Here is a 120,265-nt window from a genome sequence, read left to right on the forward strand (position 1 = left end):
TAAGGGTAACCACTCAAAAAAAAATCCAGAACTGAAATATATACTGTAATAAAAGAAGAAACAGAGGGAAACATCATCGAATAATACCACACAGAAATAATAGACAACAAAAAGGCAAAGAAACAATGGAGAGACAGCCTTACCAGAAAACTAGATAGAATGACAGGAAATCCTCACGTATTAATAATCACCCTAAATGTAACTGGACTGAACTCACCAATAAAAAGGCACAGAGTAGCAGATTGGATCAGAAAACTAAACCCAACCATATGCTGTCTCCAAGAGACACATCTCAGCTACAAGGACAAGCGTAGACTCAAAGTGAAAGGGTGGAAATTGACACTCCAAGCAAATGGTACCCAGAGAAAAATCAGGTGTACCCATAATGATATCAGATGAAACCGGCTTCAGGGTGAAAAAGATAACAAGAGACAAAGATGGATATTTCATAATGGTAAAGGGGACTATACAACAAGAAGACATAACAGTCATCAATATTTATGCCCGCAGTCAGGGAACACTGAAATATACCAAGCAACTACTAACAGAACTAACGGGAGAAATTCACCAAAAGACAATTATACTAGGGGACCTAAATACATCATTGACAGCTATGGATAGATCATCCAAACAGAAAATAAATAATGAAATAGCAGCCCTAAATGACACATTTGATGAAATCGACATAATTGACATGTATAGAGCACTTCATCCTAAAACCTCAGACTATACATTCTTTTCAAGTGTACATGGAACATTCTCAAGGATAGACCATATATTGGGACATAAAATCAGCCTCAGCAAATTTAAGAAGATTGAAATCATACCAAGCATATTCTCTGATCACAAGGCTTTGAAATTAGATATCAACTGCAAAAGGAAAGCAGGAAAAAACACAAATACATGGAGATTAAACAACATACTTTTAAAGAGCGACTGGGTCAAAGAAGAAATTAGAGGAGAGATCAAAAGATAATTAGAAACAAATGACAATGAAAATACATCTTAGCAAAATTTTTGGGATGCAGCGAAAGCAGTTTTAAGAGGGAAATTTATATCATTACAGGCCTATCTCAACAAACAAGAAAAATCCCATATAAATAACCTCATGTTACACCTTAAAACTAGAAAAAGAAGAACAAGTGAAACCCAAGGTCAGCAGAAGAAAGGAAATAACAAAAATCTGAGCTAAATGAAATAGAGAACAAAAAGACAATAGAAAAAATTAATGTGACAAAGAGCTGGTTCTTTGAAAAGATTAACAAAATCGACAAACCCTTGGCTAGACTCACTAAGAAGAGAGAAGCACTAATTAAAATCAGAAATGAAAAAGGAGAAGTTATCACGGACACCACAGAAATACAAAGGATCATCCAAGAATACTATGAAGGACTATATGCCACCAAATTCAACAACCTAGACGAAATGGACAAGTTCTTAGAAACATATAGCCTTCCAAGGCTGAACCATGAAGAACTGGAAAATCTAAACAGACCGATCACCATATCGAAATTGAATCAGTATCCAAAACCTTCCCAAAGGCAAAAGTCCGGGACCAGACGGCTTCACTAGTGAATTCTACCAAACCTTCAAACAGGATCTAACACCAATGTGCTCAAACTCTTCCAAAAAATTGAAGAGACAGTACTCCCTAACTCATTTTATGAGGCCAACATTACCCTGATACCAAAACCTGGTAAGAACAACACGAAAAAAGAAAACTACAGACCAATATCTCTGATGAATACAGATGCAAAAATCCTAAACAAAATTCTAGCAAATCGAATACAACAATGCATTAGAAATATTATTCATCACGACCAAGTGGGGTTCATCCCTGTGGCACAAGGATGAATCACCATCCGCAAATCCATCAATGTGATACATCACATAAACAAAATAAAGGACAAAAATCATATGATTATATCAATTGATGCAGAAAAAGCATTTAACAAAATACAACATCCATTTATGATTAAAACACTTAATAAAATAGGTATAGAAGGAAAATACCGTAACATAATAAAGGCCATATATGTATGACAAGCCCTCAGCTAATCTCATAATTAATGGTGAAAAACTGAAGCAAGCCCCTTGCTCTACGTTCAGGAACACGACAGGGCTGTCCCCTATCACCTCTGCTTTTCAACATAGTGTTGGAAGTCCTTGCCAGAGCCATCAGGCAAGAGAAAGAAATAAGAGGCATTCAAATTGGGAATTAATATGTCAAATTATCCCTCTTTGCAGATGATATGATGCTATATATAGAAAACCCTAAAGACTCTACCAAAAAGCTGTTAGAAACAAGCAACGAATACAGTAAAGTTGCTGGCTACAAAATCAACGTACAAAAGTCCATTGCATTCATATATACTAACAATGAAATCTCAGAAAAAGAAATATAAAAAACAATTCCCTTTGCAATTGCAGCAAAAAGAATAAAATATCTGGCAATCAACTTAACCAAGGATTTGAAAGATTTATATGCTGAAAACTATGACATTTATGAAAGAAATTGAAGAAGACACAAAGAAATGGAAAGACATTCCGTGCTCATGGATTGGAAGACTCAACATAGTTAAAATGGCCATATTACCCAAAACAATATACAGATTTAATGAAATCCCCATCAAAATCCCAATGGCGTTTTTAAAGCAATAGAACAAAAAATGATCAGATTTGTTTGGAACCGCAAAAGACTCCAAATAGCCAACGCAATCTTAAGAATAAAGAACAATACTAGAGGTATCGCACTCCCTGACTTTAGCTTGTACTACAGGGCTACAATAATCAAAACAGCATGGTATTGGCAGAAAACCAGACACACAGACCAATGGAATAGAATTCAGAACCCAGAAATAAAACCACATCAATATGGACAGATAATTTTTGACAAAGAAGCTAAAAACATACAATGGAGGAAAGACAGCCTCTTCAATAAATGGTACTGGCAGTATTGGATAGCCACGTGCAAAAGAATAAAACTGGACTGCTATCTGTCACCATGTACCAAAGTTAATTCAAAATGGATCAAAGACTTAAGCATAAGACCTGACACAATAAACTGCAAAGAAGGAAACATAGGTACTAAACTTATGGACCTTGGGTTCAAAGAGCATTTTATGAAATTGACGCCAAAGGTAATGGAAGTAAAAGCTAAAATAAATGAATGGAAATGTATGAAACTTAAAAGCTTTTGCACAGCAAAAGAAACCATCGCCAAAAAAAGAGGCAACCGACTGAATGGGAGATTTTTGCAAACAGTGCATCTGATAAGGGGCTAATATCTAAAATATACAAGGAACTCATGACGCTCAACAATACAAAAAACAAACAATCCAACTGAAACACGGGCAGAGGACCTGAAGAGACATTTCTCCAAAGAGGACATACAAATGGCAAATAGACACATGAAAAAATCTTCAATATCACTAATCATCAGAGAAATGCAAATAAAAACCACAATGAGATATCGCCTCACCCCAGTCAGAATGGCTATCATCAACAAGACAAATAGTAACAATTGTTGTAGAGGCTGTGGAGAAAAAGGAACCTTCATACACTGTTGGTGGGAATGCAGACTGATGCAGCCATTATGGAAGGCAGTGTGGAGGTTCCTCAAAAAATTACGAATAGAATTACCATATGACCCAGCAATCCCTCTCCTGGGTATCTACCTAAAAAATCTGAAAACATCTATCCATAAAGACACGTGTGGTCCAATGTTCATTGCAGCTTTGTTTACCGTGGCCAAGATATGGAAACAACTAAAATGTCCTTCCATAGATGAATGGATAAAGAAGTGGTGGTATATATACACAATGGAATACTATTCGGCTGTTAAGAAAAGGTGATATAGGAATATATATGACAACATGGATGGATCTTGAGAATATAATTCTAAGCGACATAAGGCAGAAAAAGCAGAGAACCCTATGATTTTACTGATAATATGGTATATAAACCAAAAACAACAAAAGAACAAGACAAACAAATGAGAATCAAAAACTCATAGACACAGACAATAGTTTATTGGTTACCAGAGGGTAAGGAGGGTTGGGGGAGGGAGATGAGGATAAGGGGGATCAAATATATGGTGATGGAAGGAGAACTGACTCTGGCTGATGAACACATGGGATTTATAGATGTTGTAATACAGAATTGTACACCTGAAATTATGTAATTTCACTAACAATTGTCACCCCAATAAATTAAAAAAATAAAATAAAGGGGAAAAAAAGTCTTAGGACCGAATTCCTCACGTTTACCTCTCCACATTGTGCATCTCCCTTGTTACCCCTTGCAGTTATTGCTTAGCCTGTGCATGATTCATTTTTTAAATGGATTACAACCTTGCTTTTTTAGAATTTCAAATTTGAAGGATTGTTAACTAAATCACAAAGTAAGTCACCTTACAGAAAACACACAAAAAAAATTTGGCTGCTTAGTGAATACTGCCATCTTGTGTCTACCGTTTTATGAGAAGAAATTTTAAATGAGAAAAATTATATTGAACTAATTTTTTATGCTTGATCTTAGCCAAAAGGCCGAGAAGTGATTGATGTAATTTTTATATTGTTTGTTTTCAGTTGTCAACCAAGCACAAGATGTCAGGAGGCTTTAGCTAGAAGTAAACGGCAGATTTATTTAAGCGTCTTGAATTTGCAAATTGGAAACACTACCGGATAACACCTAGAGTGTTCCCAAGAAAAATTGAGAGTTCTTATAGTAAAAAGTACATTCTTAAGAAGAATCAAGAATGCATTGTTAGTCTCTGGATTGGTCTGAGATGGTTATCTTCAGAGTTTCCATTGTCTGGATAATGGATGTCAGGCATTCTGGACATGTGAAAGTTCTTTCCTAAGTTCTTCAGAGGGTTAGCTGTGGGATTTACGTATATCTCCAGGCATTGCACTACCAAAACGTCCAAAAGTTTAAGTTCCTAGGCTAGTTCAAGCAGAAATAGAATCGTTTCCTCATGCCTTAGCGTACTTGATATTAGTAATTTAGCCCCTTATTATTTCTTCACTCTTTCCTCATGGTGGAACTTTGGAAAAAATAACAACAAAAAACTAGTCATTTGATTTTAGTGGCCTAGTAACTTTGGTCAGATTGAGATGACATAGTCAGTTAAAACATAAGTGACATTTGCTTATGATACCTCCTTTTCTGTTATCCCTTAGTCATACACAGTGCAATGGAGATGTGAAAGCCAAACGTGAGTCTATATCAGGGTTCTAAATAATTGCGTTTCAGAATAGCTTTTGAAGTTTGTATAAGGTGCGAATTGTTCTATTACGCTTACTCAGCAGTATTAGCATTCTATCTCTCGGTGCTTAGACCTGATGCTCATCTGTTTTACCTTAAAACTGCACTGTTCTGTATATTGACAACAAAATTGTCAAAGGAAGATGGAAGAGCTATATAGGATTTTTAGTGTTGTTTATTTGCTATGATGTATTCACGTGCACCAAAAAAATATACAATGAAACTGACTTTAGAAGCAGATGACACTGAGTGAATTTTGGCATTGACCTTTCAGATGTCTTTAAAAATAGTTATTGCATCCTTTATAGACATTTGCTTTTAACAGACAATGTGCATTTCTTTGAAAATGTTAACCGACTTTTTATAGCCCTTTGTTCTTTTAAAAATTTAGAGTGTGATTATTATTCAAAATTACAGTCTTAACTCCACAGAGTTCTGGAAGAGAACTCTGAAAGTCATAATTTTTGGAGTTACGTGTTTCTGGTTATGAGCTTGGACAAACCGTTTTTTCCTTTATAAAGTGAAGATAATATCTCCCTTACAATACTGACCACACACCAGGTTCTTATTATATGTTAGTTCCTCTGCTTTCTTCTTCCTTTGGCTTTTACTTTTGAACTCTCCAGGTGGCTCAGGCTCACAAAACTAATACATGGCAGAATTACTTGTAACTAAGTGTTCTGACTCTTGCTTAGAGCAAGAAAATAACAAAACCACTAACAGTAAAATTTTTAATTTCTAAAATTATTGTGTAGTGTTCCATTTCACCTGACTGTTTTGTTATAATGTTTTCTTTTGTTTTAATTTTAGGCCACTGAAAGGTATGATACATTTGAGCCAAGACAGTCCATTTCAGTCCAGAAATCTACAGTGGTGACAGGGACATGGGACTCCTTCTGCCGTTTTCCAGATGGTTCAATACAATTGACATCCTGGCTGACAACTGTGAAAAAGAACCTTGGATTATTTTATTTTATTTTTGTTGGACACCACAATCCCAAATCCATAGGACACATCAGGTAACCTGTCTTGTAATTTGAGAAAATCGCATCCTTTTTTCTTTCAAAGTCTTACATATTAAAAAGCAAGGAGCCAGAGTATTTTTAAGTAACCCTCTCCCCTCTAGTAACCTATTGTTTTGAGAATGAACCAGTTAACCTTGGTATGGAATATAAGAAAGGAAGACATGATTTTTATTCAATTGAGTCTACTTGTGGCTTTGGAATTTATTTCTTTTTCTAAACTTGTCAGGTGTATTTATGGATTTCTGAAATCTATTTAGATATTTAATTGTAAATCATTCCTTCAGTAGAAGAACTCTTGAATTTTCCAGATTTATATAAAGAAAACAAGTTCTAGTTTTTCCCCCAAGATTTTATCATGAAATTTTCAGCAGTACAGAAAAGTTGAAAGAATTTTACAGTAAACAACCATATAATCACTCCTAGATTTTACCATTAACATTTTATCATACTTAATTTAACCTGTATCTGCCCATTTGTGCCCATTCCTCTATCTAGCTATCAGTTTATCTTAATTTTTTTGATGCATTTCCAAATAAGTTGTTTTTGTTCTCACCACAAAAAGAAATTTGTAATTAATGCAAGGTAATGGTTGTGGAATTAGCAATATGTATGTGTCAAATCATCGTATTGTTTGCCTTATCTTATACATTGTTAGATGCCAATCATATCTCAATAAAGCTAGGAAAAAAAGTTCTGTACATGAAGATCTGCTCTTCCAGTTCACATTTCCTAAAATGACAGCCACCTGATACATTTCTATTTGATACTCAGCTTAAGAAGCCCCCATTGTTTTCTTAAACTCACTAAAGGCATGAAACATACTGACACCTTGTGTTATTTGCCCTCCTGTGGAGTCCATATACTAGAGCATCTATCTGATAATATGTGTTGTTTGGTGCTGAATCACATAAGTCAGGAGAATTTTTAATGCTTGATTCATAATGCCAAGAAGTTACTAATACAGATTCACAACTGGGTTTTATATAGAATGTTGCTGTTTATTTTTTAAATTATTTCCTTTCAGAATTCCAGAGTAATTGAAGAAATTTGGAATTTTGGAAATCTAGATGAAAGCTATGATAGGAAAACACTTTTCTCACAGGGTAATATTCATAATATCCCTTTAGAAAAAAAGATTTTTAATGTGATCTAAATATACATTTATAGCTCTCCAACCATTACCTTCCATCTCGATATTGCTCGTTCCTTAATGTTTCTTAAGAACTTTCATAAGTGGTATGTGCATCAAAATCACCTCGTACCTTTATTATAGCTCTTACCTCATTGTATTATGATTTTTTTTTTTATTTCAACATGTCTGCCACTAAACTGTATACTCCTTGAAAGCAGGAATTTTGTTTTTATCTGGGTGTACGCAACATTATTCCTGGAACATAGAATACGCAGTAAATATTGTGCAGTACTGAAGGTAAGAAATGTTTCAGGCTAAATGAAATATTTTTTTTCTTTCTTGATAAGGCTTCAAGTTCCTTGTAGAATTCTAAAATAACCTTTGCTGATGAGGATGTCTGATACTGTTACTGTAAAACATGAAACTGAAACAATGAAGGATTTGGAGGCAGAAGTGAAAGACACAACCAGAGTTGAAAATATTACCAAATCAGAAAACTATGGGAAGATTTTGGCAGAGAAGAATGAACGTTGTATTGACAACAATATTGATTTGCAGGTAAACAGGATTTTCTCTTTGACTACAAATACTGAATATTCAATATATAGTTGTACTATTCATGCAGAACTCACTTTCTGAATTCTAAAAGGGTAAGTTGACCCATTGCAGCTTGCTTCTCAGCTGGTTTTTGAGATTAGCTTGTTGACTAGCTCTTTGATTTGCTTGTATCAGGTAATATAATTCTTTTCATTTGTATGTGGCCAATACATTTTTTACTGGCTTTCTGCTTTTTCATTCTACTCTACACCTATCAGTATTGTGAGAGTCCAAAATTTAACCTCAGAGCTCTTAGAGGATAGAACAATAGAGAGATGAAAACTGCGGAAGTTCTATTGGCAAAAACAGCTTTCAGAAGAAGCAGTCAGTCATGACTGAGAAAGAAGATTGGTGGGGGGAATAAGTCACTGGAAGCTTTTGATGTTACCCATGTATGATAATTTAGAACTAAGCACAGAAAAGGCTTTTAATTCTGGACACAGGTTGAAATTGAGGAATTGGTCAAAGATTTAAGATAGGTAAAAGTGAGTTTCAAGTAGTACTTACAGTATTCAGTTTTAAGTGTTCCAGTTATCTGTTATGTAACAAATTATCACAACACAGAAGGCTAACAATTTTAAAACGGAATTTGCTAAAACTTGATTGCATTTTATTTCTATTAGTATCTGTGATTTGTGAGTTAGGAAAGGGGAATAAGTGCTTGGCTGAGTGAATTTTTCTATAATACAAAGAGATAAAAGAAGGCCCTCATTGATATTTAACTGGCAAATGGGCTGGTCTGGATGGTCCAAAACTATTTCACTCACATATCTAGCACTTTGGTGCAAATGGGTAGAACCTATGCTAGCTGGACCTGGGAGCACCTACCTATGGTCCCTTCAGCATGAAGGCCCCAGGGGAGTCAGGTTTATTTAGGGGACTCAGAAAGAATGTTCTAAGAGCCGCAAAGCTTCAAGGTCTCTTTTGAACTAGACTAAGAAGTCCCAGAATGTCACTTCCATCGTTGTGTTTTGATGACCATGTCAATAAAGCCAGCCCAGATTCAAGGGAAGGGGGATTAGACCCTGCCTCTCAGTAGGACACACCTTTACCACAAAGTTATCTCAGAATACTGTCTTTAACACTTCTGTTTTGGTTTAGCCCAATGAATAAAGAATTCTACTGTAGGAGGACTTTGCTGTCATTCTTTCTGTTAGGTTGGTGCAAAAGTAATTGCAGTTTAAAAGCTTAAAAATAGTTGCAAAAACCACAGTTACTTTTGCACCAACCTAATATATCCTAAAAACCTCGTGGTCTATATGCCAAAAATTATAGCTTCATTTTTTTTATGATAAGTAAAGAAGGCTTTTTTAAAGGTTAGTTTATTCCTTCATTCAGTCAGAACCTTCGTTTCTTCCCCCATTATGTGCCAGAAATGTGTTAGAAAATGATAGCAACTCATACAGCTATAAAAAAGCATTTAGGCCCCACTGATTAAGTATAGTCAAGTGGTAATTATGTAAGAAATTGGGAGGAATGACATTTCTTTTTAGTCATTTTTAGTAATAGCACTTTATAACAAAAAATTGCCATGCATGCAATCAGTACACTCAGTGATGGCAGCATGCCAGTATCCTCATGAAATCAGAGAAAATCTGCTAAAATTCTGTGGCATTCGTGATTAAAATACTAAAAGATTTCCTTGTAATCTCTTTTCTATACCTGGTATTCACTTTTCCAGGTCATGCTTAGCAGCAAGCAATTAATTTGGATTACTGCCTCCCCTACCATGTCTGTTGTGCTGCCTTTGGCAATAAGCACAAAAACGTTCTGATGACCACTGTCAGATGGACCACTGTAGTATGGCCTAGCTGTTCATACTGTAGGAAAATTTCATGCATTTCCCAAACGTTTATGAAAACCTATTCTGTGCCAAGGAAATACTGTAGTAAGCACAAGTGGGCGTGGCCTCTGACATCATACTCCATATGGCAGAGTGACTAAAGATTGGAAGGAGGAACAGAGAATACGAGAATTTGTTTTATGCTAATCCATTGAATGTATATTCATTGTTTATTCAAACGTTTATTAAGAATTTACTTAACTCTGCTTGGAGTTTTTTGAGATCCAAAATGCCTCCGTGCAGGGAGTCTGGCAAGGGGCTTAGAGTCGAAATAACTTACACGGAAGAGATTTCAGTAATGGAAATTAGGAATGGAAGTATTAATTTATAAAACTGGAAATAATTTTTTCTCCTAATATAAAATAAAGTCAACTTTTTAAAACATGAACAGCGGATAGAGTGTCTTCTTAAAAAGAGTCTGGTTAATACAAAGTTAACCTTTTAACTTAATTTGGAGTTACCTATTACAAAATACCTTTTTTCTAACATACTAGTAAACATTTCATCTTCCTTCAGTACCTCTAAGATACTGACTAAAGGTTTAATTTTAAATAGGAACTATTATTTTCACTCAAATATGGATGTATGTGCCAATTAATGTAGGTTTCCTATTAAGAATTTAGAATAAACCAATATATTTTCTAATTTCCCTTGTATCATTTTGAAAGTCAGCTACCATGAACTTAAGTCTGTTGTCTTGCTTCAGCATAGTAATATTTTTAATGATTTAGGAAAATGGAAATGTTTTCCTAAAGAAACATACATTTCATCCATTTCCAAGTCTTAATTTCCAAACCATCCCCTTACTGTTTTATCTACAAAAACTGATTTTTAAATGAAGGGATGTCATAACTGCTTTAATACTGTGGAGAAATCTTAAGATTTTCTATTAAGGATAGCCTTTACACAAAAAAATAATTTCATCAAACTAAAGAGAGGCCAACAGACAGTAGACATCACCTTGGATGGTTCCAGGTAGAGATTATCTCCTCACGTTCTTTCACCATTTCTTTTATACATAATTCTGCTTGTGTGACACTCTACTCTTTAAAAAATGTTAGTTGTGTTTTTTATTCAAAGTTTTGTTTTGGACTGTAATCTTTTGTAGAAGTTTTAGGACTAGTTTCTTAAGAATACTTTAGAGCTAATTCAAGCAGTCTATGTGCGTTAATGAATGGCAAGAGTTTAATGTTCTCACATAACTGCTGTGGAGTTGTACAAAATTGTTGATAATAGTCCCAAATAATTGTGCAAAGCATTTTTGCTTAGTAACTTTGCTACTGCCACACACTGTTTTTATTGCAAATCTTTATTGCAAGTCTATGTTGAAATTTTTAAGTATTTGGAAGATTGGTGGGGTGAGGTATCTGGTTTCTAATCTAAACCCAGAAAAAAATTTAATTTGTTAAACTACTACTAATTTTTATCAAAGGATACATGGGAGGGGCAGTGTTTGGTTTGTGTTTCTTACATGGCCTCTGATTTTTCTCAGGGATAGATTTCTCACATTAGGTAAATTATTTGTGTTGGTTTTTGCTGTCATTTATTTGAAATGTAAAATTAGGAATCTTGTGTTCTCCTTCATTAAAGGTTCAGCTTTCCATTTTTTATTTTTTACACTTGTATCTTTTTACTTAACAGATGCTTTGTCTAGTGGTTTTCATATATATATATGAACAACAATTTCTCTTCCCATAAATTATTTATTGAACAATAGGATGGCCAGTCCAAATTGTGTTGGTAATCCTTGTTGCAGAGGAAATAAGAGAATTGATTTTTGTTTATTAGGCTTTATGTGCTCGAGTGCATAACAGTTTCTAATAGACCTATATGAGTGAATTTTCCATACATAATCAGTTGAAGTAGGTATTTAGTATATTCTCAATTTCTTTAACAAGCCCTTTGATAATCAAGATGAGACTTTTACATCTTGTATCTTCCAAGTTACTTCTGTTGCATTTATTTTAGAAGGGGAAAATAGGGCAAGTAAGGGACAAGGAAACAATGACAATCCAATAATGTTATTAGAAGAACTCAGGATATAGGCCATACTTCTCCAACAGTGAGGTTAATGGGCATCAAATTCCTAAATTGATGAAACGTGAAGAAATTTCTGTTTAAAGTGTTGAATAAAGGTCTGTCTATATAAAATCATACAATTCTTAACTATTTTCCTATTTGTCTAACAAAGATAAAAGAAATATACGTAATGTACCTGGTACATAATTAGATCCTAATAATGGTAGATGCTATTAATAATATAAGATTTGTAATCATCATAATTGTTTTATTTATTATTAGCAATAGCACAACTATATGGTTCCTCATATTGGTTCCATTATTATACAACATAGATTTTTTCCTTTAGTAATAATAAAAAGGAAAATTTATTTCTTGACATAAGCTCCCCAAAATTGCAATGCAGTAGTTTTTGTTCTTTGTGTTAATTTCCCTATCTGTATACTTTACTTTTATTGTTTCGTTAATATTTAGTAAGTTCAACTTTTTAAAAAGTCCATTCTCCCAACTCAGTAAACTTGTCTTCTGTTAATCCAGGCGAAATTATCAGCCTGCCTCTGTTGTTTTTATTGCCCCTGACCTTTAGCTAGACAGTTAACATTTTAATTCATTACCTTCTCCCACATAATTACTATTAACGCTTACTGTTGCCTTGAAAAATGGTGAGAATTACTAAGCTCTTCAAGGTGTATTAAGAGCCTTAGTTGAAATGTGTCAACCATTGCAGTTTATTTTAACAGTAAAAATTGATCCTCTTTCTTAAATAAGTTATATTTCCTCTTAATTAAGTGATATGATTCGGTTATTTTGATGCTAACATAGCTCAAAGATTATTCAGTTCTTTCTTAGCACTACAATAAATCTCATGGTTTATGATTTCAGTACTTTTGTTTTTCTTTGATAGTAAAGAAACATTAACTAGATCCAGCTTTCTTTTTAGCAGAACAAAGACAAAGAAACTCAGTGAAAATATTAGGCCAAAGAGACATTATGATAAGCAAAGAAACAGTAGAAAATACAACCTATATACCATCCTTTTATATGAATTTGACTTACGTAGGTGTACGTTTTTGTTTCTTTTGTTACTACTGTGTTTCCCTGAAAATAAGACCTAGCTGGACAATCAGCTCTAATGCATCATTTGGAGCAAAAATTTATATAAGACCCGGTCTTATTTTACTATAATATAAGACCAGGTCTCATATAATATAATATTTGGTGTTAATTTTTATCTTCAGAAGACGTATTAGAGCTGATTGTTTGGCTACGTCTTATTTTTGGGGAAACATGGTAGTTGTAAAGTTCTCTGGTTTTTGGTAGCATTTAAGGTGCAGATAATGTTTTGAGGATTCTTTCAGATTCATATTGTGAAATAAATTTTAAATCTGTTTAAAGCTCCTTTATTATAAACAAAAGACTAAGGTACTAAAATCACTAACCATATGTATTTCTCTTTGCTCTCAGATCTACAGGGCAGTACGTTTTTTTAAAAAGTCTATGTTTATTGTAATATTGCATGATAACCATTCATTATTGAACCATAGTTTTTCTCTAAGCTAGTAGATATTAGCACCAACAATATATTAATATTACCAGTTTCAAACTGAAATTTCATTAAGGATGTTTCCTATTCTATACTCATATTATTAGCTTTATACTTATATTTTAGTACAAGCAGTATAAATTATAAATTAGCTTTGTCATTAAGCCTTCAAAATTGTAATTATCATCTTTCTGGAATAGTGATGGTCTATTAAACAAGTAGCTAAATTTTTACTGTGACAATGAAATTCTGTTGAAAATGAAAAGCAATACAATAGAAAAAAATCAAATCAATGCAACCAAAAGTTGATTCTTCAAAAAGATCAACAAAATTGACGAACCTTTAGCTAGATGGATAAGAAAAAAATAGGTAAGACTCAAATTACTAAAATAAGAAGTGAAAATGGGGACCTTACTATCAATTCTATCAATAAAAGATTATATGAGGGTAGTATGAACAAATGTATGTGAATAAATTGAATAATCTAGTTGAAATGGACAAGTTCCTAGAAACACAAAACCTACCTGCACTGAATCATGAAGAAACAGATAATAGACCTATAACAAGTAAGGAGATTGAAGCAGTAATCCCAAATCTCCCAAGAGAGGAAAGCACTGGCCCTAATGGCTTCACTGGTGAATTCTACCAAGCATTTAAAGAACTAATACCAATTCTTAAACTGTTAGAGAAAAATTAAAGAGGCGGGAACATTTCCTAATTCCTTATGTGTGGCCAGCATTACCCTGATACCAAAGATAAAGACACGATAAGAAGAAAAAAACTACAGACCAATATCCCTTACGAACAATGATGCAAAATCGCCAATAAAATACTAGCAAAACAAATTCAGCAGCATATTAAAAGGATTATACGCCATGACCAACTGGGATTTATTCTGGGAATGCAGGGATGGTTCAGAATGTGCAAATTGATCAGTGCAACACATATTGACAGAATGAAGGTGGAAAAACACCATCTGATCAGCTCAACTGATGCAGAAAAAGCATTTCACAAAACTCAACACCCTTTTATGATAAAAATAATCATAAAACTAGGAATAGAAGGAAAACTACCTCAATATAAGCAAATCCACATATGAAAAATCCACATTGAATATCATGCTCGATGGTGAAAGACTGGAAGCTTTTTCTCTAAGATGAAGAACAAGGCAAGGATACCTGCTTTCACCATTTCTATTCAGCACAGTACTGGAAATTCTAGCCAGAGCGATTACATAAGGGGAGAGAAAAAGACATCCAAGTTGGAAAGGAAGAAGTAAAATTGTTTCTTTATGCTCGTGACAATCTCTACATTCATTTCCATGGGCACAATCTGTAGAAAACTCTAGATTACACACTGTTAGAACAAATGAATTCAATAAAATAGCAGGATACAGAGTCAACACACAAGAAACTGTTGTATTTCTATGCACTGACAGTGAACAGTCTGAAAAGGAAATTACAAAAGCAATTCCATTTACAGTAGCATCTAAAAGAATAAAATACTTAGGTATTAAGTTAATTAAGAAGGAAAACCATAAAGCTGTGGAAGCTACTGTAATCACTGATCAGGGAAACCAGACTCCTTACCCTCTGGTTATCTTTCAAGAGCCAGGCCCCTGCACAAGCATAGCAGAAACATACAGCCTAGAGCAATGACAGGCTGATCCTGGCGCCACAGACAATGGGAAGGAAGCCACTGAGCCAGTTCACTTGTACCAGAGGAGGAATGGCATTTCCAAGAAGAGAGTCAGTGCTGAGACCTGAGGCAAGACTTTTTATCCCCGGGCTCCTGGTGCCATGCCTCGCCCCTGAGAACTGACAGTGGATGTCTGGGTTTTCATCTGAAGACCAGGGACATTTGTGGAGGGTGTCATCAGCACCGCCAGCCTTCGTGGGAGAAGAACCTGAGGAAGAAATGCCCCAGAGGAGAGATGCCCTCTGTTAATCCATCTGATGACATTTCTTCCAGAAAAGATCCTGAGTTGGCAAGAGGAACACAAGTTAATGACCGACCATTTTGGAGTTAGCTTCATAGAACTCAAAGAGTCACAGTTAAAAAGTTCTCAAAGTTGATCTGAGCAACCCTTCAATTTCCCAGACACCTGTGCCCATGGAAATGAATTACCAAGGTCACCTGGAGAGCCAGTGGCACAGCTGAGACTCAGCCCTAGCCGACCTCAGGTTCTTTTTCTGGAGCACCATACTGCTTCTTCGATCATGACCTTCCCCAATTTCATTTGGGCCCAACTACCCTAAAAGCAGCATCTGTGTTTCAGCACATTTTACAGTGAATTCAAGCTCTTTCCGCTGAGTCTTGTAGATGCTAAAACATTTGTGGAAATGAGGACATTCCAAGGGCAATCCTGTCCAGAGCACAGACCTGCTTCCTGATTTTTGACTTGGCTGATGAGAGATAAGACAACCAGGTTAATCTCAAGGTGGAGGGATTTTGAAAGGGTAAAATAAAATGATAAACACACACTCACATTCACAAGTAAACCACCAGCTGGCTCAGGAAGGTGCTCAGCATCTCTGTCAAGCTGGGGAGGGGAGACTAGAGACGTGAATCTTGAATTATCTTCATTCTTGCCACAAGAGGCTTTCCTCAGCTGAAAGCTACTATGGAGGCGTATTCCAGGATGGCTCATCGAGATTTGTTCATCAGTACTAGCCATGAGGTTTCTGGAGATGGCACAAGCGATTTGAAGGCCATCTGCAGTAGCCTTGAACCACCCTGCTTTCTTTGCCGAGAGGCTGTTATTCTGTGAAAGTTGCTGGCACGGATGCCTCCACCTTGGTCAGCACTGTGGTCGCTAGAACTCGGAGAGTCACAGCTAAGTGAGATTGATCTGGTACAAATAAAGCATGTTCAGTGAGATGTGTCAGAAGACCCCGGGTGCAGTGATTGCAAGTGACACGGGTGGAGCTTACTGAAGGCTTCTTCTGGCCATTGCAGGCCAATAGGAGGGATTTTTTGAATGACGGACCTGCATGCAGCAGTATCAACTATCATCTAACCAGAAGAGCTTTCTACTACAGAGCGTGACAGGGTAATGTGCTTGGTTTGCACATTTGGTTATTGCAATGTTTGTAAAGCATAATTCTCACTGCTGTTACTCTAATCAGAATACCAAATTGAATACGAATCACAACTATTTCTTTTTAAAAAGGGAACGAGAAAACACAGACAAAAGCTTTGTGACATTAGATTTGGCAATGCTGTCTTGGACGTGACACCAAAGACACAGGTAGCAAAAGGAAAAATAGACAAATTGGAGTTCATGAAAATTTTTTTAAATATATGCATCAAAAGATACTATCAACTATAAAAAGGAAACCCACAGAATAGGAGAAAATATTTGCAAAATCATATCTGATAAGATTAATAACTAGAATATATAGAGAACTCCTAAAACACAACAAAAAAACAAACAACCCAATTCAAAAATGGGCAAAGGACTTGAATACACATTTCTCCAAAGAAGAGTGGCATGCCTGGTGAATGGCCAGTACTAAATACATGAAAAGATACTCAATGTCACTAAGCATTAGGGAAAAGCAGATCAAAACTATATGGAGGTACTACCTCACACCAATTAGCACTATCAAAAAACAGAAAACAAGTGTTGGCAAGGATGTGGAGAAATGGGGAACCCTTGTATACTCTTAGTGGGAATTTAAAATGGTACATCCACTGTGAAAACAGTATGGAGGTTCTTCAAACATTTTTAGATAGAATTACTGTATGATCCAGCAGTTTCACTTCTGGGTATATACCCAAAAGAAGTGAAAGCAGGATCTCAAAGAGATGTTTGTACACCCATGTTCATAGCAACATTATTCACAACAGCTAAAATGCAGAATCAACCCAAATGCATCCATCTCCAGATGAATGCATATTGCATTGTACTGAACATTATTATTCAGTAATATTCATCCCTGAATATGGAATATTATTCGGCCTTAAAAAGGAAGGAAATTCTGCACTGTGCTGCAACATGGATGAACCTTGAGGTCATTATGTTAAGTGAAATAAGCCAGTCACAAAAAGACAAATACTATATGATTCCACTTAAAGCAGGTACTTAGAATAGTCAAAATCAGAGAGAGAAAATAGAATTGTGGTTGTCAGGGGTTGTGAGGAGAGGAGAATGGGAGTTACGTTTAATGGGAACAGAGTTTCAGTTTTACAAGATGAAAAGAATTATGGATAGTGGTGATGATTGCACATTATGAATGTATTAAATATTGTTGAACTGTACATTTGAAAATGGTTAAGATGTTAAATATGTATATTTTTCCACAATAAAAAACTTGGGAAAAAGTGAAAGGTATGCTTTAAGTAATTAAATCCATTTTTTAAATAATTTTATTCCTATTTCAAACTAAATCTGGCTGCTAAATTGATACCAAAAATATAAAAGAAAGGCCATTTACTTTAATAAACAACATTTGTTTTCGCTGCTTTGTTGTGTATGCATGTGTGTATGGCAGATTTTCTGGTATACATTATGTAATTTCAGTTTTTTGCTGTTTGAAAAGAAATAATGTGACTATTATTGAATAATATCACTTTGACACTTTATAGTTTACTTATGTAGCAGTGTGTTAGTTTTCTGTTGCTGCATAGCATATTACCACAAACTTAGAGGCATAAAACACCCAGTTATCAACTCAGTTGTAGATATCAGATCTCTAGATTAGAAGTTAGGTTGGGCTCAGGTGAGTTCTCTGTTTAGAGGGTTTTACAAGGCTCTAGTGAAAGGTGTTGGCCCGGCTGGGCCCTTATTTGAAGACTCTGGGGAAGAATTTGCTCTGGGCTCCTTGCAGTAGTAAATCTGAGGTTCATGTTCCTTGGATGACTGTTGGCCAAGGGCCTCTCTCTGCTTCCGAGGCTGCCCGCATCCGTTTCACACAGCCCCTCCATCTTCAGAGCCAGCAATGGAGTGTCAGGTCCTCCTCACCCTTTGTCCTTCTCCCAACCTAAGAGCACCAGCAGCTTTTAAAGGGCTTATTGATTGGATCAGACCCAGCTGAATCATCTCTATATCTTAAGATCAGTTAACTTGGGACTTCAATTACATTTTGATAATTCCTTCCCCATCCTCACTGAGATTAGTGTTTGATTTAAATAACCAGGGGCTATACCACCTCAGGGATGGTGTGGATGCCTGATCCTGGCGTTGTGCACCAGAGGCTAAACATTAATGAATGCCAACTATAATTTTATGTGTGTGATGTGATGGCTGGGTGTGAGATCGGAGGGATGGTGGGTGGGGGGAGGGGGATTCACAGTGTGAGGGATGTAGATGGTGGGCATCTAAGTATTACCTTGTCTTGTACACCTGAAACTAATAAAAAAAATAAAAAGAAAAAAAAGAAAAGAAAAAAATACAACCAGTTTCTCATGGCCATACCCCAAATGTCCACAATCAAGAGATAATCTAAATTTTTCAATTGGTAAAATATAGACATAGTACAATACCTATTCAAAAGGAACAAAAACTTATATAAAGAAAACTATGTGGTGAACACACAATGGGATGTATAGATGATGTAATACAGAATTGTTCACCTGAAATCTATGTAACTTTACTATCGTCACCCCAATAAACTTTAATTGAAAAATAAATAAAAATAAATAAAAAATAAAAAATAAATAACCAGGGGATGGGAATGTTGGCAGGCCATCTTTAGAATTCTATCTACCATAGGGAGTATTTGATCCACAAGGTTTTTTGTTTCTTTTTTAAAGTTTATTGGGGTGACAGTTGTTAGTAAAGTTACATAGTTTTCAGGTGTACAATTCTATATTACATCATCTATATATCATATTGTATACTCACCACCCCAGAGTCAGTTCTCTTTCCATCACTACATATTTGATCCCCTTTACCCTCATCTACCACCCCCTCCCCCTTACGCTCTGGTAACCACTAAAGTATTCTCTGTGTCTATGGGTTTTTGTTTCTTCATTTGTTTGTCTTGTTCTTTTGTTGTTTTCAGTTTTATATACCACATATCAGTGAAATCATATGGTCCTCAACTTTTTCAGTCTGACTTATTTCGCTTAGCATTATAATCTCAAGATCCATGTCACAAATGGTACTATTTCATCTTTTCTTAACGCTGAATAGTATTCCATTGTGTATATGTAACACAACTTCTTTATCCATTCATCTATCAAGGGACATTTTGGTTGTTTCAATGTCTTGACCACTGTAAATAAAGCTGTAATGAACATTGGAGCACACATGCCTTTATGGATAAATGTTTTCAGATTTTTTGGGTAGATACCCAGGAGAAGGATTGCTGGGTCATATGATAATTCTGTTCGTAATTTTTTGAGGAACCTCCACACGGCCTTCCATAATGGCTGCACCAGTCTGCATTCCCACCAAGAGTGTATGAGGGTTCCTTTTTCTCCACAGCTCTCCAACACTTGTTACTATTTGTTTTGTTGATGAAAGCCATTCTGACTGGGGTGAGGTGATATCTCATTGTGGTTTTTATTTGCATTTCTCTGATGATTAGTGATGTTGAGCATTTTTTCATATGTCTATTTGCCATTTGTATGTCCTCTTTGGAGAAATGCCTCTTCAGGTCCTCTGCCCATTTTTTAATTGGGTTGTTTGTTTTTTTGTAGTTGAGCTTCATGAGTTCCTTGTATATTTTGGATATTAGCCCCTAATCGGAGGCACTGTTTGCAAAAATCTTCTCCCAGTCATTTGATTGCCTCTTTATTTTGTCGATGGTTTCTTTTGCTGTGCAGAAGCTTTTAAGTTTCATATAGTCCCATTCATTTATTTTAGCTTTTACTTCCATTGCCTTTGGAGTCAAATTCATAAAATGCTCTTTGAACCCAAGGTCCCTAAGTTTAGTAGCTATGTTTTCTTCTATGCAGTTTATTGTTTCATGTCTTATGTTTAGGTATTTGATCTATTTTGAGTTAATTTTGGTATATGGTGCAGATAGCAGTCCAGTTTCATTATTTTGCACGTGGCTTTCCAATTCTCCCAGCACAAGAAGGGTTTTTTACCCATGTGATGTAAAGAGCACTGGGCTAAGATTCTGAAGGTCTTGGGTTCTGTTTGACTATTTGGCAACTTTGAGCCTGGTTTATGAGGTTCTTGAGACCAAGAACTGTGTCTCATGCATCTTTATAGCTCCAGTGTCTGGTGTATAGCTGGAACTCAGAAGAGCGAATTAATTAAAGTCACACTGAGATAATTTTACCTCTCTGTGTCTTTTTTTAATCTTTCTTCATTTTTATCAAAGGTTCCTTATAAATTAAAACAGAGGCCATTAATGCATATGTAAGTCTGAATATTCTAAATCATCACTATAGGAACAATATACAACATCCCCATTTTACAGATTTTTTTTTTTAGAGCTAAAACCTCATGGCTCATAAACAGAAATAGGACATTGGTCTTCTCACATGCTCGATATCTAACCTCTAATAACCTGTTTATTATTATGGTGCTTTAGTTTACAAAGCCCTTTTTTTAATCTACTCTCTCGTTGAACCTTTTCAAGAATCTTGAGAATTCATACAAATCGAATGAAGTTTTGTACAGATACAAGTAAACTGAAGTAACTTGACCAGGGTCACCTACTAATAAGCAGCAAAGCCAGAAATTTAAATTCAACCCTTTCATATGAATACAGACAGCTTTTACTTGTTAATTAATCACCTTTTATTTTAAAATTTTGAATGGAAAGTTTTGTACTCTTGATATTTAGAATTTTAGGGGATTAAAACAGGGAGTAAGTCCAAAATTCTTTTCCCATCTGCTGCCTTAGATCTCATTTAGTCGTGCGCATTTTTCTAATACTCATCTATTGATTTTTTCCCACTTTTTTCCAAGTCTTTATGTAGCATAACTTCTTTTAATTCTATTTTGAGATACGAATTACAGTTAGAAATCCTCATGAACAAATTAAAGAAGAGCATAAATAGAAACAGAAGACACTACCAACAGGCAGAAGCTCTTAGGAGCGCTGCCCTGTGTATGTGTGCTTGTACGAGCCGTTTTCTGTAAGAACCGGAAAATCATTTTTCTTTATTTTTTTCTCCTTTCCTTTTGTTCTTATTACTGCTGATTGGTAGTGTGCGTAATCCAGGGTCAAAATCTCAAGAATACAATATTTCTTATCTCAGGAACCTTGGGCTCAGAATGGGGGACAGCACACAGCGGTGCTGTGGGTTCCCATTTCTGTGGGTTCTACAAGGAAGCCTGTTTTGGATGTTAGACCAAAAGGATGGTGGCTTTTTCTTTTCCTCATATGTGACGCATACGACTCTAGATATTGAGGACTATTTATCTGTTTTATGTTTGGTACCAAACTGGCTTCTTGGCTTTAATGAGCGTGAATGATTGGTACCTGGACCTTGTACCATGTGGGGTTGGGATTAGAGAGGTAGATGGGAAGGAGATGGGAAGAAGGAAAGCGTGTTTAAAACGTATCTGGCTCTGGTTCAGAGACTTCAGCTGCTTTCCCCAAACCAAAGCCTGGTATCACAAACCAGAGCTAGTTGCCCCAGGGGGTTCCCCTGTCAGTGATTGATGATTTAGCAGTCCTGCTGAATATGCACATTGGAACTCTGCCCTCTTTTCATTTCTGCTCCGTTACCTTAGCCTGGACCGGGCAAACAGGATTCTGTGACGAATGAGCCGGTGGGGTACTTCAGCCAGTGCTGAGAGGGCTCAGCAGATAGGTGGGTGTACTCTGACTCACATTCACCCTAGTAAGGTCGGAGCTTTGCTGAGCATAGCTCCTTAAAATTCCTCAGGCTTTTTGTGGGAGTTTTTCCCCCCTAGCCTTGCCTGAAGTGTAATACAAAAGACTGAAGAAGTATATTTTATTTTGCTGCCACCTAACAAGTTACCTTATAAGTTCCATTTAGCTCAGTTAACACAGAGATTATGGCCATTTGCTCACTTTAAGAAAATGCCAATCCACGGAAGGATTTCAGAGAATCCTACAAGTGTACTTCTAGGAGGAATCGATACTTTGTTACTTAAAACCAACTTTGATATCCTCATTTTCTGTTCTTTGTGCAGTTAGTTTTCTGTGGTTTAGGATTATGAATTAAGAAGAAAACTTTCTGTTTCAGTATGAAATTTAATACAAATCTTTCTTGTGTATTCAGCGGCCATTGCAGTCATTTGGACAGACAGGAAAAAGGTCTAAGGTATAGTAAATATTTTGTGCTGGCATGCCAAGGGCCTTCCTTCATGCTTGATGAATTCTTGTTTCCATATAGCGCTGCATTCAGTTTAGTTTTGTCATGTTTTGTTTGGGGCAGAAAGCTTATTTTGTTTTATTTGGGGTTTTTGTCTTGCCTAGCCGCTTTTGTACATTGCTTTTATATCTTTAATGATTCTACATCTATAGAGAAAATGGATTTCTCACCATTCTTTGGGTTTTGAAATTGGAATTATTCCCGTTCTTGCTATTACTGTAATTTTCAAAACTGTACTTGTTTGTTTTCCCCCTTGAAAAGTTTTAGTGGTAATTCATGATATATTTAACTTTCACATTTCACTTACATCTATACGTAGCAGAAACTATAAAGATTTAAGAAACTCTAGGGGGCTTTTGGATATAGCCTACATTTTTGAAATGTAGTGTTAATTTTAAATACTTTTCTTTAGTCAAGCTCAAAGTTAAAACTAGTTCGGAGCCTTGCGGTGTGTGAAGAGTCTCCACCACCCCCTACAACAGAGCTATCACAGGAGAACCAGGTAAAAAACAAAAAAGAAAAACAAAACAAAAAGTTATTATTTAAAACCATGGTGGAATAACTTGCTTCTTGGAGAATATTTTTTCATAAGTTTAAATAAAAGTTGCATTTGCATGTGTGTGTGTTACATATGTTTTTACTAAGTGAAATTGATTTTGAATAATACTTGCATCCAAGATAGACATGAAAAGTGGGGGAAACCTTGTTACTTCAGTCTAAGATTTAGTATAATGATTTCTTTCTGGAAAAACTTACAGATCATATGATTAGCCAGGAATATGGCTTTAAAGGAGTTACAAGCTATTATGGGAAATTTATAAAGTACTAAATACTTCCACTTCATGTAATTGTAATGAAATTTGCCCTTTTGATTTTGGCTTTTAGAAATTTGTCAAATACCGCTTCTGTGTGAAAAAGAGACTACCCAAGATTTCTGCTTTATACATTGTTTTACTTAATCTGAGTGCATGGTGAAGCCAATTTTTGTATTAGCTTGGCTCTAATAGTTGTCTAATATTTCTAATTCCTCTTCTGTCTGTGCTTGTAAAATATGGAACTACTGAAGTTCAAGCAAACAGTTTGGTTTACCTTTTATATTCTTTTTATTGCTAGTGCTACAGTTAATCTCAGCTGTGGATTTATCTTAGCCCTATGATATGTTTGGGCGTTTTATACATAAATAGCTTTGGACGCTCTACAAATGTTTATCATTGATAACTTTGGTTGTTAGTGTCTTGTTCTACTTAAGAGTTTGAGCAACCTAAAATCCCCCTATGTCCCAACAATTCGTTTCCAGAGAATTGAGGCAACTTTGTGGTTATTTAACAAGCTATGACTAAGAAAACAACAATGGGGAAAAAAAGGCCACGATAAGTTGTATGTTTTTTGTTTTATAATACATGGCAGTTGTGCATTTGTTGATTAAAACAAAGACTGCTGTACTTTGTTTGCCTCGACTTAGAAGATGATGCCCTCAGAAGCCGCCCGGCACATAGTCAAGGTAGTCATCACATATTTAGAATATGTTCTGTTTTTTTTAAAAAGCATTGTACCTATTTGTTTCCAAAATGCAGGAAAAGGAAAGTTTTTAAAATAGATTATATATTATCAGTTAAAAAAAATACTTAAAAATCACAGTTTCCTTTGAAATGTGTTCATGTCAGGCACACAACATTCAAAATTTATTTGTGATTTTTATTTAAAATTTAATTACATAAATAGAAGATAGCTATATGTATTCTATAAAATTGATTTTTTTAGCAATAAAATAACAGACTTCCTAGCAAAAAGCAGAAATACAGTCTGCTTTGAGTTTATTAAGAATTAAAATAGTTTATTAAGAATTGTTTCCTGAGAACATTTTCAAATGTTAACCTTTGGCTTTTGCATGGTTTGTTAATAAGGGTGAAGAGTTATGATACACTCTAAAAAAAATTCAATAAAATGGTTTTTGAAATAGCAATTAAAAAAATTCTTTTGTAGAAGTCAGAGTAAAGAATATGCCTCTTCAAGCTGGAGTGACGGGCAGTGTAATGTTTTTTGAAAACTTATTTCTTCATTCTGTAATTAGTCGAAGGAGACTGAGGAAACGAGAAGGGTCACGTATTCATAAGACTGTTAATCCAGAAAAAGTGCATTCTTTTTGAGAAAAAGTGTAATGTGATCTTTGGTTTTATTCAGTACATTTTACCTATCTGAAAAATATAGGGGGGAAATTCTTTATAATGCTACATAAATTTAGCTATTGAAAACTTACATGAGAAAAAAATTAATATCAGGAGTATGTGTTATAAATTAATGTATATCTTATTGATCACAGATGATAATTTTTGCATTTATAGTTCAAAAAGCTGAGTTATAGCATATAAATAATGAATAAGGCAGTAATGCCAGAATTCAGTTATTCTTTCTCAATTTCTCTTGGGTACAATAATTTTTTTCTTTTGGGATAATAACCTATTATTACCCTCACTGAACGAAAGATACTCCTTCTAGTAGAAAGTTTTCTTCCAAGTCTTGAGTTAACTAAATTTCACCTGAATGGGAATTGGAAAATAAATTATTTCTAATAAAATGTGTTAGTATCTACTCCTTGAAGGTAGAGATACTTTCCAACTAATAATGCTTGCTTCAGAATGTGATTTTTTAAGGAATTAATCTGGAATAAAACTCATTATTCAAAAGGTTGAAAAGCAATTAAAAGAGAGGTATCACTTGTGTCTGATGAGAGCTTATGAGGGGGAAGTGACCTCAAGAACAGATGTCAGTGACAGCGTGAAGTGTAAAGGAATTACAACTTCCTTAGGAGATGTTGCTATCATTTTAGTTACTTAGTCAGAAGAGCATGTATATGAGGACTTCAGCATTGAAAATATGTCTTGTTTGTGTGCTACTGGAAACAAGTCCTCAGTACCAACTGAAGGCAGATTTTAGTACATTAAGTCTACTAGATTTTTAAATACAGTTCATTTTGATAAAATAGTTTAACATCTGTAATTAAAATGTACAGCTTTAGGAGAATTGAGAAATGAAACCTAATAGTCATTCGAAGTGCCTTTTAGTGACAGTCTAAATGTGAGATCTTTTCTTCCAACCTGGATTTCATAGATTATCCTTGAGTAACAGGAATAGACACTGTAAGTCAGGAAAACTTTCAATATTCTACTTTTGAAACATAGTTCTGGGATTCATTTTTAAATATCTATTTTACAATTATAAAAACAATAAAGAAAATAGATTAGAAAATGGGTCATAATACAGCATAGATGGATTTTGAGAGTATTATGCTAAGTGAAATAGATCGGACAGAAAAGGACAAGAACCATGTGATTTCACTCATGTGGGGTCTATAATAAAAAGCAACAAATAAAACAAAACAGACAAAAACTTGTAGATACAGACAACAGAATGGTGGTTACCACAGGGAAAGGGGGGTGGGACGAGGATGAATTGAATAAAGGAAGTCGGATACAAGATGACTGAAGGATACGAGACTGCAAATGGTGAGCACACAATGGAGTCTACAGATGTTAAGTTATAAAGTTGTATCTGAAATTTATATAATGTTATTAGCCAGTGTGACCCTGGTAAATTTAATCTACAAAAAGAAAATGAGTCATGATGAGAAAGACGACTTACCAGTTGATGAATGTATGAAGTTGACGAATGTATGATGTTCGGTAAGCAAGACAAAAGGAACGCATAAGGCAGGTGTTCATTATTTTAGTGAAAGTTGCCAGTGCATAGCTTTTGCCCTTTAGACTCTGAACACAAATTTGAACTGAGACGGAAGGGGAAGGAGAATTATAAGAGATGCAAATAGTCAGCAACCTTATAGGAAAAAATACATGTATTTGATCTGAAATTGCTCTGCCAAATACTACTTCAAAAAAAAAAATGTGGGGGAAAAATGTTTAGTAGAAATCGTGGTGGTTGCAAGTTTAAGAATCCTGAAATTTATATCTTCTTTGATATTGACTTAGTGTGCCTACTGCCACCATCACCCATCTCCCAGCGAAGCAAAGTAATTGACTGATGTTTTTCATCACTGAAGAACAATATAATTTAGTCTACAAATGGGCCACTTCTTTATCTTTAGTAGAAATGGTTTGGTAGTTGTTCTGCCTTTCTTTATAACTTTGCCTGAATTAACAGCTATGTGATTTTTACCTTTTTAGGCTATCTGAATTAATTTCCAGTAATTGGGGGGGTTGGGAGGGGAGGTCTGAAATTGCATGTAATGGCATTGTTTTAAAAATTAAATGTAGAATTAGTTCTCCTTTAACGTCTTGAAGAATATGGTTACTTTACAATGAATTAATACATGTCAGGAAGGAAAATAATCTTGTTTGAAATCTTTCTAAAAAACTTTGTGGTAATTGAAGGGGGAACAGTGATATATAAATCTCAAATAAGAAATAATGAAAGTAATGTGGATTTGGGTTTGAAAAATATGTACTTACATTTTTATATGTCAAGAGAATGAAGGAATATGAGATTATAACGAATACTCAAAAATACTTTTTTTTAAGTGTTGACTTGGCACTCATATATTCCTATTGTCATGATTGATGATAATTGTTATGCTTTTGCTTGGCCGTGGCATCTCCAGTGCAAACGTAGGTTAGGAAGACCTTGGTTCTGATCCTTCAGAGGATTTACAAGTAGATACATTTAAACTATTATATAAAACATTTGTTTCCTCTACAATAATTTACAGGATATGTTTCAATTGATATATTATTCAACTCAAAACATTAATTTTAACATTTTCTATCGAGACTTCGATAAAAGTGGTAAAAATATTTTTAAGTTGTATCCTATTTTGAAGAATCTAATTGGATAAAATAAAAATCTTTTTCCTTTTTTTCCTCCATACACTTTTTTTTTTCTTTTAAGATTTTATTGGGGGAGGGGAACAGGACTTTATTGGGGAATAGTGTGTACTTCCAAAACTTCATTCCAAGTCAAATTGTTGTCCTTTCAATCTTAGTTGTGGAGGGTGCTGTTCAGCTTCAAGTTGTTGTCCTTTCGGTCTTAGTTGTGGAGGGCGCAGCTCAGCTCCAGGTCCAGTTGCTGTTGCTAGTTGCAGGGGGTGCAGCCCACCATCCCTTGCGGGAGTCGAACCGGCAACCTTGTGGTTGAGAGCCCACTGGCCCATGTGGGAATCGAACTGGCAGCTTTCGGAATTAGGAGCATGGAGCTCCAACCGCCTGAGCCACCAGGCCGGCCCCTTCCGTACAATTTTATGTCACTCAGAAAATACAAATGTGTGGTATTAACTGAATCACTTTATATTTTCATTTAATAATTGATTTTACCTTCCAACAGGAGAAAATTCAGATCCAGTTAACACAATCATTTGAAAAAGAGGAGAAGCCCTCAAAAGATGAAGCAGAAAAAGAAAAAGCCAATGATAAGTTGCCCAGAAAAATGTTATCAAGAGGTTTGCAATTTATTTCTGTGTTTTTAACCAAAATTTTAGTTTCACTGTTGATAATTCCATACTTTATCCCACAAATAATTATATACGGATGTAGAGATAGATAGATAGATAGATAGATAGATAGATAGATAGATAGATATAGATATAGATATAGATAATAGATACAGATAGATGATATGTATATATCTAGCATATGTCTATATTAAAAATGATACACAACAAACCAAAGAGATAATATACCGTGTTTCCCCGAAAATAAGACCTAGCCGGACCATCAGCTCTGATGCGTCTTTTGGAGCAAAAATTAATATGAGACCCGGTCTTAAATTATATAAGACCCGGTCTTATAGTAAAATGAAACCCAGTCTCATATTAATTTTTGCTCCAATAGAAGCATTAGAGCTGATGGTCTGGCTAGGTCTTATTTTCAGAGAAACCAGATAGTTTTGCTCATCTGGGCAAAATGAAACACATAATTCTGAGCATCAGTAAGATGCTTTAGCCAAAAATCTGCAACACATTCCAGACTCACTGAGGAAGATAACTGTTGATCTGTTTTAGTCTCTCTCGTATTGAAAACATGGAATCACTATAATTTGAATACTCATTCCACTAAAAATTTTATTGTTTAATTCCTTGTGATATGAAGAGCTGATGCTTAAATAATTCAGTATCCATTAATAATATTCCTTGAAACCCAGAATGTTTATCTTTCATAATAAATTTTAAGGGACTTCACCATCATCTAGTATTGCAAGTCTATAAAAATGCTTCTTTAATTTATAAAATCAGTTATGCTGACCAGTATTATAAACAGCCCAAGGATATTACATTTAAGGGGAAGAAAAAAACAGAAATATTTGAAAAAAATATTTTGAAAACAACCCTTTGGTGATAGACCTGATCAAATCTAATAAAATAAATATTTTTTTCAGATCTAAAATTCCTAATCTACCTCCACATTCTTTTCTCCACCTATATTCACAACTAAACTAAGCTGTCTTAATTTGCTACAACTGTAGTTAATTGTCTAAACATTTTAATTTTTCACTTAAGGAGGCATTTTTGCACATGAGGACTGTGGTGAGTATGTAAAAGGATCTTTAAAGAATCAGTAAATTAAACTGGCACGTTTGAGTAAATTAAACTGGCAGTAAATTAAACTGGCACGTTTATCAATTTGTTTTAAGAGTGCATGTACATGCAGTTATATAAACCCATGTCTGCTCATTATTGGGAATAGAAAAATTGTGATCATCTGAGTTCATCATAAATTTCCTTTGTTAATTTTTTTCAGTGTGGGACATCTCATTTTATTTAAGATATGCATCATGTGTAAATGGAAAAAGGGTTTGTTTTCAAACAACTTTATACTGGGTTTTTGTGTTTTTTAGATTCCAGTCAAGAATACACTGATTCAACTGGCATAGATCTACATGAATTTTTAGTAAATACATTAAAAAACAATCCCAGGTAACAATTGAATTTATAAGGTTTACATTGCGTCTAGAGTACCATAATTTGCTATATATGTTTTCATTACTGAGTTAGAGTAATAGAATAAGGTTGCAATATCTGAAGTACACCAGAAACATTTTAGTTTCTTAGGGCTAAGGTGTCCTTGGTCTACTGTATGCACATGTATAAATACCTTTTTCATTATGTATGTCACCATGATATAAAAATAATTCATATTCTGTAGGAATTTGGGGAAATACAGAATCATCAAGATATTTTGATTGTTAATTGAAATACAGAGATATCATTAATCATGAAAGAAAAAGAAAAATACACCTCCCAATAATGCACTCAACCAAATACGAACTTAGTGTATTCGTTTATAATGAGTTTTTGAACTTAGTTAAAAGCAGAACTTTTGTTCCATCTCTCTGAGTTTATAAACATTCAACCCAAAGATTTTTAAGGTGCTGCTTTATTTGAGTCACTAACTAGTTGAAATCCTTAGTTTTACCGGGTACTGAATAGGTAGATTATAACTTTTTGGCAGGTCACTAACCCCTTTGAGGCATTTTCCCTACAACAAGGCTTATCCACAAAATATCAACACTTTTAAAAGGACGAAGATGCCAAGGTTAAGAATCCATCGTTTTGATGTTAGCTTCCCAGAGTGGTAGTTATTTAACAAGCACTGAAATAAAAATAAAACAGTTTCATTGGGTATGTGCACATGGAAGAAAACGTGAACAACCCTCTCTAGTCTCACACTTATCTCATGTCATACATCAAGAGAAACATGTATTTTCTTTTAGGATTTATTGTATTCAGTACCATCTTGACTTTCTAATTTGCACTTAACATGAACCTAAAAGGAGAACTATTAGTATGAAAAGTGGTCTCCTTGTTGTAGGGATTGAAAGAGTATAGGTATTAAGTGAGGAGGAATCAGTCAACTCTGTGTGGCTTTTTTTTTTTTTAAGTTCAAGTTTATTCCTCACTGGTTTTAAAAGAAAGATGAATTCATTAATCCAATGAACAGGCTTGTATTGAGCATCTGTCATGTGCTAAGGGTTGTGCTAAACACTGTAGATATAAAGATGAGTAATATATGATTTCTGACTCTAAAGTGTTCACTATCTCTGTGCTAGGAAGAAACACATGATTCATAATTAAAATAGAATAGATATTATAAAAGAAGTTTTTCGAGGTGCTGTGAAAACATCCACTTCTGCTGGAGAGAACATGGGAAGGTGTCACTGAAAAGGTAGTGTCTGAGCTGAGTCTTGAATTCAGAGTGCCTTAAATGGGAACTGTCCATACAAAGCATGAGAAAGACTTTCCAGATAGACACAAGGCATAGTATTGTGAGAGGGGAAGAGGTGTATTCAAGGAAAGACAAGATTGTTTACTCTGGCTCTAGCAGTGTGGCATATGGCAAGTAATTCTAGAAACTGATGGTGAGATACGAAGACAGATTATATCCAGTTGTTCTCAACATAGAATAGTACCACCACGCTGGGGTGGGGAGTGTCGGTGAGTGTGGGGTCCTCCTGGGAAGTCAGCCTCGTTCAAAAGATCTGTAAGACAGTAATGAACAATAAAAAATAGTCTTAGTTGAAGTGCCAATTGTGCATCATATGAGAACAGAGAGAAAAGGACACATTGAAAAGATTTTCAGGAGGTACCATGGCAGGACCTGGTGATCGTTTGGATTTGGAAGGGTAATGGGACAACAGAGTAGAACAGAGTAGCTGCTAACTTTCTGGCTGGGATGATAGCTAGTCCCATTAACTTGACAAAGTAAATAAGGGGCAAGCCTGAATGGAATCGGGCATGTTTTGTTACAAATAAATAAATAAATATAGTTTGAGGTGCCTGCTGAAAAGCCAGGAGATGAAGTCTGCTGGCAGTTAAGAGGCTCTGGTTATCAAGTAAATGAGCCCGGATTCAGGAGTTAGCAGGAGAGGTGAGGCTTGCTATGAATGAGTTTGCCAGAGAGATAAAATAAGTGACAAGGACAAAATTCTATGGAAAGACAGTATATAAAAGGTAAAGGAGAAGGAAGAGACTGAGTCCTAAAGATAGCAAAAGAATCATGTGAACATTTGTTTTAGAAGTCAGCCAAGGGAGAACAGTTTCATGGAAGATAAAATAACAGGGTAGTGGAAATAGAAGTATCAAAAACAATTCATTAGACTGAGAAACTAGGAAGTTGTTGGCTATTTTAACAAGCTGTTTCTTTTGGAGTAAAATGCTAGAAACCAGAACTCAGTGATTTGAAAAATAAGGGGAAGGTAGAAAAATATATAGCTAGTTTGGGTGAAACAAGGTAGGCCTAAAAGGGCAGAATTTTTCTTCTGAACCTGTAGGAGAGACATCAATAAAGACAAAGATTAGAAATCTATTTTTATGCACTCCAAAATATTTTCTATTGTGTTTTTCTGTTTTCCTCTACAAATGTGAAAGTTTGTAAGTTACCTGCATATTAATTTTTAAACTGTATAATTTAATGATTTTTAGTGTATTCACAGATATGTGGAACCATCACTACAGTCAATTATAGAACATTTTCATCACCCCCTAAAAATACCTCATACCCTGCTGCTGTCACCTCCCAATGCCCTGAGAGCTAACCTAGTTTTTTTGTATAGATTTCCATATTTTGGACATCTCAGGTGAATGTCATATGTGTGGTCTTTTGTGACTGGCATTCACTTAGCATAATACTTTGAAGGTTGGTTCATGTTGTAGCATGTATCAGTACTTTATTCCTTCTGTGTATGCATTTTCATTAGAATGATTATATAGATGAATAATTTATGTAATGGCTAAAGTATGTTATTACTAATGTCATTGTGGATTAGGGAGTTGTAGCTAATGTTAAATTTTGTGAGAAACAACATTTGCTTAATTGATGGCTCAGTGTTCTCTCAGTGAAACACAATCAATTGCTAGATATACAGGGGCCCAAAATTAGTGGTAAGTGTGGCAGATATGCACTAAAGCTTTCAAGATTAAATATTGCTCAAAGAATTCCTTTCAGAATTTTTCTTCACATTATTAAATCTTTACCTTGTCCTCAGCCCAGTAAATAAACTTATTTCAGATGTTAAATAATAATTTACCTGGAATTCCTGCAAGAAATATTTTTAGAGGCTGAGTTAAAACCTAGGAATCTGAAGTTGTCCTCGAAAGAGATTGCGCTCACTGACATAATTTTACACCTATTTCAGTATTGATTTTATACCCATTTTGTGTAAATTCTATCTATATTAAAGAAACACTAATAATAAAAGTAACTGTATTAGATGACTAATGAAGGGGAGTAACCCCATGGATTACTTCTGAGAATGGATATTTTAAAAGTAATTTGTGTTTGAAATAGTTTGTGAAAATCGTGTTATTTCGTATCTGTTGCGGATATTTGACCAAGGTCCTATGTAACATTGGGAAGGGGGTGGTCAGATGGAGGCATTATTGTTTTCTTCTTTTTTATTTGCCACTGTTATAACATCTACACACACTTTCTCTAAAGTTAGTTCTGGTATAATGACTAGAACACTGATAACTAAAAGATTGTTGACCCTTCATTTTCACTTTAGGTAGTAGGTTACTACTGATCAGTTTGATTGAGATCCTTGTTTTCATTATTTTTTAAAAATAGACACCATATATTGGTTCCTGTTGTTTTTTAATTTTTCAATTACAGTTGACAATACAATTTTATATTAGTTTCAGGTGTATAAGCTAGGAATTCGACATTTATATCATATCGGTTCCTTTTGTTATATTGATTCCTTTTAAAGCTTATACAATAACAGTTTCAGTAAGTGTGCCTACTTTTAGGTTCATATGCCTTAAGAAAAGTAATTTGTGGATCTATTAACTTAATTCCCGTATGTATTTTATAAAGGATTATTCATTTTTAGCTTACAGACATTACCAAAATATCTAACCTTGGTTACAGATTTGAAAATTTGGGAGCTTGGACTGAGCTATACTGGATAAAAGGCCAGGAAGTGTCACTCGTAAGAATTTAGGGAAGTTATCAGCCTTACCTAACAAGTTCTTTTTTGTAACTGAAAGATTAATAAACTAAGCAGGGGAACTTAGTTTAAATAGTAAGTGATCCAGATAATAGAAAATCCTCTGTAATCCATAGACCACGTGTGAAAGGCGGGAAAAACCTGAATTTGTATCAGTGACTAATGAAAGTGTTAGATTTTGTTTTCTTTCATGGAGACAACAGAAATTTCTTTTCAATGGCAGTACATTCACTGAAGAACATTTCATATATCTTTAAGACGCCTGCTGCATAGCTCAGACACAGAAAACCAATTTAAATACATTGTATTGTGAATGCCAAATAATTTGCCTACCTCAGATTCCTTTTTTTCTACAATAAGTGTATAAAATATATCGGGAAAGTTACTGAAAATTATATCACTTTAAGACAAATTGACCCCTAAAAGTTAGATGAAAAGAGGGTCTTATCGTTAAGTAAGTCCTTTTGTAGTGGGAAACCCTGTGAAGTAAAAATTCCGTATCCTCCTCCCAAAATGTAAGGAAAAATGTATTAAGACCTTTTGGATGAAATAATTTCATTAATTTATTCCGTTCAAATTGAATGAATTTCATTAATTTATTCCATGCAAATATAGCTCCTCTATATAGTCCAAATAACTATATAAGGACAATTGTGGTAAATGCTATTATGTAAAAGTATGAAATAAAACAGGGTCTATGAAAGAATAAAAGAAGTTTTAAGCAAAGGAAACAGCATGTTCAAGGAGACTGAGAAAGGAAGGAGCTTGACAAGTACAGACATAACCAAGATGACACCCAGTAAGAGTTCTGTGAGTAAGGGGGAGCAGATTAAGACTAGATAATGTCCAGATTATGCCTACCTTGCAGGCCACTTTACAGATGCTCGATTCTAACCTAAGAGCAGTGGTAAATCTGTGATAAGTATTTAACCAAGGCAATGACATGTGTTCACATGTGTGTTTGTAAAAGATCATTATGGACGCTCTAGGTAGGATAGATTTCGAGGAAACAAGGGAAGACACAGAAACATTAAACTATTATGTTGTAGTAAAGTCAGAGATGCTGATTGTTTGGATCCAGGGTACTAGCAGTCGAAACAGAAGAGAAACTGACAGTAAAGACAGATAAAATTTGCAATAGTAATTAACTATGTAAGAGGATTAGAAAAAAAGATTATAACAGGCCAAAAAAATACTTCTAGTACAATATTCTAGGTGAAACGTGGCACCACTTAGTGAGTGAGATGGGGAACACAAAATGAAAACCAGATTTGGGAGCAAAATTGAATGTTGATAGTGTTTGTGTTAAAAGATAATTCTTGTCACCCCAATAAATTTAATTAAAAAAAAATAATAATTAAAAAAAAAGATAATTCTGTTTTCAGCTTTCAAATTTGAAGTCACCAGGTTGGCATGTTTATGTTTTTCTCTTCATTTTTCAACTAATATTTTTAAATGTATGGTCAACTATTACTCAGTTTTATGAGACTTCTTTTGTTATGTAGAGGGAGGATCAAACTCAGGGCTGATATATAGCCTTTCAGGCAACTTAAGCAGGAAGCACCGTCTGCTCTGTTAGAATTTGAGAGGGATCTACTATATAATGTTTAATTGGGAAGGAAACATTAACCTCCCTGCCTAGTTTTCTTCATTTATAAAATTTTGGGAACAGAACTGAATGATCTGTAAAGCTACTTCTACCTTTAAGGTTCTCTGAGTTGTTTTTGTCCCATTCCCCCTCCCCCCTCCCACCATGCACATGAAATTTCCAGTGAGCACAGGAATACTCTCTTGAGCCACGTTCTTGGTGTGTGAACAAGGAGGTCCTTGGCGGAGGGGCACCATTCCTTTGTTACAGCCTCAGCACACTAAGTGGGACCCTAGCGGTCTGAAGGAGCACGTGCACATTATCCTCGCGTTCTTCTGTATTTTACATGTTGGAGGCTTTTGGTTCATTTTGATTTTTATGGGAAAATTCCCAAATCTTAAAAGTATATAATAGCAGTCGACAAAGTGATTTGAAAAGTCCTCTCCTTCTGAGTTCATACTGCTCTGCTGCAGTTCCACGCTTATACTAACGTGAGATTCCCCTAGGAGTGTTCCTGTCGTTTCTGGAATTGCGTATGCTTTAGAGTGCTGTTTCTATGGAGTTCAGCATGATAACAAAGCCACGAGCCTAACTAGAAATGTCTGTTTTACTGCTACCTCTCAGCTTTATTGAGTAAGGAAGTAAAAACTAATGTGCTCTTATTATCCATATATTTACAGAACACACTCAAGTATAGTGATAATTAGATCAAAATACATCTATTTTAAGAATGACCACATGCTGATAATTGTTGAAGTTGGGTGATGACTATGTTGATGTTCATTACACTGTTCTCTTTATATTTGTGTACGTTGAAATTTTCCAGAATAAAAAATTAAGCTAAAAAATGTTTCACTCCTTTAAAACATTACTTTTTTAGAAAACGTGTAAATATTCTAGCATCAAGCTTGTGCTATTCCTCAGTGTACAATTTCTAAGAAAATGTGTTTAGCAGTATAAATTCAACATTTATGATTATTTCCGTTTTAAGTTTTACATACAAGTCTTCATATTTTGTTTCAGGGACAGAATGATGCTGTTGAAATTGGAACAAGAAATTTTAGATTTCATTGGTAATAATGAGTAAGTCCTGATATTTAACAGGAAAAAAAATTGTCATCGCAGTTCTCCTTGATTTACTAAATTAGTTTTCCTTCTACTTCTAGGTCTCCACGTAAAAAATTCCCCCCAATGACATCTTACCATAGGATGCTGTTACACAGAGTAGCCGCTTACTTTGGATTAGACCACAATGTTGATCAGAGTGGGAAATCTGTCATAGTAAACAAAACTAGCAATACAAGAATGTAAGTATCAAGAAATGTAGGTATATGTTATATATGTATGTAACAATACTTCATATTTCTACAGCACCTTTCATCTGAGGTTTTCCACGTGTTTTAGCAGCCTAACTAAGCTTCATGATAACCTTATGTGATTGGATCAAAAAGTACATTTAACTCACTAGTTTCAAAGTGCAGGTGAATGAGGACTGGTCTAAAAAAACAAAAGCAAAAGAAATCCTCTGGGGTCATAGTATCAGTAACGTTGGATAACCATTCTCATGGATTTTTAATTTAGTGTAATTTAGGTAGCTATGGCCAACCTTAGGCAAATTTGAAAAAAAGGGGGGGGGGATAATTTTGAGTCTTCTGTCAGTTTGCCATCCTTTCCACCTCTGTTTTTGTTCCTTTTTTCCTACAAATCACAAGAAGATGTGTGTATTGATTAATACGGTGTTAGCCATGCAGTCGTGTCCACCTCTGGGCTCTTATAATTTACTGAGGAAATTTTCTTAAGGAGTTAAGAGCCATTTGCTTTAAAAAGTGATAGCTTTATAGTGTTGGTGAAATAGATAGTGCTTGTATTTGGGAGCAAAAGGCCTGATGCAGAGGCACCTAAAATTATAACATGTTCACAGCACCTCTTCTGCCTATTTGTAAAGCTAATCCTAACGCAACTAGTTGAGTTCAGCTAAAATTTACTCTTTGGTGGTGATTTGCCTATCAAAAGAATTTTTTCTGTGGCAGCAATGGATCTGTGGTAATGAGCTTCAACTTCAGATGCCATAAATAGTGCTTTTCAGTTCATTATTTTTCTGCCTTTCTTGAAGCTAGACTTCTCTTAGTGTGTTGTATTTGCACCATTCGGTTTGCATGGTTATATTTGATTCACTTACGTCCCTTCTGTTGTAATGGCCTTTACTCTTCTAGCTGCCATTTTATTTCCTGAAAGTAAGTTGGTTTTCTTCCATTTCTAATAGTATGTTGTCAACTAAATAGATGTATTAATGGACCCTAGTATTTTTAAATGATTGTTCCAAAACTAAAATTAAAAATTACATTTTTTAATTAATGAAAATAGATGTCTTTGAAAAGCATCCTGTCTTTCCTTAGGGATTAAATTTTACCTTCAAATGTGAATCTGATTTAACTTTCTTCTGCCCATCCCATAATCTTTTAAAAATATCCCACCCATCAGCTAATCTTTTCCCAAGTAGTTATATCACAGCTAAAGTAGGATAGTAACGGCTACGTTTGAGCTGGACTGAAGGTGAATAGAACTCTAATTCATTTAACCACATTCCTTTAAAGTACATTTCAACGTTACTCAGAGCTGCTGGATACCCATACACATTAGCAGGCATTTTGACTAACATTTTGACTGGTGACTCTCTAAGGTTTTCAATACAGTGTAACTTCAGTCGTTTGAACGCTGTGAATGATGTCAGAAAGCTTTAGGGTTCTCTTTATCACGGGAGTCAACGTTTAGCTAAACACAGATGTTGATGGTGTACTCAAGGAAGACTGGATCACTAGCATAGTTGTAAAGACATTTCGGATCATTGAAGTTACACTGTATTCTTATTTTATATCTTCTGGAATACACAGAAGGTTATAAACCAGAAAACCTTAGAGATCTGCTCCACATTGAATAAAAACAAACTTACCTTTTCCTCATAGGCAGATTACCCGCTCCAGCCTTGAACCAGTGGTGTTGTGGATGTGAACAACCCGGGGTCCACTGGGGTGTCTCAATGGAGCGGGAAGTTGGCGATTGCAGGGCAGTAAATTCAGGCATCTGTAAAAGAAAGAGGTAAGACAGTCTGAAGGTTAGCTGAAATGCCTGCCAATGATGTGTACTGGGTGTGGGAATCCAGCTGCTCTCAGAAAAGTTGCCAGGCCCTTGGTTAAATGATAATTCATATTGGAATAACAGTCTCTCACCCAAGTCCGAACTCCTTGAATAAGAAAATATGACTTAGCTGCAAAAAAATAGTTGATATAAGTAAATAGGACAATAATGTGATAGAAATAACATGCTGTTGCCGTTGTCACAACTAAATAGACAATCTTTCAAACTCCTAAAGAAAGCAGGCTTTTTCTTATTAGTTTGGTCATGAAACTGTATTTACTCTTTTTATTTGTCTCTTTAGTTCTGTTTAAGTTTATTTAAGTTTAGTTCATATAAGTTTATGTGGGGATCTGTTCTTTGTTTCACTTACCTAAATACATTTTAAAATAGAGGTTTCTTTAACTTAGAAAATTCTCATTTTACATCTCCTTTTGCATCATTTGACAGGAAGTAGATATGGTACTTTCTTAAAAATTCACTAGGTTAAAACAAATATTTAGAAGTATTACTTGAGTACTACATATTGAAATAACTGGTCAGTTTGCTGAAAATGTCATTATTCAGGTTTATTTGGTTTAGAAATTTACTTATGGTATTCATAATATATTATGCAACTAACACATTTTTTTAACTATATGTAAAAAATACAACTTGGGCGTTCAATGAGACTTTCTTTATAACCTCTAAATGTATTTTTATATATCATGTATTTCAAAAAGTAATTCCAATTTCATGAGAGGATGATATTTAGTCACAAGAGTGTTGAAAGAATTAATGTGTTGAAGCTAAAAATATATTTGAGATAGTGAAATTTTATATAATTGTTTTCCAAGGGCCACAGCCTTATGTCTGTCTTCTGGATCTCAGTAGAACTTGCAACATTTCCATAGAGGAAAGACCAATCAGCCATAAAATATATTAAGATTTTATAATCATTACTTTAGGTGACAATATTAACCTCCAAAAAAGTTCTCTTTTGTAAGTGGTTTCAGTTAACGTAAAACAAAGATGTACCCTACTGTAATTAAGCATTTTTGGTAACTTGGTTGCATTTTGAAGTAGTCTCTTAAATTATAGTTCATTCAACCATAAAATATTTGATTACTTTCAATTATATAACACCAAACCAGGTACTATAGGATTGTAACATGATACTGTGCTAGACTTTTTTCCTTGTCTCAGAGAGAATTTTTTCTTAGATTTAGAGGAGGCAGTGCAGAGGATATGCAGGCTTTGGGTCTTATATACCAGGGCTCCAGCTATCACTCAGTCATGTACTTACCTTTTGACCTTGGACAGTTGCTTAAGCCATTTGAACCTGTTTTCTTAGTAATATTTATAATAATAACAGTTCTACTGAGTGTTTACTGTTATAAGTGCTATTTATTAATTCATCTTAGAACAACCCTATGAAGTAGATAGATTATAGTTCCCATTTACAAATGAGGAAACTAGGGAATATAAAAGTTAAGTAACTTGCAAGCTCTAACGCAACTAAATTGGTAAGGCTGAATATTTGAACCCAAGCAATCTGATTCCAGAGACCATGCTGTATTCCTTATGCCTTTCACACGTAACATGGTGTAGCTAATATTTTGTTTCAAGATTATTGTGAGGAGTAAATGAGATAACATAAGTTCCTATTAATGGTACAAGTGAGTGGTCACTTTGATTACTTTTCATGAAATGTTAGATTTAACTTTTGTGTAAATGTTATATGTTGTCTTTTTTGTTCCCTTGTTGTTTGTTTTTTTAGACCTGATCAGAAATTTAATGAACATATCAAGGATGATAAAGGTGAAGACTTTCAGAAACGATACATCCTCAAGAGAGATAACGCTAGTTTGGACAAAGACGATCCCCAGGTAATGTAGCGCAGTCGGAGCATTCTTCCCAGGGGCAGGACTTACACCAGCAAGTCACTTTCCCAAGTAGGAATTGTTCTCTTTTCTTTAGATGAGAATACGTTTGAAAGATGACCGAAGAAGCAAATCTATAGAAGAAAGAGAAGAAGAGTACCAGAGAGCTAGAGACCGCATATTTTCCCAAGATGTATGTATTATTACATTTAGCTCTTCATATTAAAATATATACTAATTGCATTATAGGGGATCCTCCCTTAATCTTTTGATCACATTTTTTAAACCACATTTGTTACATACAAAGTCACCATTAAGAAATAATTGAGATCTGTCTTGTTCGTGTTAATAATGTAATACTTGTAGCAGTTATAGGAATTTTTCAAATGTTAGTAGCAGATGGACTGTAGGAGTAGTACATTGGACTAAGTATATAGTTTCTCTAATATTTTTTTCTTCCAGACTTCTCACAGACTTGAGATTTTTAGAACATTGGTCAGTGTCTACAAAATCGTGTATATTCTAAATCCTACTTATTAGTGGGCTTTTCTTGATAACGAACTTGGTTTCTTCTTTTAAAATAAAGTTAATTGATTTTTTAGATAAATATTTATTTTACACTTCACAAGTGATTATTTAAAAGAGATCTTTTAAATGGCTAATTATTTTATGCATATACTCAAGAAGAGAATCAGTTCGGTTTTACCAGTATCTGTTAAACACCTGTTCTGTGCTTAACTATACAAGGATATATGAGTGTAAGTAGTTTGTGTTAGCACTGCCAGAGATAGAAGTTTCCTCTATGTTAAGAAAAGCAGAGTAAATAACATTAAATTCTAGATTGTCAGTTAAGAATTTATAATATTCATTCAATAGATCTTATTGAGCAGCTATAGTAGCTATTATGCTGGGCCCTGGAGAACATATTCATGGACAGTTACAATATTTTATCCCTCAAACAATCCTTATATGGTAGATATTATCATTATTTTACAGTTAAGGAAATTGAGGCTCCAGGATGCTAAGTAAAATAGCCAAAGATAATACAGCTAGAAAATGACAGAGTTGGGATTTCAACCCAGGTTTTCTGAACTCAGAGCCTAAACTAGGTTTATTTGTCTCTCTAGTTTATAAGACAGATGAGGTCTCTACCCTTGATAAATAGCCAGACATGAAAATATGGTGTGTGATTTGTGTAGAGACGTGAAGTTGAAACAGGGACACAGCAGAGAAGCATCACACACTTTGGGACGTGGCAGAGAAATGCCACAAACCAGAACTAAGGAATGAGAGGAAGAATTACCTTCCAAGGGGAGATCTAAAGGAATGAAGTGTTCCAAGTAGAGAGTCATTATTTGCAGAGGCCCAGAGGTAAAGGAGTACTTGACATGTGAGGAATTGAAAGATTCAGGGTAGCTAGACTAGACGGCCTGGATGACACAAGAAATGAGGAAAGGTTAGATTGGAGAAATAAGCAGGAAGCAGATGGATGACTTGACCCTGAAAGCTAGTTAAGGTAGTTGGACATTTAGCTAAGGGCCAGATGATAAGTATTTTAGATTTTTCAAGCTATTCTGTCTTTATTGCAACTACTCACATCTGCCTTTTTAATGTAAAAGCAGCCATAGACAATACATAAATGAATGGGCATGGCTGTGTTCCAGTAACACTTAATTTTCAGAAACAGGTGGGTGGCCATAGTTTGGTGACCTCTGGTGGCTGGAAAACTCATTAGAAGACTGTTATAATAATACAAGCAAAAATGATGATTGCCTGAGATAGGGTAATAGAATTAGAGCAGTTTGGCATAAGCTGCTTTGAGGCGTAGCTGCTTGTTCACTGCTACATACACAGCCAAAGCACAGGGGATCAAAATATTTGTTGTGAGGTGGAATCTACAGACTCGTATACCTTGAATATGTAATAATAAAAATAGATTTATTTGTTTGAAAGGGACTTTTATTTTCAAAATAATTTGTACCACAAAAATGAATGGCTTCAAAATGTGTATCTGTTAAAAGTAAGCATAGTATCTCCAAGCCAAAAAAATTCCATTGTCATTTAGTTGTGTACTATTATTCCAATGTGGGATTTTTGTGGGGATACTTTTTAAATATTACTGCACATGATTTTTGTTAAAATCAGTAGTTTACAGATGGCGTTATGTACTTGACAAAAGCTTAACCTTTTATCTTTCTTTCTAGTCCCTGTGTTCCCAAGAGAATTATATTATTGACAAAAGGTAAGGGAATTTTTAACATTTGTTTTGGTGACTGTCTGACTGATGCTAATAAAAGTAAAAATGTGTTATTAAAATGTCAACAGAATCCAAGATGAGGATGCTAGTAGTACACAGCAGAGGCGCCAGATATTTAGGTATTGGAAGCATGTTTTCATGCAGTATTATTGAAAAATTAAAGCATTTTTCTTTATCTTTCTGTTTTTGTCTCTACTCGCTTTTCAAAGTTTCGTTTCTAAATTGCAGGGTTAATAAAGATGCTTCAGGGAGATCAACGAATAGCCATCAAAGCAGCACTGAGAACGAGCTGAAGTACTCTGAACCTCGACCCTGGAGCAGCACAGATTCAGACAGCTCTCTCCGCAACTTCAAGCCTGCTGTAACCAAAGCCAGCAGCTTCAGTGGAATTTCAGTCCTGACAAGAGGTGATAGTTCTGGAAGCAACAAAAGCATAGGCAGGCTTTCAAAAACAGGTATAAAAATATGTGTCTAAAACTGTGCAATCAAAACATTAGTTTCCCTAATGTTGTCTTAGCTCCTCAGTTAGCATATGGCTTCTGTAATTATCCTAAAATACAAAATTCCTACCAACGAGGTGCATTGATTGCCTCCAGAGTACTTAGGAAATACATGTTTGTTGATACTATAATTCATTCTCTGTGTGAGAGAGAGATTTTAAAACATCAATTAAAATAATTCTCTCTTGTGACATAGTTAATCAGGTTGATTGAATGAAATGTCATCTCTTGTTTGAGTTTCCAGAAGTGATTGGAAATTTTTCATTGCTTATTTATAGTTGGAAGGTGTAGTTTCTCACCTAGGATTTTTAACAGTGATTGCATTTTCCGCTAATACTATCAATTATGGATTGCATTTTTCATGATAAAGTCCTTCATTTGCCATTCAAAGATCAATAAAATGGCTGAGGCGTTTTTGATGAATTTAAAAACTAAAGAAAAATAATGTGTAACTACTATCAGTGAGTGGAAATTTCAGTAACGTACTCAATTCTGCTAGCTTCTTTGCATTTAGAGTACATAACATTGAGGTTCATAACATTTTTTCTTTTCACTTTCACTAACTGGCTTCAATACTCAAGAACCTCACGTTTCTTTTGGGATCCTTGTTGATCCTTATTTTTATCCCAAATAATCATGAAAGTCAGCAGAAATGGCTCTCTCTCTTTAACCTGTTTGGGTTAGCCTAACATTTGGTGGTGTACAGATAACAATTAGAGGGAGAGATGTATATTGAAGGTCACAGAGTATTTTTTTAATCTCTGACTATACTCAGTGTTTTAAATGTTAAAGTATGTGGATTGCACTTGTCACATTTTTAACTTTTATTGTAGATAGTAAAAATGTCCTAGTGTATATGATATTGCCAAAGACAGGTAAGTTTTATGAATATAAAATATATGTGTACCAAAGATGCATTTATTTTAAAAATGACCAGTTAGTCATATATCACTAGAAAGGCATTTAGACACACTTCCAAATTAAAACATTTTAGGAACATTTACTAATTAGTATCTGTATTATCTTAAGAGATAAAAAGAAATTTAACTCTTACTAGGAAAAAATGACTTTTTATATAGTTCTTGTCAATAGTCATTTTGGCACAACTTAAAATAGAAGTTATACTTCGGAGGAAATCTGTATAGTGTATCATATTTGTTTTATTTCATTCATTAAAGATTAATTCTCCACCCAGAATCAACTGTTTTTTAAAACTGAATTAACTATATACATTATCGAAATATTTTCCTTTTTGTCCTTTTCTCATTCACCTATAGCAATTATACTGAAAGTCAGTTGACATTTTTAGTCTATGTGTAACAGAAAATGAAATCAACTGCAGGCATAAAAGCAGTTAGAAATAAATTATCAAATTAGTTTATTAGGGACAGTGAGAAATAAATTTTAAACTGATGTTAATACTCTTTTTGTCCCTTGATATGATAAAAAATCAAAAGGTTACTGTACATTATAGGGAGATGGTATGATTATGAGCTGAAAATGAAATTCTGCAGTGAAACTTGACAATTATTTCTCTTGAAGAAAATTTATCATTTTTTTGTTATTTTCTACACTACTTTTAATCTTTCCATGTTCTTGTAGATAGGGGTTTCTGATATAAGAGGTTTGGGCATTTGGCTATGCTAAGTTCTTTTTCCCGGGTAAAGTTATAATCTGTATAATCCTAGGCGTTAATCTAAAAGGTAAAATGTATATAACTTTGTCCTTTTGGGAATGTGGGTAATGTGCTTTTTGTGACTGTCTATGGCTGGTGTTATTATAAACGTGCTGAAGTTGCATGCTTTGCCTATGATTTCTCTGACAACTGATGTGATCAGTTAGTTGTATCCAACTTGTTCATTATCGGGAGGGAAAACAAAATTGTACAGTAAATCAAAAATAGCCAATGCTTTTATGTGGTAACTGCATGGTATGCAATGTGAATTTGATTGTTACATGTTTAAAACCTGCATTTTTTTCATATGAGGTTTAAAAAATCCATATTTTTCATTACTCCTTCCCTAGGTTCTGAGTCTTCTGGTAGTGTAGGGTCATCTACGGGCTCTCTTTCTCACATCCAGCAGCCTCTTCCAGGTACAGCTCTCAGCCAGTCTTCTCATGGCGCACCTGTCGTCTATCCAACTGTCAGCACTCATAGTTCTCTTTCCTTTGATGGTGGCCTAAATGGGCAAGTCGCATCTCCTAGCACTAGCTTCTTTTTGCTTCCCTTGGAAGCGGCAGGCATACCACCTGGCAGTATTCTGATCAACCCACAAACAGGTTGGTATCCCGAAAAAGGTGTTTATTTCAGTTGAGATATCAGGAGTTATCTGAAAATTAAAGAATACGCATTAACTGTATTATCTGTATATGTGTTGTCAGCTTTTTATTTTTCATGCACAATTAGCATTTTTCTTAGAACTTTAATAAAAACACTTATGCTAGAAAATGTTAAAAGATATCTTTATATTTTTCTCCTTGTGACATTTATGACTTCATTTTTTAGGCCAAATAATAGACTAAGTATAATTAAAAACATTTTGTTTCCTAGAAATGAGACAACCACCTTTGAAAGAGCTTTATTTGATAAAAACTTTGATAACATTTTTATTTGATGAAAGCTTTATACTGGGGAAAATAGTATGTATTTTATGAAGAAGGAGGAAGTGAACAGCTCTGGAAAGATCCTATAAATAACTGTCTTTCTGAATATGATAATTGTTTTCTACTGAGGGAAAGCTAAAGGACATCTTGTTAGTAAAAGAAAATAGGGAGATTGGCCGGTTAGTTCAGTTGGTTAGAGCATGTTGCTGGTAGCACCAAGGTTGCTGGTTCAATCCCCACATGGGCCACTGTTGGTTGCGCCCTCCCTAAAAAAAAAAAAAAAATGACAAAGAAAATAGGTAGTCATTATGAATTAATATTGACAACACATTCTTTGCAATTAGATAATAATTTGCATATATTGAGCATTTACTGTGTCTCATGTACTATATTAGGTGATTTAAATACATTGTTTATAATCTTTATAACAACCCTGCTAGGTAGACTAAATTTCCACTTATAGATATGGAAACAGCCTCAGAGAGATGCAGTCATAGTACATTTCATTTGTACATTGGCAAAAAATGACTTACAATAGAGAAAATACAATCTTTTAAAAAAATCACAAAACATCTCTGTTCAAAAATATCATAGCCCAGTCATTTGGTAAGATAATGAAAACAACTTTAAATCGTTCCATAACCTTCCTGAAAAATTCATACACTGAGCTGAAGTGGTCACATCAGCATGGTAGTAGTTGGGCAAGATAGATACAAGCAGGAGTGTCAGAGTCTCTGAGTGTTCCTTTTGTTTGTTGTAGAGAAAACATGGCTTGTAACTCACTGCCTTCACATTTCATTTGCATCTCTTTTTTAAGATAAAGTATTCCAACATTTATTTCTATTATAAGAATTGGTTTAGCATAAGTAACTGACTTCAGAAAGTCAGTTTTTGCTTAATAACAGTTATCTTATTCTTCAGGTTTATTATATTACTAAACTTCCTGATTTCCTGGAGCAGGATATAAGATGATTTAATATTTCATTATTTCCTATTATTTTTTTATTCAAAACATTCTAGTTAATACGTTTTTGAAGATTCAGTTGAGTAGGGAATAATAGAGTGAGAAACTAATCAACCTGAAATTGAATTGTATTCTTAATTTTAAATGAGTTCAAAAGTGATCTCTTTGCTTTTTGAGAACAGCTTTATAACTCATCTAACTTTTTTCAGGCACTTTTAAATAAACATGCTTTCACCCAAAATCTTCTCTACCATTTTTTTTTCCCCAAAATTGACCGTCAGCAAATATCCAGCATGACTTGTTTTTAGTTATTTGCGACCAACACATAAATTATCAGGAAATTGCTAAAAATAATTCGACTTTGGAGGACTTTTTCCACTATTCCAATAACAATAGAATAGTGGATCCTTCCCTCCCAATTATTATTTTATTACATGTCATAAGATTAAAAAAGAGAGGGGGTGTTTTATAATGGAAGAAAGGATGTTTTGAAGGATGTATAAAGCTATTATTAAGTCAAATTTATTTTCCTATGTATTCTTCCCATTCTAAATGGGTATCATAGTCAATGGTCAGTTTATTTCACAGTCTTTTAAAAAAAAAAATAGTCTAGTGCATAGTAAGGAAAAATACTAATTTTTAAATCTATATGTGCATTGAAAAAAGCCTAGAAGAAGGCAACCAAATTGTTAACTATAAGATTATGGGGGATTTGTTTTCCTTTTGATCTGTATTTGTTGGTTATTTTCTCGCAATAAATATATTACTAATACTTTTTACAATAAGAAAAAGTTGTTTAGAATGTATGTGTAAAGAGTAAACTTTATTTTACTTAAAAAAAAAACACCCAGTAATTAGTAAGCAATAAAAACAGGCCTCAAAATCAATATTAAAGTTCTCTCTAGTTTTCTCTCTTAGCTATGGATAAATCTCACTGGAATTGAAAAGATTACTTTAGAAAATGATTTAGAATCTAAAAATTACTTACAACTTTTAAGTTAGAAGCTATAAAATAAGAACATTGCCATCAAGTCCACAATTTGAAATTTGAAGCTGTCAACCATTTTCATTTTCATTTAGTTTTAACTTTATTAGTTAAATATATGTACTCCGCCCTGTAAAGTAGCTATTTTCCAACACCTAATAGAGGCTAATTAATAAATTTCCTGTATTCCCAAACTCAAGCATTGTTTTCTGGAAACTGAAATGTATTACAGCACTAAAGCACCACAAACTTGTAACTGATCTCTTGAGCAAGGTGTGTTTCAGAATTCAGAGGTTTTCAGAAAAAATCTTTTGTGTTATAAAATAACTTTCGTAGATTCTAGATCAGCACCCTCAGTAAAATTCTTTATAATGTCTGAATATGTATCTAAGTGGAAAATAAAGACTAATACTATAAGGTCAGACTTTGCTTCTTCCCAAGCTAAGGACATCTTTGTTTTCAAAAACTTCAAAATTGTGAATAAGGATTGTAAACGTGTATTATAAATTGTTAGTAGAATGACCAACTTTCAGACTCTATTGTAAATGATTTTTGTTCCCTCCTTTTTAAATTTTTCAGGTCAGCCCTTCATAAACCCAGATGGGAGTCCAGTTGTGTATAACCCTCCAATGGCTCAACAACCAGTGAGAACCCAAGTGCCTGGACCTCCCCCTCTGCCACCGCCGCCACCTCAACAACAAGCAGCTAACCACATTTTCTCACAGGTGCACATATCCACAATTACGTAATGCTAAGTCACCTGCCTTTGCATATTTGGGACTAAATTCACTGATTATAATTGAGATAGCCCACATAAATATCTCTTAGAACTTTAATATTCTCCACAAGTGATGTCCCACTCACTGCTTGTAGGAAGAGGGGTTAACTTCAAGGGCTTTTCAGCTAAAAAATACAGCATATTTATTGAAAAGAAGGGAATTTTGTATCTCATGAGCCTGTGTGGTGAGTACCTTATCCCTATTTCACAACAGCAAGAAATGGACAAGAGGAATAAAAACAAAGCTAAGATTATTCATTATCCCAGTAAGCAAAGTGAGTTGTTTTAAGATTCAACAGATCAAGCAGTTTGAAGAAACTGAGCTGAGTTGTTCAAGCTCTGCAATGTACTCTCCATCCCACCTACCCTATGAAAGATAGAGGCAAAAAGATCCTGAGTTAGAATTAACTCAACAAAAGCACTCTTAATAATATCTTGAATTTGTTTAAACGATTAGAGTTTACACATACATTTTCACCTTCAGGCTTTTCTCCTATAGATGTGTTATTCATCCTTGCAGACTTGATTATACCAGTGTGACCTTCTATTTCATTCTGTCTTTAAAGGTTGTGGCACATGTCAAAGATAGTTTGTACAGGTAGTTACACCTCGTTTTCCCTGTAAGACTGTCTAAATATCCACTGGTGAGAACATACAGAGTAATTTCTTGTGAAAAAAGAATGGTGATAAACTTGCACTAGAGAAAGTTCATTAGTTTTGCTCACAAGTTACATCATTTGTGGTGCAAGGGTGAAGAATGGATGGGCAGTTTGATAAAGTTATCAAATATTTTGAAAGTTACGAAAATAATTGTTCCTCTGGCATTTAAGTCTCAGGACTGGGCAAAGCAGTTTATCTAAAGGAGAAGGACTTCTAGGTTTTGGATGTATTTCTAAAACCATAAATAGGAATTCATGTGTGGAATTCATGTGCCTGAAACTCTCTCCAAAGACACCCATATCCACTTCCCAGCCACATTTGATTACATACGCTCAGGTACCTATTGGACTACATAAAACTCCCTCCCTATTCTTCTCTGCCTTGGCTTCACTGAACTTGGTCCTGAAGTGTTTTTCATGCATTGCACTATCGTGTGGTTGTTTTTGCAGCACTGTTTCACTAGGAGCTTTATAGTAGGACTCATTTCATTTCATTTCATTCAGTGAAAATAATCTTAGTCTGGCAACTTCAAAAAATTCTAAGGATTTATCCATTGTTATATATTTCAGATTATTATCTCGTAAAAATAACTAGTTATGAGACAATCCTAAATGAAGGTGTAGGCAGCTTAGTTTAGAAATAAATGTCTTAATAGGCTATAATTTGAAATCCTGGGGTATGCATCAAACTCCATGGCTGATTTTTCTCCCATTGCTTCAAGTGTTTCTGGAAATTAATCATCAGATACAAAAAAAGAGAATTGATGGGAAAAATGATACTCAGTAATTATCTTTTGCACACTGAGATAATCCATCTATGAAATTTCAAATAACCGAACAAAATAATGCTACGATTTCCAAAGCCTGCAGATAGGCTGCATTTCTTGAAACCAATCACTTTAAATGGGTCTTGTTTTGCAACCAGTTACAATTTAAGTAGGAAAAGGAAGTGCTGAGGCTTTTTCTTAGTGATGTCAGAATTTCACTTTGATCAGCCAGTCTTGTAGCCCTCGTGTTTCTCGTTACCACTTGCCACCCTGGCTGCTCACAGTACCCTTCTGCCTTTTATCCCCCAGCAGACGAAAGCTTTTGTGTCATCTGACACTTACATAGTAGGTCAGGTTGTCTGACTTAACACATTGAAGAGCCTGCACTAGGAAGTTCTAAAGCTACTGTACCTCGTTTAGTGTGATGTGTGCTGCCATCCATTAGGAAGCTTGCTAACTTCTAGTTAAGAGGTTAGTGAAGAACCAGTAGCTACTCTATAGATCTTTCAGATTTTACTTTTTTTTAGTACTTTTACTTTAATTCTAGATTTTTTGTAGGATTCTAGGCTAATCTAAGCCTTTCATAATTTTAAAAACAATTGTGTTGATTTTGCAAAAATGCAATTCGTTGTTACACATCTTAATTGTCAAAAGAATTTCTTGTTTAGATTATTCTATGGGTGATCTTACTTAGTTTATTTTGCAACTTTAAAGTATTCTCTTTGTAAATATTGTGCACAGGGAGATTCATGTGTATACATTTTAACCAAAAGTAAGAGTTTTTATTAGATAAAATTACTTGGGTTCCTCCAATGCTTGCTTACATGGCTGTCTACAGGTCGTGTGACTTACCTTAGCCTGACTGCCACCCACAAAATGGATTATGGTAGTTTTTACGCCAATGTGTATATCACCCCCTTTGTAATAAACTGTATAAATATAAGATTGGGAAGCTAAATCAGATGCCAGTATTAGCCTATAAATATCTAGCTATATTCCATAAGATTTAGAAATGATTAAAACATTTTTCATTTTCTGAAACACCTGTTTTTTCAGTGCTCCTGGGAAACAGAATTCTTTTTTTCCTGAAATGTAGGAATATTCCGTTAGTGGAAAAATTTCAAGTAACTAGTTTCTTAGCTCCTAACACATACTCTCTTAATAAAAACTTTTGCTTACAAGAAAAATGTGTTTATCTTTCGTATATAAAAGAGATTGTGTTTGTGTGTGTTCTTTAGACTGTTATTCTTAATGGTACCCATGGTACATTTTTCTTTAAAAATTGCTAAAACTGAGGCATTTTGGTCACAAAGGAGTATCTCATTGTGCCTTGTCAGATAGAGAGGGTAATTGGCATTGATATTATGTAAGTTACTGTTATCTGATAATAAAATAAGTGTAGTTTTTCTTTTGTTATTTAGTGTTACATAACTAAATACAGCAGCCTCTTCATCAGACCAGAAAGTAAGGATAAGTGGTTTTTCTTTTACCAGCTTAACCCAGAGGTCTTAGTTAGATAACAGAATTTGAAATGTCTGAATTGCCTGTTTCGGTGAATATAATAAATCGTTTTATGAAAAAATTATCTTTCTCACTATGTATTAAATTTAAGCACAGGTATATTCTCAGAAATTTTACTATGTAGTTTCTTTGTTGAGCTTTGTTTTTGTTTCTTGTGTTTAAGATGACTTTATAAATGTAATTTAAGCTATTGCCAAAAAAATTGAAACTTTCCATTTTGTGCAGTACTTCTGACGTTAGCCCTGTTTGCCAGCCTGTTACCCCTTAGCCCGTGGGCGCTTTGCCTGCTCAGTACTCTACAGCCCCTTCCCCATGCCCGCTCCTGCCGGTCTCATCCATCCAGCAGTACTCCATGGTACTGTACCTCTGCGTTGTTCCTGTGGGTAGATGTGTGATGAAGGCTTGTGAATGTGATTCATGTGATACGATTTTTTGTGATTTTTTTTTTAAGTCAGGGATACATATGAGTATACTGAAAAAAGGTGTTTCTAACCTTATTAGAAATAAATTCATTCTCTTCCCTAAAATATTTGTTATATTGGCTTATTACAGTCATTGTGTAAAACTTAGTCTTCTCCTTCCTTTTCATAATGAAATAATTTTCAGGTTGATTATGCTAGTGCTGACATGTCTTAGCTACTTTTCTTATTCAGGCCAGTGCAGCTGTCTGCAATTCTGAGGTAACAGCTTTCATCTGGCTTTAGGCTTCCTGTTCTTTCCCCAGTGCCATAGGTCTAGTACACTTAGTACTAGTTATCGGGGTGAATTGAAGCTTACAACTCCATAAGACATCCTCCTAAGTATATTTTCAAGGACTGTCTCGAACTGTTTAATCTGTGACTTTAAAGTAAAGGTGCCTTCTTTAATCTCAAATTACACACCTCTGTAAGAGCTCAGACACACCGGTGTGACCGTCTATAGTTATTAAACATATGAGACGACGATGTAAAGTGCCTCCTGCAGAGCGCCTAACATGAACTAGATACTCACTAAATGTTACGTTTCCTTCCCCTCCGATGAGTCTGCCAAACAACCTACATGCTTTTCCCAGTGATGCTGTTATTCTAACTAAATAGCCATCACATTTTGAAATTGCTTTCCAAGTTAAATTACAAGTTATATCTTAAAATCACTCAACACTTTTTCAGAAATGTTTTGTTTTATTGGCGATATTTATCTTTTGAGCTGGGAGCAACCTTATCTGCCAGCCTCGGCACTGAATGATTTTCAAAAAATCACTTCCAGTCTGAAAAAGTGAAATTTTGCCAGCTTTGAGAAAGTTGACATTAAAAAGAATAGTATAAAAGCCTCAATGTTTTGGGAAATGGCAGCTCATTGGAATAAGAAATGACTTTGTCAAGATGACTGTTAACTGGCGTGTAGTTATGGTATCTCTTTTTAAAACATTTGGCCATATTGCTTTGTAATTGCAGCTAGTAGGTATATTTTGAAACCATTGATTTAGGGAGAATAGTGCTAGAGTGTTTCAGAACAGCCATTTGGGAGCAGTGAAACCACATATTTACAATCATTAAATCAGTTCCCCTTTTTCAATCCCTTATCTTCTGCGTAGCCTTAATCTACTTTGCAAAAACCAGCACGTTGTAGAAATTGCCGTCAACTTTGTCAACTTTGATCTGACAACTCAATTGCTATAATTTTTTTAAGTAACTTTTTTCACAATTTTTCTCTTAGCAAAGTGTATATATTGTTGCCAATCTCTGATTCCTTGGGAGTGGGGGGAATGCCATTTTAACCCCATTATTTTCATTTCAGTGATACTATTATGTAGACTACGTAGTCAGAACTGGTCCTTATGCTGTTGCTGAGTCAGAAACATTTGTCAGACGACATACAAATCATAAGCCTATCTTGGCTGGGCACCGTTGCTTGCTCACCAAGTAGCAAAAGCAGTAGGAAACTGTCATTTGGATTACATTTGTCTAACATCTGACTAGAGAGAAGGACAGGGCGGGTAGATTTTAATTTTATTTAATTTCTGCTTGTCTATTTGCTAGGTGTGATAGGAGATACAAAGATGCATAGAACCTGAATCTTGCCTTCCAGGAAGAGGGGTGATGGTTTAAAGTGAGGAGCAGTTCGCACTGTGCCTGGCTAGTTACCTGGTCTTTGAAGTCCTTTCAGAAAATTTTAACCATGTAATATGTAAAAGTGTGACATCCACATCCTAACGTGCCTTTAATCTTCATTTAAATAAGTGGGTTTTTTCCTTTTTTATTGTGAAATGTTGTTTTACCCTACTCTTTTCTGCACGCTATATATTTCCATTACATATATTTTATAAGTAGTTTGCAGTGACAGCATTGTAATATGCATACCTTCCTGCTTTAATGGTCTCATTTTCTTGGAGCTGTTCTTTCATTAAATCATATCTGTTGTAGATACATGATTTCCATAATACATACTACTCAACTCATAATGTACGAAGTATTTTTCTTTAGTGAGTTTGCTCTATGAATGAGAGGCTTACTGATTTGACTTTCTCCTTTTTTAGCAGGACAACCTTGGGTCTCAGTTTAGCCACATGAGTCTCGCCCGCCAGCCATCTGCAGATGGTTCTGACCCTCATGCTACCATGTTCCAGTCCACCGTTGTCCTTCAGTCCCCGCCGCAGTCTGGTTATATTGTGACGACAGCCCCTCCACCACCGCCACCGCCTCCTCCCCCTCCGCCCCCCCTGCCACCTGGGCAGCCGGTCCCTACTGCTGCTTACTCTGCTTCCGGTCATCCTGTCAGCCAGCCTGTGCTCCAGCAGCAAGGATACATTCAACAGCCCTCACCACAGGTACCTCACTGCCCCCACCCCCCGTGCCTCCCCACCCATGCAAGCCTCTCATGTAAGATCAGTTTTAACGTTAGACAGCTGATTTTTAATTTCACATGGAAAGAATTTGTGCATATATATCAACAGAGCATGTCATCATTTCCTTGTCTCTGGAGATTTTCAAGTTCACGCTAGACAACCACACGACAGGTCGACACTTCAGTTGGATAGTTAAACTATGTGATCTCTGGGTTTCCTTCTGACCCTGAGAGGTTTGTTTTGTTTTAATTAGCTTAAGAGAAACACAATAAAGTAAATGCACTATAAAAATAAAATGATGCATTTCAAGAAATAGTATCAGTTTGGGGAGAATTAACATCTTAATACTGTTGAATTTTCCAGTGCAAGAACAGGTTCTCTCCATTTATTTAAATCTTCCTTAATTTTTCTCAACAGGATTTTGTAATTTTCATTATATAAGTATTACACATATTTTATTAAATATAACACTTAAGTACTTAATGTTTAAATATTCTAAAGGAGATTATTCTTAAATTAATTTTCTATTAATTCATACTTTGTAGAAACAATTGAGTTTTGTTTATCCTGTGGACTTTCTAAAAATTCAGTTATTCTAGTACTTTTTTGATAGACTGCTTAAGATTTCCTAAATAGGAGATCATTTCCATATGCATTATCCTTTCCAAACTATATACATTTGCTTGCCTTATTATATAGCTAAGAGTTCCAATATCGAATATACTCACAACACAAGAAGGAGAAGTAAAATCCCTAGAATCCTTGTATTTTTTGTTGTTGTTCTCAGTTACAGTGGACATTCCGTATATTCATTTCTGGTTATTAATCTTGTAAAATGTTTTATCTATTGAGGTGATCATGTGATTTTCCCCCCTTTATTAACACAGTGAATTGTATTGACTGACTTTTGAATATTAAACTAATCTTTCATTTCTGGAATATACTCCACTTATCATGATATAGTATGGTTTTTTTATATGGCTAGATTCAATTTGCTAATGTTTTCGGAGTGATGTTTGCTTGTATGTTCATGAAGGATATTGGTCTGTAGTTTACTTGTAATGTCTTTTTCAGGTGGTAGTACCAAAGTGGTATGGCCTCAAAATGAGTTGGATAATTTTCCCTTCTTTACTTTCTAAAAGAGTTTGTGTAGGATTGATGTTATTTCTTCGTAAATGTTTGCTAGATTTCACTAATGAATCCATCTGCACCTGGCGGTTTTTTTGCAGGGAAGATTTAAAATTACAAATTCAATTTCTTGGTAGATACAGAGTTGGTCAATTTCCTATTTGTTTTTGGGTCAGATTTTATAGTTTGTTTCAATTCCATTTCTCTTGTGAAAATTAGTGGCATAAAGTTGCTCATAATACCCCTTATTATATTTCGGTATCTTTAGGATTAATATTGGTATCACCTCTATAATCCCTGATATTATTAATTTTGGTCTTCTGTCTTCTTTTTCCTTTACTAGTTTAACTTGAGATTTATCAATTCTATTGATGTTCTTAAAAAACCAACTTATGTTTTATTTTATTATTCATTTTCTATTTAAACTATTTCTTTTATTGTTTTTTTCCCTTCTACTTATTTTTGGGTTTAATATGTCCCATTGTTTCTGGTTTCTTGAGGTGGAAGCATAGATCGTTGATTTTAGATGGTTCTTTCTTTCATTACAAGTTTTTTAATGTTATAAATTTCCTAAGCACCATTTAGCTGCAATCTACAGATTTGGAAACGTATGTTTCTTAGTTAGTTCAAAATATATTTTCTCTTTTTTGTGAGTGACTTTTGACCCATGATAAATTTGGAAGTGTATTATTTAATTTCCAGGTATTTGGGGCTTTTGTAGATATCTATTGATTTCTATTTTCATTTCACGTGGTCAGAGAACTCTTAAGATTTCAGTGTTTTGCAATCTGTTGAGTCTTATTTTATGTCCCAGCACGGAGTTTCTTGGGGGATGATCCATGTGCACTTCAAAAGAATTTGTATTCTATCATTTCAGTGTTTTGTGGTTTTTTGTTTTTGTTTTTTAAATTAAAATGGAGTTCACATGACATAAAATTAGCATTCTAAAGTGAAAAATTCAGTGACATTTCATACATTCACAGTGTTTTTGCAACTACCGCCTTTCTTTAGTTAGTTCCAAAACATTTATATCATCCCAAAAGAAAACTCGGTGCCCATTAAGCAGTTGCTGCCTGTTCCCACCACCCAGCCCTTAGCAATCACTCATCTGCATTATGTCTGTATGGATTTTCCTATTCTGGATACTTCATAGTAACAAAATCTTGCAATATGTTACCTTCTGTGTCTGGCATCTTGGACTTAACATAATGTTTCAGGTTTAATCCACATTGTAGCATGTATTAGGTTGGTGCAAAAGTAATTGTGGTTTAAAAGGTTAAAAATAATTGCAAAAACCGCAGTTACATTTGCACCAACCTAATATCAGTACTACATTTCTTTTTATGTCTGAATTATATGCCACTGTAGGAGTATGTATACATCGTAATTTGTTCATCTTTTCAACCAGTGATGGATTTGGGATGTTGCCACCTTTGGCCTGCTATGAATAGTGCTGTGATTTATTACCTAGGAGTAGAATTACTGAATCACATGGTAATTTTATGTTTAATTTTTTTAAGGAAGTGCCAACTGTTTTCCAGTGCCTAGTTTTAAATCACATTACTTGTCTTTTTGTTGTTGAGTTGTAAGAGTTCCTTATGTATTTCAGATACTAGACCCTTATCATATGTGTGATATGCAGATATGTTCACCCGTAGATTGTCCTTTCACTTTCTTGACGATGTACTTAATGCAGAAAAGTTTTTTTTAACGTTGGTGAAGTCCACTTGATCCATTCTTTCATTTTGTTACTCATGCTTTTGGTGTCATATCTAAGAATCCATTGTCAAATCCAAAGTCATGAAGGTTTATCACTTTTCTTCTAAAAGTGTTACGGTTTTAGTCTAGATTTAGATCATTTACCAATATTGAGTAACTTTTATATGTGCTATGAGGTGAGGGTTCAGTTTCATTCTTTGTGTATATCTATTTGTTCCAGCATCATTTGCTGAAGACCCTGTTGTTTTTCCCATTGAATACTCTTGGGATCCTTGTCAAATCAGTTAACCATACATACAAAAGTTTATTTCTGTACTCTCACTTTTACACTATTCTATAGTTCTATCTTTACGCCAGTACTGCACTATTTTATTACTGTACCTTTGTAGTAAGTTTTAAAGTCAGGAAGTGTGCGTCCTCCAACTTTGTTCTTTTTCAAGATGTTTGGGCTATTCGGATCCCTTAGGATTCCATATGAATTTCAGGATTGGCTTTTTCATTTCTGCAAAAGAGGCCATTGGAATTTTTTTAGGGATTGTATTGAATCTGTATATCATGTTCAGTATGATTGCTATCTTAACAATATTAAGTTACCTAATAATAATGAAAGTGCAATGTCTTTCCATTTAATTAGGTTGCCTTTAATTTCTTCATATTCTTTTGTTTCTGCATTTAGTATTTTGTAAACATCAAGTGAATCAATGTGGTATCTTTCAGATCTTCTACATTCTTAAGTAATTTTTGTCCAGTTCTAGGAATAAATGATAGTGGGTTTGTTTGTCTATTTCTCCCTTAAATTTTGTCAGTGTTTATAGTATTTGAATCTACATTAAGCAATTTATATTTATCATATCTTCCTGATATATTGACTCATATTGTGAAATATTTTTCTGTCTCTAGTACTATTTTTTTGTCTTGAAACCTATTTTACCTGACTCAGCATTCTTTTGATTAGCATTTAAATGGTATGTCTTTTTCATCCTCTTATTTGCAACCTTTATATTAAAAGTATGTCTTTTACGTACAGTATATAGTTGAGTTTTGCTGTTTTATCCAGTCTGATTGGAGTGTCTAGCTCTTTTATCTTTAATATGGCTCTTGACATGGTAAGATGTAGGTGTGCCACATTGCTGTTTGTTTCTGTTTGTTCTATCTGCTTCTTCCCCTGCCTTTTGTATTATTTGAACTCTTTTAGCGTTCCATATTATTTCTTCTATTGCTTTTTTTATCTACAGCCCTCTGATTTGTGTGTTTGTGTAGCTTCTTTAGGAACTATGATGTGTATCTTTAGCTTATCACAATGTACTTCACGTTCATAAGAAACTGCAAGTAAAATATACTAGTCATGTTAGCAGTATAATTCTGTTTGCCCTCTATTGTTTGTGTTATTGTTGTCATACATTCCTTGTATGTATTATAAAATACAGTGTTATAATTTTGCCTTAAACAGTGATGTCTTTTCTTTATTTAAGAGAAAAAAAGAATATTATTTATACACATAGGCACATACTGAAAAGTATGATAGTGGATAAGATCTGAAATCAGGATATACTTATTGGTTGCAAATATCTCCAAATTAAGGGGTCACGTATGTATTGTGTCTGATGTTTCAAAGACAGAAAAACATTACAGTAAATTTAGGAGATTCTTGGCTTATAACTGATCTAGAAATTCTGTCCTTGGCTTGTTTCCAGATGAAATGGACAGCCCTTGAGATCTCTACAGATCTCTGTTCTTTTAGAAGTAACCCAATCAGAAAAGCAGAGCCTGAGAGAGCCCATGAACCTAATAAAGTTAACTTATCACATACTTCTACCTCACAGGATTATTTATTCTAAATCAGGTTACTTTAAAAAAAAATTCAAAACTGATATAAAGAGCTCTGGAAGGAAAAAAAGGCAAGCTACTCTTATTGGCATTTTTTTCACCGTCATTAAGGTATAATTGACAAAATTTGTATTGGCATTTTAATTTGCATTAGAAATTTGAAAAAAATTAAGGACTGGAACCAGTGCAACTGTGCATTAATGTTGGAAAGGAGAAACTAACTTATTTATATACAATGATTACTGTTTAACAGTTGAATAGAATGAGCTAGCAGTGCATATTTCAACCAAAATAAGTCTCAAAAAACAATGTTAATTGCAAAATAAGTTTCATTAAGTTATTCTAGAGTATCATAAATGTAAATTAATTGAAATCAATTTTTTATATATATATGCACATATATATACACATACACACGCATACATATACACACATAAAATAGACATAAAATAGAAGTTTAAAAACATAGGAATGATACATTCCAACTACAGGATAATGGGGTTTCTGTGGCATGTAGAACAAAGCAGTACTGGAGTAATCCTTTCACTATTTCATTACTGTCTGGTTTTGTAAAAGATAGAGGAAAATCTGGAACAAATAGGGCCCAAGAATTAAAATCTACTAAATCTGATTGGTGGACATAACGGTAGGTGTCTTTTGTTACGTATGCTATATGTTTGAAATTTTTTCAACAATTTCGATTAAATTTAAAGCTAAGAAAAATCAGTCTTCAGGTGGTTGGTGTTGGAAGGAATTATTACTCATTGCACTCTGATGTTCCTCTTCAGACAAAAGTGGTTATTGCGAGTAGAATTGATTTTCCCCCCATGCTTGTCCTAGATGCCAGCCTGTTACTGCGCTCCAGGCCACTGTCACTCCAGTCAGCCTCAGTACCGCCCCGTCCCTTCAGTTCATTACAGTTCACATCTAAATCAACCACTGCCGCAGCCCGCCCCGCAGACAGGTGAGTAGTATGTCTGAAGTGTATGTCATTAATACTTCACTGTGGCTATTGCGTTTTTTCATCCTGCTTGATTACAGTCTTACTATTAATATTAAGGTCCTGCCACACTTAGTCTACCCGGAGTCTCAGATATAGGCATACCTATGAATAGGCAAACCAGCAAGATTAGAAGAGTGGGCAAATCTTAGCACCTGCTGGAAAATACCACTGTCAGGTTTATATGCAAAAGGGTTGGGGCCCTAATAAGGAGATGGTACTGGGCTGCACTGTGTGGTGAGCAGTTTCCTGCTGTCGTAGTTGAAGCCTTCTCTGCAGCCTGGTGATCCACCTCTGGTTACAACAGAAGAGTGGCAAAGCGAGTTAAGATGTCTCCGGAACAGCTAACCAAGACAGCCTAGCTTTGATTGGGAACTCTTGCCTACTGGAATTTTCTTTATGTCTTAGTCTCAATGGAAATGCCTTTAAAGGGACTGATGTTCTTACACATCTTCTTTGTGTTTTGTTTTTCAGTTTGCTGGTGTCTAGTGAAAGGTATTTTTAAACCAAATGCAATCTAAAACGTAGGCATATCAAAAAAATCCAAACTCAGTATTATTTTCTTTCTACCCCTTTCAAATTTTTTTTAAGCATTCAGTGAAAACAATTGATCTCAGTGTTGCATAAAATTATCTTACTAATTTTACCAAACTCATTTCTCTCTGTGCTTCCCACCTAGATGTGTACTTCTGCCCCAGATATTTAATAAGGTATTTTTTTCAGCCTTTCATAACTCTAGGTGTCGAAGTACAATTTTTTTGGTTTCTTTGGATCCTTTTTAGCTGCTTGTCACCATTGGAAGGTTTCAGACTACATCAGCATGACTCACCGAGGCCACATAACCCTCACCCTCCACTTAAGCAGTTTCTTGCTCTTGATATTGTGTGGAACCTTCATGGGTGCTGCACTTTCAGGGGAAGACATCTACGCCGAACACTCTGATGGGACGTGTCCTTGCTCCTCCTCCCTTGTGCGGTCTTCAGTGATCATTGTGACTTAGCAACTTCCTTTACAAGATGTAATTCGTACTTATCATCCCTGCAAGGGGGCTTCCAGGTCCTTCGTCTGTTGTACCTAGGAGTTGTCTTGTACGTAGGATGTAGGTTCTTTTTGTGTGCTACTGGCCCTGTATTGTCCCATATGTGTGATAGATGTTCTTCCAAAGGATGTTTAGTACAAACATTAGTCATTTTAGCCAGCATAGAATTTGTTCTCTCTCTCAAATATGACTCTTTAGTTTCAGGTTTTCCTGAAGTTTAATAATACAGTCCACTTATAATATAAACTAGTGTATGCTGTAATTTTGAAGGGCATCAAAAGTTGTTCTTTATACATAGAAAACATTGGTTGTGACACTGCTCATTAGCTTTAATAACGTTGTTTTATTCTTGTAGAAATTATTTTCTGAGTTTTCCTCGGCCTGTGACTGACTTTTCATATTATTTTTGTCATGATTTTTTTCTTCATAGCTAATGTCATGATAATAAAAAAACAAATTTACCTTCATGTTCCCCATTCAAGTACCTCGTATGTGACTACTTCGTGTAATTTGTTAGTACACCCTTTTAATGAGGCAAGCAAAATCCTTTGGTCCATATTTGTGTGAGCCTATTAGTTTTGTTCTTTTTTAAGGTTAAATTTTTGTCAAATTGCCTACAGAATTAAAACTTTTAACGACAGGTTGGACCTTTGAGCTTGTACGAATACATCTCTGCAAAAAATATACCCAGTTAATGCAAAATAGCTGAAAATTAAACTTCTAATTGAGGCCAAAATGTCTGTGTGACAGATAGCATGTGTTTATCATCAGTCATATTTTAATTTGGGAGTTTTTGAATGCTAATTATGGAAGCAAATATAAGTTAGGTCGCATCTGGATAGTACAGGCACAAAAAGAGAATGCATCTGAATAGCTGACACTGTTTGACTCATAGAGTTAGTCATAACACTTTATAACTAGGGTTGGTCCTTCCAGTTATTTTATGCTGTGTCCTCTTAACTTGTAGCTTAAGTTAGTTGAATTTCATTTAGTTTCAAAAATAAAAGAGAAATAAATCCTCAAAACATCCTTATCTAAAAGGGAAAAAATTTTTATGCTAATAAGTAAAATAGAATTTCTCCTTTAAAGAAAAATTTGGTAGTGCCAAATATTGTGTTGGAAATTATATTGAACAATTTTATGGAGTTGGTAGGATTTGAATATTTTAAAAAGTTACAATCGGGACAGCCGGTTAGCTCAGTGGGTTAGAGCAAGATGTTCGTAATACCAGGGTTGCTGGTTCGATCCCTGCATGGGCCAGTGTGAGCTGTGCTCTCCATGAAACAACTACTTGACTTGGAGCTGATAAGTCCTGGAGAAACACACTTAAAATAAATAAAAGTTTAAAAAAAAAATTAAAACACAAAGTCACAAATTTTTTTTAAAAAAAGCTACATCTAAAGACTTTTTTTGTAGTTACAATCTAAAGACCTTTTTTGTAGTTAGAGATTTTTTTGTGTGTGTTTGTTTGTTTTTGTTTTTTGATGTCAAAGCTTAGAGAAAAAAATGTGCATTTATGTTTGTATGTGTCCTGATAGAAAAGTAAAATGCACTGGGGAATAGACAAGGCAGTTTTTTGTTTCTGATTTTTTTTCCACAGATTTATAGCAATTTCTGTCTTAGTAATTTACATTTTTATATGTAAACATCATACTTTTTGGATTTCTTTTTCTTGTTTTTTTCCTTACACTTCCCTACATTCCACCATCCAAATCTGATTAAAATTAGAAATTGCAACATCTTATATTTTTTTCTTTTCAAACATTTAGTCAAGCTTATTATTTTCTTTCATTACGTAAAAGGTTGAAACTAATTATTCGACCAAATAATGAAAGCATTGATAGATTTGGAACAATTTTTCTTCGCTAAGACACAAATAATTTTTAAATGATTGTATATGAATTTAAAGAAATTTTCCCATAAATTAACACACCCAATTGAATCAAGTATTCTTAGCCCAGGTAGAGTATGGGCAATAAAATATAGGATTTTCTCTTACTTTTCCCATTTGGAAGCAGAGAGAAAGTGGGGGATATATCTCAAGGAGAAAATTCTTTGGTCTTCCATCCATATTTGTGCCAGAGGACCACAATAGTTTTACTGATCTCCTTGACAGTAACCTTCAGTGTGCTATGGGAACTGAACTGAAATCAGTCCTAACATTACTGCTAAGGAATAAATATACAAATCTTGTGTAAATGTGAAACTACCATGGTCATTCAAAAGAAGGTTGAGGCAATCCCCGTCAACAGAAGGACAAGAAATTCTGGCTACAAAAAGCTTTTCAGACAATGTATCGTGTAACGTGAAAGAAAACAAAATAAGAGTCAAATCCTGACAGCACTTATTTGTTTTTAACTGGTATTAGGCATATCCCTTAAAGCCTCTGGGTTTCAGTTTACTGATTTTCACAGTAAGGGAATTTTACTGTATTCTCTGTTGAAGCCTCTGTGTACCCTAAAATTCCGTGATTCTGTGTTGATCTTATGTGAGTCATTTCTAGTTCAGAAAGGTGGAATATTAGAGTATTGGTTTGCAATAGTTTAGTGACTTACTGTCAAGAACTGGAGTTACATAAGTAACAATTTCAGTAGATGTGGTTGCTTACATGTTGCCGTAATAAGGATCTGTTATCTTAACGCTTTACCACATAATTTACAGCTTGAATACTGTAATGTATACTACATATAAGGAGTTTGGTGTACTGCAGGGAGTCGTCATAGCAGCGATTTTAGGTTTGTGAAGCTCTGGCTGTTTTCTGTGTAGCTGCTTTCATTCTTATGACTCTTTTGAAAAGTTTGCAGCCTCACCATATATGTTTAATATTTTGCAATAATTGGCCTTGTTCCTGAGCTGTTGGATTCGGGGCCGTAGCACTGTCTGAGAGGTTTACATTTCTCACAGTGAACCGGTCTCTTTTTCAGCTGCTTCCTGGCTTCTTTTTACTCAGGTTTCCACTGCCTTTTATTTTTTTTTTCTTTTTCTGTTCTTTTCTTTCTTTCTTTTTTTTTTTAATGCTATTTTAAGGTATTAATATTTGCTTGTATTTTCCATTAACTGTAATGGCTTTTAATCATGCATCATACTCAGCAATAGGGATTTGAATTTAAATGACAACCTTGGCTGAATGTAATTTACCATTTAAAAATTCACGGAAGCTGTTCTTTAATTTCTTTTCCAAAGCAGATTTGGATGACAGATTCAGTTTGGTGTGGAGCTTTTCTTAAAAGTTTAATGTCTCAAGTGTGCCAAACGCATTAGCAAAAATCAAATACATCTGTTTTCCTATTGCTACATAACTTTTTAGGAACATTATTATACATTAAAGCACGCCATCAAATAAGATACCTAAAAGCATTTGAAGCTACTTAGGCTCCGACCAAGGATATAATTCAGTTTCCTCCCCACCCCAGTATCAAACTGTGATATTACATGCATGTGGGAAGCAAAATGACTGTAAAACTCAATATCAGTGCATTATATCTTCAGTCTTAGCTTTTCAAATAACTCAGAACCACGTGGTTCCAAACTGATTGAGCTTTTATTACCTGCAGACTGATAGGGTCCTGATGAGCGAACTACACCCTGGGAGGAAGAGTTTAGGATAGATGGTCTGTGAGGTGCACAGAATATTGGCAGCATTGCAGCGCACAAATGTAAAAGTAACTAGGATATAAAAGGCAAGCCTATTTGGATAAGCAGGGGAGGGGTGATATTCATAAAGGATTTAGCTATCTCAAATAGGGGCTCTAGGCACAAAGTCAATTTCTTTACTGACAACTTGGACTGGAGGAATAGGAGTTTTGTGTTTATATTACTGGACTGGTGGTCCTGGCTATCCTTGTTATTTCATTGATTCTGTGAGCATTTCTTAGTATTGTGTGACCAGCATAGATTCAGACATTGTATAATACCTACAAATCCACCTATTTCCCTTTTCCCTTCTCCATTAACCTGCCGCCACTGAAATCTGGAGCCAAATGTATCTGGTAAGTACCCATAGATTTCCTTGAGTTGTACCGACTCTTTCATAGGACTGTCATTTAAATATAACAGCTGTGAGCTGTAACCTCTATGTCACTGTTTTTATTTGATTTGTTTTTTGTGTTTGTATTTATGTTTATTTTAGGCACAGAAGTAGGAGAGCAGAGGGTGATAAGAGGAGAAAGAATAGTGAAGGCGAGCTGGCCCTGTGTCTTCTTCCAAATTCACCGAAGGGGCTATCGTTAGTTGAACTTCCCTGCTTACTAAAATAGTGCCACAGACGTAAGATGGACCAGGATTACAGACTTGAGGTTTAGATGATTTGGAAACAGTTTTTCTAAATTGTCTTTTAAATACCTAGTTACCAAAAAACTTAGAGTTGGCAAAATGGTTCATAAAAAAAAAAAAATCTGCCCTCACAGTGCTACAAGTTCAGTCTCGAAAAGAAATTAATAATACTGTTAAATGAACCTTAGATTTATAGCTGTCATGACTAAGTAGTTCTTCAATTTTTTGTGTTATCTTTCTGATTATATCTAACCTGCATTAAGAATGCTTTCCTTTAACACAAATGCTAGTTCACGTTCACCTATGTGAAGTAAAATTAGCCTATTATAGCCTGGGCAATACTTTTCTGACAAACACTGTATTTCCTTCTTGTTCTCTGCTCTATTCAAGTGAAAGGGAGTTAAAAATAGAATATTCTTTGGAGCCCTCCAGGGAAGTACCTGAGCCATCAATTTATATTGTCCTAGTTCTCTCAGTTTGCAGAATCGATTGTACTTTTCCCTGAATGTGCTGGATGGAATGAGATAATATTGCAACAGTGCAGTCCTTTCACAAAGGAGAATGGCAGTGTTAAATAGCACCGATATTGAGATATGGATGTTTATTCTGTTGTTTAGTATCAAATTGGCGTTGCTTACTTTACAAAACAGATGCTTCCCCACAATATTGACACAAATTTCTATGAAAGATATCCTGTTTTCCTCCAACTTCTTGGTTAAATTCAGCCATATCACAGGAATGGTCTTTTTTTTAATTCTGATATACTGAAGCACACTTTTTAATTGAAACAAGAATAATTTAGGTAGTTGCCAAGTTGGTGATATATTGTGTCAGAATACTGGAAATATTCTTCTTGTAGTATTTTATAAATGTAATGGTATAATACTTTTCATTCTCTAGGAATCTATTTCATCCTTCCTAATCTTCAACCTTCTCCCTTTTTTCCAGATCATGGCATTTTTTTTCTCATACTTGGCAGTCTTCGACTATACTTTTGAAATTATTAGGACTATGTCCTTCCCCCTTCCTTTGTCTGAATAATTAGATAATGAACCTGAGCCACCATGCCGCTTCTCTGAGTAACAGTCTGTAACAGTTGATGCTCAGCATCCTGAATATTTAAACATAGTTTCAGAGGAATTTGTGAATAACTTGAACACTTCCTTAAGACGTAAACTTTATTAAGAAGTGTGAATAAAGCGAGTCATGCCTATAATTAGATGATCCTTTTTATGTTGTTAATAAATTACTAATGTTTTTGTCTTACATAGACAATACTTAGGTTCTTCTTATTTTTAATTTGATTAGTAGAATATAAGATTTTGTTTGTTTTTAGTGCTTTCCAACTGAATATTTATAGCTTTGCTTATGATTATAGTAACTTTAACCATCACAGATTATATGGTCTTATGTCATTCGAAAACGTCCAATAATCTTATTGCAACTTTTCATATCTTGCTCTTTAGAGAGTATACTCCAAAATTATATACTTTTTATCCAGTTCCTGGGTTGTTGTAATTATTGGAATAAATGATCTCATCTTGAAAAACAGTTTTGGTACTGTCCTAATGCTAGTAGAATTTGCCTCCTCGGGTACCAGTCATACAAAACATCAAATATTAAATGATGCGCTTTTTTTTTTTTTAATCTCTGACAGCCTTAGAAAGATTCCTCAGGCCCTGACAGCTTCCTGCTCATTGTGGGTCAAACCTGGTGGGTTTTCTTGCTTCGGGTGTAAAAATGAATGTAAAACTACTGAGTGTATCAAAAAGAGCCATTGCTTCACAGGAACTTAAAGACTTTGCCCATAATACACGATACAATCTCTAGTACATAGGTGTCCAGGTTAAAGCTGGCATTGTCCCACTGGATAAAGTCTGACTTCTTGGCAAAGCAACTCACCTTTGTAGAGAAGAAAGCCAAATATATAAAAATTCTGCATGGGAATCTTCTGTGGGATATGGCTACAGAGTATACATTTTGAGCAGGGGCTGCCTTTGAGGCAAAATAGCAAAGCCAGTACCCAAAGAGGAAAACTGGAGATTGACATGGAAATACTCAAGCTGAGAGAGACAGACCAAGGGAGATGAAACCTGAAATACATCACCATTTGGGCATCCTCTTCCTCTTCCTAGTTGTTTTGTATACGGGTGAAATCTAATTATAATAAGGCAAGGAAGTGGAACCATTGAAATGCAGATGTCACATCCAATGCCTCTTGGGAGTAGTGGGCAGAACAAGTGAAGGAGAGGCTGTCCCAGGGAGAGGACATTATTGGCCGATCATGTAAACTCTCATACCTGGTCTTTTTTCAGCCCCTAAGTGCATATAGTTACCATCTGGACTAACGGCTCAGCCTTTCACTCTGATTCCTAATCCAAATAGCAACGCTTGTACTCACAAACAATCTTCAATTCAAATGACAGAAGTTTCCTGGTTGGTGGATAATTCTCTGTTTTCCCATAATTAAATTTATCTTGAGACTTAGGTATGTTAAATTACAGTAAAAGTCTTCATTAACCAGAATTCTCAGAAAATTGAAAGAGGCCAGGTGTTTAGTGTTCCGCTTATTTGAGCAGTATTATTGGAATATTCTTTCTACTTCAACATTTGTCCTTGAGAAAGGTAAAGTTTAGAATCATATTGCTGTGTGCAAATCCTAGCTACAACACTTACTAGCTGGTGACCATGGACAAGGTATGCACCTCTCTGTACTTTTGTTTCGTAATCTGAAAAATGGGAATAATAATTGTACGTCTTTCATGAGGCTGTGAACATTAAAATGAGTTAGCATATGCAAAGTGCTTAGAACGGTGCCTGAAACCTAATAAATGTCATGTAAATATTAGCTACAAATATTACATTATCATACTATGGAAGAAATGAAAATTAGGTAGTATTCTAAATGAAAAGGCATAGAATTTGGGGCTAAATTTGTGTTTGGGCTGAATTCCAGAGTGGACCTGGGAAGCTGACATATTCTCAGGTATTTAGTCTTATATCTTGTTAGCGTCTTCCTTAGAGTTCATGCCTTCTTCCTTAGAGTTCAAAACAGTTAAGTTCTTTTATCATCCTTTTATTATTAACTTGAGATCTAAATATGTTCTAAGAATATTTACTTAAATACTTCCTTTCCATAGCCTTGTAAAATCCCTATTAATCAGTTCTGGAAACATTACATGGAAAAAGGTTTTGAAAACCTGTGTGTCATATGGTCCCATTTCTGTACATGTGAATGGGTATGCACATTACTATCTATGCACAAAAAGTAAGGCTACCCATATATACAATATGTGATTATCTGTAATTGTTTTTACAAAAATGCTTTTCTCCAAAGTGTTTTTTTCTTTTTTTGTATTTTTCTAATTTTCTTCCATAAAGAACTATTTTATAATCAAATAAAGCTTTTTTTGAAAGGCTTTTAATGTCCAGTTTTTTTTCGGAAATGTTCAAATAAAACTTTCATTTCCAGCTTTACATACTAGATATAAACTAAAACACTTCTGTGTTTTTCCTTATCAAGTAAGCACTTTGAGGTTAATTACATGAAATCTGATTTAGCTGCTGTGCATTTTTTTCAGGAGAAACTTAATGAGTGATCCATGAATTCCAGACTGAGGTGATTTGTATTCATGGGATTGTTTCATTTGAATGAAAAGGCAATTAAATATGCTTAACCTTATTATAAACATGTTACCTTAAAACTTAAGTTTAGCTTTGGTATCAGAAGCCATTCACTACATGTAGACAGTGGAAAACTGGCCATTCTTAGCCTGTCAGCACATATTAAGCTCCTTGTTCTGTGTAGAAGCATATATTATTTTTACTCCATTGTGTTAAGAATATATTTTTCCCTATTGTTTATTCAGTGAGTATAAATATGGAGTGCCCAGTTTTTTGGCTTAGCAGTGTGATAGCTGATACAGGTTTAGGTTGTTTTTGTTTTGTTCTTCTTTGATGGGGATCATTTTAAAATTTCTAACTTTACCCTTAAGAAGCACACCATTGAGGGGGCTGGCCCGGTGGCTCAGGTGGTTAGAGCTCCATGCTTATAATTCCGAAAGCTGCTGGTTCGATTCCCACTTGGGCCAGTGGGCTCTCAACCACAAGGTTGCTGGTTCAATTCCTCGAGTCCCACAAGGGATGGTGGGTAGCGCCCCTTGCAACTAAGATTGAACAACTAAGATTGAACAACTAAGATTGAGCTCCTGGATGGCTCAGTTGGTTGGAGTGCGTCCTCTCAACCACAAGGTTGCCGGTTCGACTCCCGCAAGGGATGATGGGCTGCGCTCCCTGCAACTAGGACACCTGGACCTGGAGCTGAGCTGCATCCACCCCCATAACTAAGACTGAAAGGACAACAACTTGAAGCTGAATGGCACCCTCCACAACTAAGATTGAAAGGATAACGACTTGGAAAAAAGTCCTGGAAGTACACACTGTTCCCAAGTAAAGTCCTGTTCCCCTTCCCCAATAAAATCTTTTAAAAAAAGCACACCATTGGGGTGGCTGGTTAGCTCCGTTGGTTAGAGCATGCTGTTAATAACACCAGGGTTGCTAGTTTGATCCCCACACGGGCCACTGTGAACTGCACCCTCCTTTAAAAAAATTAAAGAAAAAAGCACAACATTTCAGTTGTTTTAAAGACATACACAATCCAGGGTTGAACAATTTAATAAGAACTATTTTATATTACTAGTAGAGTTTTAAGAAATGTGAGATAAGGCAATGAAGGGATAGATCTACAGTGATACAGTCGTAGTAGAGGATTTTAACACCCCATTGACACCAATGAACAGATCTTCCAAAGAGAAAATAAACAATGCAATAGCAGCCTTAAATGACACACGAAACCAAATGGATTTAATTCATATAGTTTTGAACATTTCACCCCAAAGCAGAAGAATATACATTCTTTTCAAGTGCACATGGGACATTTTCCAAGATAGACCACATGTTAAGCCACAGAACACGACTCAATAAATTTAAGAGGATTGAAATCATTATCAAACTTCTCTCTGACCACAATGGTATGAAACTAGAAATCAATTGCAGGAAGAAAACTGAAAAACACATAAACACATGGAGGCTAAATAACATGCTACAAAACAATGAACGGGTTAACAATAAAATCAAGGTAGAAATCAAAAGATACCTGAGACAAATGAAAATGGCAAAAACAACAATCGAAAATCTACAGAACAATGAAACAATGAAAGCGGGCCTCACAGGGAAATTGACAGCAATACAGGCTGACCTCAAGAAACAAGAAAAATCTCAAATAAGCAATCTAACCTTACACTGAGAGGAACTAGAGAAAGAGCAACAAACAAAGCCCGAAGTGAGTAGAAGGAAGGAAACAATACAGATCAGAGGGGAAATAAACAAAATGGAGTCTAAAAAAAAATGCAAAAGATCAGTAAAACCAAGAGCTGATTCTTTGGAAAGAGAAACAAAATTGATAAACCTTCAGCCACCCTCATCAAGGAAAAATGACAAGACCCAAATGAATAAAATCAGAAATGAAAGAGGAGACATGACAACAAACACCACAGAAATACAAAGTATTATAAGAAAATGCTACAAACAGGGCCGCCAGTTAGCTCAGTTGGTTAGAGCATGGTGCTAATAACACCAAGGTTGCCGGTTTGATACCCACATGGGCCACTGTGAGCTACGCCCTCCTTAAAAGAAAAAGAAAATACCGCGAACAATTATATGCCAAGAAATTGGACTACATGGAAGAAATGAACAAATTCCTAGAAATATACAATCTTCTGAGACTTACTGAAGAAAAATCAGAAAATCTGAACAGACTGATTACTACAAATGAAATCGAATCAGTAATCAAGGAACTCCCAACACTGGACCGATGGTTTCACAGGTGAATGTTACCAAAAATTCAAAGAAGAATTAACACCTATTCTTCTCAAACTATTTCCAAATAATTCAAGAGGAGGGAAGCTCCCTACTTCACTTTACAAGGCCACCATTACCCTGATTCCAAAACCAGACAAAGACATTACCAAAAAAAATTGTAGGCTAATATCCCTGATGAACGTAGGTGCAAAAAATCTTCCAACAAAATATTAGCAAACTGAATTCAGCAAACAATACATTAGGAAGATCATAAACCATAATGAAGTGGGATTTATCCCTGGGTTGCAGGGTTCAATATCCATAAATCAATTAATGTGATGATACACCACATAAACAAAATGAATGATAAAAATCATTATCAATAGATGGAGAAAGTATGTTTTGACAAAATCCAGCATACATTTATGATAAAAGCTCTCAGCAAAGTGAGAATAGAGGGAATATATCTCAACATAATAGAGACCATATACAACATACCTACAGCTAACATCATACTCAACAGTAAAAAGCTGAAAGCATTTTCCCTAAGATCAGGAACAAGACAAGGATGTCCACTTTCACCACTTTTATTCAAGATAGTATTGGAAGTCCTGGCCACAGCAGACAGGAAAAAGAAATGAAAGACGTCCAAATTGAAAATGAAGAAGTAAACTGTCATTATTTGCAGATGACATGATTTTATAGAGAGAGAACCCTAAAGATTCCACTGCAGGAGTGGCTGGGTGGCTCAGTTGGTTAGAGCGCAAGCTCTTAACAACAGGGTTGCCTGTTCGATTCCCATGTGGGCCAGTGAGCTGCGCCCTCCACAACTAGATTGATGACAACGAGCTGCCGCTGAGATTCTGGAGGGCTGGCCGGATGGCTCATTTGGTTAGATCGTGAGCTCTCAACAAGGTTGCCAGTTGAATTCCGTATGGGATCGTGGGCTGCACCCCCTGCAACTAAGATTGAAAAACGGCGACTGGACTTTGAGCTGAGCTGTGCCCTCTACAACTAGATTGAAGGACAACAACTTGGAGCTGATGGGCCCTGGAGAAACACACTGTTCCCCAATATTCCCCAATAAAAAATTTAAAAATAAAAAAGATTCCACTACAAAAACCTATTAGAACTGATAGGTGAATTCAGTAAAGCAGCAGAATACAAAACTAATATTCAGAATTCGTTACATTCTTATATATTAAAAGAGAAATTAAGAAAACAATCCCTTTTACAATTGTACACAAAAAAATCAACCTAGGAATAAGTTTAACCAAGAAGGTAAAAGACCTGTACTTAGAAATCTATAAAACACTGAAGAAAGAAATTGAAAATGATACAAATAAATAGAAACATATACCTTGCTCATGGATAAGAAGAATTAACATCCTTAAAATATCCATACTACCCAAAGCAATCTATAGATTCAGTGCAATCCCTATCAAAATACCAATGGCATTTTTCACAGAACTAGAATAGATACTCCTAAAATTTGTATGGGACCACAGAAGACCCCAAATAACCACAATAATCTTGAGAAAGAAGAACAAAATTGGAGGTATCACACTACCGGATATCAAACTGTACTACAAGACTAATAATCAAAACAGCATGGTACTTGCATAAAAACAGACACATAGATCAGTGGAACAGAATAGATAGCCCAGAAATAAACCCACACCTATATTATCATTTTATCTATGACAAAGGCAGCAAGAATGTGCAATGAGGTAAAGACAGTCTCTTCAATAAATGGTGTTGGGAAAACTGGACAGATACATGCCAAAACAAAAAGAAATGAAACTGAACTACCTTCTGATACCATGTACAAGAATGTACTCAAAATGGATTAAAGACTTAAATGTAAGATCTGAAACCATAAAACTCTTAGAAGATAACATAGGCAGTAAACTTTCTGACATTGCTTCGTAATATTTTTTCTGATATAACTCGGGCAAGGGAAACAAAAGAAATAATAAAACAAATGGGACTATATCAAACGAAAAACTTTTTGTACAACAAAGGAAACCGTAAACAAAAATGATAAGATTACCTACTGAATGGGAGAGATACTCACCAAAGATACATCCGATAACGACTTAGCATCCAAAATTTATGAAGAACTGATACAACTTAACACCAAAAAAAATAAAGAATCCAATTAAAGAAATGGGCAGAGGACCTACACATGGCCAGGAGACATGAAAAGATGCTCAGTGTCACTAATCATCAGGGAAATGGCAAATTAAAGTCTCAATGAGATATCACCTCATACCTGTCAGAATGGTTATCATCAAAATAAATCAACAAACAAGTGTTGGTGAGGATGTGGAGAAAAAGGAACCCTCAGACACTATTGGTGGGATTGCAAATTGGTACAGCCACTATAGAAAACAGTGTGGAGGCTCCTCAAAAAATTCAAAGTAGAACTACCTTATGATACAGCAGTTCCACTTCTGGGTATTTATCCAGAGAAATCCAAAACACTAATTCAGAAAGATACATGCACTCTATGTGTACTTCAGCACTATTTACAGTAGCTATGATAAGGAATCATCCAGAGTGTCCATCAGTAGACAATTGAATAAAGAAGATATACATATGTGCAATGGAATATTATTCAGCCATAAAAAGGAATGAAATCTTGCCAGTTGCGACAAAATGGATGGACCTGGAGGGTATTATGCTAAGTGAAATAAGTCAGACAGTGAAATACAAATACAATATGATCTCACTTATATGTGGAATCTAAACAAAAAAATCCAAACAGACCCATAGATACAGAGAACAAACTAATGGTTGCCGATGGGAGGGGGTCTGGGGAGCTGGGTGAAAATGGTGAAGGGATTACTAAGTACAACTGGTAGTTACAAAACAGTCACGGGGATGTAAAGTACAGCCTAGGGACTATAATCAGTAATATTGTAATAACTGTATAGTGCAAGATGGGTACTAATCAGGGGGATTACTTTGTAAATTGTATAAATAAATCTAACCACTATGCTGTTCACCTGAAACTGTTGTGAAATAATACTGAATTTCAACTGTAATTGAAAAGTAAACATTAAAAAGCAATAAACAAAAATTATGAGATTAGTACAAGAGCTTCTTAGCAAAAAAGTTTTCTTTTAAAGTGGTTGGCATTCTTATCAATAGCTCCACTGTTATTTAAGATCATGTTCCCTCTTTATGCTACTTTTGAATAAAGTACTAATATGAGTCATTTTTCTACTTTCACAGTCTTAAAATCTAGAAGTTTTGGCTAATTCTCATTGCTCTTCTACTTGTAAAATCGTTGGTTCTCCACCAGTTCTCAGCGTTTCAGCCCACATACCATATCCAGCCGCTCTTGACTATTCTTATTCCTCAAATATATTACTCATTTTTCACTTTTTCCAGACTTTTTCTTTTAAGTCCAAGTTCAGATATCACTAGCTGTATCAGTCAGGATTAATTTCTCTTGTTTTCGTAAGACCTGATTTATTCTGCTTTTCTAATATAGTGTTGTGGCTAAGAATGCCTTTATGCCTAATTTCAAAGATAGTGTCCGTGGCTTATTCATATTTATGTCACTCACCAGCACATCCTGGACTCAACAGCAGCCTTTCTACTACCCTTTGTAACCAGTGACTAGGTGCTAGAGTCAAATGTTTTAGATTTTGTTTTGTCACATTTTCAAAATGTACATGATGTTTATGTGGAGATTGTGTGTGTGTGTGTGTGTGTGTGTGTGTGTGTGTGTGTGTGTGTGTGTTGTGTTGGCATTGATATAAATGGAGATTTGGCTTCATTAAGAAATCTGAAATACTATTGGGAATTCACAGATGTAAATTCCATTGTATAGTGTCCAAGTGACCCCATGTTACACCACTGTGACATGAAATCTGTGACATGAAATCTATAGCTATTGAAAACTTTCTGTGTCCGACTTTCTTTTCATAAGAATTTTAGGCAGGAGGTCCCCAACGTGAATCTCTAAAAATTAGTAAATTTAAAGTGAGAACCACATTTACACATAAATTGCCATTCTTTTTCAAAGTTTCTTTGTGTTTTTTTTTGTTTTTCAAAGCAACCTGTGACTTTGTATATATTGTGAATAAACTGCAAAAGAAATACAAAAAAAACATTTGAAGCTTCTTAGGGAGATGTTACTATTGCAGTCATGGTATTTTAAGTCAGATTATGTTACACTGATTTCTGCCACATGTCCACATTTTTCTTTTTAATTTCAGTGGACTATAATTCTGACAAGTCCATTGTAAAAAGTTACTTTCCCAGTCTATAAAGAAGTGAGCCCAAATTCTAATGTTCCGATGTGTGTGTGTGTGTGTGTTCAATGGTGGCATTTCCAACACAAGAAAATAGCTTATATTCACGTACCATTTTTCACTCCTGCCCTTTATTATTTCCTAGGGGTGTAAATGTGTTAACTGTATTTTTTGATAGTGTTCAGTGTGTTCACTGAACACACTGAACTTGAAATACTTATTTTCATTTGAAATACTTATCATTAGATAAACTTAAGTATTATAAGAAATTCAAAGGGAGAATGGTCTAAGAAGTAGCATATATTATCAATCACTTTTATTACAGATGACAAAAATACACATTTTTTTGTACAAAGTTAGATTGGTGTGAAGTCATTTGAAACGTGGCCATAAAGCACGGTTGCCATACAAGTAGCATTTTACAAACCCTTCACTATTAAAGTATTCACTATAACTGCATTATACTTTGTTGTTGCTTAGTTATCAGATATAGTTTGTATTATGTCTTCAGAGAAGTTTGATGCTAAATTTTATTCAATTATGTCATCATTGAGCAGAATCATGGAGGCTTCCAGGCAACTACAGTGATGCTGTTGTATACAGTCAATACCTGAGATGGAATCTCTGCCATTTCTGTTGCTTTAGGGATTAGTAAGGATGAAAGTGAAAATTGATAACTTATAAGATAGCAAACTACATTCATGATGTTATCAGAGAAATCACTGTCCTGTAGTTGGGAAGTTTGCACCGGAAGTGCCATAGTTTGGTTCATCTTTGTAGAAACATTTTAAATATCCTGAAGCTAGAAGGTTAGTTATTTATTTATATCTGGTTTCTTTTCTTTTTTTTTTTTTTTTTTTTAAGATTTGTTGTAGCTTCTGGTAGTTTATATAAGTCTTTAACTAAGTGGTTTACCTGAAGGAATCCTCTTAGGATCAGGAAATTCATATTCACTACTCAAAACTTATCATTGTGGATTCTTTATTTAAATAACTGATAAATTCACTTGTTAAAAGTAAATTTATATTCTTAACAGACTACTTAAATTACTAACAAGGTCTTCAGCTTAGGGAAGAGTTGTCCCTTAGACGTTTGATCTGTGATTTCTGGCAGATTACTTAATGTGTTTAAGTATCTATTTCTCTAATTACCTGAATACAATAAGGAAAAAATCTTAAAATTTTACTAAATAATACCATTTCCCTTGTACCTTTGACACATTCCTAATGTGAGGATTTATATCTTAGTGTTATTTATTTTTTTTAAAACATAAAGACCATTCTATAAAAGTAGTCCCCCCTTCTCCCTTTTTTTGACCTCCAAGAAGTGCTAGCTTCATGGCCATGCAGCCTCTGCAGTTTCACAGGGTCCCATGCTTGGTGTAATATTCCCAACTCTAAATTCTCAATAATTTTTTAACAAGGTGCTGTACATTTTCCTTTTGCACTGGGCCCCACAAATTTTGCAGCCAGTCCTGGTCTCCAGAAACTAGTTGTCATAATAGATTGTAATACATAGTGAATAGTAATTCTCTATCTGTGACCCGATAAATTTGTTCACCTGCAAAGGAAGTCTTTGTACACAAATTTTATTTGAATGTATTATGTGAGAGAAAAAAATGTAGCTGACCTGGGTTGCCTACATAGTACATCTTTCAAATGTTAGCTTTCATCAGAGGGACATTTTGAGATTTGCTGTTTAAACAAAATTCTGTCATTTTAGAACACAAAAGTACTTGCTTAAAATACAGAAACATCCTATTAGATGAAATAAATTCAAAGCACATTTTAACTCATTGTGCCATTACAGGTTATCAAGTTATGCCCAACCAGCAACAAAACTACCAAGGAATAGTTGGAGTTCAGCAGCCCCCGAGTCAGAACCTCATTGGTGGCCAACCAAACGGCATTGGAAGTCAGATTCAAGGAGTCGTCATCCCCTATCCTTCAGTGCCATCATATCAGGTACGTGTCACTCTCATCTACTTTGGGTAGAGTGATTTTGAATAAAGATGGCACAGTGCATTTTCTCTCTTCTCTGTTTAATATAGGGACAGTGCTCTATGATATATAACTTATAGTCTTAAGAATTTTGTTAGTCGTAGCAGCTTTGTTTATCCTTATTTTATTGCTTTTTGATTCAGTTCATTAATTTTTTAGGAAAAGTAACTGAACTACATTGATATTGGCAGGTAAATTTTGTCTGCCATTGTCTGTTTCCAACTATATAAGTATGTAAACAAGTACCTATTCTGTAAGTCAGATCCTTAGAAAGTCTCTTGAGGAGTGTGCAATAGGAAGGAAAATAGAGATGGAGGGAGGTATTTGAAACAGTGAGATAGAGTACAGACTATAAATCCGTGTCTATAATATAGAGAAGATTGTGCAGTTTCCCATGCTGAAACTGATTTTTTTCCCACCTTATTCCCCAAGAAGAATGACATGTCATATATTAAAAACGACATGGATTTTAATTTATACTTCTAAAGTAAAAATACCTATTGTTTCATAAATAAGTCAGATTTATTTTTTTTAGAATAATATGGCACCTTTTCAGAAATTTGTTTTACTTTCTTTCATCTTGTTGGAATAACTTGCAAGTAGGTTTATTTTATTAATCTTGTAGTTTTCCATAATTGAGTCTAATGTTAAGAAATCCAAAGGCCCTTTTCATTCATCTCAACAAGGTAAAAACCATCTAATTGGGAAGATAAATGTACATGTATTTCATCTAAACATATGTAAACAAATTGGTGATAGTATTCAGACCTGTAACTGAAGGAATCATGAAATACAGCCATGAACAGATTAGACACTTAGTACAGAAGTCTTCTGGGAAGGTATAAACGTTTAAGTAGCTCTGAAAAGAAAATTATGTGCATAAATTGGTTAAGAAAACATTCTGCGGATGGAGAAGTAGATGAGCAAAGGTGCTAGCATATTCAGTTTAATTCCAAAAAATTAAAATGTAAGATGTGGAATTATCAAAGACTGTTGAGCACTAAGTATATATCTAGTTTTGAAGCCTCTTCATTACAGAAAGCAACAGGACAAAAAGAAAAGATACATCATGAAAGTAGATAAACCCAGAAATAATAATCTCAGAATGTTATACTGCCTCAGTAGGTAAACTGAAATGTATTGAGTTGCATACTCAAACCAGTAACTTTCTTTGCAACAATTGAGCCAAATTGAAAGTAATAGATTACTGTGTATTTTGGAAAGACTAGTTACATTTCAGAAACATGCTATATAGGTAAGACTGAGAAGTTAATCATTAACCTAGAAATCACAGAGCCCAGGTATAGAGAAAAGTGAAGTAGTAAAGAACTGAGATTCTGGGGCCACAGGCCCCATTAGGTTCATATCCTGGCTTCCCTACTTCCTAGCTGTATAACCTCGGGCAAGTTCTTAACCTCAGTTATTTCCCCATCTACACAACAAGGATGATAAAAGTATCTTCTTAGGGTTGTTAGGAAGACTTGATATAATAATACACCTAACGTGTTTAGAACAGAACCTAAACATGGTAGTAAGTACTCAGTAATATTAACTTTCACTGTCATCACTATTACTAACATTATCATTGAGACTACTATTACTAACATTATCATCATCATAATCAGGAACTTTTATATTGGCTTTATTTACCAAAATCACCCTAGTCCAACTGTATTGTTGTGGCACATTTGTACATTAAGAACCCATTATGCCTATGTCATTTCTATTTTAGAAACCAGAGCACCAAAATACAGAATTGAAGAATCCATTTTGTTCATGTGGTCTCTATGTAGATAATACAGAAAACAAAGAATTCAGAGATCCACCGTTCACCGAATGCCTACTGTGCTAGAACCTGTAAATGGAAATTATAATAGAGATCATACCTGCCCTGCAGTGGAGTTTGCATCCCATTTTTTTCAGATAAGGAACTGTGGGACATCACAGTAGTTGTCATTTGTCCGATGACACATAGATAGTGAAGTGATGAAGCTGATCTCACATCCAAATACCTTGCGCTGCAAAGCTCATACTCTTTTCAATCCAGTATCTCACTGGTACCCTACCTGAGTTTTACTTAGCATGTCATGAGGTCATCCTTATTTGGAAACAGTTTCTTCTTTAAAATAGCTTTTACTAAGGGACATAAGAATCTTTTTTCTTATTAATCTAACGCATCTACCCTAGTGTACAATTGATAAATGCTAGCCAAAAACAGTAGCTAGCTGTAAAGAACATAGAAATAAAGTGGTAGGGCTGTGGCCACCTTATCAGGACAGGCTTTGGGCACTTTTAGCTTATTCTTAACTGTTCATACTTGGAAAGTTTATGAAGGCTGGAGACATTAACATTTACAAGGTTTTCAAGCATTTTTTTCCCCTCTAAATTGTCTTTCAAATTTTAGGTTTCACTGCCTCAAGGTTCTCAAGGAATTACCCATCAGACTTATCAACAGCCTGTTATTTTCCCTAATCAATCTAATCAAGGATCTATGCCCACCACAGGAATGCCAGTTTACTATAGTGTCATTCCACCCGGCCAACAAAATAGTCTAAGGTGAGTATGACTAAGAAACCTAATCCTATAGCTTCTCAGTGTTTATCAGGATTATGGTCTGTTGCTAATTTTAAATTTGCCTATGGGGCATTACCTAAGCTCATTCTCTAATGTAGAATAGAAAAACTATGGTGCTATCTATTTTTTTAATATTTAACAAAATCAGTATAAGCTAAATATTCCATATGTAAACTAAAGAAGAGTCAAATTTTCTCTTCAAATTAGGCCAGTCTCCTTTCACTTACCCACGTAGAACAAAATAGTTGGCCATAGATCTTGGAGATTTAAGCATTTGTTAATATTTAAGATTTCTGTGGGAATTTGGGGAGAATGTATTTCCTTTATTTAACCTCAGGAGCAAAATACTTTGCTGAACTTTTTCAGGCTCTGGGGAGCTCATTTTTCAGTAAAAGGAGAGACGTAAATAAGAGAAGCAAATGATAATAACTGCATTAAAGCAAGTCGTGAAGTATTCCATTGGCTACTACAGCTTGAAAAAGCAGAAGCTTCTCTGATAAACCTAATGTGTTAAAAATAGTAATCTTCCTTTGAATTGGGTGTCTTTAGTTTGTTATTCAGCATGTATGTATTACAGTCCTTCATTATTCTCATGACATCCCTGTAAGGTTACCAGAAGGGCCTTGCTGCTCTTTTTAAGAAGGGATCCTTAGTTATAATGGCTGATAAGAGGTTGTCACCCGGTTATGGTTGCAGATGGTATTTAGGGTTGAAGAGGAGATTGACATACTTGCTTCATTGAATCTGCTAGGAAATGGAGCCCTGGCTCTGATTTTATTTATTGTCAGAAATACATACGCATACACCAGAGGAACTCACGTGGCTCTGTGGCTGCCACAGATCGAGGAAGCCTAGGCTTTTTAAATAGACAGTTGGTTGTGAGTCTCACTGTAGCTTTGGAGTTTTGTGTTGTAATGAATGAGCCCCAGCTCTTTTGAAACAGAGCTGCTACACCATGAAAATAAAAATGTATGCTGTGTTAAATTTCCCATTCGTTGTGAGAGTTTTAAGTTCTATACTTTTTAGTCTGAGCCTCTTTTTCGAATTTATGTTAAATTTGGGGATCTATAATATCAAGTCAGGTTCTGAGTTGTCAATCAGAGGCAGAATTCTGTGCTAAAACATGTAAAGTGGATATTGTGAAAAGTGCTAAATTATCTGCTTTTTAAGCCAAAGTGTAACCTTTCATTTATTTGAAAGAAAATTACCAAAGGAATCATTCCTTTGTAGGACAGAGGGTGAGAGAAATAGGTATGACTTAATACAGTGACTCGTTTAAGACCAACAGGCACCTGTTTTTATAGGTTATTTCTATAGGCCTGCATGCTGGGTAGGAGAGCTTTCAGGAAGGAAGGAGATCAAACCTGTTAGACTTTAAAACTTAACCATGCTTATACTTTTTATCAATCCCTTGAAACAAGATCTTGTCTACTCGACTTCTGAGGGAGCTAGCCCTGAGAGTGTGTATGGAGGTGAGAGAGCACAATTCTGGATCCCCCTCTACTTTCAGCCTTATTTTAAGCATGATGGCAGAATCCAAAAGCTGTCAAGGAGGTGGTGATGGCTACACTTTGGAATAATTCATACAAACTTTTAGTCCCTGGGCCTGCTTTTGCAAGGAAAATAAAAATTTAGAGACCTAGCTATGGCCTAAGGAATAGCTTGAAACACAGCAATTAAAAGCGAGATTCCCCAACAGCTTCCAACTGGATTCTTAAGGAAGTCTTTAAAATTACTCTGTTTAGAACTGTGACCTTGATGAGGCAGATAAATTTGAGACAAGCTGTAAATTGACAGCAGTGAGGGTTGCCACATAACAAACTAGCATTGATTTCTTCCTCCTCTAGACTACCAATGTGAGAAATAGAATGTATTGCATAAAAAGCAGGAACATGTATCCTGTCACCTTTTAGACTAGTTATTTGGTAGGAATTCAAGACACATACAGAATATATTAACGACCCTTTTGGATGAAAAACATTTATTAACTAATGACCTTTTTCAAACTATAACAGCATTCTTTATAGAAAATTTTATTCTGAGCAGTATTTAATATAAACAAATTGCCATAATCTTTCAGATTTCCAACTTAAAGATCAACTGTTGGCATTTATTATTAATTAGATCACTGAATTACCATCTGAGGGCTAATATATACAGACTATTCCTTCGTAAATCTAGATTTGCGAGCTTGTATACATTATATTTTATCTTACGTATTCCAGAATAGTTACATGCAGAGCAGAGAGGCTTGTCTGAATACTCACATACCTACAACAGGCCTGGCCCAGAGTAGAAGCTTGGTAAATCTGTACTGAATCTAGCTAACATACAATATTATATTAGTTTCAGATGTACACCATAGTTATTCAACATTTATATACCTAAAGACATGATCACCATGATAAATCCAGCAACCATCTGTCCCCGTACCATGCTATCACTATATTGTTGACTATATTCCCTATGCTGTATATTACATCCCCATGACTTATTTTTATACCTGAAAACTTGAACCTCTAATTGCCCTTCACTTTTTCCCCACCTTTTTACTTTTTAATTACAGTTGACATTCAATGTTATTGTATATTAATTTCAGGTGTACAGCAGAGGAGTTAGACATTTATAAGATCTTAAGTGATCCCCCTGACTAGTCTATTACCCACCTAGCACTATACATAGTTATTACCACGTTATTGACTGATTTCCCTATGCTTTACTTTACATCCCTGTGACTACTTTGTAACTACCAATTTGTACTTCTTAGTCCATTCCCCTATTTCACTCAACCCCCAAACCCCCCACCTATCTGGTACCATCAAAATGTTCTCTGTATCTATGAGTTTGTTTCTGTTTTGTTTGTTTTGTTCTTTACATTCCACGTATAAGCACAATTACATTGCATCTGTCTTTGTCTGACATCACTCAGCACAGTACCCTCCAGGTCCATCTATGCCACGAAAGGTGGCAAAAACCCATTGTCTTACGTGGCCAAGCAATATTCCATTGTATATATGTACTCCCTCCTCTTTATCCATTGGTCCGACAATGGACACCTAGGCTGACTCCACATCTTGGCTACTGTAAACAATGCTGCAATGAATATAGAGATGCGCATGTCCCTTTGAAGTAGCATTTTGGGTTTCTTTGGATAAATACACAGAAGTGGGATTACTGGGTCTTTTGTCTCTTGTTATAGCCTTTGTTTTAAAGTATATTTTGTTTGGTATATGTATTGGTACCTCAGCTTTTTTTGTTTTTTTTTTCATTTCCATTTTCATGAAATATCATTTTCCCATACCTTTACTTTCAGTCTGTGTGTGTCTTTCAATCTGAAGTGAGTCTCCTGTAGGCAGCATGTGTAAGGATCTTGTTTTCTTATTCATTCAGCCACCCTATCTTTTGATTGAAACATTTAATTCATTTACATTGTAACTAATTGTTGATAGATATGTAGTTATTGCCATTTTATTCATATTTTGGGTTTCTTGTTTGTTTTGTTTTTTTGTCTTAAAGAAGTTCCTCTGAGATTCCTTGGAATTCTGTTTTGGTAGTGATGAACACCTTTAGCTTTTCCTTCTCTGGGAAGCTCTTTATCTGTCCTTTAGTTCTAAATGATAGCCTTGTTGGGGAGAGTAATCTTGGTTGTAGGTCCTTACTTTTCATTGCTTTGAATATTTCCTGCCAATTTTTCCTGGCCTGGAAAGTTTCTGTTGAGAAGTCGGCTGATAGTCTTATGGGAGCTCCGTTGTAGGTAACTTAACTGCTTGTCTCTTGCTGCCTGTAACATTCTTTCTTTGTTTTTAACCTATAGCATTTAATTATGATGTATCTTGGTGTGGGCCTCTTTGGGTCCTTCTTGTTTGGGAGTCTCTGTGCTTCCTGGGCTTGTATGCCTATTTCCTTAGCCAGGTTAGGAAAGTTTTCTGTGATTGTTTCTTCAAATAGGTTTTCAATTACTTGCTCTCTCTCTTTTGGTACATCTCTGATGCTAATGTTGGTACGCTTGATGTTGTCCCAGAGGCCCCTTAAACTGTCTTCAGTTTTTTTGGATTCTTTTTTCTTTTTGTTGTTCTGATTGGGTGTTATCTGCAACTTTATCTTCTAAGTGGCTAATTCAGTCCTCAGTTTAATCTAATCTGTTGTTGGTTTCCTCTGATGTTTCCTTCATTTCAGTTATTGTAATCTTTGTTTCTGACTGATTCTTTTTTATGTTTTCTATCTCCATTTTTGTTTTTTACCTACATCTTTGTTGAGGTTCTCACTGAGATCATTGAACATCCTTATAACCAGTGTTTAGAACTCTGAGTCTGGTAGATTGCTTGTCTCCATTTTATTTAGTTACTTTTTCTGGAACTTTGTTCTGTTCTTTCATTTCGGACATGTTTCTTTGTCTCCCCATTTTGGCTGCCTCCCTATGTATGGTTCTACGTATTAGGTAGGGCTGCTATCTCTCCCGGTTTTAGTAGGATGGCCTTGTGTAGTAGGAGTCCTGTGAGATTCAGTGATAGTCTTTCTGGTGACCTCAGCCAGGTACTCCAGATGTGTCCCTTGTGTGGGTTGTGTATGCCCTCCTGTTCATTGAGCTTTGGTTGCTGTTTACATGTCAGTGGGAGGGATTGACCCTCAGGCTGATGGGTTGTGAGGACTGGCTGTTCTGAACACACTTCTTTAATGACTTAGGCCAGCTTGCACATATGTGTTTGTACATATATGTAATTAATTCTCATTTATGTGCTATATTATTGGCCTTAATATTATTATTTTGTTTCTGTAACCTCTATGTCCTTTTTAAACTTTTCATTAGACTTTTTTATTACAAAATAAATTGTGCCTGTTGACGCATGTGAAACAATTAGTACAACAAAGTGTAAAAGGAAAGCTAATCATCATGTCCCATTCTGCCCCCACCTTTATGTCACCAGTGCTCACAGGCTGGTGTGCATTCTGTTGTATTAGCCTCCTGCTTGTACAAACATATACACGTGTATATGCACGTATATTGGAACTGGTTGGTAGGTTCTAGTAAAATTTTTCCCTGTTAAGATATTGTGAATATCAGATGGGTAAATATTAGTCTAAAACATTCTGTTGTGGGGTTGTTTTTTGGGGGGTTTTTTGTTGTCTTTTTGTTTTTGTTTTAATTTTTTCACAAACAATTTTACATAAATGGGATTGTGTCATAGTCAGTTTTTGTTGTTCTAACCTTCTCTCTCCGCATCCCTTCCACTTGGATCATTTCTCATAAATTGGGTAACCCATGTTTCTATCCTGGTTTGTATCTTTTCTCACTTTTCTTTTTACACCTAATGACATACTAACATAAATATGGGTGTGGAAACATGAGTGAGATTGATTGGCACAGACATATGAAATGGAATTTATAAATAATTTTACATGTAAATTAGTGTACAACTTGGTTTCGTTTTGTATGTGGTTATATATATTTATGTATAGTTATGGTACTTGTATATGGTGAGAGAATTTAGTCCATTCAAATTTAGTATTACAACTGATAATAGATTTATTTTTCTGTCACCTTACATTTGTTTGTTTATTTTAACCGCACTCTACTTACAACTACATGCTTGACTGGTCACTTTGCCATTTATTCAGAAGTCCAAATGTATGCCATATTCCTTGAGGGTCTTCATCATGGAATCTCACTGATCTTATATCAGATCACGAGATGGTCTAAATTAGCTACTTTTTTAGATAACTGAATATTGTGCCATTAGGCGTTAGTTGTCAGATGGCATGATGTGGTTAGAACATGGGCTTTGGAATCAAAACCTGATTTCAAGCCTTTGTGACTTTAGGCAAATTTGTCTTTGCACCTTGGTTTTCTCATTTACAAAATAAGAATAATACCTCACAGAATTGGTATGAAGGATTACATGTCTAGGACTTTGTGTATGGAAAGTACATATTCCAAAATATATGCTTGACTCTGTTCTTAAATGGAGTACACTGAAAATAGGGAAACAATTTATTGGTGATTCAGAGCCACAGTGTCGAGCGTCAGTGATTATATTATGCTTCCACAGTATTGTGAAGCATGTTGGGGATATTTTTATTTACAGATGCTCCTTGACTTACAGTGGGGTTACATCCTATCCAGATAAACCCATCCTAAATTGAAGATATCGTAAGTCAAAATGCATTTAATACACCTAACCTATCAAATATCATAGCTTAGCCCAGCCTACCTTAAACATGCTCAGAACACTTACATTAGCCTACTGTTGGGCAGAATCATCTAACACAATGAATACACTATAGAGTATCGTTTGTTTATCCTCGTAAGCGCATGCCTGACTGGGAGCTATGGTCAGCTGCCGCTGCCCAGCATCATAAGAGTGTATCATACAGCATATTGTTAGCCCTGGAAAAGATCAAAATTGGAAATTCAAAGTAAGGTTTCTACTGAATGCTTATCTCTTTCGCACCGTCACAGGGTCAAAAAACAGTAAGTCAAACTATCATAGTTTGAGGATCGTCTGTACTTTCTAAACTTACTTATAATCTCTTTCCTTGCTCTCAGTAATTGTCATTGAACTGCTTTAAAGCTGCGGTGGAGTTACCAGAATTGAGTTGTTAAAAAAAAAAGACTGAGTCATCCTAGAGAACTCTACCAGGAAAAAAGGTTGTGATATATTTGAGGAATTTGTGACATATTTTAACAGTTCACGTACCGTTAGTGCTTACCTGGTTCTGAGCTGTGTTCCAGATTATTGTAATGGCTAGACACAACTAAGAAAGCTGGAAGAAACTATAGAATGTCATTCGTTTGTCCTTAAAGCAGCAAATAGTTTTTATTTTGGGTGTTATTCCCAAATATACCAAATATAGTAAGATGTGAAATTCTTCACTGTGCCTTTTTTTTTCTGATATACTTATACTTTGTGTTTATGCGTTGTGTTCTATGTAACCAGAATCTACATCTTTGTTCTTTTCTGGTATGCCAAATCAGTACTTCTTCAATAATACTCCCTTTTTGGATTTAAGAAAATACATTTTATTTACCTTACTGAATTTTAAATCTACATTTTTACAAAAACATTAAGGTGAGAGATGAAATCTATATTACATTATCTCTTCAGAGCCACTTATATAAAGAAAAATATGTACAGTTGATGTTGTTAACAGCTAGCCTAGAGAAATAAAATATAGTTAGAAAGGTACGTTCAGTGCTGAAACATTGCCTCTTAGAACATTCATTTTACGTTCATTGGATGTAACAGCTTTTTACTATTTTTGTAGGCATGTATTTATCAGCAAAATTAATTAGTAAGTGAAGTTTTGCTAACAAAAATGTTGTTAAATGGGATAGGAAGAGAATATTATAGCTATTTCATTTTTTGTGAAATCAATAAAAATGAGCGGTACTAGTAATATTTTAGACTGAAATAATAATATTTAACAGGTACCTTTAAAGAATGGGGTGGAGGGAAGTGATATTTCATGCGAAAAGGTCTCATTTTATGCCCAAGTAAATTGATCATATTTGAGGCTCTTCCTCAGTCTCTCTCAAAGAGTTTCTGTTGAATAAAATCCAAAATATTTCTCCTACATCTGTATTTTGTCTATTAAAACAGTCTTTCTCTACTTAACTCATTTGGGTCTTTCTGATTATACATATGATATAATCATTGTAGAAAATTTGACAATATGAAAAGTTTCAAAATGTGAGAAAAATGCAAATCAACAACATTCTTACCACCCAGAGGTAATCACTGTTAAATTTTAGGGAGAGCGTCCTTTTCTTAACTGAAAAAAAAACAAATGTTTGTATCCTGAAGGGAAAAACAGTAGAAAGAGATTTGCTGGTAAAGGAGAGAAGGGAGAGTTGTAAGATCCCCAAGGAGGGTGAGAGCCAACACTCAAATGGAAGTGGGTTAGCCGTAGATAAAGAGTGCAGAGGATTTGTGATGGTGAATAGAGGAAGAGCAGAGTACACGGGCACAGATATTGGTAGGTGAATAGGTGTGGTGAGGAATTTATGAAAATTCTCTCCTGATTGCTTTGCTTTTCTCACTGATTTAGGATTCAAGATGGGAAGTGCATTATCAAAGAGTAGATTAATGTTTTAGTTTTGTTTCGTTTTTAATTCTAAGATCCAGTACAATTACATTTCAAAAGGACAGCATCGAGTGTAGGGAAATGTGGCAAATATGTCTGGTAAAAGGTTATATAAAACATTTTTGTCACTTCTGTATGTTCTAGACTAATTACTGTGAGATTCTACGATTAAACAATTCACAGAGATAAATAGTTTACTTGGTGAAAACTAGTAATGAATGATGACATGAGAAAATATTCACTCTCACCAGCATTCTAAAAAATGAGAATTAAGGCAACTTTAACAACAAACAAAGGAGGGTAAGACACTTAATAGTACTGTGCATAGAGACAAACATCGGTGGTTGCTCAGACATATGAAGCCCATTTTCTATAAATCAGTCTGATGCTATTTAACAAAATACAGAACTGCTATACTTTTTTCTGTAAGTCTATGTCTAAAAGTTTACCGAAATATAATCCACCCCCAAATCAAAATTGCTGCAAAACAAGTTATAACTGTATTAATAACTATTAATAACTGCTGTTATTAACAGGAAAATTCAACAAAAATGTTCCAAACGAAACATGGAGTTTTTGTTTCTTCGTGTGTTTGTCTTGTTCCTTTGTTGCTTTCCGTTTTATATCCTACATATCAGTGACTTTTTCTATATGACTTATTTCGCTTAGCATAATAATCTCAAGAATTATCATTGTTGTTGCAAATGACACTATTTCATCTTTTATGAGAGTAGTACTTACTCCATTGTGTATATATACCACATTGTCTTTATGTATAGATGATGTATTACGGAATTATACACTTGAAACCTATGTAATTTTAATAGTCATTGTCACCTCAATAAATTTTAATTATAAAAAGAAATACGGAGTAACCTTTGAATAATTTAAGCTTCCAATTTCCTTTTTTTATTTTTCTGCTAGGCTGATTAAGTTTGGTTTAAATTATAGTAAAATTTGCTTATTTGTCACAGATGGTGAATCATTGGGGCCAATGAGTTTCATAGTGTTTGTTCTATGTTAAATGTTTCACTCTCTCTAAAACAGAATTAAATGTGATACTCAGACTACTACAGTTCCTGAATGGATAATATTGATTACTTAAATAAAGCATCTTTAGAGAACATAGCACTTATCTACCAAGTAATGTTATTAAGTTCAAGAAGCTTGTTTAACTTTCATTGGCAATATGACATCAGATGTTTTAAAAAAGCAGAAAACCAAATGACTTCCTAGCATACCTTGCCAAATATTCATAAATTTTCAACATCATCAACTTTAGTAGTCACTAAAAGGTATAGCATTTGTGGGACTTGCTTTTCAAATGAATTAATTATTGCTTGAGAAGAATACACAGTCATACTCTCCCATCAAAAATAATAATTTAAAATAGCAATCATGATATTTTCAAAATCATAAAGAAAAGAGAGGCATGATGACAATAACATTTTTATGTTGTATCCCATACTATTGCTTTTCCTAAACCATCACCTTTTTGTGAGCAACTTCATATAATAAGATTTCTTTGTGAATACCTTTTCTGTATGCACCATTTTTTCCCCTCTGCCGTTTCCTTATTTATCTTATTTGTAAACAGTGTTATTGAGGTAAAATTCACATGCCATACAATTTACCCAGTTAAATTATACAATTTAATAGTTTTTGGTATGTCACCACAATCAATTTTAGAACATTTTTGTCACCTCATAAGAAACCTGAGGTGAAAGCAAACCAAGTTCCCCTGAACAGATAAATGGATAAAGAAAATGTAATGTACACATGTAATCGAATGTTATTTTGCTTTAAAAAGGAACAAAATTTTGACACATGCTACAATGTGGATGAATCTTGAAGACATTATGCTTTGTGAAATAAGTCAGTCACAAAAGGACAAATAGTGTATGATACCTACACTATGTATGTGAGGTACCTAAAGTAGTCAAATTCATAGAAACAGAAGGTAGTATACTGATTGCCAGGGACTGAGGAACGGAAGAATGGAGAAATGCTATTTAATGGGTACAACTTCAGTTTTGCAAGATAAAAAGAGTTCTGGAGGTGGATGGTGGTGATGATTGTACAACAATGTGAATGCACTTAATGGCACTGAACTGTACACATAGAAATGGTTAAGATGGCAAATTACATGTTATGTACATCTTACCAAAGTTAAATTTTTTTAGTATGAATATATAGATGATGGAAAAAAGGAAAGAAACTTTTTGCTCTTCAACCATCACCCTGACCCTTCCACCACCAGCACCACCATCTCCCTGCCATTAATCTGACTTTCTGTCTGTATAGATGTCCCTGTTATAGACATTTCATATGAATGAAATAACATGTAGTCTTAAGATTGGTTGGTTTTTAAGTTTCATCTATGTGATAGCATATATCAGTAGTTCGTTTATTTTTATGGTAGCTAAATAATATTCCATTGTACGAATACAACTTTGTGTTTATCCTTCTGTAAGTTAATGAACATTTGGATTATTTCCACCTTTTGACTGTTAATGAATAGTACTGCTATAAACATTAGTTTTTATGTGGACCTACATTTTCATTTCTCTTAGGTATATATCTAGGAGTGGTATCTCTGGGTCATATGGTAATTATTTTAATCATTTGAGGAACTGCCAAACAGTTTTCCAAAGTAGTTACACCATTTCCATTTCCATAAGCAATGCATTGAGTGACCCAATTTCTCCACATCTTGCCAACACTTTTAAATTATCTGACTTTTTTTTTATAGCCATTCCAGTGGGTATGAAATGATCATCTCAATGTGATTTTGATTTTGATTTCCTTATGAATAATGATATTGAATATCGTTTTGTGTGCTTATTAGCCATTTCTATATCTTCCTTGGAGAAATATCTATTCCAATCCTTTGCCCAAGTTAATTGGCTATATGTATTTTTATTATTGAATTTTAAGAATTCTTCATATGTTCTGGTACAAGTCCCTTAGCAGATGTATGACTTGCAAATATCTTCTCGCATTTTGTGGGTTGTCTTTTTACTTCCTTGATGAAGTCCTTTCACGTACAAAAGATTTTAACTTTGATGAAGTCTAGTTTATCTCTTTTTCTTTTGTTTCTTGTGCTTTTGGTGTCATTTCAAAGAATTCATTATCCCAAATCCACAATTACAAAGATCTTGTAATTTTTATCTTTATGTTTTTGTGTCTATGTTTTCTTATAAAAATTTCATAGTTTTAGCTGACATTTAGATTTTTTATACATTTTTAGTTAATTTTTTTTTTTTATGATATGAGACAAGCTTTCTTCATTCTCTTGCACATGGCTATCTTTTTGTCCCAGTACCATTTGTTGAAAAGACTATTCTTTTCCATTGAATGTCACCCTTATTAAAAATGAGATGATCATAGATGTCTGGGTTTAGTCCTGGACTCTGTTTTCTATTAAGTTATGTGTCTGTCCTGTGCCAGTGCCACACTGTACCTACGAAGTTTTGAAATTGGGATTTGCGAGTTCTCCCAGCATTGTTCTTTATCAACATTGTGTTGGCTCTTCTGGGTCCCTTGCAATTACACATGAATTTTACAGTCAACTTATCAATTTCTACAGTGAAGTCATCTGGCATTCTGATGGGGATTGCTTTGAATCTGTAGATTAATTTGGAATATTGGCATCTTAACTGTTAGGTCTTCCATTCCAAGAACATGGGGTGTTTTCCAGTTATTTAGATCATTAATTTCTTTCAACAATGTTTCTGTAGTTTTCAAAGTAATACTTTCACACTTTTTATTAAATTTATTCGTATTTCGTTTTTGATGATACTATAAATGGAATTGTTTTAATTTCATTTTGACTCTATTGCAAGTGTATAGAAATGCAATTTATTTTTATATATAGACTTTGTCTACCATAACCTTGTTGAACTCATTTACCAGTTATAATACCTTTTTAGTGAATTTCTTGGGTTTTTCCATATGCATGATCATGTCATCTGTGAAGAGATGGTTTTACTTCATTTTCAATCTGGATACATTTATTTCTTCTTTTTGCCTAATTGCTCTGGCTGGAACCTCAGTACATTGTTCAATAAAAGTAGTGAGAGGGGACATTCTTGCTTTGTTCATGATTTTTAGGGAGAGAGTGTCTAGTCTTTCACCTTAAGTATGATGTTAGCTGTGGATTTTTCATAGATACTTTGTTATCAGATTGAAAAAATTTCTGTCTATTCCCTACTTCATTATTTTTGTCATGGAAGAGTGTTAGATTTTAAGTATATTTTCTACAGCTATTGAGATGGTCACGTGATTTTTGTTTTTTGTTCTATTGATATGATGTATTACAGTAATTGATTTTCAGATATTAAATGACCCTGGTTTCTTGGGATAAATCATACTTGGTCTTGGTGTATAATTCTTTTTACATATTGCTGGATTCGGTTTGCTTATATTTTGTTAAGGATTTTTCTATCTGTATTCAAAGGAAATATTGGTCTGTTGTTTTCTTGTGATGCCTTTATCTGGTTTTAGTATTAGTGTAATACTGGCCTATAGAATGAGTTGGGAAGTGTTCTCTTTTATCCTTTGGAAGAGTTTATGAAAAATGGTTGTTAATTTTTCTTAAAATGTTTCATAAAATTCAGTGATGAAACCTTCTGTATCAGGGTGTGTGTGTGTGTGTGTATGTGTGTGTGTGTGTAAGTTGTTTTTTGATTACTACTTTAAACTCTTCACTTGTTATAGGTCTATTCAGATTATCTATTTCTTCTAGAGTCCATTTTGGTAGCTTGTGTATTTCTAGGAATTTGATCTAATTTGTTGATACAGTTTTTCAGTTCCTTTATTATTCCTTTATTGTTCCTTTATTATTACTCTTTGTATTTCTGTAGAGTCAGTAGTAATCTCCCCTCTTCATTTCTGATTCTGGTAATTTGAGTTTTCTCTTTCTGTTGGTCAATTTAACAAATAGTTTGTCAATTTTGTTGATCTTTTCCGTGAACCAGCTTTTGGTTTTAATTGCTTTTTCTCTTTTTACGTTCTCTATTTTGTTTATTTCCATTATGATCTTTATTATTTACTGCCTTCCACTTGCTTTTTAGGCGTGGTTTTCTTCCCCCGCCCCCAATGTCTTAAGATGGAAGTATAGGTTATTTAAGATCTTCATTCTTTCTTAATATAGGCATTTACAGCTGTAAGTTTCCTTCTAAGCACTACTTTAGCTGTATCCCGTAAGTTTTCGTTTGTTGTATGTTCATTTTCATTCATCTCAATGTATTTTTTGGATTCCATTTTGATTTCTTTTTTTGAACCATTGGTTATTTAGGATTGTGTTATTTAATTTCCACTTATTTGTGTTTGTCTCAATTTTTTCTCCTGCTATTGATTCCTAATTTCATTCCATTGTGGTTGGAGAACATACTATGTATTATTTCTATCCTTTTAAATTTGTTGAGGTTTGTTTTATGGCCTAGTATATACTCTGTCCTGCAAAATGTTCTGTGTGCACTTGAAAAGATTGTGTATTTTGTTGTTGCTGAATGGACTGTTCTGTAGATGTCAGTTTGGTCTAGTTTGCTTCTGGTTGTCCAAGTCTTCTATTTCCTTGTTGGTCTTCTGTGTTGTTGTTCTGTCCATTATTGAAGTATCCAGCTATTATCACTGAATTGTCTATTTCTCTCCGTTTCTGTCAGTGTTTGCTTCATGTATTTTGGTGCTTCTTTATTAGTGACTGATATGTTTATTACTTTTATTTTCCTGGTTTATTGACCCTTTTTCATTATGAAATGCTTTCTTTATCTCTCAAACATTTTCTTTATTTTAAAGTCTATTTTGTCTGATATTAACACATTCCAGCTTTCTTATGGTTACTGTTGGCATGATATATCTTTTTCTTTCCTTTTATTTTAAGCCGGTGTGTCTCCTGTAGACAGCATATAGTCAGACCATTTTTTATCCTTCTGACAATCTGTCTTCTGATTGAATTGTTTAATCATTCACATTTAATGTTTTTGTTAATGAAGTTGACTTATGTCTGACATTTGGTTTTTGTTTTCTGTCTCACATGTTTTGTTTCTTTCTTCCTCTGTTTCCTGGTTTCTTTTGCATTAAGTGAATATTGCCTAATGTAACATTTTAATTTTTTTGATGATTTTTTTACCTTTTAGTATATGTGTTGCCGAAGCGAGCACGATTTTTTTACCCTTTTTTGAGTATTTTTAATGGTTTCTCCAGAATTTACTATATACGTCTTAATCCAAATCAGCTGCTGATTTATACTAGCTTAATGCCAGTAATATTATAAATAGATAAGTTACTCCTATACAGCTCTATTCTCTTTCCCCCCTTTTTGTGGTATTATTGTTATACACATTAATGTTACATCACAATACGTTGTTTTAATTATTTCTTTATCATCTGTAGGCATTTTGTTTCATTAGCCCAATACAGTTTTGCTCCTACCACCTCCTTTGTACTATTATTGGCAAATGTATTACATTTCTATATGTTATAGGCCCAACATTACATTAATATGTGTTACTTTATACAGTTGCTTTTTAAATCAAATGGAAAAAAGGAGGGAAAATATGAATGTCTACTGTATTTTACTACTTGTTTTTCAATAAATTACATAATTACCTGTACTGGTTGTGTTAGTCTGCTCAGGTTGCCGTAACAAAACAGTCTAAATGCTTGACCACTGCACTGTACACCTGAAGCTGAATAGTATTGTATGTCAACTATAATTTAATATATATAGTCATGGGATAGGGAGTACAGCATAGGGAATAGAGTCAGTGGAATTGTAACAGCTATATATGATGTCAGAGGGGCAATAGATTGGGGGGAGGGGGTTATCACTTTGTGAGGGGTGAAATGTCTAACTATTACATTGTTTTATACACATGAAACTAATAATAATAAAAAAAATACCATGGACTGGGTGGCTTGAACAACAGAAATTTATTTTTTCACTGTCTGGAGACTGGATGTGCAAGCTCAAGTTGCCCAGAGTTGGTATCTGGTGAGAGATCTCCCCAAGGGTGGCAGCCAGCCACTTCCTGGTTGTTTGCTCACATGGCCTTTCCTCAGTATGTATAAGCAGAGAGAGTGAGAGCAAACTCTCTGATGTCTCTTATTGTGACAGCCCCAATCCCATTGGACCAGGAGCCCACCCACATGACCTCTAGTTATAACCCTAGTTATCTCTGAAAGGCCATTCTCCAGGTATTATCACATTGGGATTAGGGCTTCAACATAAGAATGGGGGAGGGGATGCAAACATCAGTGCATAACACTGGTAGTCTTTATCTTTTTGTCTGGATTCTAATTATTATTTATTGTAAGGTATGTCTGCCAGCAACAAATTCTCTGTTTTTGTTTACTTGGGAAAGTCTTTATTTCCCCTTCATTTTTGAAAGATTAGCTTTGCTTGGATATAGGAATCTTGGTTGACAGTTGTTTTTTTTCTTTGACCACTTTGAATATGTTATCCCACTGCCTTCTGACCTCCACCTTGTCTACTGGGAAATCAACTGTTAATCTTTTTGGGGTTCCATTATAAGTAGTCATTTTTCTCTTGCTGCTGGTCTTCGACTTTCAGCATTTTTACTGTGATGTGTCTTTGGATTCCTTTGTTTTTATTCTCTTAGAGTTACTTGAGGCTCCTTGATAAATAGGTTATTGTTTTTCAATAAATTTGGGTGCTTTCAGCCTTTATTTATTGGAATCTTTTTTTCTGCTCCTTTCTCTCTTCTTGAGTAATCCCATTACACGTGTGTTGGTGTATTTCATGATGTTCTACATTTCTCTGAGACTGTTATTTCTATCCATTTTTTTCCTCTCTGTTCTTCAGCTTGCATAATCTCTATCAATTCAAGATAAATAATTTCTATCTATTAATATTTTGTATTTGTTAATGCAACATTCCTTCTTTGCTTCCTTAACCATGGCTTCCTTTGGTTCCATGAACGTGCTTATAATGGCTACTTTATGGTCTTTTTCTGATATGAAAAATCTGTTCTTTCTCACAGGGAGTGCAGTCAAATTAAGTTTATTTTAGTGAAGTCTATTTAAACCTCCCTTTCACCACCATAACCACCACCACCACCTCCAAATGTTCAGCCTCTGATGTTGCTCTCAAGCAGGGAAAGCTTTGGATATTCTCAGTCATCCTGGGATGACAGTGGTTTTGGCAGTACTCTCCCTTTCTTCCTTGACAACACCCAACTATTAAACTCCACTAACTGCCAGCTGATTGCTCTGTTGTTTTCAACAATGCCCTGGTTGGTAAATTGCTCTACAAAATAATCCAGGTAAAATATGGCTCCTTTGAACGAAAAGTTTTTGGGGTCAGTATTTGGTTTTTATTCTGACCTCAGGAAGGCTCCTTCTGGCTATCTTTTTACCTGTGTTCTACCGCCTGGTTCCCTCCTTCAAACTAACAGGCCTACAGTTTAGCCAGAATCTTTACTCACCTCCCAAATGGCTTTCCTACAACCTATACTGTTCTTGAAAGCACCTGTAGGCTTGAACTTCTTCCCTCTGTTGCAACTGAAGACAATTCTTTTCAGAAGACATTAGGTGCTATCTGTTTTATGGCCTGTTTTCTCTCCCAGAAAAATCTCTGAGCCAGGTATCTGGAGCTAGCGATAGGGACAGTGGTAAGCTTCTCTCAAAGTGGCATCCTCTCCTATGAGCTGAGCATTTGGTGGAAGGTGAGGAGACCACAGCCCAGGATCTTCCGCTTACCTCTCCTGGCATAGAATCACCACTTAAGGAACTGGGGCAAAAGTTATCATGCCCGGGCCCCAGAATTCTCAGTGTGTCATATCCACAGTTGACCTCCTCCACAAGTAGAGGTTGGGGGAAAAGGAGTTCCCAACTATGGGTCTCACTTAGCCCTGGACTTAGCTTCAGCAACAGGTACTTGGGGGCAGGATGAGAAAGTTGACATGCCACTCCTCCTAGGAAGAAAGCCTTTTACATAGGTACTGCGGGAAGAGGGAGCTTTGTGTTCCTGGCTATAGCTGTTTGCAGTAGCCTCTGCACCTGGCGAAAGCTGGGGTGGGGCGAGAGGGAGCAGTCTTGGTTTGAATACCAGATTCACCTTTCTTACCAGGTTTTTATAGATGTTCTTATTTGCTGTTCATCCTTAGGATCATTTCCAGAGGCTCTAAGTAATTGCATTTTGATAGTTTGCACTAGTTTCACTGGGGTGCAGAGCAACAGAATTTATGCTGTCATGCCAGAAGTTAGTCTCTAATAGTGAAATTTTGATTCTAATAGGAAATTATAGTATTTTGGCATCTTATCTTTTGAAATTATATTGAAAAGATTTGATGAAGCTGTTTGGGGAATTGGATGCTTGTTCCTTGGCTGTCTCACGCAGGTGTGTGAGCATCATCCTTGGTGCCAATGGCAATTTTATGGTCTCACTCAAGGAGCAGACCTAATAAGTAGCTAAATTATTGCCCAAAAGAGCAACTTAGGTTCAGCTCTACTAAACCTAAAATTATTGTTTGACAGATGTTTTCCACTACTTCAGTGAGCTACTAAAGTTATATATCCAACAGGTCCACGAACACAGCTGTTTGATGACAGCTAGTTCATCTTAGGGTACTGGACAGAATATGGCCCTTCTCAACAATCAGTCATTCTCCCAGGAGCACCTGAGATATCTTTGTCGTTGATTTTGTTTGATAATAGCTGCCTTTATAGTTAGTTCTCAAGCCAAAAGCATCGTTTATGTGAAATGTGTAGTGTAGACCCTTGGGAGTCAGACAAATACTTGAAAAATACGCACTTCGTTTTTAAGGAAAATGTTAGCCTTTGCTGCAGGTACTTCTGCATCCTACTCATTTATCTACTAGGAAATAATCCTCTTTTCAGGCAAGATTTCCATCCCAGCCCCTAAATTTCCTAGTAAAATATGAACTGTGTTTCATGTCTCGTATCCAAAGACTTAATTCCTCTGTAATTGACTACATGCTTTAAATTCATCATAAAACACAATTAGGATGTGTCTGTAATCCCGCACCTGCCATAAGCCTAAATGCTTGCTTCCTTTCTCATCCCGGCAGTGTTGTATGATCCTCTGGGCTCACTGTTTTATCATAGCTGCCAGGAAACACATAGCTAGATTCAGTGCTCAATGAAAGCAACAGTCTTATCCCAGATGTCCCTACTCCTTTATTGTTTTGTCTTTCATATACTGATTTTTTCTGTTTTGTAATCTGTTCAGTTTTTTTGTAATATTTCAGTATTTCATATTTGGTAATAGTTGAACTAAAAATGAATATTTCTATAAAGATGAGCATTTAACTGGAAAGCCCCCCAAAAATGGCCATTTGCATTTAAGGGAAAACCCAAAATATTGTATAATAAAAGTTATGTTCGACCTTTAATATCATTAATTGAGCACGTAGTTTGGTCAAAGTCTAATTAGTTGAGAGTTTATAGTATGCTAAATAGATACTCTCATCACTAAAATATATAAGGTGGAAATCACCTCGACTTGCAAAAAGATTATAAGCCAGAAAGCTGATATTTTTTTTTACAAAGACAGCAAGCTGGAAAGCATCCAGATAGCAAGCATCTGACCCTTAAATTAAATGAAGGTTTATATTGCAGAAAATCAGTAGAACTATCTTCGGGCCACACTCAGACATCTGCTTACGGTTTCTGAAGGAGATTCAGGTTATTAGTTGAAGTTAAAACCCTGATACAACATTTAAAAATGGAACTCTTCAGGCAGTTTTCATAGGATATTTTTAGTGTATATTTTTTATAATTACAAAATGCATGCATGCCTTTTTGTAAAATACAAAAAAGTATAAACTATCAAGAATCAGCCATATTGCACAACCTTGAGTTGACTGCTGTTGCCATATTTTTCTCTCAGTCTTTTTTCTTTTTCTATATATTAGGTTGGTGAAAAAGTAATTGCAGTTTAAAAAGTTAAAAATAATTGCAAAAACCGCAATTACTTTTGCACCAACCTATAGTTTTTAACATAGTTGAGATCTTATTGTATATATTTTGTTCATTTGTTATAATGTTTTTTCCTGTCATTAAAAATTTCTTTTTAAATATAATTTTTAATGATTATAATGTTCAATTTTATGAATATACAATAATTTAGTTAACCTGTTGTAGAAAATATAGATCGTATACATTTATTTTTTCATTTTATTGAACCATCTTGTGGGCAATCTGGATTACTTCCTTTGCATAGAGTCCTTAGAGGGGAATTAATAGGTCAAAAGATATGTGTTTTTAAGGTCATTGCTACATTCTGACCAAGTGACTCATTTTTATTGTGTTCACGTTTCATAAATAGTGACATACCTCATTTTAACTTGACTCTCTGATTATTAACGAAGTTGTATATTTTTTCATTTGATTACTTGTATTTTGAATTATTTGACCAAGTCTTTTATCATAGTTTGGTAAGACAGGTGTTAATCACATGTTTTATTGATGAAAGAGCTGAAATTCAAATAATATGTCCAAACTCATTCAAATAACATATTCAAACTTATACAACAAATACGTGGAGTTTGGACTCAAACCTGTGCTGGCTTCTGACACCAAAATCTTTGGTACTTTCCACTAGGTATTAAATGTCAAAGGCCATTAAAATAGATAGCAATGTAACGTCACTTGAATTTGAAAGACTATGTAGTCCATATGACTTAATACCAAGCATTAGTGTTCACTCATACTATGTATATCAGATAGATTACCATGATCTAATCAAAACTGCAACAATACTACCCCTTAAAAGGCCAATTTTAAGTATTCATGAAGGGTCAAGACATATTTTTTTTTTAATTCTTCACACTTTGGTAGACTATAGTAGGTTTCTGGTTTTAAAAATATGTAATATGTTTATCATTTTTTCCATCATGGCTTTGATTCCAAAATACAGTAAAAATGAAATAAATAACTGGAGAAAAGAGGAATTTCTACTTATGAGTTATCATAGGACATTTACAGGATTAAAGTGAACATTGTAGAAAACCCAGAAGAAGAAACTTGGGTATTTTATCAGGTCATTTATCAATCTCCATAGATCCTGGAAAGGCATTTTGCAGCAATTAGGCTATTCCCTACTCTGAGAAGCAGCAGCTCCTAAAAAGTATGGCAGAAAATTGGTATAAGTGGCCAGATTAATATTTATTGCAATGTTTAATACTTTGAAAGTTGATATTATTAATTAGTTTTAATTTACACATTCATAGTTTTAAGTCAGGACTTTTCAGAAAATCTGGAACCAAATGGGTTCATGAAATTGATATTTTTCTGTTCGAGGGTAGAATGTGAACTTCTTCAAAGATTAGGCCTGGTGTTTTACTTTAAAATGTCCCCCTTTTTCTATCCTGTCTTCCAAAGGAGAAGGTTTTGTTTTGTTTTGTTTTGTTTTGTTTTTTAAAGATTTTATTGGGGAAGGGGAACAGGACTTTATTGGGGAACAGTGTGTGCTTCCAGGACTTTTTTTTTTTTTCCAAGTCAAGTTGTCCTTTCAATCTTAGTTGTGGAGGGTGCCGTTCAGCTTCAAGTTGTTGTCCTTTCAGACTTAGTTGTGGAGGGCGCAGCTCAGCTCCAGCTCCAGTTGCTGTTGCTAGTTGCAGGGGGTGCAGCCCAGGAGTTGAACCGGCAACCTTGTGGTTGAGAGACCGTGCTCCAACCAACTCAGCCATCCGGGAGCTCAGTGGAAGCTCAGCTCGAGGTGTCATGTTCAATCTTTAGTTGCAGGGGGCGCTGCCCACCATCCCTTGCTGGAGTCAAGGAATCGAACTGCCAACTTTGTGGTTGAGATCCTTTTGGCCCATGTGGGAATCAAACTGGCACCCTTCGGAGTTAGGAGCATGGAGCTCCAACCGCCTGAGCCACTACGCCGGCCCCAAAGGAGTTTTTGAAGTTACTATCTTTTGAGTGTATTATAAGTATTAATATTATTAAACTGAGAGTGGTATTTAAAAGCTGAGTGTTATGGGCCGGCCCGGTGCCTCAGGCTGTTAGAGCTCTATGTTCCTAACTCCGAAGGCTGCCGGTTCGATTCCCACATGGGCCAGTGGGCTCTCAACCACAAGGTTGCCAGTTCGATTCCTCGAGTCCCGCAAGGGATGGTGGGCTGCGCCCCCTGCAACTAGCAGCGGCAACTGGACCTGGAGCTGAGCTGCGCCCTCCACAACTAAGACTGAAAGGAAAACGACTTGGAAAAACAAGTCCTGAAAGTACACACTGATAATGTCCTGCTCCCCTTCCCCAATAAAAAAATAAAAATAAAAAAAAATAAAAGCTGAGTGTTATGCTTTTCTTTTTTCTAATGTGTTATAGTGCTGCCTTTGTAGAAGGCATATTAGATGATAATTGAAAATAGAGCATTTAAGAGACTTAAGAGGGCTGCTCCTTGCCCACTCTGTGTCCCTTGAAGTGTCTTTTTGTCTGTTGAGAGAGATTAGTAGAGACTTGGAACTGAGTTTTGTAATTCATTTACCTAAAGGATAATCTAGCGCTGGAAAACCAACTTTTCCTAACTATAAAACTAAAAATCCACTACAGTGGTAAACTGAAGTAACAATTTATAGTTTAGTAGTATGGGGTATATCATTCATCTCAGTGACCTGAATATTCTACTCAGGGTGGCTTCCTGTCACCCATATGCCTCAGCACTCAAGTGGGTCATTAGAATGTGCTTAGTGAACCAGGTCAGAGTGAGGAGCACTGCGTGACCCAAAGCACATGTCCCAGTTAGAACAGAACCTAAAAATCCTTTCACCCTATGGTGAAACTCTCTATTCTCCCCAGTAACAGCACATTTACAAACCATGTCTTAAGCTGTATTATTTCCACAGATAGCTAATATTCATAAATGCATTCTAATCATAAGTAACATCCATTTCAGAAAGTACTATTTTTACATTTTTGTCATATGATCCAAGAGTCATTTTATAAAATCTTCCTTTTACATTTTTCCCCTTTCATTGAAACACACTGAGTTATCCATTAAAAAAAAAACTTTATTAATCCTTACTAATTAAAGAATTATTTCCCTGAATTTAGAGAATCATTTTTTAACTTTTTATTGTGAACATTTTTAAATACACGTACATGTAAACAGAAGTGTGCTGACTCCCCATGTACCCATCACTTAGCTTCTACAGTTATTAACCAATAATGTCTTTTTAGCTAAACTTCTTCATCATCCTCCCATTTGATTTTGAAATAATTCCAGATATTATATCATTTCATTCTTGAGTATTTCAGTTTTAGGTATCCCTAAAGTGTTTTTAAAACCCACATAATTACAATATTTTACAACTTTAAAAAATAACAGTTAATTTCTTAGTTATATCAAATTCCAGTTGGTATTTATATTTCCATCTATCCCACAAATACCGCTTATGTTTTTACACATTGGTCTTGTGGCGCGTCCCATGGTCTAGACTTTCCTGATTGTATCATCATGGTGTTAAACATGCCTCCCTGTATTCTCTGTAATTCAATAGTTGCATCTAGCATAGTATTTTTAGTGTAATTACATGAGATGTGAGTATAAAAAGTCTTTAAAGCTAGATTAAGAAATAATACTATGCAAAGAAAGTTTATTTAAATGATGAAGAAATGAATGGTAGCTGATAGGATGTTTTGTATAATTTAAGATTGCTGGTTACTTGAGAATTCCCAGAAAGAATTAATAGTATCACTCTCTGATTTGAAACTGTTTTCCTGAAAGAATTTGCTAAGAAGAAAAAACTTCAGATATAATTATGATAAATTGTATGTTAGTCTCAAGGACTCACTTTTGAAAAACAATACAGCAATAACTTAATGGTTTTACACTAACAGCCTTTTTTATGTCAGTATTTATTTTAGAATATGTCTGAATCGTTCTATTGTTTCTTTTATTCTTAGATAATACATTTTTCAGCAATAAACTATTTTTTCTGAGTCTCAGCATTGTCAAACTGCATATTGTCTTCTAAAATACAGCTTCGTGACATCCAAATAAATTATCTTTTTATTTTGTAAAGTTAGTAAGTTAGTTTATTCTTTTTTAAATAATTATTTGAACAATACAAAAGGCATGTTTAGAATAAGTTGTAAAAGAGTAAGAGCAATGGAATTAGTTTTTTCGTCTTTTTAAAAAAATCAGTATTATTGCCATGAACATAAGTGACTTTATCCAAAATGTAATCATTTATAATTCACAAAAAGTTACATTTGACTTGTACTGCTAACCAATATTTCATTTAAATAAATATGAAGGACTGTTTGTTCACAGTATCTTTACGGTCATCTCCATCTCATTGTGCTGTGTTTTTGTGTTTGTTTGATTTTCCCCCCCCATAGCTCATCCGTAGGTTACTTGCAACATCCAGGATCAGAACAAGTACAATTTCCTCGAACTACTTCACCATGCAATTCCCAGCAGCTTCAAAGCCACCAGTGTACAGGTATGAATAGATAATTGGGGGAAAATAAAAAGATAATGGTTTGTCCATTTGAGAAATAATTGAATTTCTTAGGCATTTCTAGTAAAAGGTTTTCAATTTGTTATGGTTCTGAGATAAACCCAGGATATTTAGGATGCCATGCGAAATCAGAGTTAACAGGTTCAGTCCACTTCTTCCTTTTCTACCGTTGCCATTACCACACTGCTATCTGTGTCTCCTCCTCGGGCTCCTCTTCCTTCCTTGCCTCATAAATATTGATGTTATTTAGGATCCTTTCTTAGGCAGTGTGTCATTGCTCTTCAAGCTCTTCCTGGGTAATCCAACTACTCCTAGGCAGCTTTTTGCCAACATCTCCCAAATATTACTTCAGCTGAGACAGGACCATATAGCCATAAATGCCTGCTACATCCCTAGCCAGATGTGTCAAAGGCACTTTAAATTTAATATTTCTCCCTCTTCTTGCATTCTTTACCTCGCCTTCTATCTAGGGACTAAAATAAATTTCAAAGTCATAATTAACTGTCTCTATTTTCCCCTTTCACATTCATGCCATCACCATTTCCTCAAATTTGCTACCTTCTTTCCTTCCTCACTACTATTCCTTTTGGTCAATTCTTTTCATGTCTTATTTGTAGTAATCTCTTAGGTGTTTTGCTTATTTCGTGTTTCCCCTACACCCAACTTTTCTCCTCACTAACACACAGACAGTTCAAAAATTATTATCTTGAAACAAAGTCTCTTCATGTTATTCCTCTGAATAAAATAAATTTGTATGGATTCTCTAGACTCTCTAGCAAGTTAGCTTCCTGTTTATACTTATGTTTCCAGTATATACTATGCTTTCTTACGCCAAAGATATTTTGTACCTGTTCTTCCCTCTGTCTGGAGTGCCTATCCACCATCCTCTCTGTTTGCCAAAATCCTGATCATCCTTAAATTTTGACTCAAAATTACCTTTTTTACAAAGGTTTCCCCAGTCCTTAAAACAGTTCGTTGCCTCTTTTACTCTATTTCTGTAGCGTCTTAAACAGTCCTTTTCTGATAACACCATATTTTATTGTAGTAATTTGTTATGTCATCTATGAGAAACAGAAATAATAAATATTATCAAATAAATGATTAACAGTGACTGCATCCTGCATGGTCTGCTATGGCTGAGAACTCTGAGATGTCCCTGAGTGGTCAGCCCTTCTGTGATTTGCCCAGCCAGGTCAGGCTGGTTCTATTTCTAGGAAACTGGAAACTGCTATGGTTATTTTAGTGCAAACTGTGGGCCTGCAGACAGGTCACAGGACCTCCCTTACTTTGCACTGAAGTGGAGAGTGTGGCAGGCAAAGTACAAGCCTAATACTAGTAGTGCTGCAGTCCTGCTACATGAGAGAAAGAAATTAACTAAGAAGGTAGATACAGGAGTCCTCTTGTCCTTACTGTACGATTAGCAGAGTGTTTTGTTAGCAGAGTTACATGTGGTCTTTAAAGTCAGCCAAGGAAATCTTTCTAGCCTCCTTTTTCAGATGAGAAAACACAATAAAAGAGATTAAATAACTTTCCCAGTCATAGGATATTTCAGGGTACTAAAATCGTGCTTTGTTTATTCCCATGTCCCAAACTTTTCCACTGCCTGAAATAAAAAAGACTTTTTACTGTTTGTCAACATTTCTGTGGATATTAATTTTTCCAAGAACTTCTATTTGTGTATTTAGAAAAATGCCCGTTTTAAAATTAATTCATTTAAAAAATTAAGTACTTTTATAAATCATATCTCAATTGTGATACTCTCCACTAGTTCCTGTAGTAGATAATTGGACTTCCCTGAGTAATTATAAACCTATTATTTTTAGAATAAGTGAGACATTTAGGTCTACAGAGTCAATTTTAATGCCTTTTTAAACAAGAAGTACTAGAGTTGAAATCTGCCTTACATATATAATAGTAAAATTTTGTTCAGAAATGTACAATTATGGCCGTTATCTTGGTGTTTAAAGACACCACCAAAGCTAGTTGCTCAAGTATACTGATTGCAGTATCCTACTTCTGATTTTCAGCTGTGCCACCTCCGCCACCTGGTGGAGGAATGGTGATGATGCAGCTCAATGTACCAAACAATCCACAGTCACGTGCCCACTCACCCCCTCAGTGGAAACAAAACAAGTATTACTGTGATCACCAGAGAGGACAGAAGTGTGTGGAATTTAGCAATGTAGACAATATTGTTCAGGTAAGATGCTTAATTTTAAAACTTTCAATATTTTAGTCACAGACAATTGACCTAAAAGGCTTGACCGTGAATTTGAAATCTCAAACAGATTAGTAAAAAAGTTTGAATATTTATATGCAATTTATTTCAGTATTTAAATATTATTACTCAACTTCTGCATGCTCAAAAAGCTTTTTTAAAAATCAGAAGATTAAATTAGATCTAAAATGTAATAAAGAAAAAGAATTAAGTAGTTATCCTACCCTTTCCACATAAACTATATTTTAGTGTAACCAGAAAGTTAATGAGGGAATGCTCTTCATCATAGAATATAATTAATAAATGTAAAAGCAGTGGTAGAATTTAAAATCACCATTTTAGAATCCTGTTAAAATCATGAATCAAGTTAAAATCATCAGCACATGCCAAAAACAGGAAAAGGTTTATGGGGAACTTTAAAATGGATAGATTAGGCAGACAACACTTTAAACAATTGATCAATTGTAGCATCACTAAAAGTAGGTTGACCAAACATCATTTGCTTCCTAATGTGATGTAGAGGAAATATACAGTGTCTCGTGATGTACTTGTCAACAAATATTCAACCCAAATCTAATCAGGCCTCTAAGTCTAGCTGTTAATTTACAGAAAACCAAGAAAGGGGGGGAAAAAACAACTGGACAAATTGTGCTGGACAAATTGACCCCACTTCTTCAACAGACAAATGGCATTTTGAAATGAAGGCTAAATCTGTTATAGATTAAAGGAGACTGAAGAGTTATAACAATCAGATACAGCGTATGAATCTTCCTTAGATACTGAACAATCCAAAGACATTTTTGAGCAAAAAAGACAATATTTAAATATGTTAATTTTTGATATGATAACAGTGGGTTTTTTTGATCATTTTTATATCTTAGAAATATTTATATACTGAAATATTTTCAAGTGAAATGTTGCATCTGAGATTTGCTTTAAATAATTTAGGATGGAAAAAGCAGGGGAAATCATATTCAAAGTTAGATGATGGGTACATACAAGTTTGTTATACTTGTCTATCGTCGCTTTTATATAGTTGAAAGTTTACAGCATTAAAAAGTTTTTGAAATTTTTTTAAAAGATAAACAAAAAATATTTTCAACGTGTATAACAAAATCATAACAGAATTAAAAAGTCAAAGGTCACTTATAAGCTAGCTCACAAACTACAAATGGCCATTGGGCATTTAAACAGGTGAAAATATTAAAATATTTTTTATCTATATAATTGGAAAAATATAGGATAATTTACAGCTTTGACAGAGATATCTAATTACAAACTCTTGTATACTCTTGGTGGTATTATGAATTGATACAGTACTTTTTGGAGTGCAGTTTAGTGACATTTTTTAAAATGTGGAAGGTCCATAACCTTTGATTCATAAATCTACTTCTAGAACTTTGTGCAGTAAAAATTGTGGAATCACTGTACAAAACATATGTATTCAGGGATATTTCTTTGTTCCCTTTTGTAACAATGAAAAACTGGAAATAGTCTGGATATTCAGCAGTAGGTGACTGATTGAATAAACTACTATACCATTTAGGAAAATAATTAAGTGTATGTACTAAAAATAATGGGATACACCGACTTGCCCAGCTGGTACTTGCTAAATTCCATTCTCCACTAAAAGCAACTGGGGTTGCTTAGTGAAATGACTGTTGCCTGGGTTCAATCGGGGAAAGTACAAGATGACCCTGGAACATGTTGCTGTGCCAGAAAGTAATGAAGTACCCAAAGAATGATGGGCATGTATCAAAGGATAGCATCAGGCTTGAAAGCTTTGGGCATAAAACAATTAGGAAATGAATAATCACCATCGGATAAAATAAGAATCCACGAGGCCATACTGATACAAATGAATAAAAGGAGCTCTTTTTTACAGTAGAATGTGGATGGATACATATAGAAGGAATGATGGAATAAGAAAATCACCAGGCAAGAATCATCACTGGAGGAGAGAGAATTCGGGCAAGGTGGAGCAGGAAGTACAAAGAATCTGTCTCCCCACCTAGAAATAATTGCACTGGCAGAATCGGTCTGATGTAACTACTTTGGAACTCTAGAATCTATTCTAGAAGGCTTGCAACTGCCAGGGGAAAGCCTGGGCAATAAATTGCAGTAATTTCAGTCAGTTTCAGCTCCTAGCACAGTAGCAGCTACACATCCCCTACCCCCCAGCCCCATGACAGGCAGCTGTGTACATGTTCCTGGAGCAGCTTCTGGGAGCCAGGGTGGGCTTAAAGGACCCTGTCCTCCAAATACAGAGGATTTGTGTTCTGATCATGGATTTCTACTCATCACAGAGGTGTACACAAAGAGGCTATGCCATTGTTTTTGCACCTCCCACATTGTTGCAAGCCTGCCCCCCTCCATCTTTGCGGGGATTTAAAGGGCTAGTGCCCTTTTTTGCTCCCTTCATTTTTCTCTTTTAACCCTTTTTTGGAACTGGACATTAAGGACTAGGGCATTCAAAAGGAACTGAATATATAGGAAGAATTAGAAAGTAACTACAGAAGCCCAGGGAAAGACACAGGCTCTGTAAAGCTCTGAGAAGAAGGTGACATCTCAGGCTGATCCTTCGCACAGGAACAGCCTACAACAATCAATAAAAGAAAGCAATAACAACAAAAAGCAAACCCTGGGAAAGGGGAAGACTGATGTCTACAGTTACCACATTATTAGATTCAAATAGCCAATTTTCAACGAGAAACAATCCTCACAGGAAAACAATAGGAAATTATGGCCCATTCAAAAGAAAAATAAATTAAAATCAAAAAATAAAAGTAACTGCCCCTAAAAAAAGATCTTATGGCAGATTTCCTAGACAATCTTTAAAACAACTATCTAAAGGAAACTCAAACAACTAAAAGAAGATGTGAAAAAACAATGTATGGTAAAGGAGAACAAATATATGGTGATGGAAAGAGAACTGACTCTGAGTGGTGAACACACAATGGGATTTATAGATGATGTATCACAGAATTGTACACCTGAAATCTATGTAACTTTCCTAACAATTGTAACCCCAATAAACTTTAAACAAAACAAAACAAAAAAGAAAACAATGTATGAACAAAATGGAAATATCAATAAAGATAAAACCTAAAAGAAACCAAAAATAAATTCTGGAGTTGAAAATACAATAACTGAAATGAAAAAAATTCACTGAAGTAATTCAGTGGCCTATTTGAGCAAGCAGAAGGAAGAATCAGAGTACTTGAAGATAGGACAATGAAAAATATCACGTCTAGGGAAGAGACAGAAGAGAGAATGAAGAAAAGGCAATAGAGCCTAAGGTACCTGTGGGACAATATCAAGTGGACCAACATACACATTGTGGGCGTCCCAGAAAGAGATGGGAGGAAAAGGGGAAGAGAGAATATTTAAAGTACTAATGGCTGAAAGTCACTTCCCAATTTGATAAAAGACATGAGTATAAATATCAAGCAGTTTAACAGACTCTAAGATGAACTTAAAGAGACCTACATTGAGACACTTTATAATCAATCTTATGAAAAACGAAGATAGAGAGAGAATTGTTAAAAACAGCAAGAGAAATGACTCGTCACATACAAATGATCCTCAAAAAGATTATCAGCAGATTTTTTTCATCAGAAACTTTGGACGCTAGAGGCAACAGGCCAATATATTCAAAGTGGTAAAAGAAAAAAAAATTGTCAACCAAGATCCTACATCTGACAAAACTTTCCTTCAAAAGAGAGGGAGAAATTAAGAATTCCCAGGTAAAAGCTGAGTCCTTCCCTGTGAGAAATTCTCAAACAAGTCCTGCAAAGTAAAATGAAAGGACACTAGACAGTAATACGAAGCCATATGAAGAAATAAAGCAGTCAGTTAAGTTAAATACATAGGCAAATATAAAAGCTACTAGCATCATATCAGTGATTTGTTACTCTGCTTTTTGGCTTTCTACAAGATTTAAGAGACTAATATATATTTTTAAAGTTATCTGAAAGTATTATTATAACATTGTAGTATTATTATAACATTGGTTTGTAACTCCACATTGTTTTTTATCTAAGAGACTGATGCATTTAAAAGAATTATTACTTTATGTTTTGGGACACACAATGTATAAAAATGTAATTGGGTAACACCAGCAACCAAAAACGGTAGGGACAACACATGTTCTAACGATATGCTGTCTACGAGAAACTCACTGTTGATCCAAAAACACAAATAGATTGAAAGTGAACGGATGCAAAAAGGTATTTCATGCAAATCATAACCAAAAGATAGCAAGGGTAGTTATGTTAGTATCAGACAAAATAGACTTTAGATCACAAGTGTTATCAAGATACAAAGGATATTATATAGCAATAAAAGTTTTAATACAGCAACAAGCTAGAACAATTAGAAACACACATCTAATAAAAGGCCATCAAAATATATGAAGCAAAAATTGACATAATTTGAGAAAGAAATAGTTCTACAATGAAAGTTGGAGACTTTAATACCCCACTCTCAATAATGAATAGAACAACCAGACAGAAGATACGTAAGGAAATAGAGAACTTAAACACAATAAATTAGCTAACAAACATAACATATACAGAATACTCTACCGGACAACAACAGCAGCATACACATTCTTCCCAGGTGCAGATGGGTCATTTTCTAGCATAGACTGTATAGTAGGCCACATATTATCTCAATAGATTTTAAAAGCTAGATATACAAAGTATCTTCTCCAACCAACATCGTACTGGAAGTTCTACCCAGAGCAATTAGTCAAGAAAAAAATAAAAGACATTAAATTGGAAAGGAAAAAGTAAAATTATCTCTGTTCGCAGATAATATGATCTCCCCATGACACTTAAAACTACAAAGGAAGAAATAGTAATATGACAATGGAGAAACCTGGTAGACATCACTTTACCCAAGTAATTGAAATAAAAAGTCACCAATACTGTGATGGCAAATGAACAGCATGTTCTTTCTCAGATGATGCACTGAGAAAGACACAACATCACTTCTCTGGTATTTCTTCCCCAAATGTATATCATGAACCTTTTGATGAGAAAACAGCAGGCAAATCCAAATTGAAGAACATTTCACAAAATAACTGATCTTCAAAATATCAAAGTCATGAAAGAGAAGAAAGACTGAGTTTCTGTTCCAGATTAAAGAATATCAAAGAAACATGACAAATAAATGCAACACTTGGTTCTAGATTGGATTCTGGACTAGAAGGGGATTTTTTCTTTTTCTCTTTTTTTTTTTTTTTTTTTCTATAAAGTACATTAGTGGGACAGTTGGCAAAATTTGAATAAACTCTATAGATTACACAACATCCCTTCTCTGGTATTCCTTCCCCAAATATATATCATGATATATTATCATTACAGTAAATGTATATATTGTTAATAATAATAAATGTATATATTATTATTACAGTAGTTACTTAATTTTATATAATATTACCGTATTGTTAGTTGCCTGATTTTGACAATTCTGTATTTATTTATGTAAGAAAATTTTCTTATTTTTAGGAAATAGACACTAATAATTGGGGATAGATAGGTATCATGACCAACTCATTTTCAAATAGTTCAGAATATAATAATAGTATATACTATTATATACTAAACCAGTAAAATAAAATATTAACATTTGAAAAGTCTGAGAATTCTTTGTACTATTTTTGCTCTGTTCTTCAGGATGAATTGTTTTAAAATGAAATGTTAAAATAATTAGTGTGAAAAAAGAATGAGGTGGATGTAAATATTCTGTCATGGAAAAGTATCTACAACATTATTGTCAAGACACAAAAGCAAGACTATTTCCATTTTTGTAAAATGTAGATGTATGGATGCGTATGCATAGAAACAATCTATACATATGTTTGAGAGTTGGAAATTATTAATTTCTATAATGTTTTAATTCTTTTAATAACAAGTGTATGTTGCAATAGTATAACAAGTACATATTTGTAAAAAGAAAGAATAAAATTTTTTGTGCAAAAGGAAATTTGCAAAAAGCCTGACTAAAATGCTGACCCATTTTCTTGATGTAATTGCAGCACAGCCCTCAACTCTGCAGCCCTATTACTTCACCAGCTCAGTCGCCAGCACCAGCTCAGCTATCCACCCTGAAAGCTGTCCGTCCTTCTGGACCGCCACTTTCCATCATACCCCATTTTTCTAGACCTTTTATCCCTGGGCAAGGTAAGTGTGCCCAAAACCAGTCACAGCCTCATACAATTTTAAGACATCAATCTCAGCAATTTTGTGATTTACTTGGTACTGCTACCTTTCAGTTTTCCATAGGACGACATTTTTACCTCCACCCGGGTATATTTGTTTATTACCATGTACTTTCCTAACCTTAGTGTTTCATCACTAATTAATTTGGTAATTACTTAATTCAACAATTACTTACATAACAGAATTAAAATGACTTTAACTTATCCTTGGACTCCATTCCTCTATTGTAGTAATATGCAATATTCTATATTTGTTCCATATTTCTAATTTCTATAGTAGAGTAATACATACCAAGAGTTAATTCAAAAATTTATTTAAGAAGCATTTATTGAGGCCTATCGTATTTCCCCAAAAATAAGACCTAACCAGAAAATAAGCCCTAGCATGATTTTTCAGGATGCTCGTAATTATAAGCCCTGCCCCAAAAAGAAGCCCCAGTTAAGATCATCAGCCAGACGAACCTATGTGGCCGTTGCAACACACGACGGACGTATTGAACTATAAAATAATATATAACTGAATACAAATAAATAATAATATTGACATTAATACTTAAATGATATGATAAATTATAATTAAGTATTTGTAAATACTCAAACGGGTGCTGTTGGATGAAAGTTAAACAGACGTACTCAAGACTTGTTGCCGAGTGACCAATTGGAGTACAGATACAACATACGAATAACGTGCGCACTTGATAATGAACGGACGTGGTTGTGCCTAATATGAATCTTCATAATTCAATACGTCGTGTGTTGTAACAGATGTACTTAATGCACTCATGTGAAATAAAGAAACATTTTCTGAATTTTGGTGCCTGCAATTTTTCGTCGATTTTGTGTGGACCATCATTCTTAACTGTCATCATTTTCGTTGCCATTCCTGTCTCGTAAGTCTTCAATTAACAATTGATTTAATGGTAGATTTAAAGGGAATAATATTTTGACCCCCAGACAAGATGAGTGCAAAAAGAAAGAGCTATTCCATCGAGTACAAGAAAGGAATCGTGGAGGACTCCCGGGGCAAGAATCTTACGGCTTTCTGCAAAAAGAAGAAGTTGGATCTCCGAATGGTCCGAAAATGGCGAGCAGAGTACGATAACCTTAGTCAACAGGTGGACGAGGGACATGCTAAGAAGCGCAAATGTGGATCAGGTCGGCAACCATTATTTCCTGAGCTAGAAGACATCATCTGTGAATGGATTGCTGACAGGAGAGCAAAGGCTTTGGTTGTGCGCAGGGCTGATATTCAAGCATTTGCCCTTGCAATGGCACCACAGTTAGAAGTATCCCCAGAAGAATTCAAAGCTTCGCAACACTGGCTGGATGGCTTCCTTCAGCGATATGAACTGTCTCTAAGATCGACAACACTGTTCAAGCTGGAAGATACTGAAGTTATTAAACGTGCACTTGCATTCAAGTCCTTTGTTGATGGCATCGACTTTTCTAAATACCAGCTCTCCAACATGATTGCTATGGATGAAACTGCAGTGTTTATAGGCCAAGGATCTCAAACAACAATTGATCAGAGGGGTGCCTCATCAATCTACATTCCCTCCACTGGTTACGAAAGTGCTCGTGTTACCTGTATTTTGGCAATTCGTCTGGATGGAAAGAAAGCCCCACCTCTAATCATCACTAAGGGCAAGAAGGATAAGGTTGAACGTGTTTCAGGCATTTATGTTCTTGAAACCGAAAAAGCCTGGTGCACACAAGCAGTTATAAGGAAGTGGGTCGATTTAATGCTGCCACTTGTTTTGCGAGGTGGCCAAAGAGGTCTGCTAGTCTGGGATTCAGCCAGCACTCACCGCGCTAAAGACATGAAGCACTTCCTTGCAGAGAGAAGAATAGATCAAATAATGATTCCTGCGGGAATGACTGCCTATCTCCAGACTCTTGATATTGCAATAAACAAGCCATTCAAGGACCATTTGCGCATGGAAATCAATGAGTACATTGAAAACAGAATGGAAAGAAATCAGTGTGTAAACTTTGTGAAGCCTAGCCTGCAGGAGGTCGTGAGTTGGGTGAAGAATTCATGGGATAAAATCACTGACAGCTGTGTTGCCAGTGCATTACGAGCAGGCTACATGGACAAGAAGTGCTCATTTAAGGAGAGCTCTATTGCTGGACATGAGAGATTGGGGCCAATGGTTCTACAAGAACTGGAGTCGCAAGAAATTCAAGCTGGAATTCGGGGTTTGGAGAGTTATGACGATGTTCCAGAAGAAGATGACATGACTGTATTTGAATAAATGTAGATTTTTGTACATGAATAAATGTAGATTGTTGTACATGAATAAATGTAGATTGTTGTACATGAATAAATGTAGATTGTTGTACATGAAAAAAATAAGACATCTCCTGAAAATAAGCCCTAATGCGTCTTTTGGAGCAAAACTTAATATAAGATCCGGTCTTATTTTCGGGGAAATGCAGTATGCCCTTGATGTACAAAATGAATAAGGTAAAGTCCTCATCATCACCAATCCTCAGACTAGTTGAAGTAACAGACACATAAGTTGATGATTATCAAATAATATGGAAACCATTAATTTTGTTTCCAGGAATTTATCGTCAGGACAAATGCACACAGTCTACGCACACATTGATTTATGGACGGAAAAGTTTATAGCAAAAAAATTCAAAAACAACCTAAATGTCCATCAGCAAGGATTAGTTAGATTATGGTATATTCATAGAAGGAATACTATGCAGTTATCTAAAAACCATGTTTTAAAGAATCATTAAAAGGGGAAATAGTCACACTCTGATGAGTTATTTTAAAAACAAAGTTACATGGACATTTGAAATAAGGTGTCCAAAAGGCCCTCAAAAAGATGCTCAACATCATTATTCATTAGAGAAAGGAGTATTAAAATCTAAATGAAATATCACTTTGTCCCCACTAAAATGGCTGTAATCAAAAAGACTAACAGACTAACAACACCAAATGTTAATGAAGATACAGAGCAACTAAAATTCTCACACATTGGTGGGGGAGTGTAAAAGGATAAAACCACTCAGAGAAAAGATTTGACCGTTTCTTACAAAGCTAATCACTTACCTCACAAGGTAGCAATTCCACTCCTAGGTATTTACCCAAGAGAAATGAAAACATGTTTATGCAGATTTGAACAAGAACATTTACAACAACCTTATTTTATGATGATAGCCCAAACTGGACATAACCCAAAATGTCCACCAGTGGAGACCTGATACACAAAATTGTAGTTTGTAGTGTGTCCTTACAATGGAATACTACTCAGCAATGAAAGTGAACAAAGCAAATTATTGACATGCAACAACATAGATGAATCCCAGAATTATGTTAAACCTAAAAGTAACCATACACAAAAAGAACACATACTGTATGATTCTAATTACATAAAATTCAACTACAGGCGAACTAAACTATGATATTAGAAATCAGGTAATGATATGAATGAATATGGAGTTGACTGGAAATGAGCTTGAGGGAACTTTTCAGGAAAGGGAAATGTTCATTATCTTTTTCAGGTCATGGTTACATGGACTTTTACAATTGTTAGAATTCATCAAACTTAACACTAAAGGTGTGCATTTTGTTTTATGTTAATTATATCCCAATTTATTTTTAAATAATTATAAAATATTATACATAGACACACGTGTGAGCACACCTATATAGAACAAAGACAAAAAAAAAGTACACACCAAATGTTAGAAGTGATAGAATTACTAGTGTTGTTTTTATTTTCTCCTTTGTAATTTTGTATTTCCAAATTTTCTATAAAACCATGACTTTAATAATCTAGAAAAATAAAGCATGTTATTAAAAAAATAAATTTAAACAGCGTGTGGATTGCAACTGTGGGGCAATGTAGTCATATCGAGATGCATGGGCTAGTATGAATGCCCCACGAGAAGCACATAGCATGGCTTGTTAGGGGGTCCCTGGTTAGTCCTGACTATAGTGTTATCTCCATATGAAAAGAATACTGCTCCATAGACCTCAACTTAACTCTCACTTCTTTGCAGCTGTTTTTTATGCATTGTCACTCTTCACATTGCATCTCTGATCTCAGGGCTAAGCCTCCCTGTCACATCTGCCCTTCAGCCAGTGCTTGGAAAGAAGCAAGCATGTCATGGGTGTGCTCTGCCAGGGAGCTGCCCTAGTACCTTCCCGGTATTCATCATGAAAGTGCCCGTACAGTGGTAGGAAGCTCACGCCTTGCTTCTCTCTGTTAGGAAACTATTGAGAGAAAGGGGTGTATGATTTCCTGAAGATGCTTTCCTAGCACCTGCCCATAACCCTCCTCCAAATACAGAATGTGCTGAGTTGGGGGACGGTTAAAATAAAATGAGAATATAACAAATGAAAACATTCTTCTCCAGAACAAGGTTTTTGCAGTCAGCATTCATTAAGCCCTTATCACGCAATGACTTCAGGCACCCCGAGTAAGAGAAAATAATCGGAAGGTCTCTACTCTGACTACACCACACTTGACTTAGGAAGGGGATACTTGCTCATGAATAGTGCTTAAGAACTGTGCCACTCTTTCTAAGCAACTTGAAGTTATAAACACAAATTTTCATTTAAAGAGAGCTTGAGAGCTGACCCAAAACCTAGAATGTGTAAATATACCCATTGGTTAAGACTGTAAAAATATTTGTATGCATATATGTAAATATAGTATACACGCATATATTCATAGTAATTAATCATGAATTTGGGGAGATAGAGAGCTTAATGTTTTTTCAGGGTCTTTTCCTTCCCCTGGAATGTAAGTTACATTAATTTTTAATCATCAGAGAAAATGTGGAGTCTTTTTAGCATCACTAAAAAAGTGGGTGGGGTGGGTAGTATAGTTATTTTGGTGGATTTCATATGAAATGTTAAGGGATATAGGGGTTTCTCTTCATCCTATCCTGTCTACCCAATTCCCACCACTTACCCTCCTTCATAACCACTGTTATTCCTCCTTAGTCCTTCAGAAATGTACCTCTTTAAAGTATATGAGGAACTTTTAATTCTTTTTTAAAATATGTCAATGCCTACACTTTTTTATTCTACCAAATATGTCCCCTACTTATGTTAACTGAGACAATTTAGGAAACTGTAGGAAGTGCTTTATAACTGAGTAGAGGAAAATGTGAAAATGTTTCTGTTAACTTTCAGGAGATGCCAGATACCCGTTACTTGGCCAGCCACTGCAGTACAATCCTCCTGCCGTCCTGCATGGACACATTCCAGCCCAGCAGGTGTGCAAGCCAGCTGTGTGACCTCCTGGGCGGGCATGTGGGTAGAACCTCCCCCTCTGCTGCCCAGCGTGGGCCCCCTGGGCCCTCCTGTTGGGCTGCGCAGGAAGGGCTCTGTGCCTCAGCCAGTTAATTTATCAGTGCTGCCCTTGACCCCATCGAGGGCAGACGGGCCGAAGGTGGTGCACTGTTGTGCTCCACAGGAGTGCACGTGCTGCCCGAGCCAGTTGGTGACCGGTCATGAGGGACTCTTGCTCACGACAGCCACTCAGCAAGATATGGGTCATAGTGATGGACAGGAGTGCCATCGCCACAGAGGCACTATTCACAAGACTGGGGTTGAATTTCTTCTGCTGAAATACAAAATCTAGACTGCGTATGGTTAGGTGGTAAGGGTTTAAACAGTCCAAACACATTTTTCAGCATTATTAACACTATTTTTCATCTGTTTGTGGGTTTTCAGGGTCAGTCTGGCAACCGGCATGGAAGCCGAGGACGGAAACAAGCTAAAAAAGCTGCATCTACTGACCTTGGTGCAGGAGAAGCAGGTATATCCCTGAGAGGCAGCTGGGGGCGGTTCTATGAACTGTTGACCAGTTTGATGGTCTGTCTGTAAAATCATACCACAGCGCGGAGATGAGTTTTCTTCTTCCCAGAGTCCTGCAAAATGTCAGAAAATTATGCCAACTCTAATGCAGGGTTCTTGAATATGTTCTTTTAATTCTATCTCAGGTTTCAGAGTGTAGTCAGGTACAGGTGGGTTCAGGAGGCCTGAAGGGACCAAAGGGGAAAGATGTGTGTGAGAGGGACAGGTAGTGTGACACTTTGCCCCTGTATTCTTAGAGAAAGGAAGTGCTTACACCCCTATGGAGACAGACTGAATGAACAGATATAGCACCTTAATTTTCTACTTAACTTCCTTGGGGTGGTCAGGGTAGGTGCTATTATCTTTATTTTACAGTGGGAATGTGAAGTTCAAGAAACTGCCCAAGATCACACGCCTTGTTTAGAGAAGCCACTGTATGAGTATAGTGCTGGCTTCCACATGTGCAGCCATCAGTGAAGACTGTGAAATGGGTACTTTAGCACCATGAGCTCTGCACCCCTTGCCTAAGGGATAAGTAGCAATGAGCTAAAAGGCAGCCATAACTATTACACTTTGGTGGATTTGAGTATCTTCATAATATTCTCTTCATTTCTATGTCATGTCTGTGTCAACAGTACTTTTTACCCACCTCCTTGGTAACAGAGATTATTAATGTACACCTTTTCCATTCTAGTTGTTGGGAAGGTCTTAGAAATTACTGAACTACCTGATGGAATAACTCGCATGGAAGCAGAGAAGCTTTTTGGGGAACTCTTCAAAATTGGCGCCAAGATCCGGTGGCTGCGGGACCCCCAGTCCCAGCCCCAGCTGCGTCGTCACCCCCTGTGCTGTGGCAGTGGGGACAATGCTGTCAGTTCTGAACGCTCCAAACCCAGTGATTTGGCCTCCACGTACACCGTCTTAGCCACATTCCCCTCCATTTCCGCTGCGCAGAATGCATTGAAGAAACAAATTAACTCGGTTAACAAGTTTAAACTGAGAACAAGCAAGAAGCACTATGACTTTCACATCCTGGAAAGGGCGAGTTCTCAGTAACAGCCACCTCGGACCCTTGGCCTTTGTGACTCCCCTGCCCTCTCCCATCTTTAATTGGCTTGGTATTGGAGCTTCTGTTAACATGATAGAGACTCCTAGGATGTGCGGTTACGGCGTTACAGCTTTTGTTGAAGACAGGCCAGTGTTCCAGCAAAGGGAGGGAATACACACTTCACCCCAAGTGACTGTAGGAATCCACATCGGAATGATACAGAGTTAGCAGCTTTTTCTGAGGAAATGCTGTTCAAATGCCTCCTAACTTTTATAGTTATTTTGTTTTATATTTCTGAATTCTTGTATCAGATCCAAAGCTCTATTGTACAGCAAATTATTCTTCAAAATGATACAACCAGTTGCAACCTGTATTTCTTTTTTGCATCCAGCACAGTGTGACCCAGCATAGAATTTGGGGGGAAAAGAATGCAGCAGTGGGGTAACCAAGGCAAAACCATGTGCTATCTTTTTGAGGGGCTGAAGGGAGTAACTAAGGAGAACCCACAAATAGATTACTCTTCCCCTGTATCTCTAAACACAGACACGCTTTCCAGGAAATACAGAATTCCTTCATAGGGTCCTTTCCTTATTCATTTAGGTGGTATGAACATTAAGTGTAAAGTAAATTATGTTCTTAATGCCTCTTAATCAAACCACTTAGACTCAAAGGGGAATAGGAATCATTCTAGGCAGGAAAATCCACTTTTTTTTTTTTAAGTGTCCCTCCAATAACTGCCACTTACTTGCATTCCCCTCCCCTCCTTGTGGATTTTTTTTTCACCTAAGAAAATACATTTGATGAGTGCTGGAAACTTCTTACGTGGTTTAAAATGTTTTCATTGTTTGCAGCGGATCACTGGACATCAAAGATTCATTGCACTTTTGAACAAGGAACCTTTTCTTCAATTTCTGTGTAATTTGCAAGGCTGTACAATGTGTGCTGATGCAAGCCTTTTTCAGTTCAAGAGAATAAATGTTTACAAATATAGACCCACTTTGTCTTTTGTAAATTAAAATCACCTTTTTAAATGAGTGTCAGTATTAAAGACTTAATACTGAAAAGACTTAATACTGAAGATTTCAATTTCAAACTTAAAGAATGACCGGAAACCCCTCGTTGTCCAAATGTTTTACAGAGCATTGCTTTCTCTGGGAGTGAAGCCCGTGAGTATGACCCGTGTCATTTTGTTCTCTCAAAGTTAATAGTAATCATTTGTAAACAGTTTTAATTAGTAGGAACATACTTTCATAACTAAAAATAGAACATTGTTTGGTTAGATAACACATTTGTGTTTTTAGCCAATAGACTGAGCGCCAAGTTGTCCCGGTGAGCTCACGTGCTTTATGGAGAGCTTCCCCCGTTTGTTAGCTGAGCAAAGTGCTGGGAAACCCCAAAGGTGGGGCGGGTCTGCCATCTGCAACCTGTCTGGAGCCTGGTTTGCTTCCAGCCCTGGAGGTGGGTTGACTTTGCTGCTCAAGACCCACAGGTGTTATCAGACCGGCCCAGAGGTTCACTCACTGCAGAGTATTTGTCAAGTCCCACTTGGCCCCTGGGAACCCCAGGCCTCCCCACAAGCTGGTGCATTCTGATTATGAATATTGTGCTCCTCGGAGAGCACGTGGGAACTGCCTTTCAACCATATCGGGTTAG

General features: G+C 35.2%; 1 protein-coding gene across 4 annotated transcripts; it reads left to right on the forward strand.

The window, feature by feature from the left end:
* Positions 1-6,147: 6,147 nt before the first annotated feature.
* R3HDM1 (R3H domain containing 1) lies at positions 6,148-119,602 on the forward strand. Of its 4 annotated transcripts, none has more exons than XM_081052319.1 (25): positions 6,148-6,287; positions 7,773-7,983; positions 22,587-22,628; positions 23,092-23,181; positions 28,011-28,125; positions 29,520-29,598; positions 36,241-36,300; positions 36,384-36,524; positions 40,109-40,217; positions 40,309-40,404; positions 42,416-42,453; positions 42,537-42,587; positions 42,697-42,923; positions 44,994-45,248; positions 48,101-48,246; positions 53,762-54,052; positions 59,585-59,708; positions 76,992-77,146; positions 79,587-79,738; positions 103,172-103,275; positions 105,321-105,493; positions 111,555-111,699; positions 116,899-116,981; positions 117,442-117,526; positions 118,259-119,602. In XM_081052319.1, exons 2-25 carry the CDS (start codon positions 7,813-7,815, stop codon positions 118,618-118,620), a joined length of 3,294 nt encoding a protein of 1,097 aa, XP_080908445.1. In that variant the 5' UTR covers positions 6,148-6,287; positions 7,773-7,812; the 3' UTR covers positions 118,621-119,602. The 4 variants fall into 4 exon arrangements, with proteins under 4 accessions (XP_080908445.1, XP_080908446.1, XP_080908447.1 ...); XM_081052320.1 differs by having other exon boundaries at positions 53,765-54,052; XM_081052321.1 differs by lacking the exons at positions 22,587-22,628; positions 23,092-23,181.
* The last annotated feature ends 663 nt before the right edge of the window (positions 119,603-120,265 follow it).

The sequence above is a fragment of the Rhinolophus hipposideros genome, assembly GCF_964194185.1.
Source record: "Rhinolophus hipposideros genome assembly, chromosome: 6".
NCBI lineage: Eukaryota > Metazoa > Chordata > Mammalia > Chiroptera > Rhinolophidae > Rhinolophus > Rhinolophus hipposideros.

Excerpts from the sequence above, each read along its gene's own strand:
- R3HDM1 (XM_081052319.1), top strand. The coding sequence starts at position 7,813 with ATGAGGATGTCTGATACTGTTACTGTAAAACATGAAACTGAAACAATG. Across the intron at positions 28,126-29,519 it reads CAGAAAAATGTTATCAAGAG|ATTCCAGTCAAGAATACACT; the intron begins GTTTGCAATTTA and ends TGTGTTTTTTAG. Across the intron at positions 36,301-36,383 it reads GATTTCATTGGTAATAATGA|GTCTCCACGTAAAAAATTCC; the intron begins GTAAGTCCTGAT and ends TTCTACTTCTAG.